The sequence below is a fragment of the Silurus aristotelis genome (genome assembly GCF_946808225.1).
Source record: "Silurus aristotelis genome assembly, chromosome: 3".
Taxonomy (NCBI): domain Eukaryota; kingdom Metazoa; phylum Chordata; class Actinopteri; order Siluriformes; family Siluridae; genus Silurus; species Silurus aristotelis.
This window is the reverse complement of record NC_139576.1, coordinates 13,900,144-14,024,278: the sequence shown is the minus strand read 5'-3', so window position 1 is coordinate 14,024,278 and position 124,135 is coordinate 13,900,144. Positions and strand designations below refer to the sequence as shown.

The 124,135-nt window shown below is 37.8% G+C and overlaps 8 protein-coding genes across 21 annotated transcripts; 3 read left to right on the top strand and 5 right to left on the bottom strand.

Moving 5' to 3' along the window:
* Nucleotides 1–13,455: 13,455 nt before the first annotated feature.
* On the bottom strand, nt 13,456–17,027 carry tmem182a (transmembrane protein 182a). The gene is made up of 5 exons (XM_083538180.1): nt 16,651–17,027; nt 15,621–15,726; nt 14,486–14,584; nt 14,167–14,304; nt 13,456–14,002 (listed from the first exon to the last, which is right to left on the bottom strand). Exons 1-5 carry the CDS (start codon nt 16,786–16,788, stop codon nt 13,779–13,781), a joined length of 705 nt encoding a protein of 234 aa, XP_083394306.1. The 5' UTR covers nt 16,789–17,027; the 3' UTR covers nt 13,456–13,778.
* Nucleotides 17,028–23,451: 6,424 nt separating this feature from the next.
* Nucleotides 23,452–35,715, top strand: mfsd9 (major facilitator superfamily domain containing 9). 2 transcript variants are annotated; one of them, XM_083535912.1, is made up of 6 exons: nt 23,452–23,608; nt 24,501–24,588; nt 25,813–25,856; nt 26,437–26,566; nt 32,397–32,606; nt 32,740–35,715. In XM_083535912.1, the coding sequence occupies exons 1-6, from the start codon at nt 23,525–23,527 to the stop codon at nt 33,531–33,533; spliced, it is 1,350 nt and encodes a 449-aa protein (XP_083392038.1). In that variant the 5' UTR covers nt 23,452–23,524; the 3' UTR covers nt 33,534–35,715. The 2 variants fall into 2 exon arrangements, with proteins under 2 accessions (XP_083392038.1, XP_083392039.1); XM_083535913.1 differs by lacking the exon at nt 23,452–23,608 and adding an exon at nt 24,838–24,909 and having other exon boundaries at nt 24,530–24,588.
* slc9a2 (solute carrier family 9 member 2) lies at nt 34,640–48,112 on the bottom strand. Of its 2 annotated transcripts, XM_083535910.1 has the most exons (13): nt 47,975–48,111; nt 47,521–47,866; nt 46,603–47,066; nt 44,182–44,432; nt 43,839–44,056; nt 41,533–41,732; nt 41,249–41,338; nt 41,022–41,092; nt 40,679–40,843; nt 40,500–40,602; nt 40,133–40,249; nt 39,897–39,984; nt 34,640–36,873 (listed from the first exon to the last, which is right to left on the bottom strand). In XM_083535910.1, exons 2-13 carry the CDS (start codon nt 47,786–47,788, stop codon nt 36,515–36,517), a joined length of 2,394 nt encoding a protein of 797 aa, XP_083392036.1. In that variant the 5' UTR covers nt 47,789–47,866; nt 47,975–48,111; the 3' UTR covers nt 34,640–36,514. The 2 variants fall into 2 exon arrangements, with proteins under 2 accessions (XP_083392036.1, XP_083392037.1); XM_083535911.1 differs by lacking the exon at nt 39,897–39,984 and having other exon boundaries at nt 36,712–36,873; nt 47,975–48,112.
* Nucleotides 48,113–48,581: 469 nt separating this feature from the next.
* Nucleotides 48,582–70,908, top strand: inpp4aa (inositol polyphosphate-4-phosphatase type I Aa). Of its 8 annotated transcripts, none has more exons than XM_083535853.1 (25): nt 48,582–48,652; nt 48,727–48,971; nt 58,877–59,168; nt 59,260–59,304; nt 59,661–59,779; nt 59,895–60,011; nt 60,108–60,187; nt 60,335–60,443; nt 60,771–60,861; nt 61,233–61,380; nt 61,466–61,596; nt 61,752–61,856; nt 62,219–62,327; nt 62,730–62,747; nt 63,809–63,995; nt 64,715–64,933; nt 65,037–65,178; nt 66,220–66,252; nt 66,352–66,524; nt 67,022–67,145; nt 68,420–68,687; nt 68,887–68,984; nt 69,064–69,176; nt 69,284–69,438; nt 69,585–70,908. In XM_083535853.1, the coding sequence occupies exons 3-25, from the start codon at nt 59,069–59,071 to the stop codon at nt 69,715–69,717; spliced, it is 2,817 nt and encodes a 938-aa protein (XP_083391979.1). In that variant the 5' UTR covers nt 48,582–48,652; nt 48,727–48,971; nt 58,877–59,068; the 3' UTR covers nt 69,718–70,908. The 8 variants fall into 8 exon arrangements, with proteins under 8 accessions (XP_083391979.1, XP_083391981.1, XP_083391975.1 ...); XM_083535849.1 differs by having other exon boundaries at nt 48,636–48,652; nt 65,037–65,349; XM_083535855.1 differs by lacking the exon at nt 62,730–62,747 and having other exon boundaries at nt 48,603–48,652.
* Nucleotides 70,909–74,098: 3,190 nt separating this feature from the next.
* Nucleotides 74,099–78,419, top strand: LOC310724146 (inosine-uridine preferring nucleoside hydrolase). 2 transcript variants are annotated; one of them, XM_083537878.1, is made up of 6 exons: nt 74,099–74,105; nt 74,607–74,798; nt 75,324–75,503; nt 75,671–75,782; nt 75,971–76,107; nt 77,676–78,419. In XM_083537878.1, exons 2-6 carry the CDS (start codon nt 74,619–74,621, stop codon nt 78,021–78,023), a joined length of 957 nt encoding a protein of 318 aa, XP_083394004.1. In that variant the 5' UTR covers nt 74,099–74,105; nt 74,607–74,618; the 3' UTR covers nt 78,024–78,419. The 2 variants fall into 2 exon arrangements, with proteins under 2 accessions (XP_083394004.1, XP_083394005.1); XM_083537879.1 differs by lacking the exon at nt 74,099–74,105 and adding an exon at nt 74,122–74,307.
* coa5 (cytochrome C oxidase assembly factor 5) lies at nt 78,298–79,580 on the bottom strand. The gene is made up of 3 exons (XM_083537880.1): nt 79,336–79,580; nt 78,878–78,961; nt 78,298–78,787 (listed from the first exon to the last, which is right to left on the bottom strand). Exons 1-3 carry the CDS (start codon nt 79,435–79,437, stop codon nt 78,746–78,748), a joined length of 228 nt encoding a protein of 75 aa, XP_083394006.1. The 5' UTR covers nt 79,438–79,580; the 3' UTR covers nt 78,298–78,745.
* Nucleotides 79,581–87,490: 7,910 nt separating this feature from the next.
* mgat4a (alpha-1,3-mannosyl-glycoprotein 4-beta-N-acetylglucosaminyltransferase A) lies at nt 87,491–105,922 on the bottom strand. 2 transcript variants are annotated; one of them, XM_083535992.1, is made up of 16 exons: nt 105,715–105,922; nt 104,928–105,220; nt 98,394–98,561; nt 98,017–98,157; nt 94,792–94,925; nt 94,310–94,356; nt 93,914–94,027; nt 93,039–93,114; nt 91,148–91,262; nt 90,926–91,056; nt 90,186–90,293; nt 89,689–89,882; nt 88,906–88,984; nt 88,443–88,503; nt 88,247–88,359; nt 87,491–88,050 (listed from the first exon to the last, which is right to left on the bottom strand). In XM_083535992.1, the coding sequence occupies exons 2-16, from the start codon at nt 105,019–105,021 to the stop codon at nt 88,024–88,026; spliced, it is 1,602 nt and encodes a 533-aa protein (XP_083392118.1). In that variant the 5' UTR covers nt 105,022–105,220; nt 105,715–105,922; the 3' UTR covers nt 87,491–88,023. The 2 variants fall into 2 exon arrangements, with proteins under 2 accessions (XP_083392118.1, XP_083392119.1); XM_083535993.1 differs by having other exon boundaries at nt 104,928–105,249; nt 105,715–105,842.
* A 689-nt stretch (nt 105,923–106,611) lies between these two features.
* Nucleotides 106,612–115,854, bottom strand: cracdla (cracd like a). Of its 3 annotated transcripts, none has more exons than XM_083535499.1 (10): nt 115,710–115,854; nt 111,869–111,933; nt 111,617–111,753; nt 111,336–111,465; nt 111,121–111,243; nt 110,713–110,925; nt 109,235–110,588; nt 107,305–108,239; nt 107,135–107,228; nt 106,612–107,042 (listed from the first exon to the last, which is right to left on the bottom strand). In XM_083535499.1, exons 3-10 carry the CDS (start codon nt 111,703–111,705, stop codon nt 106,858–106,860), a joined length of 3,123 nt encoding a protein of 1,040 aa, XP_083391625.1. In that variant the 5' UTR covers nt 111,706–111,753; nt 111,869–111,933; nt 115,710–115,854; the 3' UTR covers nt 106,612–106,857. The 3 variants fall into 3 exon arrangements, with proteins under 3 accessions (XP_083391625.1, XP_083391626.1, XP_083391627.1); XM_083535501.1 differs by having other exon boundaries at nt 106,613–106,744; nt 106,845–107,042; nt 111,617–111,933; XM_083535500.1 differs by lacking the exon at nt 111,869–111,933 and having other exon boundaries at nt 115,710–115,730.
* Between the last annotated feature and the right edge of the window lie 8,281 nt (nt 115,855–124,135).

Genomic DNA, 124,135 nt, shown 5'->3' with positions numbered 1-124,135 from the left:
AATAAAATACAAAAGCATTTAAAAATATATAATACAAATAAACATAATATTCATTTTACTGATGCACCAAGTATCAAATGAAGAACCAAAATCCGCCATTATTCACACATCTAGGAATTAAAACCGTCTGTGTGGAAACAGCAAAAGTTCGGTTTGGTGTCCAGTGGAACCTTGGATTGGGAGTAACGCGATTTATGAATGCTTTTGCAGAACAAGCCAAATTTTTTTAATAAAATGTAACTTGCATTACGAGTGATAATTTGCATTGTGAAAATCGACTCAACTGACATGACTGTTCTTTACTCTCTCGCTGAGAATACAATGGGAGCTTAAGTTAGCTTACTTATTCGTCCTCATTTGGTGTGTATCCCTCATACAGGCAGCATTCGCACAAACATACTGTTTACTATAGAATTGTGACCACGTGTGTTCTAATGGAAGTAGATTCTCCTTTCAAGCAATAACCCTCCTCCTCATTGCCCTTGCTCTTGTCTTCCTCATGCCAGCCTCAACTCTGCAGGTAAAGTGCAGGTTAATTAGGGGTTCAAGCACGTAGTGCAGAAACCCTATTGTAATTGTGGGGATTTTTGTTATTATTATTCCCCCATAAAACTGATCATGCAGACCAAATCGTAAGGCCTAGAGACTTGAAATTTAGCCAGATGGGTAGAGTTGGGTTTGAAAAAGCATCAACCCAATTGGACATAGGGGGGCGCTACAGTCAAAGGTTTTATATCCCTTCAATCATTAGGTCAAAACAAAGAAAATGTCTATAGATGGATTCACTCTACGAAGTCCGTTTTTTTTTTCCCACAAAATTGAGTTTGAACTTTCGACTCATCGTTGCAAAGGGTCGCCAAAACATTCTAAATAGGTGTTCGAAAAAAATTGCGTAGCTTTGCCACTTGGTGATGCTGTACGGCTATAACTATGCAACTTTTCATCCGATCTGAAACATGGCATGCAGTGTCTCTGTTCAATGTGCCATGAGGCTCTCTGAGGACCTCCACATATTTTAGAACAACATGGCCAACCTCAGCCAATGAAATTTGAGCACCTTTGCCTTAAGGACCAATGCTGTCAATGAAATTGTTCATTAGTTATTCTCAATTACTTTAAAAACCTACTCTTGTGATCTAGTTTTGTGATCTAGTTTTTTCAATTTTTTTTTGCCTGATCAGACCAAATCAGTGCAGACATGTTTGCTGTACAGTGAATATGAATAATTATTTTAAAAATGTTAGGATTAAGGGACATTTCAAAGGGTCAACAAAAAGTTGAAAAAAGCATGGCCACTTTCACTAAAATGGCCAAACTCATGAACAGAATGAGCTATCTTAACCAATTTAGGTACACGTGTACGAGCTCAATGCTCTGTTAAATAAAAAAAATGCGGAACTTTGCCACTTGGTGGCGCTATAAGTGCAAAAAAACATAAGAATGGCTATGACTGAACAAAGTCTAATCGACCTGAAAATTGCCATACAGCGTCTGTGAGCAATGTGACTCAAGGATCTATGAGGACATTTACATATAAAAAAAAAAAACATGGCCGCCATTAGCCAATGAATTTCGAGCACCTATTACACAAGGTTAAAGGATGCAGATCGGAATGAAACTCGGTGGGCATGTTCAAACCACGGCCTTAGACGGCTTTAAGATTGTTAAAATAAATCGGCCAGTAGGTGGCGCTATCATGTTTTTGTGGTGTATAAATGATTGTATGTTGCACAATTTTTAAACATACACTCAATCTTCATATCATCATAGACCTCCTCATGCTGAGCACCTTTGCCTCAAGGTCCACTGCTGTCAATCAAATCGTTCATTAATTATTCTCAACTTTTGCAAACTAGTCCTAGGTTTTTTGCTCGTCGGAACCAAAACAGTGCATAAATGTTTTTTGGACAATGACTATCAATAACTATCAAAAATAAGTGTAACCTTTGACTCATCTTCGCAAAGAGTTGTCAAAAATGTCAAAATAGGCAGGGCCACTTTCACGAAAAAATAGTAAAATTAAAACAAATTGTGAATCTTGACCACTTGGGAGCACTATAAGATGGAAAAACTTAAAAATGGCTATAACTATGCATCTGTTAGTCCCATTGTATTTGCCTGCCGTGTCTATGTCCAATGTACCACAAGGGTCTACGTGGACATTTGTGTATTGAAAAAAAATATGGCCCCTATCGGCCAAAGAACTGCGAGCACCTATTACACAAGGAATGAAACTCGGTGGGCATGTTCCTAATTTTTTTTTTCTTATGAGAAATATTAGGGACAATAAATTGTCTATAAAATACCATAGAAATGGAACAATTCACTTTTTATTGCTAATTGTCCAAATTTTAATGTTACATTTGTTTAAAACAAATATTTTGTTTTCATGCTCTATCTTGAGTAGGGTTTCACTAATAATAAACATCCATATTTGCCGTTGCATATGTTAATTAGAGCATTAAAAACTTGAAAAACTTACACATACATATATATTTATAACACACACACACATATACACACACACACACACACACACACACACACACACACACACACACACACACACACACACACACACACTGCCTGTCAAAGTTTGGAAACAGCGAATATTTTACCCTTTAGTTTATGTGCAATAAACTAAGTAAATAGCAAATACACAAAAATTGACTTGAAAAAAGGTTCTGTGGACTGAGTTTGACATTTTTGTCTCTAACAGGGGAACCTACACTATATTGCCAAAAGTTAGCAGACACCTGGTCATAAGTATGGTATGTGCTTTTTGAGCATCACATTCCACATTTAGTCAGAATTTTCTTATATAATTCTATCAACTCTTTTGGAAAGATGTTTTAGTAGATTTTGGAGCGTACTTGTGGACATTTGTGTTCATCAACCACTAGGGTGTTAGTAAAGTCAGGTACTAATGTAGGGTGAGGAGGCCTGGGGTCCAGTCAGTGTTCCAATTTATAACAAAAGTGTTCAGTAAGGTTGAGATCAGAGCTCTAAAGCAGGCCACTTAAGATCTTCTTCTCCAAACCATTTCTTCACTGAGCCCGTTTTGTTTTTTGTTTTTTTGTTTTTTTGGAGAAGGGCACTGAAATGCTGGAACAGTTTTTATTATACCTTATCCAAAGACGTCCTATAAAATTGTGGTCCTCCAGCTTTTTGGTAACAGTTTGGAGAACCACATATTGCAGGAAAGGTCAGGTGTCCCAATACCTTTTTGTCCATATAGTGTATGTAAGAACAAGAGAAAATGTGTTACCAGGCTGTTTCACACCCGCAGTCAAACATAGAGGTGGAAGTTTAATGGTTTGGGATTGCTTTGGAGCAGGAAAGGTAGAATACTTATTCTGGGTGTAAGGAATACTGAACACTGAATAATACAATACCATGCAATTCTATCTACAGTTAAATGGAACCAACATAACATCACCATACAAGACAATGACCTGAACATACATCCAAGTTTAATAAGCGTTATTTAAAGATCGAACAGTCTGCTCAAGTGATATCTATAGTGGAATGGTCTGGCCAGTCACAGGCCCTAAGTCCTACTGAACTATTCTGGGATGAAGAATAGTCACAAGGTCAGAAAGAAATATTGAAATAGCAAAGGACACCTTTGGCAAGTTATACAGGGGGCAAGTATTTCAGCTGAATGTTTGGAGAAAATAACTGTCTGAATACAAAGAGTGTATAAAGCTCTTATTCCTGCTAAAGCAGGATTTTTTTTTTTCAATATATATGTAATTTATCTATTTATTATGTTTTGCTTACATTATACATTTATATATTTATTTGTTAAAAGTAAATATAAAGGTCTCTCCTTAAAAAATGATAGACAGATGTGTTTTTCCAAACCTTTGAGAACCACTGTAGATATAAATAATCTTATAACTTATTTATCGATTAAAATCTTTTTAATACATTTCCAAATTTACATGGAAGGAATGGCTACACATGTTGACATAGGCCTTATTTGCAATCTTTGGTATAAAATATTATGAGTAATATTCTTATCTTTTCTTTTTTCTACACAGGTATATGCTAAACTTCACAACATTGTCTTTCTTCTGAACACAGAGAATCTGCAAGTATAAGAAACTGAAATAAAGCTGTTTCTGTCCTCCTTTCCCAGACTGATGTTTTCTTATCAGGTCTCTTACCCTCAGACAGGAGAAAGGTCTCCTTTGCACAATATAGCCTACAGCCATAATCTGAACCTCAGTCTTTCACGCAGTCAAATCCCCATCAAAGCCCACAGGCCTCCAGCAGTCGTTGATTTTCACCCCAACCTGCTGGGAGGCAAACTACTTTAAATTAAACTAATTAATCCAACACCCAAATGTCTGCTTATTTTCTGTCACAGTGTCTAACTGCCTAAAAACTATTTCACCACTAAACAATCTTTCCATCATTTTTAATTAAAGCTCCTCTGCATCACCAAAGTCAAAAAAGTTTTTCTTTTGATATAAAAATATTAATATTGTACAAGAAGACCCTATAGACAATTAAGAGGAGACAACCAAAAGGTTTTTAATTATAAAATAAAATCATTAATAAACATATACAAAAATGTTTTTGGTATATTTAAAGATAACTTGCAGTTCCCAGCTGCACAAATAAAATTATGATGATAATTATTAGCATTATTGTTAATATAATGATTATTATGTAATATTCTTGTTTTCAAAAGTTGATTAACGTAACTGCTGTAACCTCCACATTACTTTAAACTTCTGAACTACTGTATGTGGTTATAAAACACTGTGTATTTTCTGGATTGAAAAATGTCTTGTGAATTGCAAACGGTGCAAACTGGAAACACAATTGGTCATTTTCAAATGTGCTTTTACAACTATAAATAAATATCAGTTCTAAAAGAATAACAATTTGACCAGCTGGACATATATGGACATGTACAGCATGCAATCTTATATGTAATGGAGCTGAGAACGTACAATATACTCATATGTGATGGACCTGAATTAGTAACCCTAGTTCCCTTTCAGGAACTTGAGCTGCGTCGAAACGCTTTGGGAATGAGTGTCCAATCATGCCATACTGACCAGTCCCTGCCTAGTGTGTCTGAGCACCACCAGCGTGCGGGACAGAGAAGCCAGGAGTGGCTCTGGTGTCAAAGTCATGAAAAATGGCGAGGGTCAAAGTGGTGGACCAACCCGCAGCGTTACATATGTCCTGTAGGGTAACCCGTAAAGGCCGCCATAATCCCGGGTTGAATGAGCATTGACTCCGAAAGGAGTGGGAAGACCAGAGGACTCAACACGTGGTAATAGCATCCACTTTTCATCTGCTGAGAGTCTGCTTATTGGCAGAAAAACCTTTCCTGTGAGAGACATTGCAGACAAACTGCTGCTCATGACACGTCGTGAGGGAGCCATAGTCACCTTAGGCACATACCCAGTTTTAGGGTAGAGAAAGGCATTGGCCATGCCAGCGGTAAACTCCAGGAGAGACAGGCCCCAGTGACTGCCCTGCAGGCGGTGTACAATAATCCACGATAGGGCACATGTAAACCTTCAGGGTGGACGGGGCAAACCTGTGGCAAACCATTCCTGCAAGAACTCCAGAACTGAACCAACCCGGGCAGTTGACTGGGTCTAACTGGTGGTGCTCAAACTACATGGAAAACAGCTGCCATCTAGCGGCATATGACCTCCTCGTGGAGGGAGCTCTGGAATGGAGGATGGTCTCAACTACCTCGGTAGAGAGACCAGCTGCTAGAAACTGTGCCCCCTCAGGGGCCACAGCCATAGCTTCCATAACTCTTGGCGAGAGTGAACTAGAGTTTCCCCTGCCTGCGAGAGGAGATCCCTCCTGGGAGGAATTTCCCGAGGAGGTCCCTCGAGGAGGGACAGCAGGTCCGTAAACTAGGGTCTGTTCGGCCAGTGAGGTGACACCAAGGGGAGACATACTCCTTCCTGGCGAATTCTCTCTAGAACTCCCGGGAGCAGTGCAATAGGAGGGAAGACGTACCAGTTGGGCTGGGTAAGAGAGAGAGAGAGAGAGAGAGAGAGAGAGAGAGAGAGAGAGAGAGAGAGAAACAGAGGGGACAGTGTGAAGTCTGCCGAGTCGCAAACCTATCCACCTGGGCTCTGTAATATCTCTGCCATATCTGCTCCATCTGCTTCATTCCCCGGGTCTCTGCCCTTACCTCGAAAGGGCGTCTGCTCTCTAATTCAACCAGTTCAGGATGTAAACTGCTCTAAGTGAGAGAAGTTTCCACTGGGATTATAAAAGGATCTGCTGTGCCAGCCTGTACAGGGGTACGTACGGACAAGCACGTGGCGATCTCTCAGGTCACGGAGGAAGTGTTTAAGTGCTATAAGCACAGCCATAATCTCCAGGCAGTTTATGTGCCATAAACGATGTAGCTCGTTTCACCGACCTTGGGCGGAGCGGCCACTCATGACTGCTTCCCACCCTGTAAGGGGGAGTATCCGTCATTAGCATTACATGTTGTGAAGGTGCGGGGTGAGAGTGCTAGGCCGAAGGGGAGGACCCAATATTGGTAAGCTTCACCCCTGAAAGCAAACCTCAGGAACCTCCTGTGAGCAGGAAAGATGGCTATGTGGAAATAGGCGTCCCTTAGATCGATAGTGACAAACCAGTCCTCGGACTTGATCTAAGACACAACCTCTTTGAGGATAAGCATCCTGAACCTGAGCCTCATGAGTGAGCGGTTCAAGGAGCGTAGATCTAGGATCAGCCTCAATCTGCCGTCCTTCTTCCAAACAACGATGTACTGGCTGTAGTAGCCTGACTCTCTGACTAAGGGAGGAACCACCTCGATGGCCCCTTTACTTAGGAGGGTGCGCACTTCCTGTTTCAGGACCAGAGCCTGCTTGTGTCTGCTCTCCAAGGCACATCCTGTGGCGGAGCTAACAGCCTGGCCTTCTGGTGGTAATGAGGAGGTACGGGCACCGCACAAGGTGTAGATCGTCCTCCTTGATGTAGGGCACTCTGATTGTCAGGGCCGCTTCACCACTGCCCATTAGAGGACCACCCTCAGGTTAGCCGACTTCTTCGATTTGGGCCTAGAGCATCGCCTGGGGCCCTTGGGCCCTCCCGTCATTGTCTGGGGGCAACGCTCTGTTTCTGGGCTTCTGAGCACCGCACAAGGTGTAGATCGTCCTCCTTGATGTAGGGCATGCTGATTGTCAGGGCCGCTTCACCACTGCCCGTTAAAGGACCACCCTCAGGTTAACCAACTTCTTCGATTTGGGCCTAGAGCATCGCCTGGGCCCTTGGGCCCTCCCGTCGGTGTCCAGGTGAAAACGCTCTGTTTCTGGGCTCCGTGATGCCCGGCTGTGCCAGGCTTGGGCTGCGCACGGTGAGCAGCTCCAAGAGAGCGGCGAGAGAGATATCGCTTAAATGCCGCTGACTGCTTTGCTTCGGCTCACGTCATTACCTCCAGGAGCTCCTCGAACAGCACAGGCTTTATTTGACGTCGCCCGCCGATGATGTCACGACTTGCCTATTGGCTGGATTTCACACATGAATCAGAGCGTAGACAACGTGAAGCGTTCCCAAAGCGTTTTGACGCAGCTCGAGTTCCTAAAAGGAAACTAAACATATAGGGCATTCTCTCTTATATGTGATCGAGCTGGACTTGTACAGCACTTTCTTACATTTAATGAATTTGGACATGTATAGCATGCTCTCTAGCGTGAACAAGTGCAGTGCTCTCTATTGCTTGTGCTGGAGCTCAATTTGCACAGCAGTGTCTCTTACAAATGCTGAAGCTGGATGTGTACAGCACCCTCTCTTACATGTGCTGGAGCTGGACATGTATGGCACTATTTCTTGCAAGTGATGGAGCTGGATGTGTACAGCAAACAATTACATGTGCTGGAACTAGATGTGTTAAGCGCACACTTACATGTGATGGAGCTGGCTTTGTACAGAATGCTCTCTTGTTGAATCTGAATGCGTGTCTTGCTTTTATACATGTAAAGGTGCTGAACAGATATATGTTTGTGCCTGTGCAGAAATGATTGCAAGCAATCACCCAAAGGCCACTACCCTGATACAAATCATTGCATAAGGCACAAACTGCACTCACACATACAGTACAAACACAACCCATAATTTCCCTTGGCGCGTCTGAAAAGGATTGTTTATGGTAACCTTGTAATCAACCTGCCTGGCAGCTCCACCATTAACCACTATAAGAAGGCGAGCACAATCTGGGAGTGAAAGTGGGGGAGGCTCGCCTCTCTGATGGAGCACGACGCTGGCCCTGCCATCTTCCTCTCATCATCCGCTTTCAAGGAGCGCAATTTCCATTTCAGTCGGATTACACCTTTTAATGTATCACAAGCATTAAGTGGAGGGGAGAAAGGGGGAGAGATATGAAGAGAGAAAAAAAATCAGCTTCTCTCACGCTTACATTTCAAACGGCGTGTTCGAGCCTTTGAGTGAAGAGGAGTAGATGAGTGCCACCGCAATTAAAATCAAAAGCCTGGCACAGCAGAGCAGTGGCCTACAATAACCCTTTGTGTGCCACTGAACAGATGGGACAACATGGACAGCTGAAATTGGGTTAAACGTGATGAGACATTACCTGAATTCAGCAAAGCGTGGCGTGTGTGTGTGTGTGTGTATGTGTGTGTGTGATAAGCACTGCGTCACCTCGGCGAGAGGAGATCCCGCGCTAATTACAGCGCACGCGCACATCAGACACAAGAGAAAAGAGCCTGTAATCTCGTTAAAGCATGTCTGTGATTAAATAAAATCGGTTCAATAATGAGGCGCAGTCTTTTTCTGTCTTCCTTTTTTTTTTCTTTTATTTTGTGAAGGAAGGGGGGAAAAAACAACGTGACCATTTTCTCCTCTGTTGTAATCATATGTAAACGCTGCTTGTTTTCTTTGGTGCATCGGCACATAACGGGCCTTTTAGTTAAGAACAAGTTAGGGCTGATTGCACAAGGACCACTGGGTGTTTTTCATGAAAACACGCACGCGCGTGCGTGCGCATGCACCCACATACACACGTTGTATCTTCCACGAACATCTTCCAATGCAATGAATTAATGTAAACTTATTAATTAAAGTTCTCTTTAAATGTCCCCACAAGATCCAACCTGTTATATATTTTTATCTTTGCAGGGTCATTTGGTCCGCGTTATGATGTTTAAAGAAAATGAAGGAGCTAGCGCGCGCACACACGCGCGCAATTTTTTTTTCATGATGAATGATGCGTCTTAATTATACGCCCGTGCCCTGCATTAATACGCGTTTTATATAACCCACTGTTTATTCATTATTTCAGAGCCGTTTCTGGAATTATGTAAATAACGTCTACACAAAATCCAGCCGTTAATAAGACTTGCCACTTTTTTGTTCATGCAATTCAAATTGAACCAGGTTTCCGAGGGGGAAAGCCAAAGAAAATAAAACGTCGAAAGAGATTACAGGAAAGATTACAAGATTAAGGAGGGAAGGCCTTGGGAAAGTGAGTGCACGAAGAACTTGAAGAAAAGGAGTGAAACTTTTGACTTCTGTAGCACACGGGCGGGAGAGAAGTGCTTCAAACTAACCACAGCTTACAAGGTACAGACCACAAGCAAAATTCAATGTAGAATATTTACATGTGGTCTGCAACAAACTCAATATAAAGTGTATAAATAAGGATAAACCAATATATCTTTTTTAAAAACAGATGCCAAGACACACTTATTATGCATGACATATATAAAGCTGGGTGACATACATATCAGCTTATAAATCCAATTTTCTGTTTGCAAGAAAACAGATTATGTATGTAGAGCCAGAACTTTAGCAGCATGGATTTGGAACAACAGTGTTTTAAATGTATTTCACCAAAAACATAAAGATGATTTACATGGTGTATATATTTATACAATATTTCAGCTTTGATTTAACTTATTAAAAAAAAAAACTATTATTACTAGTATTCTTCAGTTTGTAACTTACATTTAGTGTAAATTTACATGGCAACACACACATAAAATATTTTTTTTTTTTATCAAAAATGTGAAGAAAAATATTCTTCTTTCAGTCATGATTAAAATTGTATAAATAACAAATCAATGCATAAGCAAATGAGGATGTTTAAGCAATATTCGTTTCTTCACATGAGACAAAGTCTACTCTGCTACATTGTGCTTTATTTCTAGTCACAACCCTTTGTCCCCAATGACACAATTTAAGAGTAAAACTTTTTCAGGTTATGAATAATTTTAGGGTCTTTGTGTGCACTTTAAATCCTGATGCAAATAGATTCACTCAGGAAAGCCTATTATAGCGCCACTGATACTGCTGCTTGTCCTCGAGCAAATTCTCCTGAGATAAGTGGATAAGTGTTTTGACGTACTCAATTTCCAGGGGCATCACAGGATAAGTGTGTACATCAGATCGGATCTATATGAATAAGAGGCAGAGTACATTCCAAATCACCAATGTTTAATATTTATTTTCTTTAGCATAGGTGATCAGTTTGCTGCCTTCAGATCTGTGTTTACCTGAGGATGAAGAGATCTAGGGCATGTGCTTGACCTCAATTTTAAAGCATTTGTTCCAAATGTACCCCCAGCATACCTGTCCAGCTCCTGCTTTTGCCTTAATATAAGTTTGTAATACTTAGCTTTATATTTTGAGTAATAAACTCTGCAGTTTTGTCACGAACCTGATCAGAGTTTTTACCTTAATTTACCTTAAAATGTGTGTGTGTGTGTGTGTGTGTGTGTGTGTGTGTGTGTGTGTGTGTGTGTGTGTGTGTGTGTGTGTGTGTGTGTGTGTGTTGTATTTTAATTTACCCATTAGTCAAACTTTATTGCTCCATTCACTTCGATCCCATTTACTGTTTAATGTACTGACTTGAGGAAAAAACCTATGTGATTAGTTTCAACTTAACCTGCCCTATACAGTACATAACCAGATAAGAGAAAGAGAGAGAGAGAGAGAGAGAGAGAGAGAGAGAGAGAGAGAGAGAGAGAGAGAGAGAGAGAGATAAAGAGTATTTTCTTAATCTTTTCCTACTGCTGGGCTCTCATGGTTTCTGTAGCACGATTGCTTTGGAAAAAATGTACTGTATTCCACAAGGCCCTGTGAACATTTGCGCTATCAACACACAATTATCTGGCTTAATCATGTGGAAATGCACAACAATCACCTGGGCCTCAGAATCTAATGATATACTTGCCAAGATCAAAACATGCAACAGTACACCCATACATACATCTCTCTCTCTCTCTCTCTCTCTCTCTCTCTCTCTCTCTCTCTCTCTCTCTCTCTCTCTCTCTTCTACATTACATTAAGTTACATTACTTGGCACTGCGTAGATTGCCTGGCATGAGTTTCTATCAGTTATGTCCGAGTAGAAACACTAACCCCTTACACATTCTCTAATATTTTTTCACAAATGGAGCATTTTATGATGCATTACTGACATCTTGTGGCTCACTCAATATTGACTCACTCATTATAATGGAAGCATACACATGAAAAGACACAAGGCAAAAGTTTAAAGTGCATATGACGAATGTAAATATTAAAGTTTTTAAACATGTATAAACATGTATAAATTAATAATTCTATATTGTATGCCACATTACTGTGCAGGGCATTGTACATGCATGAGCACACATTTTATATTACTGTTATTGACATTTTCTTCCTGGTCATTGTCACTTTGGATCTGCAACCTTATTCTGGAAACACTGTGTGCAAGCTGGAAATACACCATGTATGAGAGTCTATGCACACCAACCCATAACTTGGGGCAATTTACCAATTCATCATTCAGCATGACCAGCATACCAGTGAACTCTAAGGAAACCTAGTTAGACAACCTTTAAAATTCCACATTGTAACTTGAGACCTTGGAATAGCGAGGCAACAATGTAACCCAGTGTACCACAATGGCACCCTGGTTCTTAATTTAAAATAACAGCAAAATAGGAAAAATTAAGTAAAACATTTTGTAGGTGGGTATTACAAAAAAAAAATAAAGTTTATTAAAATACAAAACCCTTTTCTTATAAAGCCTAATTTACACACTCAGACATACACTGAGAGACTAATGACACACATAGATACCTTCACACGTGCACACACAGCTGTCACCTGCCATGCAGTTGAGTCATATATCCCAAAGCTGCATGTGTTACACAGAATCATCTGCCAGGTCTCGTCTCCTGACAATATATCTCTGACAGCATTTCCTATTAATCAGAGAGTCCATCTGAGCACTGTTTCTTTTTTGTCCCTCACCTGAATATCTACATATTTACTGAAAGTCTACATGCACACTGGAAACAGTACGATAGTTTATATATTACAGACTACTAAAAATATATAGGTCAGGGTGAGAAAACAGACATTTTCTATAAAGCCTAAGTTCATAACAGCACTTTTAGTGTTATATAGAGTATTTGAACAAAGTCAATTCATTGTGATTTTAGCATGTGTTTATTAACTCGTTTAAAATATTACATATTTACAAAGGAAAAAATTATACTTGAGCTAAAAAGGTTCCACTTAATGTATATAAAATTTCTATAGAAAAAAAAACTAGCTAGTCACTTTATGAAAACATAATAAAGTGTCATAAATTTTCAGATTTGGTAAAAAAAAAAAAAAAAAAAAAAAACCTTTTTTTTAAACAAAACTGACTTGCAAGTCACCAAAATATTATTAATAAATGTTCAAAAGCAAGTAAATTGTACAATAAGCATATGCAGATTTTATAAGCTACACTACCAGTCAATAGAACACACTCAACTATATATATATATATATATATATATATATATATATATATATATATATATATATATATATATATATATATATATATATATATTTATATTTATATTTATATTTATATATATATATATATATATATATATATATATATATATATATATATAATTTATTTATTTATGTATTTATTTATTTATTTATTTATTTATTTATTTATTTATTTATTACAAAATTAATTGTGGAGGGGAGGGGCTAAAACATAATAGTGAACTTTGCATTTTTTTACTTTGTTTCATCAGACACGTAGTTTTCATTTTATAACTTTAGATTTCACGAAGTGGTATGACTAGTTGGGAACACCAAGGAAAGCTTGTTTTGGCAGGAGCTCGCAAATAAAGCTGGTGGAGAACATGACAAGGCTGCAAAAATACATTAAAGAATGTATGATCACTATCACTAAATGCTTACATTCCTTCATGGCACTAATGTCTTTTAAGTTAATGAAAAAGTAGAAAATAGTAGAAATAAAGAATAACTTTCTATAAGCATATTTGTCCCAGCCTTTAACCAGTTGTGTAAATAGGAAATTTTTAAAGAAAACTGTAATATCAATATACCTACACACCAATACACATCAGTTTTACAGTACATAACTTATAACAATATTTGAGCAAATTAAATAGAATAGCTCTCATAATCATTGTTTACATAAATGCAGATTTATACAATGCCCGAAAGACAAAAACTCCTGCTAAACAAAAAGTACCTACTACAGAGCAGTAACTGAAAAGTTTCCCAAAACCATTGCCCAAGTCAGCCATGGTCCTCCAGTGAAAACATAAGATTTATATGACGCATATGCAAATGATTCATGTTCTCTGTATCCTGCACTACTGGGATAAATAAATCTCCATCCTCTATTCAAGAATGCAAAGATTTAAAAACTTGTATTCATTCCATACACTGCTATATAAACATAATGACAAAAACAAATCCCATTCTGCTAATCATAAGTATATTTATCAGCAATGTCTCTTCAGTGTTTGCCCAATCAGGAGGAAGAGCAGGCCCGAGAGTAGGCAGAAGAACACACCTACTGGGGCGGACATAAAGGAAAGGCCGTACATAGTATTCAGCTGAAAATCTGGACACAGATTTCTATTTTGGTACTCAACATACAAATTTACCATATCCATCATTTCCAACCATATGACAGACAACACAGTCGCAAGAAGGATGAAGAAACCTGGGGGTGAGAGAATAGGAGAATCAGACAAATGGTACATTTATGTGGAATATGTTTAGATATAAGTCAATTTCTAAAAGAATCTCTAAAAATTTTGAGGTATTTATTATTGTGGAGAACAGATGCATAGTTACCAAATGGTACTGTTAAAATATTTAGCTTACCAGCTGTGAGGTAGAGCCCACCACCGGCTTTATAGAGGCAGGGACTAGTGAATGGAGCAGCACAGATTATGATGAAGCCAGCCAAGATGACTGCAGCCACACCCAACAACATGAAGATGCTCCAGAAGCCTCTGAAGACTACACAACACAAATAACTAGTTGCTACGGAAATTATTATTTTAATATGTATGATAAATTATTCCAGTATCATTTAATGAATTTAACAAATGTAACTGACCAATAAAATATAATGACATGGACAAGCTGTAATGAATAGTGGGAAAGATACAAGACAAAGTGTGCATAGAAAATTGCTTACTGATGGCAGACTCATAAGTGGTTGCATTGTGGGTCACTTCAGATACAGGGAAGGGAGAGAGGTAGGCATGTGTACATACTTTGGAGTGTGGCTGGTTTGCTGTGGGAATAACCATAAAGACACACAATTTTTTTGGTCACTCTGCTATAAATGATTGTAAAGGTAATTTATCTGGCACAAAAAATGAAAATGAAAAAATGACATCTGTACAGTCTCAACAATTACTGACATCACTATAGAGTATGCAAATGTATACTATATTCAAACATGAAATATTTATGTGTGTATCCCAAAGATTAAACAAGCTTTACAACAGATGATAGGCTTTACAATTCAGATGTCTAAGTAGGCAAAATTTAACCAAAACAAATAATTAGTAATATAATACCCTCTATTCTATATTACACAACTTTTTTTTTATGTTTATTATAAATAAAATGCCAAAAGTTTGGAAATGCCTAGTTTTTAAAATTGTTTTCTAAGACACTTGCAAGTCACTTTTGTTAATGGCAACAAGCTGTTAAAAGACAAAAACACAGAGAAATTGGACCATGAATGACTGGAAGAAAATTCTATTGACAGATGAGCCCAAATTTGATATTTTAGCTTTAAGAGAAGAACTTATGTAACACCAAGAACAGAATATGTTGCCAGACTGTCTCACTCCCACAGTCAAACATGGAGGTGGGAACTTGAAGGTTTGGGGTTGTTTTTGAGCAGGAAATGTTGGAGAATTATTCCAGTGAAAGAAAAACTGAACCGACATGGTTACCATTCATATATTCTACACCATGCAATTCTATATAGACTACAGCTAATTGGAACCAATAATGTCAGCATTATTTTGAAACTAAACAGTAAGCTGGAGTGTTAACTATCATGGAAAGACCTGCTCAGTTGCTGACCTACAAGTCCTACTGCTTTGGTACAAAATGGATCGCAACATTAAAAAAATATATATATTATTATTATTACTAGTGAAGGAGAATTTGTTTGAATTTATCATATCTATTTGATCAAGGTAAATCCTTATATTGTTTAATTGCATGGTTTGTTGCAAAAGCAAACAAACAAAAAGAACATGCATGTATCTCACACTGGGCCATTTTTTTACAGTTTAGAAAGTTTGCCTTACTGAACCAGAACTTCAAGATCAAGTCCTCATCCCCTCTTCCTCCAAATGAACAGCGCCAGAAAAAGCCCTCATGGTAAAAGGTGGAAGAGTTTTCGGCATCTGCAGTCTGCACAGAGAAAAATTCTGAGGCCAGAGGGCATGTTTGCTATGCATTCTGATGCATATATGCAAGTGTGAGTATTTAGGTGTGTATGTGGGCACATGTCTTGGTATGTAAGCATGCATATATAAAAATATTTAATAAAAAAAAAAAAAGAAAATAATGATAAAAAGATTTAATAAGTTATATAAACACAAATAATAGTTGTTTTTTTTTTTCTGTAATCCTGAATGAATTGGAGAATTTTACTTTTATAAACTCAACTAGTAGACAGGAAAAGATTTCATTCGCGTTCAAAGATAAGGTTACATTTACAGTAAAGTAATTGTATATTAAATATTGTGTTTATGTAACAGCAGCACTGTATATTTAAAACCTATGTTGTGAGTTGCACTGGCACATTTACAAAGCCAAAGGTTGGCCCTTTGGAAATGACTGACCATGTGTGTGACTTCCACAAATAGATTTGGCAAAAGAGTGCAGACATTGCAGTAAGATTCCAGTTTCATTGCCCATCATTAAGCCTGGTATCATGCTCTAGCATGTGATATTCTATCCTAGCAGCTTCACTGAGACTGTAAATAGTGACCTGATATGTAACCATACACTTCTCCAAATCGAAACACACACTGATGCAATCAAGAACTTGGACTAGCATAAAAAATGAATTTTAGTTAAAGACTGATTTTTAAAGATTTAAGTGCCAATGTTCTATAATTCAGCCTTTAGGTTCTAATTACAATATCATGCTGAGTGTATTCTATGTGCCAAACAGTCAATGGAAAAATTGGCTATAATGTCACAAAAGAAAATTGGCTCTGAGATGTTTCAATTAAACAGGCTGCATTTGAATACTGTATTGGCACTTTAATTAACATCAATAAAACACAAATAAACATCAATAAAACACCAATTTATCCTTCCACCAACCTCTCCACTATTCGTCACATCTGTTTTGCAAGTCTCCCAAGCCAAGAGCCAATAATCTGTACCAAAGGATAGAAGGATGAAGACTGTCCCCAACGCAGCAAAGAGCCCAGCAAAAAACAGTGCCACACTCCACTTCATGGTTAATCCCTGTTGTTTCTCACTGTCAGTCAAAATAAGCCAGTCTTCCGGGATTGTGTAAATAGAGATTCTTGGATTGGTACTTTAGGAAATTGTGCTTGTCAGTGCTTTTCCAGTATCACACCGTCTTGGCGTCCTTATACGCTTTCACACAAGGGTCTGTTTATTGTCCTGAAGCCCCGTCCCTGTCAGACAAAATGAGTTTGGGGTGGCAGTAGGGAACAAGGACAGGGAGAGGGCTCCAGAAGTATAGTTTCATGTGGACCATCCCCTTGTACTATTTTTGTACTGCTGACTGAAAATGCCTGCTGTCTCTCTTAGGGGTGCGGTCTGGGAATGGGAAATTTATTATGGAAGGGAGTTGGTATGGCTTGAAATATCTCGTACAAACTGAAAGCCTGTTCTTAGGACTAGATAGTTTGAAGTGGGATGAGTGAAAAGAAAGACATAAGAGCTTCCTGTCATCCCATGTTAGACACCACCTCCTGTTTACAGCTATGAAAAACTTAGTACATAGTTGTGAAAATTTAATATGTTTACATATTATTAATATTGTGACCTCACAACTGACAAGTTGTTAAAGATGCATGGACCTACTCATCAACAAATAGTTTATGAAATATCTAATCATTTCTCTACAAATTCTGGTGTGTAGATTTCCTTAAAATGGAAAAAAAAAAAAAAAAGCCTAATTACAAGTTTTACTGAAGGTTAAAATAAACATCCATTTTCTATGGAGTGGGGCATTTAGCAGAGAGCAGAGAAACCGGCTACCAATTAGCATTGTGATGTGAGTAGAGATCACAGCAGCATAAGTATTGTCCTTATACACATATTTTTTAGCTATAAAATTCAGGTACACAGTAAAAGTCTTACCACTTGATGTATGCGGGGGTCAGACATATGCAGTATTCTGTGAAATCTCTCACTCATAATGTTCCAAATCCAGTGTAAAACTCCTCTATGTTACCATGGTGCATACAGATTTGTGATGCTTCAAATATACTGAGATGCTTTGTATCTTTTAATATGATATGTAATATAATCTAATTATCTGGCTGTGTAACTGTTCATAAAAAAATTATTTTACCATTAATTAACTATATCTGTTCAAAACAGATTTGCAATTGTTTACAAAGTAGAACTTTACTGTGTGTGTGTGTGTGTGTGTGTGTGTGTGTGTGTGTGTGTGTGTGTGTGTGTGTGTGTGTGTGTGTGTGTGTGTGTGTGTGTGTGTGTGTGTGTGTGTAAATAAGAGAGAGAGAGAGGTTTGGCCATCTGCCTCCTCTTTATGAGTTTCACTACCAGATAACATGTATTATAGAATGATTATATGAAGACTTCAGTGATAAAGAATAACTAGTTTTAAATCAAGTTCATGTTGAAGTTCAAATCAAGTTCAAATTTTACAGTGAAATGCTTTGTACGACTTTAAGCATGAAAAAAAAAATAGAATTTAAGAATAAAAATAAGTAGATAAATAAAAAAGAATAAACTATAGAAAATATATGTATATACATTAATCTGGACGGGGATGGATGAGTATGGCAGATAGAAACTAGAAAATAAGTTCATATATGTAAATATGCGGATTTATGTTAATCTATTATTCCTTATATCCCATGTCTACAAAACATCTCAGAGCACACTTTAAACCTGAAGGTGGATGAGTTACAACAGCAGAAGACCACCAGATTCCAGAATTGTTATATTCCGTTAATCATTTAATGGTATTATAATATAATATATAGTATATATAGTAAATATATAAATATAGTAACTAAAGTTTTTAGGTTGCTTAAAATAATTTTATAAATTATTAAAAAAATGTTAATGCATTACATGATCTTATTTGATCTTTTCTTTTCCACAACTAGAATAGGTATAGATAGGTTTTTGGATTATTTTCCTAAAATGTTGTAAACTTTTGTTGACTAAAATATGAACTCATTAAATGTACTACAGACAAATAATTTTTTTTTCCAATAAATAAATTGACACAGTTTAGCTGTTAAAATGAATTCCAACATTTTTGTGTTCAGGCCTGAAAAATTCTCAAGTCAAGTCAAGTCAAGTTTATTTGTATAGCACTTTTCACAACAGACATTGTATCAAAGCAGCTTTACAGAAATCAACAGTCAAGGTGAATGGTGTGCATTTATCCCTGATGAGCAAGCCATCACGGCAAGGAAAAACTCCCTTAAATTCTAAATTAAATAAAAGCTCATTACATTTTTATTACAGAAAACCCAGCCATTAGGGGGGCACAAGCCAGTGCACTCTTAGTGCCGGTCCCAAGCCCGGGTAAATGGGGAGGGTTGCGTAAGAAGGGCATCCAGCGTAAAACATGTGCCAAATCAAATATGTGGATCACAAATGAGAATTTCATACCGGATCGGTCGAGGCCCGGGTTAACAACGACCGCCACAGGTATCGTTAGCCGACAGGGTACCGGTGGAAATTGGGCTACTGTTGGCCGAAGGAGGAGAAGTAAAGGAGGAAGACGTCTACAGAGACGGCGGGAAAAGGAGCAGTGTAGGAGAGTAGAGGTTCGGGTTGGTACTTTAAATGTTGGTACTATGACGGGTAAAGGGAGAGAGATAGCTGATATGATGGAGAGGAGAAAGGTAGATATGCTGTGTGTTCAGGAGACCAAGTGGAAAGGGAGTAAGGCCAGGAACATTGGAGGTGGGTTTAAACTGTTTTATCATGGTGTGGATGGAAAGAGAAATGGTGTAGGGGTGATTCTGAAGGAAGAGTACAGTAAGAGTGTAGTGGAGGTGAAGAGAGTTTCTGATAGGGTGATGATCGTGAAGGTGGAGGTTGAAGGGATGATGATAAATGTCATCAGTGCCTATGCTCCACAAGTTGGCTGTGAGATGGAGGAGAAGGAAAGATTCTGGAGTGAATTAGATGAAGTGGTAGATGGTGTACCTAGGAAAGAACGATTGTTGATTGGGGCAGACTTTAATGGGCATGTAGGTGAAGGGAACAGAGGTGATGAGGAGGTGATGGGTAGGTATGGTTTCAAGGAGAGGAATGTGGAAGGGCAGATGGTGGTAGATTTTGCTAAAAGGATGGAAATGGCAGTGGTGAACACGTATTTTAAGAAGAAGGAGGATCATAGGGTGACGTATAAGAGTGGAGGAAGGTGCACACAGGTGGATTATGTTCTGTGTAGGAGATGCAACCTGAAGGAGATTGGAGACTGTAAGGTGTTGGCGGGGGACAGTGTAGCTAGACAGCATCGGATGGTGGTCTGTAGGATGGTTTTGGAGGCGAAGAAGAAGAGGAGGAAAGTAAGGATTGAAAGAAGAATAAGATGGTGGAAACTGAAGGAGGAAGAGTGTAGTGTGAGGTTCAGGGAAGAGGTCAGACAGGGGCTTGGTGGTGGTGAAGAGGTGCTGGATGATTGGGCAACTACTGCAGGAGCGATGAGGGAGGCAGCTAGAAAAGTACTTGGTGTGACATCTGGAAATAGAAAGCAAGACAAGGAGACGTGGTGGTGGAATGAGGAAGTGCAGGAGAGCATTAGGGGAAAGAGGTTGGCAAAACAGAAGTGGGATCGACAGAGTGATGAGAAAAGTAGGCAGGAGTACAAGGAGATGCGGCAGCAGGTAAAAAGGGATGTGGCGAAAGCCAAGGAAAAGGCATATGAGGAGCTGTATAAGAGGTTGGACACTAAGGAAGGAGAAAAGGATTTGTACCGATTGGCCAGGCAGAGGGACCGAGCTGGGAAGGATGTACTGCAAGTTAGAGCAATAAAGGATGGAGAGGGAAATGTGTTGACTAATGAGGAGAGTGTGTTGAGAAGATGGAGGGAGTATTTTGAGCAGCTGATGAATGAGGAAAATCAGAGAGAGAGAAGGTTGGAGGATGTGGAGTTGGTGAAGCAGGATGTAGATAGGATTAGTAAGGAGGAAGTGAGAGCAGCGATTAAGAGGATGAAGAATGGAAAGTCGGTTGGACCAGATGACATACCAGTAGAAGCGTGGAGATGTTTAGGAGAGATGGCAGTGGAGTTTTTAACCAGATTGTTTAACAGGATTCTGGAAGGGGAGAGGATGCCTGAGGAATGGAGAAGGAGTGTGCTGGTACCGATCTTTAAACATAAGGGAGATGTGCAGACCTGCAGTAACTACAGGGGAATTAAGTTGATCAGTCACACCATGAAGTTATGGGAAAGAGTAGTGGAAGCCAGGCTGAGAGAAGAGGTGACCATCTGTGAGCAACAGTATGGTTTCATGCCGAGGAAGAGCACCACAGATGCCTTATTTGCTTTGAGGATGTTGATGGAGAAGTATAGAGAAGGACAGAAGGAGCTGCATTGTGTGTTTGTGGATTTAGAGAAAGCGTACGACAGGGTGCCGAGAGAGGAGTTGTGGTATTGTATGAGGAAGTCAGGTGTGTCAGAGAAGTATGTGAGGGTGGTGCAGGACATGTATGAGGACAGTGTGACGGCAGTGAAGTGTGCAGTAGGTACGACAGACTGGTTCAGGGTGAAGGTTGGACTGCATCAAGGATCGGCCCTGAGCCCTTTCCTGTTTGCAGTGGTGATGGACAGGTTGACGGACGAGATCAGACAGGAGTCTCCCTGGACTATGATGTTTGCAGATGATATTGTGATTTGTGGTGAGAGTAGAGAGCAGGTTGAGAAGAGCCTGGAGAGGTGGAGGTATGCGCTTGAGAGAAGGGGAATGAAAGTCAGTAGGAGTAAGACAGAGTACATGTGTGTGAATGAGAGGGAGGGCAGTGGAGTGATGCGGTTGCAGGGAGAAGAGGTGGAGAAGGTGGAGGAGTTCAGGTACCTGGGGTCAACAGTGCAAAGTAATGGAGAGTGTGTTAGAGAAGTAAAGAAAAGAGTGCAGGCAGGGTGGAGTGGGTGGAGAAGAGTGACAGGAGTGATTTGTGATAGTAGGGTATCTGCAAGAATGAAAGGGAAAGTTTATAGGACTGTGGTGAGACCTGCGATGTTGTATGGATTAGAGACAGTGGCATTGAGTAAAAGACAGGAGATGGAGCTGGAGGTAGCAGAGCTGAAGATGTTAAGGTTTTCGTTGGTAGTGACGAGGATGGACAAGATTAGAAATGAGTTTATTAGAGGGACAGCACATGTAGGATGTTTTGGTGACAAGGTGAGGGAGGCGAGATTGAGATGGTTTGGACATGTGCAGAGAAGGGACACGAATTATATTGGTAGAAAAATGCTGAAGATGGAGCCACCAGGTAGGAGGAAAAGAGGAAGGCCAAGAAGGAGGTTCATGGATGTGGTGAGGGAAGACATGCAGGTAGTTGGTGTGAAAGAGGCAGATGTAGAGGACAGGGTGGTATGGAGACGGATGATCCGCTGTGGCGACCCCTAATGGGAGCAGCCGAAAGAAGAAGAAGAAGACATTTTTATTACAGAACTCACTATTATTACAATCTACAAAATAACAAATAAGCACTACATTTTCCCTTTACCTTTTAAAAAGTTTATTTAATTAAACCACAATGTAGTTACTGTAGTTTAGATAAAAAATTTGACACACAATCCATTTACATAAGCAACGTATTAACTGGCTCCTGGTAGAAGTATAGAAAAAGACTAATCTAGTTTAACATGAGTATCTCTAAAAATATTAACACGTTTGTAATAGGTTAAATAATAACAATAAATAATATGTAAAAAAGTTTATTTTCCCATTTTTTTTCTTTCTTTACCGCAGGTGGTGTAGAGATGTGTTGTGCATTACCGCCATCTAGTGAATAGCTGATGGAAGTGTCCGTATTATCGAAGCAAAAACATCACATTAAGAAACTTCTGTATGAAATACGCAATATGCAATACACATTTAAAATCAAAATGTTTATTCTAAAGTCAGGGTTGTAAAAGTGTATTAGCAGATATTAAAGTTAGGCATATGTTGGCCACATTGGCACATCTTTTAAATAATTACATATATTTGCAAATTTGTAAAGACATGACAAAGATTATCGGACTAGTTCCAAAAAGTATGTTTTGCAAATGAAGCAAATTATCATTTAGTGTTTGACCCACTAAAATTCATAACACAATACAAGAAAGACACAAACCCTAATGCTTGTCTTGCAATTATTAGGATTCACAGTGGTCTAATCAATCGAAAATATTATATTTTTAACAACGACCAATCATTTTTTCAGTAAGTTTAATATTACTAAAATGACAATATATAGGAGTTTTAAACTAATTTAATTGCTTTTATTTAGTTCATCTATTTTCATTCTACATCAGACCATAACACCTTTATCATGAGTTTTTTTCCTCCCCACACATTTACTAGGGTTTATTATGGTTTTAAAACAGTAAAATAAAAAACATATAAGAAACAAAAGACACGAGAAAAAAAATAAAGGCAAACTCAATTAAAAATAAAATCAAAACTATTTCGAAAGTAGCGCGTGTAAAATATGACGCCAAGCTTGGACTGTACCACAATCATGATCATAACGTCTTCTTAATGATCACTCTTAAATGCCATTTCCGGTTAAAATAACCTCAAAAGTAATAATAAATAAATGTTAGCAACCGAAATGATGAATCCATAATAAGTATGTATGTGTAAAGCGGGTGCATTTCTGTATACTTACCCCCTTCCAAGTAAAACTTGGTCCAGTCCTGGCGGTGACGCTGCACGTGTTTTGTGCAGTGCAGTTAAAGAGAGAAACGCAGCTGCAGCTTCCGGGTTTTTTGCGGCGGTCTGAGAGCAGGAGAATGAATCATTCTGAATGTAATAATTTTTACAAGTCTAAGAGACCCGCACGGATTATAAAATGCATATACATAGTTGGGTTCATGGTGAGTAGCATTAGTTTATTCCGAGAAATCATGCTGGGTTGCTTGATACCATGCAGAGGGGTAAAGACTGTAGAATGATCATGGAGCATAGTGGCATTTATATCCTGAGATAGTCAGGTGCATCATACATCTGAGATGAGGGGAAAAAGAGAAAAGGGGTTAAAGGTTCTCTGAACAGAGCTGAGATTTAAATCGATAACCTTGCGAAGAGTAACGCTGAACTTTTTCCTCTATCCTACAATGGATCTGATCCAACTGGTCTAATTGCATTCCTGCACCTTGCCCTGCTGTTGTGTTTAATCCCACCTCATTTAGCGATGTCCTCCTTTTCAGACACAGCCACTAGCATACTCATGCAGTTGAAATCAGAAGTATATTTGCTCAGAATTAAGCTGTTCTCAAGGAAAACAAAGTGTGTGGTGTGACTTCAATTAGATCCTTCAATTTCCAGTCTGATCCTGGGCTAGATGTGAAACTTTGGTAGTTTGTGTGGAACTGTCTTGAATTTACATTTATGGCATCTGGCAGAGTGACTTACATTTATCTCATTCATACATTGAGTACATTCAGGAAATTCATACATTCATTGAGTAGCTATTGGGTTAAGGGCCTTGCTTGAGGGCCCCAGTAGTGGCGGCTTGGTGTGGCTGGGATTTAAACTCATGACCTTCATATACAATGTTCAATGCTTTTACTACTTAGCTGCCACCTTTCTGTCTTGTGTTTTTCAGGGCTTCTTTCCCCGCTCTTGAATCGTAATGAAATATCATGTTTTGTCATATATAATTTTTTGTTTATTATAACCAGTTTGTTAGTACTGTATATAACGCTGCAATGGAATAAGGAGTTTACATTCAAAATCATTACAATTATTTATTTTTTTTTTTTGCAGGATCTCTTTGGTGTCAGTATGATCATCCCTTTACTGAGTCACCATGTGAAGGCATTAGGAGCAAGCCCGATAGTCTCTGGAGTAGTGGGTAAGTTTCTGTGTTTCTTTATGTACAGTGAGTTAATGGAATCCTCTGAGGGATTGTTTAATTCTTAATGTGTCCTGATCAACGTGGATTCAGCATCAGTAACAACACGTAGCTGTACACATATTTATACATTTATTTAACTCTATCAGGGAGTAGTTTTTAGGGGCTTATGACCTTTGTACATTTTTTATGTTATTCTTTCCACTTAGAAAATAGCATTTTCTAACGTCTATTATTTGTGTTATACAGCGAGAGAAAGAGAGACAGAGATCATGCTAAAACAGATACTGGGGCATCTAAAATGAAATAAAATGTATTCAGGTACCTCCTAATAGTTATTGTTTTCTGTTCCTTTTTCTGCATTATTTGTAATTGATTGGTCAACTATGATTTAGTGTTTTGTCTTAAAAATTTTTTATAAGAATATATTTTTTATGTCTGTAGTTGTTATTGTTGCACACACCCTGCTTAGGTTGAAAAGCTTTTTATACTTTTGTTTTTCACATGAGCTCTGTAATTAAAATAGTATGGGCATTAATTGCAATCCCAAGGTTTCCAGTCTGAAGCTGCTTTAAATTTGGACTTTGTGTAGCATAAATACTGTAAAAAAAAAACAAAAAACATGTGATGCTGTGCCGTATGCGGCGCATATTAGGCACATTAGAGTCAGGAAAATATGCAGACAGTTAATTAGTAAACATATGACTTGACTTTGGGATAAGGATATAAATGGAAAAAAAAGCAAAACGAAAATGACAGTTTTGCTGCTCTTCCTTATATTCATTCCATAAGCCAATTTAAAACCTGATTTAATTATTGCAAAGGTAGTCAAATGTATATGTATCTTTAGTTTGTTACATTTAATTCACAATTATAGTTGTATTTAATACTAGGATTTATTGCTGAGTATTTTTCTGCGTTGCTTGCCTTTGTAAGTTGATAAAGCAGTAAAAATGAGTTAATTCATGATTAGCTGCAAGTGAATTTTGGAATTTCGTGATGAAATGGCCAAATACCCACAGCCTTGTTCTAAAATCTAATGCAAAGTCTTTCCACAGGGGTAAAGGTCTGATTGTTTTGTCTCCATTACCCATAAAGTGTATGAACCAAGGCTGAAGATTGTAAAACTCGAGACACTCTTATAAGCTCAGCTGAAACACTATGTTGAGACAGATCATATGTTTCAGAATTTACCATTCCAATGCTCTCATGTGTATATTGCAGGGTCCACTTATGGGGTTTTACAGCTTTTCTCCAGCACTTTAATAGTAAGTAACTAATAAAATACAGCATATTACTGTGATACAAGTGTTCATTATTTCAGTCCTGTTCCCATTTTAAATTGATTTCAAGCTGCAGGGTCATGAGACAAGAATTTGCAAGTGAAGGAGGTGTTTGTTTTGGGGTGTTTTTTGTTGGATGCTAAGCACAGAGAATAAGGAGAAGAACAGCCAAAGCTCTGTTCTACACTAATTTATTTGGCCCCTAATTGCATTAAGTCAGCATGTTTTGTATGCTTTTGTCCTGTATATAGCGTAGCACTTCGCCTAAAAGTTGTGAAATGTCTCAAGCTGAAACCTACACACTGCATGTAGACATTCGGCTTGGATTCAATCTCCGATCAAATTATCAGCCTTTTTAATCATGTTTTCATGATGCTTATCAATGCTTTGTCATATTCCCTAGTATGCAAAACTACTTAAATGTTTTATACATGTTCAAACAGGCTGCTTGTAAAACTCAAATTAAAACTGCAAGTAGTATCATGCTTTAAAATCATTCTTAATAAATAAAAAAAAAGTAAAATTTTTTCTTTGTTCATTGTACATCATAATCTTTGTTTGGCAGGGCAGCTGGAGTGATGTAGTGGGGAGACGTTTTTCTTTATTAACCTGCCTTCTACTCAGTGCTTTCGGATATGGCCTTCTGGGAATGTCTACTACTATCGCCCTGTTTGTGCTGGCCAGAATACCAGTGGGTATGTTATGGAGACCTGTTGCATTTACAAATCTGAAAGACAAAGCAATTTCTGATTTTATGCAGTACAGATATACAGGACTGGGCATATTACTTTTTTTTCTGTTTACTATACAGTATGATATTTTCTGCAAAATGTTCCCCAGCATTCCCAATATTCCTTAACATTAATTTCAAAAGATGCCAATATATCTTAAATCTTATAGTATAAATCTTAAGTATTCTTGTATTACATAGGTTTCTCTCTTTGTTATTCAGACACTTCTTTTTATTTTTTAACCTATATTATTGCAACATCTAGAGAAAGATGGAAGCTATTTAAGAATTATGCAAACACAGATAACTGAGAAGACTGGGATATGACTTTAATTCTTCTTCTTCTTTCGGCTTCTCCCATTAGGGGTCGCCACAACAGATCATCTGTCTCCATACTCCTCTGTCCTCTACATCTGCCTCTTTCAACCCAACCACCTGCATCCTTGTTCTTCCTCTTTTCCTCCTTCCTGGTGGCTCCATCCTCAGCATTCTCCTACCAATGTACCCCATGTCCCTCCTCTGCACATGTCCAAACCATCTCAATCTCGCCTCCCTCACCCTGTCTCCAAAACGTCCTAATCCTGTCCATTCTCGTCACTCCCAATGAAAACCTTAACATATTCAGCTCTGCTACCTCCAGCTCCACCTGCTGTCTTTAGTCAATGCCATCACAGGTCTCACCACAGTCCTTTGAACTTTCCCTTTCACTCTTGCAGATACTCTTCTATCACAAATCACTCCTGTCACTCTTCTCTACCCACTCCATTCTGCCTGCACTCTTTTTTTTACTTCTCTAACACATACTCCATTACTTTGCACTGTTGACCCCATGTACCTGAACTCCTCCACCTGCCTCCTGCCTGGCTAATCAGTACAAATCCTTTTTTCCCTCCTCAGTGTTCAACTTCTCATACAGATCCTTATATGCTTTTTACTTTCCTACACCATTTCTCTTTCCATTCACACCATGATAGTACAGTTTAAACCTCCTCCAATGTTCCTGGCCTTACTCCTTTTCCACTTTGTCTCCTGAACACACAACATATCTACCTGTCTCATCTCCATCAAATCAGCTATCTCTCTCCCTTTACCAGTCATAGTACCAACATTTAAAGTGCCCACCCTAACCTGGCACTTAACCCCCTTTTTCTCCTCTTCTTTTCCTTCATCGGCCAACAGTAGCCCAATTTTCACCGGTACCCTGTTAGCTAACAATACCTGTGGGGTCTTTGGTGCGATACCTCGACTAAAGGAAAAAAAAATAATCGGCTTAAAACGCAAATTTTAATTAATTAAGAGCAACCTTTATCTTATTTATACAGCATAAGGTTGAGGGCCTTGCTCAAGGGCCCAGCAGTGGCAGCTTTGTGGTGCTGACACATAAATGTTTGATCAAAAATCTAATGTTGTAATATCTATATACTGTATAGCAAACTTTTTTTATTAGAGTTATTGTTTTTATTTTAACCACAGCTTGGTTTGATGCAATATCTTGGATTATTATTTTTTTGTTAAAAAAAAAAAAAAATATATATATATATATATATATATATATATATATATATATATATATATATATATATATATATATATATACACACAACCCTATTAATTCGACGTTTTTGAAGTGGAACCGCCAAATTCTCGCTTTTTCTAAGCATTTTTTATCGGTTATGTCGATATCTCGAGCACAAGGGGGGGGGAAATTTGCCATTTAACGTCGGTTATCTCGGTGCAGCCGCAGAAGAACTCGCGAAAGTGGCGGAAAAATCAAGTCTTACAGCTGCTACAGGTGTTGTATTGTATACTGGTGAATCTCTGCTGTTAGTTAGTGCACATATGCCTTTTGTTGTTAAATGTTATGCGATAACCGGGAGGCGAAAGTAGAAGCGCGGCGCTGAACAGCACACGGGAGAACGTGAGATGAGCAGCAAAAGCATAGAATGAACACCGGCAGGATTGGGGGGGAATCCGCGGTGGGCTTTGGGAAGAAAAGAGCAGCCGGTGAGAGAGTGCCAGTGGGAAGACACGTACCGGGATACGTATGCGCGATAACAACGACCGCCGTGAACCAACATATACCAACAATAACGGACAGTGAGAGTGTGGAAGTTCACATAGGAGCTGGTGATGATGATAAACGAGCACCATATGTGCGCGATTGAAGCCGGGAGCTTCAGAGAAAGCGGCCGAGAAAACACCTGACACGCCGAAGGGGGCGTGGCAGGGGGATTCCTGACAGATAAACATGTACTGTATTTATTTTTATAGCATGCCTTCATTAAACAAATCGCAGCAACGCTTTTGTGTAAAAAAAAAAAAAAAAAAAAAAACCTCCAAAAACACATGCATGCACATTCTCATTTATTAACGCACATCATGTACATAAAGAAATTTTAAGCACGTTATTTTGATTTTCGTTTATCTCGATCATTGGTTATCTCGATGCTTTTTGGCAACCCCCCTAGGACATCAACATAACCGGGTTCCACTGTGTGTGTGTGTGTGTGTGTGTGTATGTATGTATGTATGTATGTATGTATGTATGTATGTATGTATGTATGTGTATATGTATATATATATATATATATATATATATATATATATATATATATATATATATATATATATATATATATATATATATATATATAATGTTTTATAATTTATTTATTTTTTACAAAAAAAATTATATATACTGTATATACAGTGAGGAAAATAAGTATTTGAACACCCTGCTATTTTGCAAGTTCTCCCACTTAGAAATCATGGAGGGGTCTGAAATTGTCATTGTAGGTGCATGTCCACTGTCAAGTCAAGTCAAGTCAAGTTTATTTGTATAGCGCTTTTCACAACAGACATTGTCTCAAAGCAGCTTTACACAAATCAACAGTTAAGGTGAATGGTGTGAATTTGTCCCTGATGAGCAAGCCGCTGGCGACTGTGGCAAGGAAAAACTCCCTTAGATGTTATGAGGAAGAAACCTTGAGAGGAACCGGACCCAAAAGGGGAACCCATCCTCATTTGGGTGACATCAAGAGTTTGATCATAAATCTTTCAACAATACAGAACACTGGAGAGTAAGAACTAACATGATTACTGGAGTTTAAGATTATAAGTGATGTTCTTTCTGCAGTCTTATACAGTCTATATGGTTAGTAGCTCCTAGTTTTATAAGCTCAGCATTTGTGATCATCACAGATCCAGCATCAGCTTCTCCATGCCAGAGCCTTTAAACACTCCAGGAAGTCCAATGTCAAACTCCACACATGTAGCGGGATCCAAATGGCACTGGTACGTCTCTAGATGGTTCGGGATGTTTGCGAGTTCTGCATCTACTTCTTCAAAGGTCCGTAATCATCACGAGGTGGGAGGTGACTGGAGCTGGCCAAACCTCAGGGTGTCTTGGGATGGGGAGAGAAAGAGAAGCAGTGGAGAGGAATAAGCGTAACTGCTGTTCATGATATTAACAGCACACGTTGATAATGTGCATGTGATCAGATGTTCTGGAGCACAAGGTTATGATGTGAGACGTATGTTATGTGTAGGCTTTGCTAAAAAGATATGTTTTTAATCTGCACTTAAACTGAGTGAGTGTGTCTGAGCCCCGAACACTGTCAGGAAGACTATTCCAGAGTTTAGGAGCTAAATGTGAAAATGCTCTACCACCTTTAGTGGGCTTTGCTATTCTAGGAACTACTAGAAGCCCAGAGTTTTGAGATCTCAGGAAACGTGGCGGATTGTAGCGTGTTAAAAGACTGGATAGATACATAGGAGCCAAAGCATTTAGTGCTTTATAAGTGAGAAGTAATAGTTTGTAGTCTATTCGAAACTTAACCGGAAGCCAATGTAGGGACGATAGGATTGGGGTTATGTGATCATATTTTCTTGACCTAGTGAGAACTCTGGCTGCTGCATTCTGGACTAACTGAAGTTTGTTTATTAATTACGTGTCCACTGTGAGAGACATAATCTAAAAAAAAAAATCCAGAAATCACAATGTATGATTTTTTTTACTATTTATTTGTATGATACAGCTGCAAATAAGTATTTGAACACCTGAGAAAGTCAATGTTAATATTTGGTACAGTAGCCTTTGTTTGCAATTACAGAGGTCAAACGTTTCCTGTAGTTTTTCACCAGGTTTGCACACACTGCAGGAGGGATTTTGGCCCTCCACACAGATCTTCTCTAGATCAGTCAGGTTTCTGGCCTGTCGCTGAGAAACACGGGGTTTGAGCTCCCTCCAAAGATTCTCTACTGGGTTTAGGTCTGGAGACTGGCTAGGCCACGCCAGAACCTTGATATGCTTCTTACAGAGCCACTCCTTGGTTATCCTGGCTGTGTGCTTCGGGTCATTGTCATGTTGGAAGACCCAGCCTCGACCCATCTTCAATGCTCTAGCTGAGGGAAGGAGGTTGGTTCCCAAAATCTCGCAATACATGGCCCCGGTCATCCTCTCCTTAATACAGTGCAGTCGCCATGTCCCATGTGCAGAAAAACACCTCCAAAGCATGATGCTACCACCCCCATGCTTCACAGTAGGGATGGTGTTCTTGGGATGGTACTCATCATTCTTCTTCCTCCAAACACGTTTAGTGGAATTATGACCCAAAAGTTCTATTTTGGTCTCATCTGACCACATGACTTTCTCCCATGACTCCTCTGGATCATCCAAATGGTCATTGACAAACCTAAGACGTGCCTGGACATGTGCTGGTTTAAGCAGGGGAACCTTCCGTGCCTTGCATGATTTCAAACCATGACGTCTTAGTGTATTACCAACAGTAACCTTGGAAACGGTGGTCCCAGCTCTTTTCAGGTCATTGACCATCTCCTCCTGTGTAGTTTTGGGCTGATTTTTCACCTACCTTAGGATCATTGAGACCCCACGAGGTGAGATCTTGCATGGAGCCCCAGTCCGAGGGAGATTGACAGTCATGTTTAGCTTCTTCCATTTTCTAATGATTGCTCCAACAGTGGACCTTTTTTCACCAAGCTGCTTGGCAATTTCCCCGTAGCCCTTTCCAGCCTTGTGGAGGTGTACAATTTTGTCTCTAGTGTCTTTGGACAGCTCTTTGGTATTGGCCATGTTAGTAGTTGGATTCTTACTGATTGTATGGGGTGGACAGGTGTCTTTTTGCAGCTAACGACCTCAAACAGGTGCATCAAATTTAGAGATATTTTTCAGAATTCTAGCTGATAGACAGATGTTCAAATACTTATTTGCAGCTGTATCATACAAATAAATAGGTAAAAAATCATATATTGTGATTTCTGGATTCTTTTTTTTTTTTATGTCTCTCACAGTGGACATGCACCTACGATGACAATTTCAGACCCCTCCATGATTTCTAAGTGGGAGAACTTGCAAAATAGCAGGGTGTTCAAATACTTATTTTCCTCATTATTATATATATATATATATATATATATATATATATATATATATATATATATATATATATATATATATATATATATATATATAATTTTTTTTTTTTGTTTCTTTAATTATTTTATTTGTTGTCACTTGGATACACCTTAAAGCCTGCTTGTCATCTACAGAATCAAGTGTTTAAATCCTGTAAGAAAATTGATTTGGACTTGCCTTACGTTTTTTTGTGTAGATTTTATATAATAGATTTTTACTAATGTTTGTTTGAATTTATGTAGACTCTATGCAGTTGGTTCTCTATTAAGAACTGCAAACCAAGCAGCAGGCTCATTTAAAAAATGTATTGATCAGTGATAACCGATGTTTGTATGGATAATTTTTTTCACCTTTTTCACAGGGCTTTTTAAACACTCCTTGTCCATTTGCCGAGCCCTCCTGTCAGATTTAGTGACTGATACAGAACGCCCTCTGGTAATGGGTCACTTTAATGCAGCTTCCAGTGTGGGATTCATCCTGGGCCCAGTAGTAGGAGGCTACCTCACTGAACGTGAGGGAGGATTTTATTTGTCCTCCTTAGTCTGTTCAGCTATCTTCGTCCTTAATGCAGGTGCACCAGAATTATAATTGTATATTTTACCAATTGACTTGTATCTATAATTATTTGTGTATTTCCATTTTTGTTCTGGTTGATAGTTATCTGCTCTGTAGACTTATTAAGACAATTTTGTCATCATTTTCAGGTTTAGTCTGGATGTTGCCATGGAGTGAGATTCCAAATCACCATTTCAGTGCTAACCAGAACATTAAGAGCAGACAGCCACATGATGGACTGAGAAACTGTGATGGAAACCACCATATTTGTCTGTCTACCACTAAAACCAAAAATGTCATTCAAGACTGGGGTAATATGGCTCTAATCCAGCTGACTTCAGTAGGAGCACAAATCCGCATGGTGGCCTCTTCTGATATGTGGGATGTTTTTCTGGTGCGTCTGCTAATGGGGTTGGCTATCATGCTTTATCACAGTAACTTCTCTCTGGCTATGGAGGAGCGCTTTGATTTGAAACCCAAAGCGACAGGCTACATGATCAGCTATAGCAGCATGCTGGGTGCACTGGCTGGGTGCCTGGTGGGCCCGATGACTCGTCTTTACAGAGGCAATATGTCTGCCCTGCTGCTGCACTCCACAGCAATCACATGCTCATTGATCTTCCTGTATGCCGCAGCAGGTAGCATCTGGCACGTCATTCTCTCCTCCACATTCTTTGGCATTTCAACCAGCGTGGGGCGCACCTGCATTACAGACCTGGAGCTGCAGCGTGGAGGGAATGCAAGGGCTAGTGGTACCTTGATTGGAGCGGGCCAGTCAGTAACTGCAGTGGGGCGCATACTGGCCCCGTTGCTATCCGGCCTGACTCAGGAATTCAGCCCATGTGGGCCACCAAGTCTTGGGGTGATGCTGGCGCTCACAGCTCTTGTGCTACTGCTTGTCAGGACTTCAATGTGGGCTAAGATGAAGAATAAGAATGCATGATCGGACCAAGGTTTTAAGCCACATATATAAGAGAACATTGGGCAATGTGGAGGCAGCTGTTGAAACTGGCTGGTGGCTCTCTGACAATGAAATGAATAGATTTTTGATATAGTTGTGATCTTGGTAGGACCGGTACCACTTCTTTTAAATGTTTATTTTTTTAAACATAAAATTTAAATGTTTTTATACATGATTTATTATGAAGCAATAGATAAATGGTAAAGCAGATAGCATTGCTGCATCACAAACCTAGGGTAGCTGCTTTGTTCTTGAGTTCAGGTTAATATCTATGTGAAGATTTACATAGTCTTGCCTTTTGGTTTCCCGCTCCATGGTGCAAGGTGATACTGTCATTTGATCCAGGGTAAAGTTTCTGCCTCTGCCAATGTTCCTTGGGATAAACCTGTATTGGCAGTTCCAATACAGGTTCTGTGGGAGGCAGTCTGAGTTCAGTTGCAATGTTGTACAATATTGTACCCATGAATTTGAGCACAACTCGTACGCTGGTGCACATTTTTTTTAAGGAAGTAAAGTAACCTGCACTTCTGTTTTAGTCAATGATGACATAATTATTAGTAGTGCTTGAAAAGCATCACTATTACAATTGCTCATACTTATTACTATAATTCTTCTTTTTTCACCAAGACAAAAATTCAGCATGTAACTGCTATTAGTTGCTCACTTTAGGTCAGAGTTGCAATTTGGTTAGGATATTAACATTGCATGAGGTCAGGTGAGGTCAACAATTAAACCTCAAAATACATCGATTAAAAACCTACTGCAATATATTTGGTTTACTAGCATTGCAGCATCACAGACCTAGGGTACCCGTTTTGTTTTTGAGTTCAGGTTACCGTCTATGTGAAGTTTCGCATAGTTTTCAAAATATCCAACTCCTTTTGGTTTCCCTCTCCATTCTGCCTGCCAACATCAAAGTGATTTCAGCAAATAACATAGGTCTCCCTGATGTTCGCCTTTATCTGCCACATCAGATCTAGCCTGGTACTACCTGCAAATCTAATTCTGTTCCCGCCGGGATAAATTAAAATCAAATCTGGGTCGTAGCGTGTGGCAGCACTTTTTTTTTTTTTTTTAGGCGGAGGAGCGGCAACAGCCTTATCCACTTTCTTTGCCTTCCTATTTGATGTAAAAATCTTTTTATTATGGAATTAATTTGTAGAAACATTTTACATATCAGACTAAAGTAAAAACAAACTAAATATTGTAGGTTTATTCAGGTGTTTTTACAATGCCTAGGAAAGATACACATTAATTAAAAAAAAATAAAAAAAAGGTAAATGATTGAGTCTCCTATGCAGCAGTTGGTGCACTTCCATAATCAAGTTTGTTCTAATTCTTTTTAGGTTTTCATATCACAGGAAAATGTTTATAAAAATATTTTATTTAATTTTTTTTTAGATTACATTACAGTTTTTCTCAGGTGCTTTGGAGCATTTTCTAGAATCATACATGAACATATCATTGCTATCAGAATGACAAGTCCTTTTGTCATTGTTAACAAACAAGGAAGTCGAAATGTTTAGTCATGTTGTGAATATGACAGTGCATGGTTTTATTTCCTGATATGAACTACAGTGTTACAATGTTAAAAAATGCAAAAGGCTGAATTTCTTCTGTATGACATCTATGAATTTCAACACCACAAATGTACACATACTTGTATGTGGGATATTTATTGCAAGAGCCCAGACAGGATTTACACTTTTAATGTATTGTACTAGTATTCATTCATTTCTTGGTTGTTTATCCACTTTCAGAAATTGTTATTCTGTTATATATATGTTTATATATGCTCACTAATTGATTTAACGAGATTCACCTTTGACCTGTTTTAGAGAACTAGTTGACTACTACTACACTCCCCTTCATTGGTGAAATTGAAGAGCTGCACAATTCATCAATTAAAGACACATTTTATAAAAAGAAAAAAAAAAATTTAATAGAAATGTAAGACAGATTATGACAACAGGTTTAACCATTTTCCATTCAATGATTTATGCAATGATCGAATGCCTAGATGCTTTGGGGATTAAGACTATTTAGTTGAGAACCGTTATAACGAAAAATGCTTTTATGATTTGTGCAAGTGACTACTTAATGTGGAGGTTTTTAAAATTCAATTTCTGAACTGAGAAAAACTATTAAAAAAACACTAAATGAACTGATGTGGAAAATCAATCTGTGCACTGATGATTTAAAAAAAAAATACAGTTCAGTAATTTCCATGGTAGCTTTACTCATCAAAAGTTGATGATGAAAGGATTTTTGTCCATGCCTTCATGCAGTATGTGTTAAGCTTCGTCATAAACTTGTGGTGTGGTGACTTCCTTTCCTCAATTCAGTTTTCAGCAGGGTGCAAATTTGGGGACCCCCATGGTTTTTGCAAAACTCATTTTGTGCTTTGTTAATCATTTCTATGTTGAAGGTGTGTTTGTTTTGTTCATCATTTTTGTTGAAAGTTAATATGCTCTAGCTATGGCCACTTTTCAGTGTTTTTGCAGAGTAAATTGGGGATGTTGTGTATATGACATGCAAAAATGAAGCATTAGTGTGCATGAATCTTTTTTTTTTTTTTTACTCGGCTAATATTCAACAACTTTGCTTAAATGACTGCTTTGTTTGATTATGTACAACAGTTAACAGTCTATTCACTAAAAGCAGAGCTCATTTCCACTTCAACTTTGATGAATAAAGGCCAGTCAAAATTCTATATAATGAGCAGCAAAAGTAGTACCAACATTATTAATGACGCATTTTGAATACTTTGGTATTCTACAGGTTTCTACACGCTGTAAATGTTTAACAACCCAGTAAAACGGGTCCTAAACAAAAGTAATTTCATTTCTGTCTTAACCCAGGTATTCTGTTTTTTATTTACTGTAGGAACAGTAGTGTATGTTTCAGCCACATAATTTGGTTAACATGCGACATGAATTTTGCTTTTGCTGGCCCTTTTGATCCTATGGCTTCCACTGAGGTCTCCGTAGCAGAGGGTTTCGTGCCTCACTGGTGTCTTGCTCAGGAAGTTTTGGCCTCCATGTTGTAGGGGGAGATACAGCCTGCTGCTCTTCTATTTCTGGCTCATAGTCTCTGGTCCTGTGGTGGATATGCCGATGTGGATTTGAGACCTTGGAAGAAGTGGAGCTGAGGCTTAATGAGCCATACTGCTTCTGTTCCTCATTTATATCATCTACACTGGTCTCCACAAAAGGCTCCAGCCTCCTGAGAGGTGCCATTGGCATGGAGAGGGTACGTGCAGGCTGCCTAGATTTGGGCCTGGATGATGGGTAGCTAGGTTTTATCACAATGTCAGCTTCCTCTGAAAAAATACAGGCATCGCTTTATTTGACTAAACAAACAAAGGCTTAACTAGAGTGATTGATATATTAATCATGCTACTTTGAAACTAACCGTGGCACAACATTGGATATAGTATAAATGGAAACAAGGCTGGTTTCAAAGAGCAGTGAATGAAGAAAAAGTCCTAGTGCATTAGCAACACTTGGTCCATAAATAAGAAACTAATTTGCAGTGTAAGTAAAGTAAACTTTGTCATTAATTGGTGCAAAATCAGATTAGACTTTCCTCACAGATAGAAATAAACATAAGGAGGGTCCAGATTTTATTTTTTTTTCTTCAACATTGTACATTAATACTAAAGACATCCAGACACACATAAAATGCTGTTGTAAACAAAAAAGCCTTGAAAACACCCCAGAATATGTCTTATATTTTAGATTATTCTAAATAACTAAATTTTTTTCTGTGATGACAGCTTTGCAGATTAATGAGGTAGTCACCTGGAATGATTTTCAGTTCATAAGTGTACCTTATCAAGAGTTAATTTGTGACATTCAATGGTCAAAAGTATTATTAGTGCTACTACAACTGTACAAATCCATATTATGGCAAGAAAAACTCACTTAAGTAAAGAGAAAAGGCAGTCCATCATTACTAAAAGCAAAATTTAGTAAACAGGACAATGACCCCAAATACACCTGCTATGTTTTTTTTTCTTTTTCTTCCTGGTAGCATAGCCGAGTGTAGCTAGCTAGTCTGTTAGTTAGGTTAAGCTTCCAAAATACAGCCTAGAGTAGAAATTTTTCTTATGTTCATTTCTTAGGCACTGTCTATGTTTTTTTGCCGGTGTGAGTCTAGTCTTTATGACTCTGTTGAATACTTTTGGAATCTCTTTTCTTACCTTACTGCACTTGACCATTAAAGCAACAACTACTCTAAACTCTGGTCCTACTATTTTGTCCAAACAACCCACAACAACTAAACGGTTATTGTTCCCACACTCCCCTAGGCCTAGCGAAGGTGGGAACATAAGTTTTTTACAGACAAAATCCTTATTTTATTATTTTGTCTGTAAAAAAAAGTTTGTTTATACACCTACCAGCAAGTTTTTTGGAAATCTGGAGAACACCCATACAAATGCAGTGAGTACAGGTAAGCCACACACACACACACGCACACACACCCACTTACCCAAGTTTGGGAACAAAGCAGGAAATCTGGAGCTGTGACACAGCAACACTACCCATTACACCACTGGACCACCTCTCCTAACTAACAATTTTCCTGGATAGTTTCCTTTCACTAAAGAAAGCCTTTTGAATAATTTGAATATAGAAAACTTTTGGATGCCCCTTGAATAAATGACTAGGGTGAGTTACTCTAAAGCCTCAAATTCCCTTTTGGACTAGGCTTGGTTTAGTGCATTAATGATAAATATTTCCCCAAATCCTCTTATTTAGAATGCAAACAAAACACCTAAGATACTAAAAAGCAGATACCATAAATACTTATACTTGAATGCTGTAGCTAGATAATTTATACTGGCCTCTGTTGCACAAATAAAGAGCAGGACAGAAATAAATTCCACTCTAATGCTAGATGATAAAAGATGCTAAAGATATAACCATGTTTACAACAAGTACAGTCTAACCCAGGAAGGCTGTAGTGCTATCATAAAGAGAACTGAAATGAAGAAACAAAAACAACAGAGGAACAGGAAGGATGGTCCTTAGAAAAACAACATAGAGCCTAATATGTCCTACTGAGATAAGGTGCAGATGCACTCATACTGAAGATGCCTCCCTCCAGTGGCCTTCAAGAAATAATGAGCATAGATTAAGTCCAAACTTGAAGGATCCACGTCATAATAAGCAGAGAACAAAATAATTCAAAAGTACAAATAGAAAACATTTAGAGTTGCACCCTTTACTGCTTCATTAGGAAATATTCTATATATCTATATTTAGATGATTTTGAAGTTGATGCAAGTGCCATATGAGCTGGAGCTGTGCTGTTACAGGAGGATGCCTGTGGAATTGACCATCCTGTATTTTATTTTTCACGTAAATTCACCAAACATCAAGTAAAATACTCTACAATAGAACAAGAAACTCTAGCATTGTTGCTTGCTTTACAGTTCTTTGAAGTATATGTTGGTTCTGCGACTCTACCAATTATTGTGTATACAGATCACAACCCTCTAGTCTTTTTGTCCCGTATGTACAATCAAAATCAAAGGCTCATGGAGATATGGAGATGGTCTTTTGCCGGTGTGAGTCTAGTCTTCTTGTCTCTGTTAAATACTTCTGGAATCTGTTTTCTTACCTTACTGCACTTGACCATTAAATCAATAACCACTCTAAACTCTGGTCCCACTATTTTGTCCAAACAACCCGCAACAACTAAATGGTTATTGTTCCCACACTCCCCTAGGCCTAGCCAAGGTGGGAATGTAACACACCTCTAGGTTATGTAAGTTATGTAACTATTTGCTCAAGAAGGAGAGTAATGGAGTGCTGCTTTACATGGCCTGGTCTCCACAATCACTTGATCTAAATCCAGTTAAGATGGTTTGAGATGAGTTAGACAGAAGATTGAAGGAGAAACCGCTAACAAGCTCTCAACTCCTCTAGGAAATCCTCAAGATTGTTTTAAAACCATTCCAGGTGACTACCTCATGAGGTTGACTGAGAGAATGTTAAAAGTGTGGAAGGCTGTCATCAAAGCAAAACTTTACAGAAAGAGAAATTATCTAAAATATATTCTGGATTATTTTACATGTTTTTGTTAACTACATATTGTCCTTTTACAGTTTGGATGTCTTAAATATTAATGTACAATGTTAAATAATAAATATAAAGAAAAAACACTGAAGAAGATTTGTCCAAACTTTTCACTTGTACTGTTTGTACACATAATCCACTTTTTAAAAAATCTCTGTAAACCTCTTTTAAAAAGTCAAACAAACTCCATAACTACATAAATTAGATCCTAGTAATTGAATGGTGAGTGTGTGTGTTTAGCAACGGGTGTGGTTTTCACCATTGGCGTTTCTTCTCTCTGTAGCAAATCGGGAGTTCAGACTTTGACCCACAGGAAGAGAAAAATATTTTAGAGCCCCTGCATCCTCCTAGTGTAGCAGAGTTGCAGAGTTTTGGGAAATCAGAAAAAAAAAAAGTACATAAAAAATACTTATACTAAAATCCTTAAGATTAAAGAATAACTGTAATGCTACTATATAGGAGCAGCAGGTTTTTGCTAAGCACAATGTTTCTTACCATGCTTTGGAGTCTTCTAGTTCTAAGACTGCGTCGGAGGCTGGTGTGTCGTCTCATCAGGATCTCTCTGTTTTGGGTTTCATTAGGGAGGGCATGTTTATTGGTATAGGACACAGTCTAAGAGAGGAAAAGTTAGAATCACAAGATGACAAGTCACTTTAATACATAAAAATTTAAATGGTGTGTGTGTGTATGTGTGTGTGTATATATATATATATATATATATATATATATATATATATATATATATATATTTATATATATATATATATATATATATATATATATATATATATATATATATATATATATATATACTGTATATATAAAACTAATTACTCACTGTCTCATACAGTGTGAAACTTACCCGTTCTCTGATCTTGTACATATTCTTTGACAAAATATCATGCATGGCTATCAGATCTGTTGTCAGAAGTGTTTTCCTGGGTTTATCAGGCTTGTTCTCCTCACTACAAAACATACAGAAAAATTATTATGCATAGTAGTTTATATAATAATATACTAATAATAGAAAAGCAGACGTACTCCAGGGATATGATTTGTTTTGTGCTAATGTCACCAGATACTGTGTCCAAGATCTCCATAGCATTTTGAAGCTCCAGTTTTTTATAAAGAGCCACAATGCTCGACTCAGGCCGGTCATCACGGATCAATATTTTACGAAGGAAACGGTTATTAAACCTCATAAACCTAGCAAATACATTTCAAATATATATTAACATTTTATCACTTAGTAAAATTATATGTCACCTTAAGAATAAAAAGACAAGTGTAAAAAAATTTTTTATAGTTATAAGTCCATGTACATGTTTTAAGAGCAAAGTAAAGTAAATAGAAAGTAGATTGCAAATAGAAGTCTAATGTTTACCTGTCTTTCAATGAATGGTGGCTCCACTGTCCACAGAGATCCTCTATTCCTGCAATTGTATGTTCCATCAACTGAAAGATAGAGCAGCTTGATTATAACCAGATGAACATGCATTTAACAATAAGTATTAAACTTTACAATGAATCATTTTACTACATGAAGCTTGTCAGTATCATTTAGCACCACATCAAAGAAATGGACCAAGATGTCCATATCTGATGACCCACCCTTTTGTGAATCTCAACGTTAATAGTGCAGAGACCCCGATTTGTCTTTCTAACATTAATCAGTTCAATAATTGGCCTTATACTGATACCCTGCAAAGAAAGAGAAAAATGTAATTAAAGTAAGGGTTCAATTTAAGGTGATGCAGTTGATTCAAAACTGCATATAGTGTTGCATTTACTTTGATAAAAACATCGTTGTGCACTGATTATTAATTCCAGATTATTCATAAATTATTAATTTGTCGCATTACCAGAAAGTGACAAATTATCAAGTAAGAAGTTACCTGGATGAAGACTGTGAAGATAATGACAGCAATGCAGGTGGTGACAAAAAGTTTTTTGCGAAGAATTGTGTCTGGAAGTGTGAAAGCTAATGCAAATGATACAGCCCCTCTAAGGCCACCATAGGCCAGACCAAACTGGTCTTTGAAATTGAAGGGGATGGTGCGGAAGGGATTAATAATCTGTGTCAATACCAGGATACCTAGAAGACAAAGTGATGTTTAAAAATCCAAATAAAACAATAGTTTATTTTAGTACTATAATACTTGCATTGTTTCAAGGAGGTAGATGGCTTAAAAAGCTTTGAAACATACACCGACCACACACAATATTATCACAATAAAACATTATGACTGGTGAAGTGAAAAACACTGATTAACTCTTCATCATGGCACTTATTAGTGGGTGGGATATATTGGGCAGCAAGTGTAGGTTTTTCCTCAAAGTTGATGTAATAGAAGCAGGAAAAATAAGCAAGAGTAAGGATTTGAGTGAGTTTGACAAGGGCTAAATTGTGTTGGCTAGACGACTGGGTTAGACAATCTTCAAAACTGCAGCTCTTGTGGGGTGTTCCCTTTCTGCAGTGGCCTGTATCTATCAAATGTGGCCCAAAGGAGGGAACAGTGGTGAACTGGCGACAGGGTCATGGGCAGCCAAGGCTGATTGATGTACGTGGGGAGATAAGGCTGGCCTGTGTGGTCCGATTCAACAGATGAGCTCCTGTATCTCAAATTGCTGAATTGCTAAATGGGTCAAGGCTTGTTTTGGCAGCAAAAGGGGAAGTAACACACTATTAGTCACGTGGTCATAATGTTATGCATTTTCAGTGGTCCATCAAGTTATGCAATTATTCCATTGCACTGCTGCCAGATGATTGGCTGATTGGAAAATACTACTGTATACAGTATCTCACAAAAGTGAGAACACCCCGCACATTTCAACAACCAATTTATTATATGTTTTCAAGGGTCAATTCTATAGATAGAAAAATTGTGTCAATGTGAGGCTTGTATAGCAGCACAGATTTACTGTCCTCTAAAAATAATTTAACATTGTTGATACAACAAAATAACTGGCAAAAGTGAGTACACCTTAAGTGATAACAGCTGTATATCATTTAACCATGCAAAGCCACATGTCCTATTCGTGATGTTCATGTTTTTCTCTGCTTGACAGGACCATACAAATTTCTGTTAGAGCAGGTAAAAGGTGGCTCTTTGAGTACAATTGTTTCATACTGACCACTGGATGTTCAAAATGGCACCTCATGGCAAAGAACTCTCTGAGGGTTTAAGAATTAGAATTGTTGCTCTCCACAAAGATGGCCTAGGCTATAAGAAGATCGGTAACACCCTGATACTAAGTTACAGTACAGTGGACAGGGTCATACAGAGGTTTTCCAAAACGGGTTACACACGGAAAAGGCCTTGCAAGAAGTTGAGTCCTTGTGCTGTGCGTCAGGGGCAGAGGTTGGCTTAAAAAAAAGACGAGTGCAGGCAGCATTGTTTTTAGAGTTTGCAGAAGAGGACGGTTCGCATGCTCTTGCTCAGACTATATGCCGCACATGGGAAAAGTCAGTTTGCACGGCCATTGTCCCAGAAGGAAGCCTTTTCTAAAGCTGGCTCACAAGAAAGCCCACAAACAGTTTGCTGAAGACTGTCTAAGAGCATGAATTACTGGAACCAAGTCCTGTGGTCTGATGAGACCAAGATAACCGTGTTTGGCTCAGATGGTGTCAGATGGTGGCAACACTCTGGTGAGGAGTACCAAGAAAATTGTGTCTTGTCTACAATCAAGCATGGTGGTGGTAGCATTATGGTCTGGGGCTGCATGGGGAGCCGCTGGTCATTCAGGGAAACATAAATTCCAACATGTACTGTGACAATCTAAAGTAGAAAATGATGCCCTCCATTCAGAAACTAGGCCGTATGGCAATTTTTTCAATATAACAATGACCCCAAACACACCACCAAATGTGCAGCTCTGGTTTCATGCCCAGCAGGATTAAGGCAGTGCTAAATAACAATGGTGCTCACACAAAAAATTCACACTTTGGACACAGTTTTGACATGTTAACTGAGGGTGTACTCATTTTTGTTGGCAGCTATTTTGTTAACTATTATAGACAATAATGGCTGTATGTTGAGTTAATATATATATATATATATATATATATATATATATATATATATATATATATATATATATATATATATATATATATATATATATATATATATATTTTTTTATTATTTTTTACAAAGGCTATTAAACTCTGGCAGCCACAAGCAAAAATGTAACCACTTACCTAATGTCCTCCAAAGTTGAGCAAAGAGCAGAGTAAATAGTACGTAACCCCAGTTCCACTCATGGTCTGTTGTTATAGTAACAACACCAAGAAAGAAGAATATAAGTGTTTCTGACACAGTGGCAAGCATTTTGATGGAATGTCGTATAGTAGTGCATGAGCGCTGAGAAACATTTTCTTCCACATAATACTTCATGGTCAAGGCACAGGTCACAATGCTGGAACAGCACAAACAATAAACTCTGGTAAAAGTATGCTACACATTCCACTGTCATTGTAAAAATTTTATTTTATCAGTATGATTAACTATGATTGAGTTTGTATTTGCATAGGTTTTACTCACGCCATGATGCTAGAAAGTGATAGCAGCTCAGCCAGCAGGTAGGCCAGGTAGCTGTACATGAAAATGAAGAGAGGCTCAATCTCTCTCACCTTCCATGTAAAACGTGTGGTAAAAGCTGCCACAAAGCCAAACAGGAACCCAAAGAACATTCCTCCAAAGCCTACCACAAAAAAGCGTGCCACAGACAGAAACACATCTGTCGCATCCAGCGCTGGCAAGCTTGCCACATGATTAAAGAGATTATAAAGTACCTGAAACACAAGCATTTCAAGGGGTACTTCAATGACAGATGCATGACCGTTTACATGGCATTATACTTTTCTATCATTGTGTATTATATACTAATAATACACAATAGTACAGTGTATAATAACATTTTGCTAAGAATCTATGTCTGATTTTTCACATTGTATGGTACACTTGTAAAAGTGCATCGGCCAAGCAAAATAATTTAATCAAATAAAGTAAAAGAAAAAAGAGTTTTCTGGATTATAATGTATAAATAATGATGACGAATAATATAAACTATTATAAAAGTTATAAGTAACATGATATTTATTTTTAGAGGTTTTATTTCCATTTTATTTGCCTTTGTGTGCCTGTTGCCTTTGTGTGTCTGTTGCTAGGGAATGACCACACCTGCTCTTGCATGATCAAATGTTTGTTCTTTTTGTCAAGAACAGAAAGCAAAGATTTGCTAACAGACACAGGCACAACACAGCATTCTATTAGGCTACTGAACAGAGCTCACTTTAATAACTGTGTTGCTATATATGCATTATATATATATATATATATATATATATATATATATATATATATATATATATATATATATATATGGATATTCTAATTAGAACATGTGAAAGGTTTAGTTAGAAAAGATATGCTGATAAAAAAAGTTTTAACTTCGTCAGCTTTGCTGATGATTCAGATTGCTGTGAGATAATATGATGCTTACTGTGCATTCACCTGCTTACACAAAGAGTACATTTTCCTACTGAAACTATGTGGCTCCAGGCTACTGTCACATTAAATCAAAACTAATAGCAGTTACATAATAATGACCTAAAAGCCATGATGACAAAAATGTATGCTCAGTAAGGTGTGTATATTTCTTACAAAACTCACAAACAGAGGAAGTTCCAGTCAGGTGAGTTGAACCTTTTGCACATCTGAACTATAGAATAAAAACCCTTAACAAGTCTAAATGAGATCCATTCTATTAATGGCTCATATTATCATATCTCAGACTCTTCTACATTTTCTTCGATATAGTGCTCTCAAAAAGAAATATCTTTGTTAAATATATACTGTTTGTGTCACAATTATTAGCACCCTTTTAAAATTATGTAAATAAAATACATTTGATGTATATTCATATTCATAATCCAACAGCACCTACATTACCAAAAGCTGTTGGGAAGGGTCTCTATGGTTCTACGGACAAATTAAACCAAAATAGAGGATTTCTGTAAGATCAGAGGTGGTTTTGATCACACAGATAATTAGCTATATAGAAAATTACTTCTTGCTCATGGCTAAATGGTGGCTCTTTAATGTTTTTCCAAAAAAATTTTGGAATCACAGACTCTTATCAAATATCAGCAGATATTAAATTACATCTGACTGCATCTTTGAGAAAGGGCTATATGGATGGATCTTTCATCAGGACAATTATCCAAAACATACATCAAAATCAAGCCGAAAGAAAGTTTTATACATCAAAATCAACACAAAATTAAGGTCCTGCCATGGCCATTTTATTCCCCTGAGATGAATCCAATAGGAAACCTGCAGAGTGAACTGAAGAGGAGAGTCTACATTGGATCTGGTCTCCAGATACCTTGCTATGTATTATGCTACTTCTCGAGCATTATAGGAAAAGATTCAGAGCTGTTATTCTAGCAAAGTGAGAAAGCACAAAATATTGACTAAAGGGTGCCAATAATTGTGGAACACATATTTAAAATTTGTCGTGTTTGATATCTATGAATGCGGAGTATTTTTGTAATTTTCGAACAAATCATCGAAAGATTAAAACCATCAGTGTACAGTTGATAACCTCAACAAGTATAGAACTAATGAATGAGCATTCGGTGTTACAGATGAGAATAAGCTATTTTGATTCTGGTTCCTATCAAGGCTGCTTCCTTATACCTTCTTAGGGAGTTTTTTCTTGCCTCTGTCGCCACTGGATTGCTTATTGGGGATAAACTCATAGGAACTCATGTATACAATTAATTAATTTATTTATTTATTTATTTAAATCTGCATTGGGACAGTGTCCATTGTTGAAAAGGCTAATACAATTAAAATTGAACTGAATTAAAAAAAAATTAATTAATTTCCACCCTTTGCTTCTATGTTTTAACCAATATGAGTGGAAGGCACTGTGGCTAATCAAAGCAGTTCACTCACCACAGTGACGGCATCATTAAATAAGGACTCGCCAAATGCCACAATGTAAAGCTGCTCATGAATGTGGACATCCTCAAATACAGTTAGCACTGCCACAGGGTCCACAGCCGCAATAATGGAGGCAAACAAAAGGTTTTCTTGTAAGTTGATATCCTGAATACCAAAGGCTGGGATCTGGCAGATACCGAAAAGAGACACGCCAATGCCAATAGAGTTCCACAAGGTCCCCACGACAGAAAACCACATCACCGTGCCCACATTCTCAAAAAAGGCACGAGTGGGCATGAAGTAGGCTGAATCCAGAACGATGGGTGGCAACATGTAGAGGAAGAAGACACTGGAGGTGAGGACAGCTGGAGGCATCTCATGTACCGAGTGCATGATAGCTCCCACTATAAGCCCAACAGCAATCAGCAAGCAGGACTCTGGTATCCATATTGTAATTTTATGGTACACATGGAAACCTGTTTTAAAAAAGTCAAGAAATAAGTGACAGATTATCCCAGTAAGTGTCAGAGTTCTATAGTCTAACACAAGAACAGTGTGCAGTATATATATGCTAAAATTATGAACATCAATATGAAATTCTGAGCCAGAAGAATGTTCCGAAAGCAATGCTATTTTCTAAAGGAGTGAGCCAAATAACATTTATTGACCTTTTTTTGTTTTAAGGAGGGGTATACATTTTCTAAATTCATGACAAATCAAAGTAAGGCAGTAATAATAACAAGTGCTGGTACTATTGTGAATTCTGTGAATTCAGGACTGCTACAGTCAATGTATGCTCTAATGTATGATATTACAGAACATATATTATTGAACATAATCTGGAAAGTATACACCTGCCTTTAACAGAAACTCCTTATCAACCGGGATTAGTTTTTAAGGACCGTGTGGAGGTCACGTGTGTTTGCTTACCTATTTTGGCAAATGAAGCAAGTAGCACCCATAATGTTATCTCGAACGGAATCTGAACACGAGGATAATTTACAGTAAACATGGGGAAATTCGTTTTCTCGGGCTCAGGAAACGAGTAAGGAGCGTCGCGTGTTGGTTTCTGTGCTGGATGTTGAGATGGAATGTTGCTTGTTGTGGGTGAAGGCACCGCGCCTGCAGTCACCAATGCCATTAGCGACCATGAGATTACAAACATAAAAATAGTTTTCAAGTTAAGTGAAAATCCCATGTTTTCACTCTGGAAGAAATAAAAATATATATCCTGTATTGTTCTCTTCCTTTTCTTTTTATTGTTCTTCAACAGTTGCTGTGTCAAGTTCAGAAGATCAGGGAAAGAACAAAAATCAACAAAGTTTACAATTCAGAAATTACATTTAGTTTCATTACACGCGTGTGTGTTATTAAGATTTCTTACCTGGTCCTTTCGCAAATATCTATGCCCCCAAGTACTCTCTGGATGTGCCCCTCCTTCCGCCCGCAACTTACCTTTCGGGTTTTACCTGACTGCATGCTCACCTGCTTCCGTGGAGACTCACTCCTGATTGGAGCGGCTTGGCTTTAAAGTAGCGTTCCAAACACATCAGCAAATGTTGAACGTTATACTTAAAAGTAAAAATAATTAATTAATAATAATAATAATAATAATAATAATAATAATAATAATAATAATAACTGTGGTATGTGAAACATAAAATATTATCATACATAATACATAATATACATATTATTATTATTATTATTTTATTATTTTATTTGTATTAAACACAATCGAAAAAAACAATGAACAATGAACACCTTCTTTTTCTGCATCATCATAATCATCATATTCTTCTTCCTCTTCTTCTTCTTCTTCTTCTTCTTCATCGTCTTATCAATTCGAATTAATACAAAAAATGAATTAAAAAAAAACAAAAAACAAGACTCCCTAACGGGTGTAATACTCAGTTTTAACCTCTCGATGGAGCTGTTTGACCAATCTTTGAAGCAAAATGTATGTCTTTCCATTCAATATTAATATATACAGCATTTTACCAATGTACATTGACTTCCACTATACAACACCTGCGCTGTAATCTGATATAATGTGATCCTTGTGGGTTATTTCTTTAATTAATAATTACATAGACTTTACTTTGAAAATATTTTTCTAAATGACGTCTATTAAAGTCAAAATATTATGGTGGCCGACGGGGGCTATCACTCTCAATACAGGAACATTTGTGCATGCGTTCTCAGTGAAAGTGCGTGTTTTTAGTATTTAAAGCGTGTTTGCAACTCTCAGCCACCATAACATTTTCATTTTCATACAAAGAGAAAAAAAGAACAACCACCTTGTAGATGATGCAGCTTCCATTGAAATATTTAGATTTGGATTTTTTTATCGCTCTGATGGGTGAATTTATTCAAGTAAGGTAGGACTCATTTACATGTGTAATAGACGACTAATTTAATTGATACATAGGTAGCAATATTGCTATTCATTTAATAATTATATTGCAATAGAACAATTGTTAAAATAATCAGCAGACAAAATGATAGACAGTGCTGTGGATTTATTGATTAATGAGGTTATTTGTCATACCACACAGCCGGGTGATAAAACTGAATTTGATCGCTTAATTTAGATTTTTTTTTTCTGTGCATTAGTAAATGTGTTACAAGTTAAAATTATTTATAGCAATTATTTATAAATCAATGTGATGTAAATGACCATTCCGTTATAGTTAGATTGATAGAACCTGATATTGTATTATCCCCAATAGGCCATGTATATATATATTAATAATAATTTTGTTTTTTTCATAAAAAAAAAAGCCACCAGTCATTCATACACACACACACACATATATATATATTATATATATATATATATATATATATATATATATATATATATATATATATATATATATATATATATATATATATATACAGTGGGTACGGAAAGTATTCAGACCCCCTTAAATTTTTCACTCTTTGTTATATTGCAGCCATTTGCTAAAATCATTTAGGTTCATTCTTCTTCCTCATGAATGTACACACAGCTCCCCATACTGACAGAAAAACACAGAATTGTTGACATTGTTGCAGATTTATTAAAAAAGAAAAACTGAAATATCACATGGTCCTAAGTATTCAGACCCTTTGCTCAGTATTTAGTAGAAGCCCCCTTTTGATCTAATACAGCCAGGAGTCTTTTTGGGAAAGATGCAACAAGTCTTTCACACCTGGATTTGGGGATCCTCTGCCATTCCTCCTTGCAGATCCTCTCCAGTTCTGTCAGGTTGGATGGTAAACGTTGGTGGACAGCCATTTTTAGGTCTCTCCAGAGATGCTCAATTGGGTTTAAGTCAGGGCTCTGGCTGGGCCATTCAAGAACAGTCACGGAGTTGTTGTGAAGCCACTCCTTCATTATTTTAGCTGTGTGCTTAGGGTCATTGTCTTGTTGGAAGGTAAACCTTCGGCCCAGTCTGAGGTCCAGAGCACTCTGGAGAAGGTTTTTGTCCAGGATATCCGTGTACTTGGCCGCATTCATCTTTCCCTCGATTGCAACCAGTCGTCCTGTCCCTGCAGCTGAAAAACACCCCCACAGCATGATGCTGCCACCACCATGCTTCACTGTTGGCACTGTATTGGACAGGTGATGAGCAGTGCCTGGTTTTCTACACACATACCGCTTAGAATTAAGGCCAAAAAGTTCTATTTTGGTCTCATCAGACCAGAGAATCTTATTTCTCACCATCTTGGAGTCCTTCAGGTGTTTTTTTAGCAAACTCCATGCAGGCTTTCATGTGTCTTACACTGAGGAGAGGCTTCCGTCGGGCCACTCTGCCATAAAGCCCCGACTGGTGGAGGGCTGCAGTGATGGTTGACTTTCTACAACTTTCTCCCATCTCCTGACTGCATCTCTGGAGCTCAGCCACAGTGATCTTTGGGTTCTTCTTTACCTCTCTCACCAAGGCTCTTCTCCCCCGATAGCTCAGTTTGGCCGGACGGCCAGCTCTAGGAAGGGTTCTGGTCGTCCCAAACGTCTTCCATTCGAGGATTATGGAGGCCACTGTGCTCTTAGGAACCTTAAGTGCAGCAGAAATCTTTTTGTAACCTTGGCCAGATCTGTGCCTTGCCACAATTCTGTCTCTGAGCTCTTCAGGCAGTTCCTTTGACCTCATGATTCTTATTTGCTCTGACATGCATTGTGATCTGGAAGGTCTTATATAGACAGGTGTGTGGCTTTCCTAATCAAGTCCAATCAGTATAATCAAACACAGCTGGACTCAAATGAAGGTGTAGAACCATCTCAAGGATGATCAGAAGAAATGGAAAGCACCTGAGTTAAATAGATGAGTGTCACAGCAAAGGGTCTGAATACTTAGGACCATGTGATATTTCAGTTTTTCTTTTTTAATAAATCTGCAACAATGTCAACAATTCTGTGTTTTTCTGTCAATATGGGGAGCTGTGTGTACATTCATGAGGAAGAAGAATGAACTTAAATGATTTTAGCAAATGGCTGCAATATAACAAAGAGTGAAAAATTTAAGGGGGTCTGAATACTTTCCGTACCCACTGTATATATATATATAAAAAAGCCACCAGTCATTCATACACACACACACACACACACACGCACACACACACACACACACACACACACACACACACACACATATATATATATATATATATATATATATATATATATATATATATATATATGTGTGTGTGTGTGTGTGTGTGTGTGTGTGTGTGTGTGTGTGGGTGTGTGTGTGTGTGTGTATGATTGACTGGTGGCTTTTTTTTTTTTTATAAAAAAAACATATATATATATGTGTGTGTGTGTGTGTGTGTGTGTGTGTGTGTGTGTGTGTGTGTGTGTGTGTGTGTGTGTGTGTGTATATATATATATATATGAATGTCCGGTTCATATCTGGTTCATTATACACAGTAAGAAAAACCTGGTTTATTGATGTCCTGTCTCGGCTACAGTGTGGTTTCTACATCAGAATCACAATCAGGTTTATTGGCCGAGTGTGTTGACACACACAAGGAATTTGGTTCCAGCTGTTAGTGACTCTCAAAAGTAGAGACATAAATAAAACCTATACATGACAAAACAGTCAAGACAAGACAAAAACAGACTATACAAGACAATACAGACAATGTGAGACAGTATAGACAGTGTGGGTAATAAATAGGGATACAGCTCAGTAATGTATACGAGTAAACGTATGCATCTTGTTCATTCGTATAGCTTTCGTTAGAGATGCCCTCGGAATTTTGGTGCACCACATCGCAGGTGTAACGTCACCTGACGTCAGTAAAACAATGCGCGATTAAGAAAGGGGGCGGGGCTTTGGCGAGCAAAATCTTACGTCACGCCGAATGACGGAGTGAAAGGGCGAGTCTAGGATCTATATACACTGCAGAGAACGCCAATCAGCTGGTATATATAAAATCTATATATACATAGGAAGTAAACAAAGAGAATTGGAGAGGATGCACTGCGAAAATGGAGCGCGGTTGTGACTGGGGCGTAAGTTTATTTATCTGTCTTTTAATTACAGATAGCTGTAGATGCATCGGGGCGGGGTTTTTTTTTGTGAGCGCAATAAACAAACACGGGCCAAATCTCATCAGTCTTACTGGAAAGTGTGCGCACTGGGAGATTGCTGAAGGTGTGTCGGGTTTGAACTGTGTGTTTCGGGCGACATGGTGTATCTGGATGTTTCATTGCAATGAGCAGAATGTTGCGAATGTAACTGAAGCCTTCTCTTCTCCTCTCTTCTCCTCTCCTCTCCTCTGTCTTGTCCTCTCCCCTCTCCATGGTGATCTCGGAGCTTTGGGTTTGAGTAGGATGCTGCAGCATCGATGCGTCGCTGCATTTTTACTAACAGGAAAGATAAACCAGCTCTTCTGGTGTTTGGACCTCTATTAGATTCCCGTCGGTTTTCGGTTTTACACTGCTGCGTGTAAGGCCTGTCTGCTGAATTTCCTGTTTCACACAACGTTCATTGCTGTGCATTCAGCTTGCTACAAACAGCATTATAGACTGTATACAGACACGCGATTATTATTCCACACGTCTTGGTGTTATAAGCGTTGATTGTTGTCTGATAGTATTCATCAAAATACGCACAAGTCTATTATCACCTTCACAGACACACAGTAGCACTATTGAAAGCACCAGTGCTTCACTGTTCTGGCATTTCCTCCTTACTGGTTTCTTGTAGCTTTAATATGTAGAACCTTGTAGCCATTGTCAACGTGCTGCTCTTGGTATTTTACAGTACAATCTCCTTTCTGCATGTGTATCAGGCACACTCTTATTACCTTTATCATATTCTTTGGTAAATTGATCAACTCTCATGTATAACAGTTATCCCAAAAGCTAGCAATGATGAAAGCACTTTTGGTTTAGCATTTACAAATCACGCTTAATTTCAAGACAATTTTGGATGCAATGTGAATGAAATGTATAAAAGGTCTTAAAACACCAAGGGGCAAACTATGAGTCAAAGGTTAATGGGCCATAATCAGGATGTTTTATTGCTCACTGAAAGCATGGTTACAGTGCTGCACAACAGGAAATCGAACATCATGGCCAGAGTTTCAGGATAGTAGCAGGTAGTGTTGGTAGCAGTAAATTAATCCAAACCTACTGCTATTCTAGCAGCAAACGGTTACAACAGAACCTGTTGGCTAACAATGGTTGCTAAGATAGTGCTTGCAGAGACAGGAAAATTATGGCTGTATTTATATTAGTGTTCTCATACACAAGTGACAGTAACAGATGGTGATGGTTAGTAACTGGTAAGAGAAAGAAAGCTTTGGTGAAAAATAGGTTACCGCTGAGCCATTGCAGGGTTGTTGTTGTTTTTTTGTAATTTTTTTTTGTAAACATTATTATGTTAATGATTCATTTTCACTCATTAGTTTCCTAAATAAAACTATGCACAAAGTAATTCCCAGTGTTTTGCATAGATTATATTTAACCTACCCTGTGTTTGTCTTTAAAGATAAAGTATTTTTCCAAACATAGTTTGGGGGAATTTTACTGTGTTCCAACACTGTGAGCCAAACACACTTTTTAAAAAAAAAAAGAGCACAAAACAAAAAGTTGTTTGTGCAGAAGCTGGATGAAATAAGCATCTGCAGTGCAGGCGGTTCTGACAGTATCTTTGGAGTGTGTAGGGATGCTGTTTAAATGGGTCAGTTGGTCTGATTTGTCCTAACAGGGAGTCCACTTCAACCTTTTCTGCAAGCTGCAAGACAGCAGTGACTATTAACAAGGTCTGGCAAGTATATGCAACAGTAAATATCTATATCTGTATACAAATTTGAATAGCATAGAGTCTTTTTTTATATTATGTTGTCCTTTATTCTCAATTTAGATGGTTGTTTTGTTTATATTTAATACTTATAATAAAATATAACTATAGGGGTTCAATTGGTTTGTGACACATAATCCCTTATAATCATTGTTTCCCCTCTCATCAATGCGTATCTTAAGGGATATTGCAGGCATGTTTTTTTTTTTTACTTTATATAGTAAATAAAATGCATTATTGTGTAATTTCATATCTCAATACAATGTTTGTGATTAGAGTTATAATGACTTTGGTGAAATAACATACTGACCATCATACCTAAAGGTGGATGGAAACATTGATTGTGGGAAATCGCAAAACTAATCCAGTCTCATTGTACAACAAGAAACAGTACAGGAGGTCCTGTATATCTGCCACTATACGACTTAAATTTTGGGTGTTTGGAAACGATATATCCGAACGCTGCACTTTCACATTTCACAGATTTCTGCACTATTGATTTATTGAGTCAATCCAGGCAGTGCTGTATTATTGCTGCTATAGTCTGGTACTCTATTTCATCTTAACACATGAATATGGTCACTTGCCACTTCATCATCCATGCATCATTTTATTTATAGCTTAGTTTTGATAATTGTCTTTTTTCTACTAGAACACTGTTTACTATAGGGATTAATAAAGTACTCATTCTGCCTGTACCTGATGTAGGTTTATGTCAGAGATGAATTGAGGTTCTAGGGTTTGACTAGATCTCTTCTTCAGGACTCAGCATACATGATGAAAATGAATAAAAGAATGCCATGTTTGTTCACAGGAGTTGGGCAAGAAGGTGGTCTGTGATCATGCTGCTCTAATATCATCTGACTCAGCTTGTTTACTGCACAAATGTTGGACATTTATTTCACCTATTAATTGCTGAGTTGTTCTTTAAAAATCCCTATATGACATAAGAACTAAGTGTTAACATATAATGTAGATATTGAATAGATTGCAGTACTATTATTTAATTTAATTCAACTCATTTATTACAGCAAAACAATGTTGAAGGAGAGATATTATGTGAAGGAGAGATAGATTTTGCCAAATTTCAAAAGACTAAGGACAAAATGTCTGTCTGTTCTGATTGGGATCTTTATTATTAACCATTTGTCTGGCTTATAAATAGCACAGGAGTCTTCTATTAATCAGAGATGTTAAATTGCCCATGTTCAAGACAAAGAGGCCAGGGCTAGGGGAAAACAGAAAATGCAAGATGCTGCATTATACAAATCCTTGTATCATACCTCTTTGGTTTTGAGAAAGTGCACTTTGTTTGTCAACTGACTAGACTTACTTCTGCTTGATGCTACCTGTCATGCATTTAAATGTTTTGTGCACAATATATTTTGCACATTACTTCCCCAAAATGTATTGACAACACTCAGTAAGTGCACCGAAAGTCAGAAAAGACTCACACACACACACACAAAAAAAGACCATTTCCTTTAAGCTTCCTTCTTTGGCACAAATTTCAGGATGTGGTTGTAAAGCAAGACTGTATAATGAAAGAAGGAAGATGCAGCTGGCCTGAGAAGGGCCTGTCTGTCATGCATGCTCTGCCACGTGTTCATGATGTCATGTTCTGCAATGAAAGTCAAGTCATATCTGTGAATAGAAGAAAATATGGTGTATTTGGTTGTAATATCCTAAGTGTTTTTCTATAGTGTTTTTTAGGTAATCTACATTTTTATTACATGTCATATCAAGTAATAATATGCAAATATGTGTGATGGTAAACTGTGCTCACTTCCAAATCCAATGTTGCCTAATTAGCCTTGAAAAAGGTTTTCTGATAACTACCACACTGGTTAAGCGGTCGCTTATTTGATAGTGATAGGCAAGCTGAATAGATCAATAAACATTTGGTGCATTTAGAAAGTATTCAGACCCCCTTCATTTTTTTCTTAATATTGGTATGTTGTAGCCTGATTTTTTATTTTATTTTATCAATTATCTACACTCAATACCCCATAATGACAAAAGGAAAAAAATATTCTATTAATGTCTGTAAATGTTTAAAAAAAAAAAAAAACAACTGAAATATCGCATGTACAAAAGTATTCAGACCCTTCGATCAGTATTTAGTTTAAGCACGTTTGGCAACAATTACAGCCTTGTGTCTTTTTTGAGGATTTTTTCAAAAAGCTTGTATTGGGGGATGTTCTGGCCTTCTTCATGGCAAATCCTTTTAAACTGTATCAGGTGGGATGGGGACCGTTGATGTACAGCCATTTTCAGGTCACTCCAGAGATGCTCAATAGGGTTCAAGTTAGAGCTCTGGCCACTCTGGGACATTCACAAAGTTGTCTCTGAGCCACTCCTGTGTTGTCTTGACTGTGTGCATTGGGTTATTGTCATGTAGGAAGAAGAACATTTGGCCCAGACTGAGATCCTGAGCTCTGTGGAACAATTGTTTTTTATTGAGGATATCTGTGTACTTTGTTCTATTCAGCTTTTTGTAGCCTCCCCTGTGCCTTGCAACAATTCTGTCTCTGAGCTCTGTAAGCACTTCCTTTGACCTCATGGCTTGGTTTTTGCTCTGATATGCATTGTAAACTGTGAGGCCTTTTATAGAGAGGTGTGTGCCTCTCCAAATTTTGTCCAATCAGTAAGCACAGGTGGACTCTAATCAAGGGGTTGAAACGTCTCAGCAATGTTGACTTAGAGACTTAGGAGGCACTTGAGTACATTTTCAAGTGTTGATGCAAAGCATCTGAATACTTATGTACATGCGATATTTCATTTTTTTTCATTTTTAAAAACGTTTTTACAAACATTTCTAGAATTCTGTTTTTACTTTGCCATTACGAGGTACTGAGTGATTTAAACATTTTATTATCAGGCTGCAATATAACAAAATTGAATAAAGTGAAGGGTGTCTTTATACTTTACAAATGCACTGTATATATACATATGACAATAATAATAAAAGAAAAACAGTAAATTAAAAAAAAGCATTTAGCCAAAGCGATGACAGTGGTTGACAGATGATAAACTCATTTATGTGATGTATAGTAAATTTAAAACGACTATGGTTCAGTTACCTGTAATGATCAAATGAAGAGTCTGCTTGGTACAACAATGGACAATGGAAATGTCACAAAATGCACACAAAACTTAATTTTCTTACATAATATATAACAGGTAGTTTCCATTCACTGATTTACATTTTTACATGGTTTTTACATGGTTTAACATACCCATGTGATATTACTTAATTATGTTGTATAACAATATGAATAAATGGTGTTTTCATTCTTTCTCCTACATTTTCACTTTCCCACTAGTGGGAGAGTGCTGAAGGATGGGCAGTCTGTATTCTGTGTGGGAACTAACATGAATCAGAGAAATCTGATTCATGACTCTAAATCAGACTTCAGGAAAGGGTACTTGATGGTACTGCTCAATGGATCTTTGTAATATTACTCCAAATTGAATTTTATTTGTAAAAAAATAACAATAAAAACCTACCGGTATTTGTATCGAAATAGGGCTCTTCCATTCATATAATTTGAAATATATGTATCTATAACGTCACCTCTCAGCTTGTGTATTGTATAAAAGATAAGCAGTGCAAGAGAGCAGTTTTGATAACACAGCTAAGGTTACATTTATTTTCTTCCTAAAACAGCAGACTTCAGGGGTATATTTCCAATACGCATATATTCACTGTGGGTGAAACATAATATTTATAAGCATTTATTTTTAAAACACAAATTTTTAAACTCATTTTATGATATTAATTGGATAAAGAGCAGCAAAGCAAAGTACAATCAGATGGATGGTTGTGGATTGATGGGTGACTATGATGCATTAAGATACAATGGATTCAAGCCATCCAATAGCAATGGAGAGCCCACTACCTTCTGTCAAGGATAAAGTCTGTTCATTTTAAGATATCAGAACATTAAAATATGCCCACTAATCTGGCCTTTGTAATTGTTATGTTGTTTTCTTTATTTAATGTATATACTGCTTACTTATTTTTTCCAAATTTATGTTGCCATTGATTTATAGCCTTTTGTGTTTGGATGTTCTAGTAATGGGACATTTGATTTAATGCTCTGGTGATACATAGGGAGCATTTCGGGAAATGTACCAGGCTTCAGCTGCCAACACTGCAGGGATATATAATCTGCAAACCTGTTTCATCACTGGTTTTGCCTGCCCGACCTTTTTCTTTTTTGCTTTAGTTAATATCTCAGCTTCCTTTCTTCTCATTCCTCTTTGAAACATTTTAGTTTTTAGAAAGGAGCTCATGTTGGATATGCGAATACATGCATATTAAATGCACAAATAAGTATTCAATCATTCACTTTTACAATGTTATATATAGTAAAAGAAAGTCACCTCCCCACTATCATCAAAACTCCATTAAGCTCTCACTGATCAAAACAAAAAGACAAAACAATAACATACAGTTCACATTTATTATTGAACATGTGAAATTTAAATAAGAGAAGCGGAAGTTCTAAGGTTTTTGTGCAACTTGTGCTTATTGATAATGTGCTGTCTTTTAGCTATACTTGATCAGTTCCAGAAAGCAGACAAGTGCATCTTATTTTTGAACAAAACAGTGTCCATTCATCTTGTAATCTTAAACAAAATCTAGTAAAATGGTCCTCCTTTTTAAATGTTTTATTGATGTGAGTTTCTTGGTATAGGTAATAATACAGAGAAATAGCATTTTTAACTGGTGTCAGTCCAAGAGTTTTGATGAGTAGTTCATCAGTGTTTGTTAAGCTTGACTAAATTCATAAATTCATGTGTAAATCCCTCACTTCTTTAAATGTCCTTATAGCAATATAGAATACAGGCATGCTTACCTACTTAGAATCTTCTGCTGTATCACATTAAGCATATCTATGTCTCTGTATCTAGTATGACTTGCCAATAGTTGATGGGTGTTGTGAATTAGATATTTACTGCCCTTCATTTCTTCTTTCCAGGTTTCCATTTAGAAGTCTAGTTTATGGAGTGAAGCTGGTCTACACATTTCACCATCACTCTTGAGTAACACCCAAGATATAAAGCTGTGAGGGGACTTGTGCTCTTCCAATTGTTCTTCATATCTTTATAATCAATACTGCTCTCCAACCTTAGTCCCCAAAATCCTAAAGGTTTGTTTTAGTTGATACAAAATGGCGGGGAAAGAGCGCAGTCCTCGCCACAGGCCCTGGTCTGTGTATCGTGCCAACACATTTGATATCGCTTCTGAAATGATAGGGTTGACACTGACGGGTAAGAAATACTTATTAGATTTGTAGATTATATTCATTACTCGTGTGCTAGTATGTAATATAATGTATGTAATGTAAAAATCTGTTTTTAGGAAATAGTCAGGATCCTGATGAACCTGTGCTGGAGTTTAGCTTGGGTAAGTAGCTGACAGAAAAAGGAATTAAAAATGTTTTTGATCTAAAGGGTTTTTTGGTCAGTTGCCTATCCTGCACATGCTGGGCATTATACTGGAAATAAATAAATAAATTCCAGATTTATCTTGTGCTAATGCTAGTTTACATGTCTGAAGAGATTACAATGTGAATGTTATATTCAAATAAAAACCGTAGCTGTATTTGCTAGTGTATAATACCTCTAGAGATTTGTGAGCATGTGTTTTATGTTATGCATCTAGAATTCTTAGGATTGACACAGGGATTCACAGTGACCTTGACTACGATAAAGCAGTTACTGAGCATAAATGAATGAATGATTTTAGTCCTTCTTTTATAGCATGCAGTGAGTTATTGACTCCAACATTGGAACGTAAACCCAGTAGCTTTGTGGCAGTGAGCTGCACCACCCCTCCTCAAGCATTTTGGACAAAGCATGCTCAGACTGAGATTATAGAGGTGAGAAAGGTTGCATTAAGAACATGGTGCTCTCACACTAGGATATTTATAAGTGACTTTAACTAAAATGGTAACATGTATCTTTACAAGGAGTGTGCGTTACTTCTCATTTAAGGGTACAAGCAACCCAATATACCTCAGTAGCATTGCCTTTTTTCAAGACTCTCTGATCACCCAGCAGACACAAGTGAAACTTTCAGTCTATGATGTCAAAGACCGTTCACAGGGCACGGTGAGAATGATCAAACCTGTGTTTTTATATAAAGCTTAATATTTATTGTGCACCATGGACTAATGGCCTCTGTGTGGTTTTTTTTTTTTCAATCAGATGTACCTACTTGGTTCTGCTATGTTCACAGTGAAAGAACTATTGCAGGATAAATATCATAGATTACACCTAACACTAAGGTATGTGAACTTAAAGAGTACAAAATGCTCAAACAGAAACCTAGTTTGCTTTCATTTGTAGTGATATACGGTATATTTAAGACGTCATGTAGTCCAGTACTTTGTGGAATGTCATTGGTCAGATTTATTGTTTATTTAATCGTTCAGATCAGCAGAAAATGAGAAGATAGGCAACATTACCATTATTGCTTGGCAGTTGGAAGAAAAGAAAGACCAGAGAGCCCCACTGGCTCGCACTGACACAGTTAATGGCAGGGTGAGTGGAGTTTATACTGTATACCATATACTGTAAATAGTAATGTAAACACATTATACATTTTGGATAATAAAAACCATGATTTATTTCACAAACACAAATGAATTAGACAGGCTGTAAAGAAATTGTAATGAAATGAAGTAAAAGTAATGTACTTGTAGATATATTGAGAATAAAGTATTAACATTGTAAATTCTTTGCCATCATGGATATTGTAATTTATTATATTAAATACATTACAATATATAAAATATATTAAATACACTTATAATTAAATATGCTGCACACTACACTGTATTTTCTTATAAATTATGTACATTTTCACAGATGGTGCTACCTGTTGATGAAAGTCTGACTGAATCCATGGGAATGAAATCAAAATCTGCTTCTCTGTGCAAAGACACACTCCTGAGGGCAGGCGAGTATTTAACTATTTTGTCACTAATGACAGTTTGCTGGGCTTTCAGGGGAAATCTTTCAACAGTAGCTATTTCATAAACTTGCATAATGATCCTGAAGGCAATGTTTATTTTTAGCACTTGTTTATAAAAAAGTCATCCATAATTCATATGCCTCCCCATTTTTAACTCATTGAGATGGACTCACACTCCTACATTCTTTTTTGCTTTGTTTTTTTTTATGCAGACTTTTAATCTCACAAAAGTAAAATGCCTTTTTTTTCATTATTATTCTTAGTTTTCATAATAAAGTCTAAGAACTTTTCGAAAAGTTTCTGGGTTAGCGCTGAGTTACCCTTTTCTCTGATATTGTGTAAAATTGGTGTTACAGTATTTGGAGGTACAATATCACGAATGTACCGATTTCCCACCACGGATGGAAACCATCTACGTGTCCTGGAGCAGATGGCAGAGAGTGTTCTGTCACTGCACATCCCCAGGCAGTTTGTGAAGCTGCTACTAGAAGAAGATGCTGCCAGGTATTTCCCATAGTATATCAATGTGTGTTAGTCCATGTAGAGTTATTTTCTGATTTTATATATTATATACTCTATTTGTATGAAGGGTGTGTGAGCTGGAGGAGTTGGGAGAGTTGTCTCCATGTTGGGAGAATCTAAGAAGACAGATCATCACTCAGTATCAGACAATCATCCTCACCTATCAGGAAACTCTTAGTGACCTGCATGAATACAAGGGTAGAGATTTTCATCTCATTATAAACTTAACTTAAATAGTATAATGTTGCTAAACCTGCACGTCATATGATGTCATAAAGAACTGTAATTTTACCTGTTGTAATTTACTTGCCTTTATAATCATTCTTTTTTTAATCTTTATCTCTTTTTATCAGGTCCCTCTTTTAAATCTAGCACTTTGAAAGCAGAGAAGAGGTTGGAGTTTGTGCCAACCAATCTCCATATTCAAAGGATGAGGGTACAGGGCGAGTCAGGTTATGGTACATATGCTGGAATATTTTCAGCTACTGATACGAAAATGTTTTCGTCTGGAGTTGATATGTTAATACATACTGAGATTATTATTTTAGCATTAGTACCAGTAACTCAAGGTTTTTTTTATATTGACTCAATGAATCTTTTAGCATTTTGCAATGAGTAAAGCAGTAAAATGTTTATTTTTCCTTTATTTTTCTAGCCAGCATTGATTGTATTAGCAATGTTTGCTTTAACAATACATTAATAATAAAATATAATATAATAAAGTATAATAAAATAGTATATAATATAATATAATAATTATTATATTATTATATATATTATTATATTATTATTAAGCTGAAGTAACATTATCTCATTACAGATCGAACCTATGATGTGGTCACTACTGGAGCCCCTGCAGCACATCATCAAGGTTTTAAGGGCAATGGTTTGAGGAAACTAATTCAGAAGTTTGAGGAGACCAAAAAACAGTAAGGTTTAAACCTGATTGCTATGATAATGACAACTACAAACTACAACTACATTGTGACATAATCACAAAAAAATGATAGGTTTGTCTATTCTTAGATTAAACTGATTTTACAGTTGTGTATTATGTAATAATGTAGACCAGCTATTAACTGTAGAGTTTGTTGTGAATGGTTTCATGTTGTGATTATGTAATACTTCACACAAAGGCAGATGAAATGGGATTGCAAATTTTATAGTGAGTGGATGCTTCAGGGTCATTGTTTTGTGGAAATAGTTGCTTCTTATTGCTGCTTGTTTCTTTTAATTGAGTGTATAACTGTTTGTTGTTTTTTGTTTGTTTATTTATGCAAATATTTTCAGCTGTTCTAATTTTTGCACTTGTATTTTTGTTTTCTAATCAGTGCATATGAGGATGAAGGGTGAGTGCAGCAGGTTTGGTGGTGCAGCAGTGTTTATCGTTAGCTCCATCGTATGTTTGCACAGTGTTTACCCACTTCCAAATCAAGAAATGTGGGGTTTTTTTTTGTTTGCTTGTTTATTACCACCATAGAATGTTCATATCTGCTGGAGTCACTTGTGACCTGCTGATAGTTTGTGGATAGCTGACCAAAATATTTAACCACATGTGCTTGAGCATTCAATTCCAGAGATTTTCCCCATCTGCTGTTAAAATGTTATCCACGTTAGTGAAAACCACATATGAGTGCAATGGTCAGGTGTCCACAAACTTTAAGCCACATAGTGTTTACTTCATAAGGTCTACATGTATACATATTGTATCTGTGTGTTCATTATATGTGTGTGTATATTAGGGCTGTCTGTCGATCGATTAAAATGTATAATCACATGATTATTATGAGTTAACTAATTCTAAATCTTAATGTACCTTAAATTAATACTTTTTACGTTTTTAATACTTTAATCAACACAGACCCATTGATAAATATGGATGCGTTATGCAAATGTATGTTTATTATTAGTGAAACCATACTTAACATAAAGTACATAAACGAACAAAATATTCTCATAAATGTTTTAAAGTAGTTATGCTTTTTTAAAATGATATAAATCATCAGGACACCACACAGAACTTTTGTTGTGTTTCCACACGGACGGTTTTAATTACCGGATGTGTGCATCACGGAAGATTTTGGTGCTTGATTTGAGACTTGGCGCATCAGTTAAACAAATGTTTAGTGATTCAAAATTATAATTTTATTAAAGAAAGGACGTCATGAACAAAAGTGTGTTGCATTGCAAGTTTTAATTTTGCCTATTTTATATTTAGTTATTTATATCTAATAAAAATTGTCAAACAGAAATGTGTGCTGCATTAATCGCACTTTAATTTATTACAAAAATTAGTGCCCTAATATATGTAAATATATATACAGTATATGACAACATATTTTTATATGCTCATCGGGATTAATTCTTCCAACTTGTATCTATTCTCTTATTTTTTCTTCTCTCTTTAAAGTGCTGCAGAGTCCCGTCCACATTCAGGAATGTACCAGCCACAGGAGGTAATAAGAGCAAAAGAGATAATTTCCCATATTAACACCCTGAAGACACAAGTCAGCTACTACACAGAGCGCTTGTCCCGGGCTGCCAAAGAGCGCTCTGCTAATGCACTGGAGAGAACTCTCGGGATTCTCACAGAGAAGGTCTGTCTGCCTCATAATAAAAGCTCCCAATTCCTCTTTTCATTGTCTAATAGTACTTCAGCTAATGGTGCACCACCCTTTCTCTGGTTATTTTTTTCAATTGTAAGGTGGATGACATTCAAGACATGTTCATATTCACATACATGTTTTTTTGCATCTTTTCAATAATCATACATAGTATGTCAATCAGGGATTAAAACACAGGATAGAAAAAAAAACAGTGAGTAAAACATAAAAACCAGACAGACAGACTTATGAAGCGACTATGAAACTTACAAAGAGAAAACATGGAAAACTACCAGCTTATTAACACAGACAAATATAGAAATGCACAAAGAGTAGGCAAAGGGTTTAAATTAGAAAGCAATGATCAGAAAGTTCTAGTTACCAAAAATAGAATGAGGTAGTGTGGGCCATTTTAAGCCTGTCCATGGCACTTCAGATTTTAGTGTTATTCCAGACTGCACTGTTAACAATGAATATTTTTTTTATATACGAATAAAAACAATTACTAATATACTTTTTTTATTTATTACTTAGTCTTTTCAAATCTTACATTATTTGCCTCATGTTACTTTTAAAATCTGTCAAACACATCAAAAACTAATATTCATTTGTTTAAATGTTTGCTTATTCTGATTCAGCATTCTTCAGCAGCATTCTCTTTTCTTTAAATGTGCTCAGAGATTAAATTACAAGATTTTGTCCCTTTCTCTCAGACAAGGCAGCTGGTGACAGTTTGTGACAACAAGCTGCTGGCAACAGCCATCCAGGCTTTGAATGCAGCAAGGCCAGAGTTTGTTGCCTCTAAAACGTCTCCTTCTGGACCAGACACTGAACGTGTGGTTCTGCGTAATGACCAAAGCTCTTCCCAAGCCAAGTGGAGTGGCAAAGGGAATAGATCCTCCATGAATGTGGACTGGCATGAGGAAGAGTGGGTAAGTGGCACGATTGGCACATTCTCTTATTCAGAATGTAAACTCTCTCTCTCACTCTCTCTCTCTCTCTCTTTCACTTTTTCTATACTTCTCTCTCCTGCAGGAAAAGGTTTGGCTTAATGTGGACAAAAGTATGGAGTGTGTTATTCGCAGTGTGAACAGGCTGTTAATGAGGGAGAGGCTGCAGAGTGACAGTAGTGAGGACGTTTTCCTCTCTGACCAGCAGCCTAACAGTAGCAAGCGAGGTAGCCATGGCAATGCCTTCTGGATCAACCCCCAGCACCCGTCCTCATCATCCTCCCTGTGCACCCCTTTGTCCTCATCACATCCTCTTCCTGATTCCCATTCATCATTGTCATCCACCTCATCAGCTTCTCTGTCTTCTGCATGTGTAACCGGTTCTCATAGATCTCCCTGTACGTCCAGGCTTTTTACATGTAGTGTTTAAAAAAAAAAAGCACTGTTCTTTCAGTTTCACATCCTTTTTTTTTTTTTTTTTTTTTTTTTTACCTCTTTCGTTATTTCTAGTGTTATGTGCATTGAACAGCTAGTAGAAGTTAATAAAGTCTAATCCTGCCTTTTAATAAAACAATGATAAGCATAGGGCTGAGCAGACTATTAGATAATGTGGTCGCATTAACATTAAAAGACTGATGTTGGGCAAAATATTACATACATTACAGACATTTTAGGTGTTCTTAGTGATTTACTGGGTTCATGTCATGTTTCCTCTAAATACCATACATGGCAAACTGAGAAGTTGTATCACTAATCTAAACACTAATCTGTCTTTTAGAATAAATAATATACAATGTGTGCTTTATCTATGTCAGCCAAAATTAAAATTTAAAATATCTTCCCAAATGGAGATCCTTGTCTAAGGGTTATATAATTCTGTGTTACCTGACGTGACTGTAACTAAGAGACTGTGTGAATCTACACTCTAGGCCAGAAATATATTATTGTAGCCTCTTTTTTCCATACCTTTTATTCTAACAGCCTTTATTAGGTGCTGTTGCACTTGATTTCACTAAAGTACAAAATAATCCAATTGAAATCATTTGTTGTTGATGCAAAAAATAAAATCTTACATTAAGTGGTATCTTTTTATCTTCAAAAGATTTGAAGGTTTTATAAAAGCCATATGTGAGATTATGTATGTTAGGAATGATGATACATTTCTGCACATTTATTTGGATTTACTTATAAAATTGCAATTTCACATAATTTACTTGATGTGTAAGCATAAAAAACTTAAATAAAAAAAAGGTTCTATTCTTCTGCAGATGGAAGCCCCAATATTGATGGCTGCTCTCCAGGTAAGCCATGTGTGTGTGTGGAGATTGTTTCTTTACAATAGCATATTTATTCCACTCTATCAAAACTATATAATTGCTGTTATCTGTGTTATACTGAAGGTGAATGGAGTGATGCCCTGTATCCTCTATTGACTACACTGAATGAGTGTGTAGCCATGATGAGTGACATGGCCAAAAAGTCTATGGTGTTTGTGCTGATGCAGGACTGCGCTCCCACTATTGCTATAAGTCTGGCTTTACAGTACCGCCGAGACGTGGTCTTCTGTCAAACGGTGAGACATTCATGCAGGCACAAGGATAACTACATGCCCATTAGCACTAATGAGTAAAACAGGAAACTGCTGTGTCTGCTGTACTGTAAAAACACTTTACTCATTTGTTACAGAGCCAAGGCTGCAAAATTAGTATAGATTCTCATATAGATATAATCACAAACAATATGTTTGCTATATATATATATTACTGTATTACTTCTGTATTACACTTGTGTGTATGTATGTGTGTGTGTGTGTGTGTGTGTGTGTGTGTGTGTGTGTGTGTGTATATATATATATATATATATGTATGTATATGTGTATATATATATATATATATATATATATATATATATATATATATATATATATATATATATATATAAAAAATTTAATCTAAGAGGTTTGATTTTTGCTTTCTATTGGTAAGTTTTTATTTGGTATAACATTTTTCTTTCTCTTCTTTTTTTTTTCATGATTACTTACCTAATTTGTAAATGTGTCTCTCTCCTTAGCTGCCAGCTGTGATATGTGGTTTTGTAGCAAAGCTGAGGAATTGTTTGTGTGATAAAGGTTTCCTGAGACAACTCCATACTATCGGTTTATTGGTCCAGTTTGAAGGTTTACTCAGCACTTATGGTATGTGTGTGCATTTACCTGCCATGTGTTAGCATGATTTTAAAATATTCTCCAGCTTCTATTCTGCATTCATTTTTAAATTTATATAAATTCCAACACAAATTACATTTTTAACAACTTGAGGACTTTTTTCATATTTACATGTAGTTCATGTAAGTGTACTCTAGTTTTTGTGGAACCTTATGACCCATTGTATATCAAATCCATTGGAGTGTTTTCTGAACATGTGATTCAGTAAAAAGGATTATACAGTATGTGAAGAAAATATGACATTTTGGAGTTAATGTGTTAACAGTTCATGTGATTACTATCACAAATGTGTTAACATATAAAAATAGCTACCGTATTTTTCAGACTATAAGTCGCTACCTTTTCCTACATTTTGAACCCCGCGGCTTAAACAACGAAGCGGCTAATTTATGAATTTTTCCTGGGTTTTTCCCGGTTTCACAAACTTCAAGCCAAAAAAACGCCAAAAAACGACATAACATTAGACCAATGACATTTTTGAACGGAAACGAAAAAACGCACCTCACCTGTGTTCTGAGCTGCGGATAAAAAAAGTTTTTTTAAACGCACGCCGATGCCAAAAGATAAACTCCCGAGAGAAATCGTTGTGAAAGGAAGGAGGAAGACAGCGAACAATGACTTTCTTCGTCGGCTAATGTTTAGATACAAGCTGTTGTAGCACGTTGAGTCTGGTTTTAGGGATAGCTCGAGTTGTAACTCCAGTTGCAACAGAAATCATATAAGCACAGACAGGTTTCCAAAACTCTTGCTTTTTTATTTTTCTTGGCAACAGCATTACGGGTTAGTCAAAGAAACTTAGAAATCAGCATCAGAAAATAATAAACACATAATCCTCGTCTTGAACACACGCAGTAATACCGGAAAAAAATGCAGTGGCAGGCTATTCCCAAAATACCGCTGTGCTCCTAAAGGAAGTGCAACATATTTTACCCGTTACACCGTGTGTAACTTGTCTTTCGTTAAAGCCTGTGTAAAGTACATTAGTGTAGACATTATAGACAGGCTTATAGACAGGTGCGGCTTATTTATGTTAAAAATAAAAATATTTGTAAAATTCAGTGGGTGCGGCTTATATATGGGTGCGCTTTATAGTCCGGAAATTACGGTAATAATAATGCAAAATCTTAAAAAAATATATTTAAGATAGTAAACAATTTCATATTGATTTAAATATTTCAAATTTCTATTTATTTTCTAAACATTCTAATACTTTGAATACTCCTATGTATGTTGTTCTGTTAAAGGGGAGGAGCTGGCAATGCTGGAGGACATGAGCATAGGCATCATGGACCTTAGGAACGTCACATTTAAGGTTACTCAGGCAACCTCCAGCTTTGGCCCTGACATGCTGCCTGTTATCACGGGCAACAGAGATGGGTTTAATGTGAGAGTACCTCTGCCTGGGGCTATGTTCGATGTTTTGCCACGAGAAATCCAAAATGGGATGCTCCTACGTGTTCAGCCTGTTCTGTTCAACATAGGAATTAATGAACAGCAGACACTTGCAGAGAAGTATGATTTACATATTTGTATATGTGTGTGTGTGTGTGTGTGTGTGTATAACAATACTTAATACACATCTGTATAAATCTTTGTAATTGTCGGTTATATTTTAAGTTCAATAAAGAATTCTTAAGCAGAAGAATCACTATAATTTGTGCTGGATTTGAGCTGTCTAGCCCTTACCATGGCACTTGTACTTTTTTAAAAGGTTTGGTGACACATCACTACAGGAAGTAATCAATGCTGAGAGTCTGACACGACTCAACTCTTACTATGATCAGTTCAAGGAAGTGCTGCCTGAGGACTGTGAGTCCTAAACCAGTTTAAATATTTAAGCAGATTTTACTGTTTTTGTAGTTGTTTCACCCATTCTCTGCTCTCTCAGGTCTGCCACGATCTCATAGTCAGTACTGTATACCAGAGCTACTGAAATTTCTCACTCAGAATGTGAACTCCAGAAAGAGTAAGAATGTGGACATCCTTTGGCAGGCAGCAGAGGTACAATAATTAACAATTATAGTACAAAAATATCCTGCAATGAATAAGAAATCCAGTGACAACAATGCGTATGGCTGATCTCCTACTGTCCGCGTGTTGTTTGGCAGGTGTGTCGTCGTCTCAATGGTGTACGGGTAACCAGCTGTAAGAGTGCAAAGGACCGCACAGCCATGTCTGTAACTCTGGAGCAATGTCTGATTCTGCAGATGGAGCACTGTATGGCCCCACAGGTCTTAAGCCAGGCCCTGGATTGCATGCGCAGGTGACTCCCGCACTCATAATAAATTAATTGTACAAAGTTCCCTTGTACAAGCTGTTAATGTCACTTGAGTGTTCTGAACAGTATTATTTCCCTTTTTTTTTTTTTATGTAACTGTTATTAATAAATATATTTCACTTTTCTCCTAGTGAGGGTTGCAGGAGAGAGAACACTATGAAAAATGTGGGCAGCAGGAAATATGCCTTTAATTCACTTCAGCTGAAGGCCTTCCCTAAACAGTATAGACCTCCGGAGGGTACTTATGGTAAAGTGGAGACTTGATTGAGACACTCAGCAATGTCCCCCCATACACACACACACACACACACACACACACATCCTACTGTTCTTCACCATGCTACTTTCCTTCATCATCCCTTTTTACTTTGGTGCCACCTATTAAGCAAATGCTGCAGTGGATCCAGTCGAATAGACACTCACTGTAGCCGGTCAAATGAAGTTATAGTTCACAGGATTGCAAAAGCCACTGCTCACATCTGATCTCTGGTTATTCTCACAAAGGTGACTTTGAGGAATACTTGTTGGAAATACAGGACTTTATTCATTCAGCAACAAATACACTCAGCTACTGCAGTTAAGGAATTTATTAAAAGCCACCACTGCAAATTGCACCTTTTATTTAGTTTGTGTTTGGGTTCTGCAGAACCTTAGTTTCACATACCCAGATGTACTGGATACATGAATAAGCATTGTTCTTTTTTCCATCCATTATTGTTCACATTACACTGTCTTCTTATGTCATACTATCAAAAATCCTATACATACTATAATGCTTTAAATCAACCCTTTAGATTATTTACACAATAGTGTGCATTTTATGGGTTGTGGATTTCCAAGGACAGGGCCTTTTTCTTGCTGTTGCTAAGCACAGGTAATGTTTGTACAGTTAATACAGTGAAATGTTGTGAATAGATATTAACATGATTTTAGCAAAGTTGTGTATGATAATTAAGACACTATTCAATCAGATGTTGGTAGATAAATGTTTGTACGTGTTATGCAAATCTCTTTGGGTTTGTCTTGATATCAGTCATTATTGTTATTAAGTTTCAAAAAGCAGCATCTTGACATAATTATTATAATTTATTTTCATGAGTTTGTAATGAATGGTGTTCTTTTATTTTTATTTTTTCCATGATAAACAGTCATTTTTCCTATCAAGGAGAAGCTAAAAACTTTAATGCACATAAAAGTCACACTCTATAGCACGAAAAAAAAGTGTAGCCTGACAAATAAAAAAAAAATTATTATGATAAACTTAATATGTAAAGACAAAATGTGACGCATCGTTTGTTTTTATTTATTGGATGGCTATGCTAGCAGTGTCAGAATTATTCCAGTAACTGAACTAATATTGTTTTATCATTATTTTCAAACAAACACTGGATTAGCTGTATATAATGCCGAACTGAACATCTAAACATGCAGCTATTAAAACAAGAGTTATGCACATATGATCGTGTTATTCTTATGAATTATGAAAAGACAGACTTCCTCAGTAAAAAGTGAATGTTTGCTTATGCATGTGTTTGTGATGCAGGCTGGTGTTCTCTTTTTATCCTACTGATTTGTATTGATCTATCTTTTTTATGAACATCTCACTAAATGTAACTAGTAATTCAGTAAGAACATACATATCATCATCATCATCATCAAAAACATTTCTGTTTTTTAAACAAAAAAAAGCAATATAATGGCAATATTTTGATCAAATTGAATACACAATCCACATACAAATAATAATAAATTAAAACAAAACTATTACAAACATTGGTTAGATGTATTTCCCCTGTTTGGTGTTTTTAAAAAGTAAAAAAATTTTTAATAAAAAATAATATATATTTTATTAAATTTCTCAACTCTAAATTAGTCTTATTTAATGCTTTTTTAGGCAAAAATAAAAACACTTAAAAGAGAAAAGTTACATATTTATTTGTGTGCACATTGAGGAAAATAAGTATTTGAACACTCTGCTATTTTGCAAGTTCTCCCACTTAGAAATCATGGAGGGGTCTGAAATTGTCATCGTAGGTGCATGTCCACTGTGAGAGACATAATCTAAAAAAAATAATCCAGAAATCACAATGTATGATTTTTTTAACTATATATTTGTATGATACAGCTGCAAATAAGTATTTGAACACCTGAGAAAGTCAATGTTAATATTTGGTACAGGAGCCTTTGTTTGCAATTACAGAGGTCAAACGTTTCCTGTAGTTTTTCACCAGGTTTGCACACACTGCAGGAGGGATTTTGGCCCACTCCTCCACACAGATCTTCCCTAGATCAGTCAGGTTTCTGGCCTGTCGCTGAGAAACACGCAGTTTGAGCTCCCTCCAAAGATTCTCTATTGGGTTTAGGTCTGGAGACTGGCTAGGCCACGGCAGAACCTTGATATGCTTCTTACAGAGCCACTCCTTGGTTATCCTGGCTGTGTGCTTCGGGTCATTGTCATGTTGGAAGACCCAGCCTCGACCCATCTTCAATGCTCTAACTGATGGAAGGAGGTTGTTCCCCAAAATCTCGCAATACATGGCCCCGGTCATCCTCTCCTTAATACAGTGCAGTCGCCATGTCCCATGTGCAGAAAAACACCTCCAAAGCATGATGCTACCACCCCCATGCTTCACAGTAGGGATGGTGTTCTTGGGATGGTACTCATCATTCTTCTTCCTCCAAACACGTTTAGTGGAAATATGACCCAAAAGTTCTATTTTGGTCTCATCTGACCACATGACTTTCTCCCATGACTCCTCTGGATCATCCAAATGGTCATTGGCAAACTTAAGACGTGCCTGGACATGTGCTGGTTTAAGCAGGGGAACCTTCCGTGCCATGCATGATTTCAAACCATGAGGTCTTAGTGTATTACCAACAGTAACCTTGGAAACTGTGGTCCCAGCTCTTTTCAGGTCATTGACCAGCTCCTGCCGTGTAGTTCTGGGCTGATTTCTCACCTTCCTTAGGATCATTGAGACCCCACGAGGTTAGATCTTGCATGGAGCCCCAGGCCGAGGGAGATTGATAGTCATGTTTAGCTTCTTCCATTTTCTAATGATTGCTCCAACAGTGGACCTTCTTTCACCAAGCTGCTTGGCAATTTCCCCATAGCCCTTTCCAGCCTTGTGGAGGTGTACAATTTTGTCTCTAGTGTCTTTGGACAGCTCTTTGGTCTTGGCAATGTTAGTAGTTGGATTCTTACTGATTGTATGGGGTGGACAGGTGTCTTTATGCAGCTAACGACCTCAAACAGGTGCATCTAATTTAGGATAATAAATGTAGTGGAGGTGGACATTTTAGAGGCAGACTAACAGGTCTTTGAGGGTCAGAATTCTAGCTGATAGACAGATGTTCAAATACTTATTTGCAGCTGTATCATACAAATAAATAGTTAAATATCATACATTGTGATTTCTGGATTTTTTTTTTTAGATTATGTCTCTCACAGTGGACATGCACCTACGATGACAATTTCGGACCCCTCCATGATTTCTAAGTGGGAGAACTTGCAAAATAGCAGGGTGTTCAAATACTTATTTTCCTTACTGTATGTGTATGGATGTGTGTGTGTGTATGTATGTATATATATATATATATATATATATATATATATATATATATATATATATATATATATATATATATATATATATATTTGCAAACAGGTGTGCAGCTGAAAAATATAAACTTGTGTCACACTTAATAGAGTCCATAGTGCAACAACAACCATTACAGCTGTACCAGGCCTTTACAATAGCGGGAGGGGCACGGGAACATCAGGATGAAAATGAAAGTGTATGGTCATGAACTAGAACAAGTCAAAGTAATAAGATTTCACGAATTATGGATGGACAACAAATTGACTTTTAGCACCCACATACAAAAACTAGTTAAATGTAATGAGATGCTTGGACGGGGTCAAATGGGGAGGGATCAACAAAGAAATATATATATATATATATATATATATATATATATACAGTACAGACCAAAAGTTTGGACACACCTTCTCATTCAAAGATTTTTCTTTATTTTCATGACTATAAAAATTATAGATTCACACTGAAGGCATCAAAACTATGAATTAACACGTGGATTTATATATGGAATTATATACATAACAAAAAAGTGTGAAACAACTGAAAAATGTCATATTCTAGGTTCTTCAAAGTAGCCACCTTTTGCTTTGATTACTGCTTTGCACACTCTTGGCATTCTCTTAATGAGCTTCAAGAGGTAGTCACCTAAAATGGTCTTCCAACAGTCTTGAAGGAGTTCCCCGAGAGATGCTTGGCACTTGTTGGCCCTTTTGCCTTCACTCTGCGGTCCAGCTCACCCCTAAAACATCTCGATTGGGTTCAGGTCCGGTGGAGGCCAGGTCATCTGGCGCAGCACCCCATCACTCTCCTTCTTGGTCAAATAGCCCTTGATGCCTTCAGTGTGACTCTACAATTTTCATAGTCATGAAAATAAAGAAAACTCTTTGAATGAGAAGGTGTGTCCAAACTTTTGGTCTGTACTTTGGTCTGTACACCTACTGGATTGGAGTATGAAGCGGCGCAACTTGACAAGTTGCGCCGCTTCATACTCCAATCCAGTAGGTGGCGGAATAAGCAATGCATATGGCATGCCATCCGAAGAAGAATCAAGTAAGTCCCGGTTTACTCTACAGCATTTATACAATATTGTAAATAACTCGAGATTATTAAATCAACACCTTTTGTGATAATACTGAATTAATTAAGTAATTCGAAGGCGCTGAGAAGTAAAACGAGATAAAGAGTGAAGTAAAGCTAATGTAAAGTTAATGTGACGGGTGCAGAGTGAATGATGGACTTTGCACACTGATCTGTAAGAAGTAAAAAGGTTTTCTTGTCGAGGCTTAACGTTTATGTATTTTTATTTCAGTACTTTTATTGAATACATTCTTGCAAAGATGATTTCAGATACCAACAAATTTACTCAATATAATAATAATAATAATAATAATGATAATAATAACAATAATGATACAAATATTAAAAATAAAGGATCATAGAACATCTCAATGTGATTGTGAAATCACAACATAGCAGCTTTTTGTCTTGGGTTATTCTTTTTGTCTTGGGTTATTCTTTTTGTCATGGTTGTTAATTCATATGTGCCACCAGTCAGGTAACACCATGGTAAAGAAGCTGCTTGTAGACGTAGATTGTGGAGTGGATGATGCCCAGGCTATCATGATGGCTTTGGCTGTGCCTGATGTGCAGATCCTTGGCATCACCTGTGTTCATGGCAACGTCTCTGTAGAGAACGTGTGCAAAAACGTCCTACGTGTCCTGAAAGTATGTGACCGGATGGAGGTAAGATGTGGAGTTGTTGTCAGTCCCCAAAAATTCGAGACCTTAGAATCTGTTTTCCTAAACTCACACATTGTCTAGTTTTATTAGACATTATGATCTGATTTAAAATGCCTGTCAAAAGTAAGGCAACACCTAGTCTTTATTCATTTTTAGGAGACGCGTGCATGTTCCTTTTGCATTTATCCGACAAACTAGGTAATTTAACAGTGTTATCATCATACGGTCATCTTAGGCAGTGACATGACTAAACATGACTGAAATACTGTGCTTCAGTGCCATGCAGTTAATTCTGGACTGCGGCTGATTGGAACTGATCTCACCATACTGAGGCTACTGGGAATTGTCTGTAGATTTACTTTATATAGAGTGATTGCTCTGCTGACAAATTATATTCTTTTAGAAAAAAATTAAGTGAAAGCAGGTAGAGACCTTTTTCCTAACTTGATTTGCAGACACTTGGCTACCATTTAAGCTTGACGTTCATTTGAACTATTTACCAGAACCAGGTTTGGACATTTCTTTTAGATTCCTGTATTTAGAGGGGCCTCAAAACCACTTCTCGGGGATGTCCTAACTGCTTCGCATTTCCATGGTATTGATGGGCTTGGCGATGCTCCAGACCCGAATGCTCCAGGTGAGGAACTAGCACAAGAGGAGGGAGCTGTGTCAGCCATCATCCGCATCATTGATGAGCATCCAGGAGAGGTGTGTACTGGTCACTACACATTATTTGCTTAGAGCAGTTACCACAGGTGATTTTCATGTTTTGGTTTGTAAGGACCTGCCTTATACTTTTATTTTTAGGTTTCTGCTCCAGGGTGGTATACTGAAATAACTCATAATATATATGAAATAACTCTGAAATGTCTCAGGTATCTATAGTGGCCACAGCTCCTTTGACTAACCTAGCATTGGCAGTAAGATTGGATCCCACTTTGCCACAGAAGCTGAAAAGCCTGTACATCATGGGAGGCAATACAGATTGTGAGTACTTTATCCATTGCTTTAAAGTGACACTGCTGACTTTGGTTTTTTTGAAAAAGTAACTTGCAGAATTACATATTTTCATTCAATACACACTTCTTTGACCATTTGACTGAGGTTTATGTTGTTAAGTTTGATGGTTAATGGTTGTCACTGTAAACAGTAACGGTATAAACATCTGTCTTTAGCTAGGGGGAACACTACTATGTGTGGAGAATTCAACTTTGCCGCAGACCCTGAAGCAGCATATATTGTACTGAATGACTATCTGTGCCCAACTTACATCGCTTGTTGGGAGTTTACATGTCTCAGCAAATTGTCCTGGGTAAATATCACCTAATAAAATACATTCAGAAAAAGAATTTAGGATTTAGACCAAGTTGAGTGGCTTCATTGTATAGAACCATAATGCTGACATCGTTTCTTTACATCCAACACAGCTGGCGTCTGTTCCAGAAAGCAAATGAAAAAAAAAATTTGTAATTGTATCTGGCCTGTATCTGCACATTATTGTCTCATGGTGTCTCAGTGTTTTCTATTTTCAACCATTGATTATAGTGAAACTGTAATAAGCAGTGTGCAATATCCACGTATGTAATTCAATCTGTTGGCTTTCCTACTGATAAACCAATCTCAACCTCTAAGTCACTTTGTGGTCAACCTCCTCGATAAATATAGTGGGACTTCTTTTGATCAAGCAAGCTATAATCTAATTCTAATATGTTGCAATGTGTATACTATTTAATCAGGTATTTCCCCAGGCCTTTGTGAAGGCAGTTGTAGGATGGATTTTGGTACAAGCAGCACCAATTTTGCAGTGTCCATTTTTATAGCTTCTAAATAGCTAACCATGAAAATTATTAAGAATTGAATATGCTTAACTTGCTAGTTACAAGTCAAAATTATATTTCTTTAACAAGCCTACATATCAAGAAACTAGCCGCATTGGGCATTGTCCCGAAGCAACTTCAGAAAACTATATTTATTCATCAATTTACCCCTAATGAGTAAGCTATAGGTAACTGGTACAAAAAAAAAAAGGTCTCTGAGACAATATAAGGAAGTAACCTTCAGAGAAATAAGAATAAAAATAAAAAAAACACATCCTCATCTAGGTGACACTGGGTGTGATTATTAATGATTACCTGTTATAACCTATATGGTTTTTTGTTAGCTGTATATGGTAAAAAAAAAAATAATAATAATGTTGTGTAACCAGGAAAAACCTATTCAAAAATCCTATTTTGCATCCCTTATATAAAGTAAACATTTAGAACACATGCAAGTCTTTATGGAGCAAACCCAATCCTCCCAAGGCTAAACCAGGCTTGTACACTGTTTTTGTTCACTGCTGACCTAAAAACCCCTCATGCACTCAAGAAGACCTCTGAACATGTGATTAAATCATGAGTCCATAAAAGTAAAACTGCAATGTTTTTCAGTTTCCTTTTGTTTTTGCTGCAGATGTTAGTTTTCATAGCCATAAAAACAGAAGATTGGACAAAAATGACACAGCTTGTAAACCAGACCTTTCTAAATCTTAAATCAGATTGGCACATTAGATTCAGCTTTGTGGAACAGACCCCTGATCTCAGGAAATTAATATAAATAACTGATGTTCAGATTATCTAAAAAAAAAAAATTACAGTATAAATAATCCTAGAGCCTGTAAAGTTTTTAAGTTTGTCTTCCTGAGGGATCTCTTCTTTCTGAGGTTCTGTGAAGAGCTCTTTGAAAATGTTCTCCTGTCACTAAGAGTTTTGAGGAGAGCCCCTTTAAGAAGACCACCACAATACTTTAAGTACCCTTTGAAGACACAAGATCAAGAATGTAAAACATCTAGTGCTTATACAGTGCTTTACACTTTGCTGTCACTGTTTGTTGTCACTACAGGAATTCTGTGATGTCTGGCTGGCTCAGAACACTGATAAAGCTCGGTTCATGAAGAAGATCTTTCAGCACAGCATCGACATGTGCAACAGTGAGAGGATTAAAAAAGAGCTAGTATCAGACACAGGATTGATTTCTTGTGATTCTTATGCCATGGCAGCTGCAGTCGATGACATGTTCATCATCGAGAGTGACCACAAGGCTGTGACTGTAGAACTGACTGGTAAACATACCAGGGGAATGATGGTGGTGGATCACCTAGAGCTTTTGAAGAAGACTCATAAAGTTTACATTATGAAGAAGGTGGATTTAGAAAAATTTAAAAAGCTAATGATGAATGCTTTGAAATAAAAAAATTTGATTAGGGATCAGAAGTGAGATTGTTTTAGCTGAAACATCTTGTGCTTCTTTCTTTAAAAAGACGAACAAAGTTTGTAATGTTTTTTGTTAGTATAAATGAACAGCAGGCTTTGATTAAGTTTTTAATTTTACAAAATGTATAAAATTTTCTAATTTTACAATAACAATTGTCTGTGACATAACAGGAAATCTATTAAAAAATGTATCCCCAGCAATGTAATCTGTAACTGTAATTACCTCAGTAGTTATTAAAACACAATATAAATTCCACACATTCTAGAATGCACTTTTAATAGGATTAGTTAGTCAGTGTAATTGGATACAGGGGAAATAAAAGATCACAATGTTATGTAAAGAAGAAAGTCTGACATGTTTATTACAAAGAAATATATTTTTTTTGTTCACACAGGCCTCAAGCCAACAGTGTATTACACCACAAATATGTATAGTGTGAACATTTAAGTGCTACTTTGAGTAACTACAAGGAAAAGCAACATCCTCAATTAGTTTACACTTTTCTTCAAAGCAACTTAAGACAGGAAACAACCTGTTGTTTATAATCCAATAGTGGCAGCACTGGAATTTGAATCCACAACCTTGAGTAGCCCAATGCATTAACCAATGTCAAATCTCATATTTACAATGAAATTACAATCATTTAGTGGAGTTTCCATCTTCTTTGGGCCACTAGTAAAAAATAAACCAGGATTCATTTAATAGCCTTTTTTGCCTCTGAACCGAGATCTTGTATCCAGCTTGAGAAAGAGAAGGGAGATGGGGATTAATATTTTAAGTTATCAAAAAAAACATCTAAGATGCAATTTTTGTCATTCAGACTCACTAACCATTGATCTTTTACATTCAAAGAAAGAAACCTGCAGGGCTCTGCAGTGTCCCTCCTTTAGACACTCACTGGGCTTTTTGCCTTCCTAAAAACAAACAAAATAGAAACACGTGAGCATTGCACACTGTGTCATATCCTGACTTATTTGAACCCACAAAGAAGTATTGACGTGAATTAAATGTCACAGTTATTTCTGATATGATTCAGGTCAGATTCCCCTCTAAAACACAATCACTTTAACTCAGGCGAGATGATTAGATGAGCAGGGAAATGGTACTACGTGTCCAGGACCAGGGCTGAATACAGTAACAAACACGTGCACTAATGTGTCTTATTAAAATATTCCTAAAGGTAACACGACGCTGTAGTAGGTTTAATAAGACAACACAAATTCCTATAATATGTAGTAACTTAAACCTCTTTAGAATGGGGTTTCGTGTTAGCAATAAGCTAAACAACCTTTACAACGCAGTCATGCTGAAGGAGACAGGCTTTAAAATCTTCTCTGATTCCTGCACAGGCGCGAGCGTCCTCCTCCTTCTCTTCGTAGTATTGCGGCATTGTGTTCACTTTGCATTAACTCTTGTTTGAGCATCAAATTCTGTTTATCTGCTCAAAAACTACAAAGAAACGCTATGTGTATACGACTGTTATGGTGGCGGCCATGTTTTCCCAGCAGCACTTGTGGGGGAATGCAATAGGCAGAGCGATATCAGTCATTTCCGGTTGCCATGTCCTCGATCTTGATAAAAAAAAAAATGTCAGTTTGAAATTCAATAGTACTTGTTAAAATGTGGTGTTTTTTTTTTATCATACGGGCATAAATCTATTAATTTTATCTACTAATCCTTTCAGATGAATGTTTAACTTAAAAAAATAATTATAAATTGTATTATTAGATTCATTGCTATTATACCACAGGATGCTTGATCCTTTGTTAATGCAAATAACATACCCAAGTCTAGTGGCCTTTTCTCTAACATTAAACTCTCATGGTTTAGAGACAGTGACATTAAATAAAAGACAGGAGGTGGAGCTGGAGGTAGCAGACTTGAAGATGTTGAGGTTTTCATTGGAAGTGATGGCGATGGACAGGATTAGAAATGAGTTTATTAGAGGGACAGTGCATGTAGGACGTTTTGGAGACAAGGTGAGGGAGGCGAGATTGAGATGGTTTGGACATGTGCAGAGGAGGGACATGGGGTATATCGGTAGGAGAATGCGGAGGATGGAACCACCAGGAAGGAGGAAAAGTCAAGTCAAGTCAAGTTTATTTGTATAGCGCTTTTCACAACAGACATTGTCTCAAAGCAGCTTTACAGAAAACAACAGTGAAGGTGAATGGTGTGCGTTTGTCCCTGATGAGCAGCCGTGGCGACAGTGGCAAGGAAAAACTCCCTTAGATGATATGAGGAAGAAACCTTGAGAGGAACCAGACTCAAAGGGGAACCCATCCTCATATGGGTGACATCAAAAGTTTGGTCATAAATCTTTCAACAATACAGAACAATTTGTGATCATCATAGATCCAGCATCAGCTTCTCCATGCCAGGGCCTTTAAACACTCGGCATCTACTTCTCCATGATCATCCATAGGTCCATAATCTTCACGAGGTGGGACGTGACTGGAGCTGGCCAAACCTCAGGAAGCCTCGGGATGGGGAGAGAAAGAGAAGCAGTGGAGAGGAATTAGCGTAGCTGCTGTTCATGATATTAACAGCACAAGTTGATAATGTGCATGTGATCAGATGTTCTGGAGCACAAGGTTGTGATGTGATGTGTGTGATGTGTGTTATGTGTAGGCTTTGCTAAAAAGATATGTTTTTAATCTGCACTTAAACTGGGAGAGTGTATCTGAACCCCGAACACTGTCAGGAAGACTATTCCAGAGTTTAGGAGCTAAATGTGAAAATGCTCTACCGCCTTTAGTGGACTTTGCTATTCTAGGAACTACTAGAAGCCCAGAGTTTTGAGATCTCAGGGAGCGTGACGGATTGTAGCGTGTTAAGAGACTGGATAGATACATGGGAGCCAAACCATTTAGTGCTTTATAAGTGAGTAGCAGTAGTTTGTAGTCTATTCGAAACTTAATAGGAAGCCAATGTAGGGACGATAAGATTGGGGTTATATGATCGTATTTTCTTGACCTAGTAAGAACTCTTGCTGCGGCATTCTGAACTAACTGAAGCTTGTTTATTAATGATGCAGGACATCCACCTAGTAATGCATTACAGTAGTCTATTCTAGAGGTCATAAACGCATGGACGAGCTTCTCTGCATCAGATATAGATAACATATTTCTTAGCTTAGAAATATTTCTAAGGTGAAAGAAGGCTGTTTTTGTAACTTGATTGATGTGATTTTTAAAAGATAAGTTGCTGTCTAAAATAACTCCCAGGTCTTTTACCGTTGAACTAGTAGTTACAGAACAACCGTCTAAATGCAGGCTGAGATGCTGGAGCTTCTGTGTACTATTTTTTGGGCCGATGAGCAAAATCTCCGTTTTATCAGGATTTAATAGCAGAAAGTTATGGGTCATCCAATCTCTTATTTCTTCAACACACTCAGTTATGCGAGCTAATTGAGCTGTATCGCCTGGTTTGGATGAAATATATAGCTGGGTATCATCAGCATAACAATGGAAGCTAATTCCATGCCTTCTAATAATATTTCCTAATGGAAGCATGTATATTGTAAAAAGCAGGGGTCCCAGAACTGACCCTTGTGGCACGCCATAATTTACTAGCATTATCCTGGATAGCTCTCCATTTAAATCTACGAAATGGTAACGATTGGACAGGTAGGATTTAAACCAGCTTAATGCCTGTCCCTGAATACCGATGTAATTCTGTAAGCGATCGAGGAGAAGATCATGATCTATAGTGTCGAACGCAGCACTAAGATCTAGTAAAACTAATAGGGAGATGTAGCCTTGGTCTGAAGCTAAAAACAGGTCGTTAGTGATTTTAACTAGAGCAGTTTCTGTGCTATGATGGGGCCTAAAACCTGACTGAAACTCTTCAAAGATATTGTTCTCCTGCAAGTGGTTACATAACTGGGCAGCGACAATCTTTTCTAAAATCTTAGACATAAATGGGAGATTTGAAATTGGTCTGTAATTCGATAGCGTGTTTGGATCCAGATTAGGTTTTTTAATGAGGGGCTTAATAACTGCTAACTTGAGGGATTTAGGGACACGACCTAACGATAGTGAGGAGTTAATAATATTTAAAAGAGGCTCACCAGCTGTATATAACACTTCCTTCAGTAGTTTAGTGGGAATTGGATCTAACTGACATGTTGTTGATTTAGCTTTCATAATAGCATCATACAGCTCTTCCTGTCCTATACATGTAAAACAGTGTAGTTGTGGGGTTGTAAGTACGATTGTGTCGGGAGATGCTGTCAGAGGTTGAACTGCCACAATTGTTTTTCGAATGTTATCTATTTTTTCAGTGAAGAAATTCATAAAGTCTTCACTACTAAACTGTGATGGAACACATTTTTCAGATCCCTGATTTGTTGTTAATTTAGCGACTGTACTGAAAAGGAACCTGGGATTGTTTTTGTTATTTTCTATGAGTTTGCTCAGGTGTTTAGCTCTAGCAGCTTTTAGCGCCTGTCTGTAGCTAAGCATACTGTCTTTATACGCAATTCTAAATACCTCCACTTTAGTTTTCCTCCATTTTCTCTCCAGATTACGTGTTGTTCTCTTTAGGGCATGCGTATGACTATTATACCAAGGTGCAGGTGCTTGTTCTCGAACCTTTTTTAACCGGATGGGGGCAACAGTGTCTAAAGTGCTAGTGAGGATAAGGTCTATGTTGTTCGCCATCTCATCAAGATGATCAGCATTTATGGGTTTAATGTGAAACTGAGATAAATCAGGCAGGTTATTTATGAATCTGTCCTTAGTGGTTGGAATAATAGTCCTACCAGGTCGATAACGTGGTGAAACACGGTTAATCTGCTCTACCGGTAGTGTGTACAGTAGGAGATAATGGTCTGTGATGTCATCACTCTGGGGTAAAATATCTATATCAGTGACGTCTGCTCCGTGGGATATTATTAAGTCTAGTGTGTGGTTAAAACGGTGGGTTGGTCTGGTGACGTTTTGTTTAACTCCAAAAGAGTTTAGTAAATCGACAAATGATAATCCTAGGGCATCGTTTTCATCATCTACATGAATATTAAAATCTCCTACAAGCAGCACTTTATCAAAGCTGATCAGGAGGTCTGAGAGAAAACAAGCAAACTCATGAAGAAAATCAGCGTAGGGTCCTGGGGGTCTGTACACGGTGACCAGAGCGAGTTTTCTATGCATCTCTGAAAGTGCAATTTTAAGAACGAGCACTTCAAATGATTTAAAGCTGAATCCTAATCTCTGACTAACATTAAGAGAAGCACTATAAATGGTTCCTACACCCCCCCCACGACCAGTCTGACGGGGCTCATGCTTATAAACATATCCTGACGGTGTCGACTCGTTTAGACCCATAAAAAAAGAGGAAGACCAAGGAGGAGATTTATGGATGTGGTGAGGGAAGACATGCAGGTAGTTGGGTTGAAAGGGGCAAATGTAGAGGACAGAAGGGTATTGGAGACAGATGATCTGCTGTGGCGACCCCTAATGGGAGAAGCCAAAAGAAGAAGAAGAAACTCTCACCTTTATAGAAAAAATATCATACTTAATGTTTTCCTTCATATTTTATGTTGTTGTGGTGTTTGGTGTGGTGTAGTAGTAGTGGATTTTGATTGGCTTAGTTATATATTGTTCTGGTTTTTGACTTTGGCCTGTATTTTGACCCTGAAACTGGTTTGCCCTTTTGGACTTAGTTACCATTTCTGTATATAGATACCACTGTATGTATAGCACTTAGTTCACTGGCAGTAGGGGTTCCTTTGAGATTGTTCTGTGTTTTGTAGTAGGGAGTTAGGGAAGCTTATTGTATTTTTTGTTTTGTTTTCTTTCAGGTAAGGAAGCTTCTAACTCAGACATTTTTTGTTTATTATTTTGGCCTTGGCCCACCCTGAAGATAAGCGAGCTCCGAGGTTCCACTGTGTGTGTGTGTGTGTGTGTGTGTGTGTGTGTGTGTGTGTTTATATATATATATATATTTATATTTATTTCATGATATATTCAGGCAACCATTTTAGTATATCTTCTCAAGGGACAATACTATGGAAATAAAACTTGGGATCTATATTATAGTAGTCACTGTGCAGCTTGTATAGCAGTATATATTTACTGTCATTATTGTCTAAATAGCAGGTATAAAAAGTAAGTACACCCTAAGTAATCACAGCTGTACATCACTTAACCATGTAAAGCCACATGTCCTATTCATCATGTACATGTTTTTGTCTGCTTGAGAGGACCATACAAATTTTTGAATCTTTTAATAGAGCAGTTAAAATTTGGTGTTTTGAGTACAAATCTCTGATTCTGACCACTGAATGTTCATTCAACATGGCACCTCATGGCAAAGAATTTCTGAGGTTTGCTGAAGACAACCTGTCCAAGAGCATGAAATATCTGGAAACATGCCCTGTGGTCTGATAAGAGTAAGATAATCTTGTTTTGCTCAGATGGTGTCCAGCATGTGGTCAGGAGTACACTACCTTACTACAGTCAAGCATGGTGGTGGTAGTATCATGGTCTGGGGCTGCATGAATGCTACAGGTACTGGGGAGCTGCTGTTCAATCAGGGGAAAACATAGATTCCAACTTGTACTGTGACATTCTGAAGCAAAACATTATGCCCTCCCTTTAGGCAGTTTTCTAACATTATAACAACCCAAAACACCACCATGATGTTAACTTTCTTGCTGAGAAAGCTGAAGGAGAAGGTGATTGCGTGGCCAAGGATGTCTTCAGATCTAAACCCTGTTGAGCACCTGTTGGGCATCCTTAAAGGTGGTGAAGTGCCATGTGTCTAACATCCAGCAGCTCTGTGTTGTAATTAGAGGAATGGAAGAGGATCCCAGCAACAACCTGTGCAGCTCTGGTGAATTTCATGCCCAGGAGGATTAAGGCAGTGCTAGATAACATTTTGTGTGAGCACCATTGACACTTAGGACACATTTATGACGTTTGCTTAGGGTGTACTCACTTTTGTTGCCAGCTTGACAATAACAGCTTTGTTATTTTTAAAAGACAGTAAATCTATACTGCTATACAAGCTGCACATTAAATATCTATAGTATTGTCCCTTGAGAAGGTATACTAAATTGCTGAATTGCAACTGGTTGCTGAAATGTGACAGGTCCCTTGTGTCCATACTGTGCACCCACTTAAGAAGATTCCAAGAATAGAGATTTTGTGTTTTCTTTACACGGATGAAAAGCACAAATGAGTCTCATTCTTTAACATGTACAGTACTTTATCGTTGTCATATTGCTGAGGTATAAACCAGTTGTGATCACCAAAAATCAGGAGCCTACATGCATCCCAGTGACCAAACACTAATGAAAACCTTTCACTTCTGACCACAAGGTGGCTCAATTTTCCACAGCTGGTTTACATTATAAACGTACTCTTTGTTAGGTGTTGATTTATGTCATGTAATTCTCTGTACTAAAGAGAATAAAAGCAGGGCCTGATTGGTTTAAATTTGCCCGAAATGTGTGATTAATGCAGAGAGGTACAGAAGTTAAAGCAAACATAAAACTATGAATTATGTCAGGTTTAATTTATTTCTGTAATCTCCATTGAAATCACTTGAAACAATGCACATATGAAGGCACATGAATAGCTGGGATGCACCAGACAAGGGGGTGTCATCCCCCCAACCCAATGTTAGGAGGTTACAACTGTAGACTAAGTGACAGAGGGTTTAGAAGGTAATATAAGCCCCCTGAGAATTGAATCCTCATTCTATACAAAAGCAACTATGTACAAGAATTCTGACAATAGAGAATACAGGGGTGATATAACAGCAGAAACCCTAAACTGTCTGGCCAGGTGCCTTTCATGCTACAGATCCATCACTAATCGAGTTTGTTCTTAAAGCAATGCAAACTGAAGTGTATTTCAGACACGGCACATACTCTGTTACATGTGCTCAATTAGAAATTAATGTTTCCAGAGCCAAGCGGAAATCAAACGTTAAAAAAAATATATGTAAACAAATATATACAAAACCATATTTTTTAACAGAGTTCACCTGTTCAAGCTAGCCCAAGCAGATGAGAAGTGAATGTGATAGGCTTGACACACTGTTGACATGACTCAATAGTAAATAACAGTAAATTACATCTAGCTAAAAAACATATTCCTACAACAGTTCTAAAAGATATATACAATTAAATGAGACAAGAGAACTTGGGAAATACACACACACACACACACACGCGTGCATGCACACACACACACCAGATTGTATTAAATTGTTATTTAACAAGTCAAAAACCATAGAATTTAACAGACTGAACAGTTTCCAGAGACATTTGACTTAAATGCCCCCCTAAGCTTTGTGCTACTCCTCACACTATATTAAATCCTCTGCCAGTGTTCATACAAAACAGTGAATTACTTAATTTTCACATGAACAAATATATATTCAAATGTTCCATCTTTTATAATTCTATGGTTTTTGTATTTCCCTTGCTCAAAACAAACCGGATGGCATTGACAAAAAAAGGAAAAATAAAAAGGGATCAACAAAATGTGTTTTCGAAAGTCATTGTAAGATATGAACTATGTACAGAACAGCAGCTAACAAAACCTATAATTCTTATTCTCCTTTTGAATCCTCACAAAATCTTTGTTCTACTGCAGTTCTCCACAAATCTGTGACAGAAATGCAGCCATCATATCCAGAAAAAGAATATAGTGTGTGTATTGTGATATATATATATATATATATATATATATATATATATATATATATAATGTGTGTGTGTGTGTGTGTGTGTGTATATGTATATGTATATATGTATGTAAAATATATAAAAGGCAGGGTTCAACTTGGAACATCTTGTTCTTGAGTTACTCCTGTATAAAACAGAGCTTCTGACACAGAGGCAGTCCCTATCTGGACAGTAAGGCACAAAAGTGGGGGACCTGCACCTATTGCAACTATATAGAGGAAAGAAATTGACAAACACCAATTCCTCACGTTCAATTATTGTAAAGCATAAATATACTTCAAATATTTACCAAATTATTTACGTTATCTGCATCATAAACTTTTCACATCATAAAAATAAAAAAACCTCTCTTGTACAAATTAAACATTTATTTCAAATAAGTTAAATCAACTTTGTATTTCTTCAAAATAACTGTTTCCCTTCCCATGAAAGGCAATTGCTGACTGGTTTAATATCAAAGGACATTGGCAAGGGAAAAAGGCAGGCAGACCGTCCTATTATACAGGAGTTCTGCACTGTGGTTTCTGTTCATAACAAATTTCTTTCAAAGCATTTTGGCAAAGTAGTCATTGCAACAAACTGTTTTTTGAACATAATGAGATGTTTAAACAGAGTGCCTTATCCCTGTATTGTTAAACTTAAGAAGTGAGAAATATTAACTTGTTTTTTTTAAAACAGAAAATCTTTTTTTTTTCTTTTTTTAGCGATAACTGTGTGTAAAATATAACATTAAAAAAAATTTAATTACACCAAAATAAGTTTCCCTTATTTTGTCTTACTTTTTCATCAATCGTGAAACGAGTGTCCAAGTGGAGCGAGTACTTTTAATATTCTCCTTCAGTGAAAATATTCACCTTCTCTCCAGCATCGGCCAACAATCCTACAAACACAAACCTTTTTTTTCTGCAGCTATAGCATTAAACGCTGTTCCTCAAGGTTCAAACTTCAGTGTCTGGTTTGGTTCCTTCAAAAAGCATCCTTTATACAGTAGTATTCACACTGACAAGCAGAAAAGATGAAGGACATGTCTTGGAAAAACGAAATCCTTCAAAGCAAGAATATTCTAAAAGAAAAAAGAATGCTTGAAGAAAAAAGAAATCTGGTGAAATATAGAGAAATATAAAGGGATAAAGAGAGAGCAAGCCAGCAGTCCTTGAAGTGACACTCTGATTGGTAGCGTCCATGCGCTTTGAAGATGTCACGCTGTTCCCTGCAAGGGCCTTTACAGCAAAGCTTGGCCTCATGGGAGCACGAATGGTGGAGGCCTACACACCACTATCCAGCAAGTCTCTTAATGTGCATCTGAATAGAGAAAACAGAAATACAGTATTTAGCCATCAGGAGCAACATATTTGAAAGTATTTCTTAAGCAAAATCAAATGCCCCAAAGAATGTAAATTAGTGTCTTAATATGTAAATCGTAGGTGAAATCTGTGCAAAGCTGGGGTGACAACAGGTACTGAAAGGTGACTGGCCAAAAAGTGTTTGTGTGGCTTACCTCACTGATAATAGCCCACACTGCAGAATCCTTCAGGACAGTGAGACGCACAGCAGCCACCGGGTTAAAAGCAGAATCTACTGTGCCCTCAGCTACTCCATTCTCAAACTCCGCTTCAGAGATTTAAAAGGATAACAAGTGATCATTAGTAAAGAGACCGCCAATAGATAGATAAATAAATATATATAAAGCTCACCGATTCTGTAATAATGGTCATCTGTGTGTTTGTACTTCTCTTTGGTCTTCAGTTCTGTGTTCTGAAAGAAAACAAGCACTTCGAATGAGAAGATCAAAAACTTAATATGGGTATTCTGGACTGTTAAACTAAGAATTTTAACATGCTTATGCACTGCTTCATATTAATACAACTTTAGTATAAAGGAAGCTCACGGCAATGCCAAACCTTTTATAACATCAAAGGCTCACTAAACCCTATTTCCCAGCAGGCCTGTGGGTTCCAGCCTCATTAATAGAGCAGCACAACCTGCTGGCTAAAATTAGCAGCTTAGAGTACAGAGAGAACTATGGCTCACATGCAAATGTAGAATTACTGACAGAGCTCAAAGTGCTGTCAAGTCAGGAGTGACAGGTCATCATGACAAGGTCACTGCTACATCTGGTTAAGAATCCTCTTTTCCACAATTTTCCAAGTGTCTTACCGAAAAGGGAAGTATTTCAACTGTGGTGTTCTCCATTTTATCCCCGGGGTGCTCCTGATTTCCACTCCGGAACAGGAACCTGTTAATTAAATGTTAGAGATCAATGGATATTAATTCATATATATATTTTACACACACACATACACACACACACACACACATTTTAAAATATAGCAATGAAATGTAGATATAATTAATTCATTACTTAAGTTACTAATTAGATATAATCATGACTTTTTACCTTAACACTCAAACATGACATAATTTAGCTCCTGACTATAGAGTGCCTAAGAACACAAAACAAACATGCAATTCATTTGAGACAGTTGCTGTATCCCTGTCTGTATCCCTCTCATGCTCAGCAAACTCAGCAATAGCTTAGATTGTTTTGTTTTTCTTTTCTGCTGCCACAATACATTTCATTTCCAGCCTTTACTTCTTCTAAACATGATTCAGACCTTTTCACATGCGCTTTCCTGTCTGTCTTCTCATCACTGTTTCAAGGCTGTGGGAGGCAGGTTCTTATTTTAGGAAACTATCATTCTCTGAGCCTGTTTCTCTACTGGGAACATTGCATGTCAGTCTGTGTGCAATAGTTTTCTTTATTAGATTTCTTAAAACAAGTGTGAAGCCTACTTGAAGCATATGTAGAGCCTGCATGAGTATATGCTTCACTGGTCTCTGACTCAGAGTGAACAGAACAAATAAATCCAGAGGCATGTCAGAATTGCATGTGAGATTGCGCTATAAGGAGAGTACTGCAAGAGTGAGACTCTAAATTACCTTTCTATGCTGACTGGACGGTCAAATTTGAAGAGCACATAGTCTCCTGCCATGGGGGTAATGGCCCAGAAGAAATCTTCTCCCATATAGGTCTTCTCCAGCGTGTGGCCCTGATACACCTTAAGAGAGGTGGACACTTCTGCCGGTGGATTAACATGGATCTTGTGGAGCAGTGGCTTCAGGAAGTCCTTGTCCTGAAACAGACACACCAAGATAAATTACAAACTTTGCAGCACAATGGAAGGGCAGTGTCACTATGTTTTCTAAACCTAGTAAAAGGGTGATGGTGTATTACTAAACACATTTTACAGCCCATCACTAGCACCATCAGGTACTTGAGATTGTTACCTTAATCAGCCAAAGAATCAGTTAATGGAAGGATTAAACCGAGCGAAGATTTTGTGTCTAATGACACCATATAAAAATTTACATTGAAAAACAAGATGACAGGTGTATAATTCTATTATGCCTTTTTAATGTGTAAATGTGTGCGTTACCGTGAGTTTCTGGATCTTCCCTGGGAGTGAAGAGTGCAGGCCCACATGCTGAAATAAAGATGGCCTGAAGCGAATCCGCAGACTGGATTTCTGTCTCTCACAGTGTTTCTACAAAAGAAAACATACAACAAGGCAAAGCAATTCATCTTCTATTCAGCCTCAATGTATTCAACAAAATACACACACACACACACACACACACACACACACACACACACACACACACACACACACACACACACACACACACACACACACACACACACACACACACACACACACACACACACACACACACACACACACACACACAAAAAAGTTGGATGGAAAAGTTCATTTGTTTCAGTAATTTAACTTAAATTGTGAAACTCGTGTATTAAATAAATTCAATGCACACAGACTGGTCATTTAATTTTTTTTTTTTTTTTTTATAATTTTGATGATTTTGGCTCACAAAACACCTGCTAAAGTTTCCTGAGCCTTCAAAATAGTCTCTCAGTTTTGCTCCCTAGGCTACACAATCATGGGGAAGACTGCTGATCTGACAGTTGTCCAGAAGACAATCATTGACACATAACACAAGACCAATAAAAAAAAATTTGTAGTGAATTGTTGGCCTTCTGGAAAATATGTACTCTTCCAGGTATGTAAAACCTTTGGTAGATAATCATAACATACTCAGCACTCAGTAGTGTTTAAAAGAAGAATATGGTTTGGAGGAAAAAAGAAAAAAGACGTACAGCATCTTTTTCAGGGTTGCAAACTTTCACCCAGAGAATGTGGTCCAACAGCCAGTCAATAGGCTTCTCTTTATAGAACATAAATATGAACTCCACTATTAGATTCAGATCAGGAGCCTGGAACATCTTACCTAAAAGAAAAGAGTTCATTTAGCAGTCAAAAAAAACCATAGAAAAGCTCAGAGTTTTATTATATGTGTCATCTGTGCATCAAGGTCATACCGATGAAACCTAGCTGAGAGAACTCAAGGATCATCCAGTCTTCAGAAGCCAACTGCAGGGCAAAGTTCTTCATAGTGGCAAAGTAGTTGGGCTTTGCAACAATATCATCTTCTAACTGTGAGATAAAAAGCCAAGTGAATGCGATTTGCAAGTTAAAAAGCATTTATCAAGCTGGAACAATCCTATCTGGCGAGGTTCTATAACCAGTTATGATTTTAGTCCAGTATAATTCCCCCCCCCCCCTTTGAGTTTACAGAATACAGAGTATGTATTCTGTCAAAAACAGTAGTAGCCCCCTTAGTCAGACATTCAATTTCACAATTCCTTTTTAATTGTAATAGTAGCAGAGTTTTCATCATGTGATTTGGTCATAATCTTATTCATTTGTGCAGTCTAATGTTTCAAAATAACAGTCTTCATTCATTTCTACAGAAATTACAAATGTTCTTTTATACAGTATCTTCCCAATTTCTCCAAGAATCACAGTACAGAACTTCAGCAGGTAAACTAATCCAGCAAAATAAGCCACAATTCTGCAATTGAAAATACTTTCCTTTAAATAAACAGACACACAGAAAATGGGTACTAACATCTCTCACATACAAATATACAATGCATAGAGCCTAAGATGACCTAAGGTAAAGACAAAGCATGAAAGTGATACCTTTCCCCACTTGTAAGACAGCATGGCATGGGAGGAGAGGACAGAGAAATGGAGACACTAAACAGATTAACTATTTTGACAAATAAGACACAAAATCCAAAACTGGAAAGCTTAAAAGATGGAACAAAAAGATCGAATAGAACTGTGAAGGAGGGGATCAAAAGTAAAGACAAAAAAAATAGTAATTAAATAATAAAAAGAAAAGAGAGAAGTGCATGGGAATAGAACTTGGACACTGATCAGCCATAACATTAAAACCTGCCTAGTAGTGTCCCCCCTTTAGCCACCAGAAATTGTGCCGCAGTTATTTTAAATCTTGTAATTGTGAGATGAGGCCTCCATGGATCAGACATATTGTCCAGCACATCCCTCTGATGCTTAATCAGATTGCAATCTCGAGAAAACTGGAGGCAGGATCAACAGTAAGTCATCACATGTTCCACAAATGGTTCCTGAACAAGTTTTGCAGATTGGTAGAAAGCATTATGCTGCTGAAAGTGGCCACTGCTAGTTAAAGATAAATTATTCTGTTTTTATAAAGAGGTCTCCCTGGTCTGCAACATTGTTTAGGTAAGTGGTACATGTGAAAGTAGCATACACATGAATGCCAAGACCCATGTTATCCCAGCAAAACATTACCCAGAGCATCACCTTGCCATTGGTTTAACTTTTTCCCCTCAGTGAATCATGCTGCCACCCCTTCTTACAGGTAAGCAACACATATACACCCGGCTATTTACACAATTTCAAACCAACTGATTCTTCAAACCAGAGCTTCCACTGCTCCATGGTCCAGTTCTGACACTCACATGTGTAGGCTCTTTCAGTAGAGGACACTTTAACCAGTCTGTCGCTATTCAAACCCATAGTCTCATGATACTATTCATATTACAAACTGTATTAGGTGTTTAACTGCACTGGCTAAACAGCTGCCTTGACCAGTTTTGGTCAGTGCTAGCCACTGGTATACAGGAACACCCAATAAGATCCGCTGTTTCTGAGATGTTCCAACAGAGTCACCAATTGGCTACTGTCAAGCTCGCTCAGATTGTTACACCTGCCCATTTTTTCCTGCTGTCAAAACAACTTTTGGAACTGACCATTTACTTGCTACCTTTTGGCAGGTAATGAGATGATCAATGTTCATTTCAGTGGCTTTAATGTAATAGATGATCAGTTTATTGGTTTCGGGGATTAGACAAGAGTTGTTTTTCACGCTGTTGTTACCTGGACATAGTATACTCCTTTGCTGACTGCATACATCATAAGGAATGAATAGTCCAAGTTCTGTTTTGTTCTCCATCTGTAAAAAAAAAAAAAAAAAAAGGACAGAAAAACAGGTAAATCTATAAACTGTCTGATATTGCCACTAATCATTTAATCCTAATAACAAGCATCATTAGCCGATACAGCTTCATGGGGTCAAACTTGAATATTATTAGTTAAACAGCACTCTAAGACAAAGGGAGCTATTAGTCTCACTAACCTAAGCAGGATGTAATTAATGTGTCTTCTGACCACCCAAACAATAACCAGTGCTATAATTCTCTTGCTTCTGCATACATCAAAAAGATGTACAGTAATGAGAACACAAACTCGTGTGTGTGTTTTTTTTTTTTTTTTTTTTTTAAGTAGTTCCAATAACAGTTTGCTTCAGAGGGTTTTACTTGTACAATAGTGCATTCTTAAGTGAGAAATATGTAGACGACGACTTCTTTCGGCTGCTCCCAGACGATCATAGAAAATCAATGGTGGACAGACAGACCTTTAAAAGGATCAAGACTAAAATGTCATAGTAAGACAGGAAGACACTAACCCTAAACCCTTTACTTTTATTTTTAGTTTCCCTTTAAACACATATAAAGACAATATAACTAAATCAGAATACAAAAAGCAATGCCCCAGGCATTTTTGTGCATGTGTCTAGTACAAACAGAGGAACCGAATCTTGCTATCAATTTACCATATCGCTCAAACTTTTCAAAGAGAATTTTCCCCACACAGGAAAAAATAAAAAGCAACAATGACAAGAAGCACAACAATACTTTAGACCACAGATTTGATTTGATAATACAGATGCAGTAAACATGTATTACACTCACTTCACTCTCTCTTTGGAGTCCCCAAATGTCTCTCTGAGGTTGTTGAGGTCTGGATAATAACTTGCAGGGGGAGAGATGACCTCCAGCAGCCCTGAATTCAGTTCTGTTGAAAACCTGATTTCAAAAAAATAAATATACACAAAATAACTTCAAATCACACTTATTTAAAATGTTCTATCACTTGGATACTGGTAAACAAGTGCTCTGCAACTGCTTAATAGTCATTATTATTTATATAACAGCTCATTCAGTACAGACAGAATACAAAGAAGTCAAAGAAAACTGCATCAGTCTGTGTTTACTGTGATATATGTGTTGCTGAAGTAATTTATTTACTTTAGGTGTTGGTTTAATTTAAGGTGTCAGGAAGTGCATCATTGACCAATTACCACTCACTCTTTTTCAAGACCTGAGACCACACTATGCACATGATCCATGTCCGTCTAAAAGTTAAAAAGAAGCAAAATGCATTACTGTAATAGACAACACTGGTAAACAATAAACAATGTGCATATTCTTGCCATCTACAATACAACATTTAAAAAAAAAAAAATTTGTTTTTATTTTTCCAATAGATATAAAACATAAATAAACTAAATGTTAACTGTAATTGTGCTTGGATAAGTGAGATGTACTGTACTAATGCCCACTCCAGAGCAATCCAAAAACATACTTCTGTTTACATTTTTAGCATTTTTTTAAAACTGTGTGTTGACTAGAAAATAAAAGATTGTTTGATTTAAAAAACAAATAAACAAATAAATAAATAAAAATAACTAAATTTATATAACCTGAAAGCAAATTAACTTTGAAGTGGAACATTTACCCCTTCCCAGGATGAGCAAAACCTATAGAGGCACACTGTTCATTTCACTCACCTCCCCTATGAAGACTATGATAACACAGTCAAGCTTCTCTTCAAGTGAGAGTTTGTCGATGAGTGAATGTAACGTCTCTGCCAGGTACGACTTCACTTTCCGTTTCACAGTAGGAATTCCCATTACAACTGAAACTGCAGAAAACAGGGTGTTGGGTAAAAGTAAGGACAGCCTTGATATTGCATTTTATCAAAACAAGTTATAGATTTACAAAAATACTGCTATGTCTAAAAATATTAGTTCTTTTCTCTATTGGCTTAAAAGAAAAAAGCCTGAATTTGGCAAATAAGCCACATTTTATTATACTCCCTTCCTCTAAATTTATCACACACTTCGTACACACTCATATCCATGATCCACTCCATAATGTGAATTCTTAAATATGCAAAAAAGGCCAGTGTCCAATGCAAACTGACAGAAGATGTGCCCTTGAACCGCACCGTTTCTTTCCTACCCGACACTTATAAACTTTATAAACAAGAGTGCTTTTAGGGAGCAGGGAGGAGAGCCCCCGAGGCAAACACATTACACTGACTCTATTATACAGTACTCTGCTGAAGATGGAGAGACAGAGGAGAGAGATGGAGTGAACAGAAGAACCACAGTCTAATGTATTTAGAGCACTCTGAGAAATGCTTGTGTGAGACCTTGGGCTGAGAAAACACAAGGCAGAGTGTATGTGGAGGAGTGTGTGGAGCTCAAATAAGGCAGTCAAAAAAAAGAGATTCATTTCTCCTACAGCCTTGCAAAGCCATGACCTAGCTGAATCATACACACCTACACACAAGGATAAACAGAGCACTCTCTCCTCTTCCACTTAGTCTCTCTCAAACAAATGCTGCTAATGACCATTAATTAGATCTGGAAAATTTTATATAATACACACACACACAAACACACACAATATCCAATTACCTTGCACAGAATTATCTTCATGTTGTGCTAAATGTAAAAAAGTAAGTGAATTCTGCATTAGGTGCAAGTGACAGTTTTCATGACAATGTGTGTGTGCCTGAAGTGTGATATGCTGACAGAAATATCATCTCACTTCATCAGCACTAAGAGGAAAATGAAAATATGCCCTCATTTCACATCATCTTCTACTGCAGAGGCAGGGACCAGACAAAGAACCGGTAAAGTAGGTCGAGGATGAAAGGATCCGAAAATGTTAAGAAGTTGGAAGAAGGAGCAAAAACAACAATATGAGCACACTGAATATGGCGATGTAGACGTCTCTGGAACATAAGAGATTGCCCAGCTGAAGTAACAACGATTTGCTAATTCGCATAATTCTCCACACCACTGTTCCTCATCCTTCACCCTGGGAAAAAGTGTGCAAGATTGAGTTTCTAGGGGGTGGACAAGTGATGTCCCAATTTACATATCCAAATTTAGCTCCTCCACAGCTAGGATCTAGTATAGAACTGAGGAAGGTGGGAAGTAAACGTTCTTACTGTGGGCGGGAGAGAGTGAAGAGAGCACACTAAGGTACACTGAGGAGAAACCATATGCATAAAAAAAAGCAGAGATGTATTTCAGTAGCCCAGGACTTCATCTTATCAGGAGAAATAAGTGAATAATACAAGCTCATAGTTATCAACTTGCTTTCTAAAATCCAATACCTGACAGTTTCTCACACAGGAAGAAAAAAAAAAGTCTTGGTGAATCAGCATTATTGCTCCAACAACATGCTCTGTACAGTCAGTTTTCAAATGTCTCTTCTGATGATCACAGCCCACATAGGTGATCACACCAAAATAGGTGTGAGACCAGTAAACCGGTTAACTGGTCTCACACCTATCTTGCTATACTAGAGAAAAAAAAAAACTCTAGATGGGCCTCTAACCCTAAAGAATAACACTATAAACCATTAAGATATGCACTGTACCATATAACACAACTAACGGAAATAATTTTCCCTCCTGGGTACAGTCATCAGTCATGGAAACAGTAAACACACAGTAATTCCACAGTTTCAGCCGCAACATTGTGTTGTCATATGGTTTGTATTTCACAGGCACTTCATTTTAAATACTATTATATTTCTACAGGAGTCAATATATTGTTTACTTTTTTACTGTTAATGATATAATTGACAATGGCATCCGAAGCCACAATTTCTGCAAAAATCAACAATAAATTCTGGTATGACTGATTATTATTGATTATTACTGATTATTAGAAATAATGTGCAGGAAATCAAAAAAGGCCTAATTCCACAGTAAAAACACTTTAGCAATGTGTAGTAGTGTTGCTTTCAGTTTTAGAGCAGAAGAGTTAAAGAAAAGAGTTTAGCAGGTTTATTTAGGAGGGGCAGGAATCATGAAGTCTACCAAAAGCACATTTGCAACTTCTTCATTTGACATAAGCACAACATTAACATGTCTTCTGCACATTTACTCTGACAAGATTTGATTGTAATCAGCTTGTACTGTGTACTAAGTAACAATCGTAAAAGACCGGAAAACACTGCAGTGTCCCAGCATAAAAACAATTTAAATAACTTAAGCTTGTGCAAGGCAGTGAATTTGTGATCAATGACATAACTGAAGCTAAAATTAATCTTTAATAAACTCTATTGCAGTGTTTCCTAGTGGCTGCAAAGGTCAACATGGTGGCCAGAGACCAAAATGCCCTTCATAGTCAAGTCATTTGTCCTACATTTCTGAAACATGATCCTCACCAAAGAATTCCCTACTGCTGAGCCATGTGTACCTACACTTATCCAGTCATGTTTTCATATTGTGAAAGAAAACAAAGGAGTGGACAGACGAAGGGTGAGGATCTAAAAAATATAATATAATAAAGAAACAGAATTCAGATTTCTGACCATCCAAATTTTCTCAAATAAAAAGCACAAAGCTTCTTGGGTAAACTAAGTATTTTGTAAAGAATATTTAAAACCAAATTGTGCAGAAAATGTTATATGGTTTATATCAAATAAACACCATTATGCTGTTATCACAGTCTTGAAAATGTTAAACCTCTGAATGGAATAGTAATTATGTTTTCAGGCAGTATTGGTCACTGGTCAAACAGCAACGTATAACCACTTTAAACTAATGTGTCTATTTATAACCAAAAGCTAGCTGCTTACCTAATCAGTTTTTAAATTGGCTAATTAATTGTGCTAAATTGTAGGATTTCAAAATTGTATTTTGCCATATATTAATATGTAACATGATTATGGTGTTGGATGTCCGCTGCAGTGTTTACACATCTTACCTCCTGTCCGTCCCTGGCCCACCTGCACTGCAGGGTGCAGGCCACCCTCATTGTTTAGCAGGTGTGGCAAATGGTGGAAGATATTTGGCACTTGGAGGGGCTTCCTGTGTGCCAGGTCCTTCAACAGCTTCTGGGTTTCATCTGTGTGTTGGAAGTGGAGGGGTGGAGGTCATAGAGAGCGTTATTGAGAAGAAACAATGGCTTTTCTTGATTTGATTAACAAAATCAACATAAATGGGCCTTTACAGAATAAAGCAGTTGCTACAGGTGAATAAACAAATGTTTTAAGTTATAAATCATTGACCTCCGGATGCAAACTTTTATAAAATACTGTATCTAGTGCTCACCTGAACCATTAATCGAATATCTGAACTTGCCTGAGAAGTTGGTGAGGGCGTCCTTGCTGCCGTTGGTCTCTGCAATGGCACGTCTGAACTGTTCCAGGACGGTGTTGAGCTCAGAGGACCGCTGCAGTGTTCGATGCTCAGCTGCACGCAGACGCTCACGCAGAGCATGAAACTCCCGCTGATATGCTACTAACTTCTCTACACAGGAAGAGTGAAAAATAATAAAATTTAATTCTTCTGCAGGAGAACTAAAGTGTCTGTCAAAAGCCAAAAGGCAGCACAGTGGATTTTTCTGGATTAGTGACAGGCCTGAATAACACTCCCATTACTTTAGGTGGCATTAGAAAATGTCCCTGTCTCACTCCACACTACTGACAATTTAGGTATGATATATAATCATTAATAAGTCATGAAACAGATATTTGTGATAGAATTCAATTAAAATTTCTATTCACATTTCTAAAATGCCTTGGAATGTGTCATATAATCGATCACTAATCGTTCAAATCGATAATACAATTTGTTGTCAGCGAATGGAGTTTTGATTTTGGCGTAACGGTAAGATAACACCGGCGCTTGAAAATGCAGAGTACAGGTCAAACAGCAGAAGGGAAAAAGTGTGCATCCCAAGTCACGGATGAAGGCGAAACATCAGCACAATATGCAAAAACTGTAGAATCCTCATCATGTGAAAATGGTGTAGTTTAATGAAGTGCTATTGTGTAAACTGTTTGTTTGTAACTTCAGGACAGTCGCACTGGATCTTGCGAGCATCAGGTTGCGCAATCAGCTCGCTCACGGCATAGTGATGGATTCAATTAAAACGGTGCGAACAAACACTAAATCTAAAAGCAGCAGAGAAACCATTTTTAGTCACTGTGGTGGTTTTCATTTGTACACCAATGCATATTTTTTACTTTCTTTAATCGAGCCCGGTAGCTTGCTATGCACGTTCCTCTGTTCCATTCTCTTTTTATAGTATTTGTCTACTACAACAGTTAATGTATCTGGTTTTAAACGTGATTTACTGCAGCTTTACTACATTCAAATGCATGTTTTCAATGTTTGTATATTTAATTTATGCATACATCATTTATTTATTATATAAAATTCAATTAAAATAGAAATATATTATATATATATATATATATATATATATATATATATATATATATATATATATATATATATATATATATATATATATATATATATATATATATTCTAGATGCTTATATCTTTAAAGAAATACAGACATTTTGTTTAGTTGTAAACAAAAAATGTGAAAACAATGCTGCATTATATTTTATATTGATTATTTGAAGTATGGTTGTCAACTTGCCATCTATAATTATCATTAAAAACAACACACATGTTGATTTACACAAATTGCTTACCCATGCATACTCAAATGCTGTTTTGATGTTTGTATTTTTGTTAACAGAAACAACACAACATGGGGGAATTTGTTGAAAGGAGAAATCCCCCATACACTCCTCAACAAGCAGCTACTTTAAGCTTTAAAAATTGTCAAAATTGAAGATAGTTAAACTCAATGTCTTTTGCAATTTTTAAAAGTACACTTTTATACAGAAATACTCTGAATTAGGGTTTTATATAGTTATAAGAAGCAAAACATCCAATTAAAAGTTTTTTTAATCTAATTATTCGAGAGAGAGAAAATCGTTTAATTAATCGATTAATCAAAATATACAGTATATAGAAAATGGCTTCCTATATTATATTATATATTTCACAAATCGCATACAGCACAGTGAAGACAAAGCAAATTATTGAAGGCCCAAAGCAGATGTCTTGTTAGTGGTAAATGATGGAAAGGAAATTGAGGATGCTAACAACAGCTGCTCTTTCCCTAGAGGTCCTTAAACCTCGAACCACAAGAGGAGAGATGTGTTTTGACTCTCGCTGTCAGCCTTACTTTCATATATGCATGCACACACAAATATCACTGAAAGAGGATTGTATTCAAATACCTGGAATAAATATTATAATACTTAAATACCAAAATTTGAGTAATTTTATTACTTCCAAATACTCTCAAAGAGCATATATGGGGATTTGACTAACCTTCAGGTTTTTTCATTTGTTTCTTTGTTTTGTAACCTTACAAAAGAGGGTTAGAAAGTCTAAGATAAAAGACCAGTCATGCATGAATGAGTACATATTTTCTCCTCTGTTTCTTCTCTATTATTTTGACAGTTTTAAAACCAGAAGAAATTGAAGGCCAGCAACTCTTAAGGTGAATGTTTATAATACCTAGACAGCCTGGAGCTTTTGTAAAAACAGAACACAAGCTTTTGCACAGCTTCATAATCTTGTTATTGCTCCTCGCTTCTCTTACCCCACTTGTGCTGATCCAGGGACCTGGTGAAAATCCTACATTAGGGTCCTAAACCAAGCAGACAGCTGACAGCGTCCAGATTTGAAACCAATCTTATTTATTTATTTTTTTTATAAATAAATAAGAATAAAAAGAGTACAGTATACTGTTGAAGACAATTTGTTTGTATAAAGAGGAGGCATTACATTTAATGTGTTCAATGTGTGAACATATTTGAATATTATGTAACAAGAAGATAAAAATACAGGTCATTAATTATGATTACTGTCAGTTTGACAATTATGAGAGGTCTGACCTGGCACACTAAGTAGGAAATTCTGAAATAATGATTAGGTCTCATGTGAGAAAGCATCATAAATAAAGTGGTTAGTGGTAAGAGTGCTTAAGAGTGTCATGACTGAAACAGGACAAACAAAGACTCCCTGACAGTGGTCCAGCTCTCTGGCCTAATATGGAGGAAGAATGTCAGAGTGGTGGGCAGTGCCGCTGTGAGCAATCTAGTGCAATTAATGACGAATGGACCCCTTTTATTTTGAAATAAGAAAATAGGAGAGAGGAAAGCAATCCATTGGTGTAAGCCATTCAGCAAAGAGGTTATAATTTAACAAGCATCTAATATAGTTGTATCTTAATGCCCACTGAAAAGTCTATCCTTTCTGTGATCTCCTAAGAAACATAAAAAAAAAAACCCTTTCTACATCCTACTCACACTTCATGCTCCCCTCCCTCTCCTCCTAGCTAAATCTGTTTGATAAAATCTTTGTGCAAACTGGCACAATGGGAGGATTTCAATAAAAGAAAAATATAAGAAAAAAGGAACGAGATTAGCAGCATTGCACTGGTGGTGGATTATATAAGGACTCATTAAAAATCTCAAAACACAAATATTCTTGCATCCCTTCAGTATTATTAAAATCCATATTAAAAATGATGACACTGTAGTGCTTAAAAAAATAAGACGTTAAAAACTCTCTCAAACTTGACTAGGAAAGAATGGGCTGTTATGCCCTAATTTAACACAGTCAACACTTTAAACCACAGAGCAAAGTTACTGTGCACTACACATTGGCCTGTACCTCCCTGTTGTCCAAAGGCATGCTTCTTATCAAGTTTTTCTATTGGAAGGATAATAGTCAGTCTGCTTTAATCAGTCTGCTATTTTAGGCCCACCGTGTCTCACTCAACCAGGGGAGCGTTAAGGGCAGAGCTAATCGTTCCGCAAAAAAAAGGGTGGGGACCTTGATTTCCTGTTTATCGTTTACAGCAGAACATGAGAGTAGGTTTAGGTAACAGCACAGAAAGTGATTTCATACAGTAAGAATAAACATTCTTATTGCAGAACAAACATGAACCTGCAAAACATGTATTCCTAAAATCAAAAAATTCTAAAAGAAAGATCAGTATTTCTTTACTAAGCGTGCCTAGCATGGGTTAAATGCTGTATCATTAAACAGAGGAGAAATGGAAAATTATGGCGATGGTAATAAACTCTAACCTTATCATAATATAAAAAGCAGCCTCACATCAAGTTGTTAATGTTTATCAGGTGTTCAAGACAGGACAAGGAAACAATCATTCAGATGCAGAAGTTCTTTTCCATTCACTGCATACGTGTTATGTTAATCTTAAATTGATTGCCGAATCTAAACCATGTTAAACAGTCAAACAAAGATCACGAGTGTCAGTGTTAACAGCATTTTCCAATTCTGTTAGCTATGTCATAATTCTGGCTAACACTTACAAAAGTTTCTGCTGATCAAAATACATGCTTTGCCTTTTTTCTTTTAAATGTCCCCAAGATGTAAAAGTAGTAATAGCATATATCTGTTAGCACACTGCTATTAGTAAATGCCTAAATGTAATTTCTAGCTTATTTTTATTTACACATGATTCTAAGGTGTTTGTGCAGTTGTTTGTCATTTCAAGACTGGACTACTGCCACTTGTTATGGGCAGGGCTGCCTTTTTTTTGCCACACCCTCCATAACAGATACAAAATGCAGCTGCACAACTTGTTTTTAAACTTGCCATGTTTTTTAACAGCACTCTATTGACCACTGCTACACTTTCTCTACTGGTTTCCTTTAGCTGGGCACATAAGATTTACACATCTACTTTAAAAGGAACTAATCACACACCACAAACCCTTCAATCCTCGAGCACTGCTGCTGAAGTCACCACCTACAGTAGGTAGTGGACTGAGCTGATAAATAAATTACCGTCATCAGTTACTTGAAGTACTTAAATCAGTGTTATAAAATAAATAAATATAATTGTGTTGTCTGTGTGCTCTTCTTACTATATTACCTCAACAGGGTGTTTTTTGTTTTTTTTACTAAGTTTTTTTGTTAATGAGCTAGTGATCCAGTATCATGATGAATTTATTCATCAAGATTTAAAAACATCATTTTGACAAATGAAAAAAACGTAAACTTAATTACATTGCATGTAAAGGTTAGTGGACAGAATGCCTCTGTTGAGTTTTAAATAATGTTTATTTATAGTGACCCTGAACATTCTTCCAAAAATATCTGGAGAAAGCAGTTTTGTGTGTAATGGAACAGCTGTTCAAGCCTGACTTTAACCCATTTCCTCTGCCTTTGATGAAATAAAAGTTCTAAGCAAGTGTCCCAAGCTGCAACAGAAACTTCTGGAAATCCCAAAAGGAAGGAAATAAGGGTGTGTACATCTAACAAAGCTGATAAAAATTGTGCCTTTTTTTTTAAATGAAAGCATCAAAAGTTACTTTTGTGTAGCACTGGTGCATATTTAATGGGCTAAAAAACACCAAAACTAGAAACCGGTAAATCCATTAAAATCACTGATACTATTTAAATATTTTAGGATGAATATAAACTAATAATGCGCATGTGCAAATATCTAATTGATTATATTCCATGTGTAATCAGTAGTCAAGCACAAGGCACTACCAACAAAAGAATGTTTATTGACTTCTCAAACAACAGCAGACATAGTGGCACGACTATACAGTCGGCAGATCATTACACAAATAATGGTAAAAATCCCTCAAGACATAGTGAATAAAGGTCAATTGAAACTAGCTGTCCATTGTTTTGCTGTGCTTTTAAAAACAAGCAAACCATCGTCATAGCAATCTAAAAAAAGCTTTACAATAGCTAAAACAGTCGTGCAAAACCCCTGCTGATGACACCGGCGCCAAAACAAATTGCAGTGAGAAGACTAATTTTGTAATTACATTGGGAGTCTCGAGATCTCCAAACCCATTAGATGTTTATTATTATTATGATCCATTACATATCATGTATGTAAATGCATCATCCAGTATGGCTCAGTATTTCGACTGCAAGCCACATAGAAATGGATGTAATTTGAAGGGAAACAACAGCTGATCAATAGTCTCAGAAAGTGCACACTGCTGATTGATCTCAAACTAACATTGCAAGAGTTATCTTACACAACACAGACCAACCCAGAGCATCCAACCAGCCGGAAATCAGAGGTTACTGAGACAGTTACTCAAAAACACAATTACTGCCAGCTCTATAGATAAGATCATATGCATAATCAAGTTAAGGGGAAAAGCCTCTTTGAATGACTTCCATTAAAAATCTTAACATTTACCATATATAATATGCAGCACTGTCCAATATCAATTTTGTTATGAAAATTCTGAGTGGCATTTGTCACATGAAACGCATTTCTGCTACATGCGGTCCATGTTCACAATGCTGTTTGACTACCTGGGAGATTTTCTTTCATTTCTCACAGTCAATCTCACTTCGGTCATTGATTCTACCCAGATCTCTCGCCTCTTTGCCATTTTCAAACAACTATTAAAGATCAGTGATTAACCGAGTGCCACCGCATCACGTAGCTGCATTACATTCTGGGCCTTTGTTATAAAGAAGACTAGGAGCATCAGTGCAAAACAGTGAGCGAGGGGCTTTTCATAACAACAACAACAAAAAAAGGAAGCTCTTGCTTTTCCACAGAAATGCCTTGAAACTCTTCTAGATGTGTGTCGCCCAGTGACGTCAGAGTGGCACATCTCAAACGCATTACATAAATAGAACGCTGACAGTAGCAACAGCAACATCTCATTCCATATTTATACAGAAATCTATTTGACATGCTTCAGGGTGGAGTTCCTGTTTCCGTTCCATTAGTCTATATGCAAAAACATCCTCTGTGTGGTTAAAACTGTGGTCATCTGTCACTCACCCTTTCCGTTCTGCCAGGCGGTGTACCAGGACAGACTGAGAAAAGAGGTGAAGAAGATGAGGGCAGTGGCAACAGTTCCATTTCTGAGCCTCATCTCATTTCAGCGGCTGTCCGCGGCGGCCGTGGCTCTCCTCTCCCCTCCCGCCTTCACGCTCTCCTCCTCCAGCGTCTCTCCGAGCTTCAGCGTGCCCGAAACGTGCCTTGGCTGAGGCGAGCCATCATCTCTCCACACGACTGCGTAGTTAGAAGCTAAGCTCCTACAGGAAATAGCACGGCAGCTTCCTCTCCAACTTCTGCAACGAACCCAGACAAGAAACGTGACCTGGGAAGTCATGATCGAGCTTTTATGGCGACAGGATATGTCTTAATTACCGTATAACACAGAAAAAACAGTAGTAAAGAAAAGCGAGCAGAGTGCCGGGTCTGTGCAAGCAGCTGGAGATGCAGTGGAGCTAATGAGCTAATGTTAGCTAACAGAGCTTAGCCAGCTGCGGGACCTTCATATCATTTACGCCTCACCAGCTTTAGAGGAAAAATAAAAACATATTAGCTCGCTAAAGCTAACCGCCAAGTTAACGCACAACATGTAGAGACAGAAAAAAAACGTTAACCCATGAAATATAAATGTTAAAAAGTGTCTTTATTTAGTTCATGCACAATGAATCGAGGATGCGCTCGTAAACTCAGTCTTCCTGTCCATAGCTACCTGTCGGAAGATCCCAAATCTGACCTAAACAACAGGCGTGTTCGCTCCCCGGATCCCTAAAACACAAGTTTTCATACTTACTCTTATATCCAGTAGATGATGTATATACACTCGTCCCGGTGTGATAAAATGCCAGTGACTGTTTTAGCTGTTCAAACGTGTTTCTTATTGGTGTGTAAAATACCAGGAACCCAGACCGCAGCTCTAACATGGAATAATGGTGAGCTCTCAATCAACCTTCACCATAACCACGCCCACCGACAACCGCCATTAACCCCGCCCACTGACTGGAAAAGAGAGATGTTGTTGTGTCTATATTGACCGCTAGAGGGCAGACTCGTGTAGACTCATTCCAAATAGGTTAGGAGTTTCGCATTTATTGATTTCTTGATTCCTGATATTTTTACCGACAGAAGACATATAGTTCAAATTATTGAGGGAAGTTACCGAGTTATTAAATGCATTCATCCAAATGAGCAGTCAGATATGCTACTAATTATTTAACAAAAAAGATAATGACTTTGATAACGGGAGATTTTCACCATATAACAACAACAAAAATTTAAATCAAATCAAATCAAATAAAAAATACCCTGGGTACTGAAGGTCTCCTGACCCCACTTTGACACAATTTGTGGTAAATTATTATTAACACCTTCACCAGCTTCTAGCTTAATGCACTTTGTACTAATGTAGCACAAATATAAATAGTTCATATATCAGTAAGTGAAAATGTAAACAGGCCCCTTTGATTGAATAACATTAATACTAAAATCAAGTTGAAACCATTTTTTATGATTTTATGAAGGTTTAATTGTCTTATACTACCATTATATTTCATATACATATATCTTAACATTTCAAAGACTAACAAACTATATTATGTATTTATTTCTGTATTTTAACAAATCAACCTATAATTAAAGTTAAGGAAAAATTCATATTTAGCTAAAAATGTTTTTATATATTATAACACCAACATGATCAACCTGAGAACAATATAACCAATGGAATAGAGAAAAACAATGTGTAGTTGCACTGGGAGTTGCAGAACCTTTTCATTCTTCCTGTACTTTCCTGAATTTGCTTTCTTCTTCCACTCCTTGTTCATCTACCCACCCACACACAAGCACAAACTTGATAGATCACATAATGTGTCTTCTCAGTCCTTCCTGACATTTTACAATTTATTTGTAAATGTAGTAAGTTACATTAGTTACTTATTTAGTCCATAGCCTTATCACTCCAGGCCATAGATTTCCTTTTTGCCAGCTCCATCCAGGTAGGTTGCCGACTATCACTGGATGACTGATGACGTGATGATGAAGATGGTGACAGTGGCGGTATTGTCTTCTTCTGATATTTGATCTCTCGGTCTAGCCTTATGGGACCAGGAGAAACTGGTAATTCTAAGATAGGCATAAAGTTAAGTATAATGAGTTAGAAACAGAATTTTGGTTGCATTAATTTTCATGTGCACACCTATTCATTAGACAAGTACCTGTAAACCTGCTTTGATTGGAAACACTCAGAAAATCATCTAAAGATTGATTGTTGAACATTTGGGGGTCTGGTGTAGATTTTTGGTCCACTTCCTATGTACAAAACAAAGAGGACATACATTTAGTTGTGGGATCCACTGAGAATAAAGCAAAAATCCAAGAACCTCACCTTGACCGCACCAGGTTTTTGGTGGTGCCATTGCTCAATAAGTAATGTTTTGCTCCCAAGACCTCCTGTATACTGAGCTTGGCTTTCTGCCGGTCTTTTTCCCTGTGGCATTGAAATCCAGTCGATTTTCCCTAAAGGCAAAGCCGACAGGTTTTCCCTAAGTGGCCTGTGCTGCAAAACTGGTGAGGGCGATTGATGAGCAGGCTGATGGGGTGTCAGCTTTGGGCTCAGTGATAAGCGAAGGGATTGTGAAACTTGAGGCTTTGTCACACTTTGTGGCAGAAATGGCTGAATTGGATTGGCCTGCTGTACTGACCGCTCAGATAATTGCTGATGTGCTGCATGTATCATTTGTGGGTTGAACTGGGTAGGTGATATATACATGCCTGTCAGTTGCACTTGTTTAGTATTTGAATGGGTAGACAGTTGTCCAGGTCTCTCATTGAAATGAGTTGTTTGTATTTGACTTGTTGGTGCAAAAGTTTGTTTTAAGGATGAATCTACTCTTCCTGAATGATTTATTGATGATTTTGTAAGGCAGATAGGAGACTTTTGAGTTGGTGGTTGAGTTAGGTGTATTCCGCTTACAGGAGGATGCTCAGTTGGTATATCAGTTTCTAATAAAGTGACAGGGGGTTGTACAGGTGATATTTGATGTTTGACTCTTACAGGTCCTGCACTGGGCTGTGAAAAGATTCTGCTTCCAGGGGATGCAGTAGGTTGTGTGACTGTTTGGAGGCCAGCAAAGTCATTGAATGTGTTTGTAAAGAGTTGGTGGAGGCTTTTAGTCTTTTCTCGAGCCATAGTCATCCAGGATAGCTCAGTGGATGCCTCTCTTGACTCTTTTGTACATGATTGTAGAGGATTTTTTTCCCTTTCACACACTGGTGTACTCCTAGTGATGTTAACAGGTGAACCTGCTGAAGCCTGCAAATCTGTAAAATAAAATGGCATTTAATATGTGCTTAATGTATATATATTCAAATTGCAAAAATGCACAAACGCACATACACACACACACACACACACACACACACACACACACATACACTTTTTTTTTTTAGGCAAACTGAAGGTTAAGACAATGTGATTTACTGTTCTTAAACAGACTCACAAACTCCAGAGTGCACTGGAAAATAGCTTCACTATCTGCAGTATGTTTGTATAGTTGATTAAGAACTAATAAGAGCAGTGGAAACAATGAGTAAGGCAGTTAAATGTGAACTAAAGGACACAAATCTGATAGGGCCAATGTCTGAATCACATTTGGCTCACACAAAGGACATTTTCACATTTGGCCGGAATACTCAAGTCTGTACCCTGGATAGATTAGGGGAGGAGCACTGAAGGTAAATAGACTGAAAAAAGACTGAAATTCAATACTTCTTTGCTACTGTGCATGCAACGTTAAATTGTCTTATGAGTGAATGAGGTTGTAAATGCTTGTGTTTATGGTGCTCTGAAATTATCTGGCAACCCATCCAGATGCATTAATTTGTCTTTTAGTCCAAACAGCTGGTTTTCAATTACCTCTCAAAATGAGTTTTGAGTTTGTAATCAAATTAATTGTACTTAATTAAACACTCTATATGTCATTAAGAAAGTCATTTTATTTTACATGAAACAAATCATTCGTAGGAGGCACTGAGATCAGTTCCTTGGATCACACTCATGTTAAAAATCAGCTTTTAGCTTTCAACTTGACCAAACACTTCACTGCAACACATTCTTACTGCAAATGATCTCAGGTCCAGAAAAAAGTTGGAAGTACAAGTTTGAAAGGCTACAGTGACCCACACAAATTGCTTTCTGGTGAAATATCATCTTAACATCATAGCATCAAAATATTTTTTTACCCCCCTGCTCCATCTGAGAAATCTGTAATTTTAAATATTTCTGAAAGGAGTTTTAAAAAACACTAAAGACTTACCAGGAAATCTAATTAGTTCAGCTTTCTCTTGGTCCATTCTGGCACTCTGAGGTCGAATACTGGGGAATACTGGACACTCAGCAACGATAAAGAGCTCATTGTTATTTAGTGGAGGACTTCTGAGAACTGTGTAAGTTTCTCTTTCTGGCCCAACTTTGCTGTCATTCTGGCTTATAGCTGTATGATTAGTAGATTCTGTCAGCCAAGGAGTAGTCTTGACCTTAGTGTTATGCTGTTTGACATTGATTTCTGCACTAATTTCCTCTTTCTGTTCTGCACTGACCGTGTTCATTTTCATCTCCTTATTTGCCTTATCTACCTCTTCAACTTCTCCTTGAGTCTCCACTGTCATGTTACAGGTTTTATTTTCTAGGCTATCACCACATTCTTGACCAGCAGACACAATTATTTTCAGATCTCTCGGTTTGGTTGATATCGCTGATGCGCCTGTCTGTGATGTAGCATTCTCTATAGCTTTTAATTGTGCATTCTTGTGTAGATCCATTGTTTTTAGGTTTGTTGAAGGTTTTATAAGTGAAAGGACATGTTCTTTATTTCCTCCTGCTTGCTCCACCTGTTCATTAAAGCTTCTAGTTCTTTGCCTCTCATGAATATTCTCTGAGGAGACAGAAAAACTTGAAGATCGTTGTTGGGTTGTGGACTCATGTAGGCAGCCCTCCCCACTAGAATGTTGCATTAAGGAGATTAGATGTATATTTCTGCCCTCATATTTGTTATCTAGAGGTAATGCATTTCTGTGCTGTAAAAGGGGTTTAATAGGCTGGCTTTGAAGTTGATGTTCCTGTATTGTGTCTTGGACTCTGCTTCGGTTCAATGCATTGCTCTTAGCATGAGTTGCTACTGTATTTTGTTCCTTGTCAGTTTCAGGATGAGACTGCTGAGTACCTAATGAAATGGGGTGCGGAGTATATTCAGTCGACACAGCACTGCCTTCAACACCCTTAAGTTTAGAGCTATACAGACTTTCTTTATGGTTTTCACTCCCCTTACGTCTGGTTGGCCCTGCTGAGTTAGGACGTTTAGCAACCATTCCTACATTTGACTTCAGTATCTGTTTAGTTCCCACATCTGCAGAGATGCTCAGAGCAGACTCTTCCTTTTCCTTAGATTGACATACAGCATGTAGGTGATAATCATCAGCTCTCTTCAGTAATTTTAGTGGAGAAGTGGGACATTTGATTGCCGGAGTGGTAAGACCCTTTCCTGGCCTAATGATCTGTGAGGAGTAGGAGCGCGCATGGGGCATTTCCTTGGGGTCATCTATCCCATCCTGTAGTTTACTCTCAGGCCTTTCCAGGATGATCATACTCTCCGAGCAAGGTCTGCCTCCATCCTGTCCAGGGAGACAGGTGTAGGAGGTTTTTAGGCAAATGGAACTCAAACATTAATTAAACTGCTTCCTAAAAAATTGTTTTATTTGAATATTAAAATCCTTGGAATGAATGATTCAGACTTACTGAGGTGGGTATTCTTCTACTCTTAGTGCTGGCTCGCTGATTCCGTGGCTTAATGGACATCCGATGACGGGCAGCAGAGTTGTCCAGGCAAGGAATAAACTGGGGAAGGGTGTTGAAATCTACTCCAGGTGAAGGTGGAGAAGTACAAAACAGTGGCAGTATGGGGTTGATTGAATGGGGTAAAACTCCCTGTGAGGAAGACTTCAGGTGGAACTGAATAAAAAAAATCATAAATAAAATGCAAATAGATGATTGTGTGCACTAGAAATGTGTGAATGAATGAATACCACTTCCTATGAATACAAGTTTACTTGGTAAATATCAGTGTCTAAACTTAAATAGTTTTGACAATGAAGGTAAGAGTGCATTAGTTAACGGGCATATGGGTGGTCTGTGTGTAAATGTTACCTTGTGTGGCAGATTTTCTGACAATGTCAGGACTTTAGATGGGTGTTGGTGGTCTTCCATTTGTTTAATAGCAATCACCAGAGGTGGTGGGCCTAGATTCATCTTTTGTGTCTGTAGCTTCTTCTAAACACCAAGGGACAGAGAAAGTAAGTGCTTTTTACTCTATTTTTTTTAATTCAACTGTACATCTCGCTTTGTAACTGTAGCATACTCACTTGCAGTGCTTGGATTTTTCCATGGACATTTTCTTGGGAAAGAGCCCGTAGTGGTTCAGAGTCTGATTGATGCTGTTCTGACAGAAAGTCATGTGACAATGACCTGGTTCTTAGTCTGCCCTGGAAGCAGCTAAGAGGAGGATTTACAAATTTGATAACAATGTGAATGGTTTTAAATTAATTACAAAATCAAAATACATTACAAAAAGTATCTAAATATAACTATATATCCACTTAATTTCTAAAACAGCACATGACATGTTAGTAGCATCATTTCTCACCAAATATCCTCTAGGTCCAGAATTCCTTGTGTAATGTCAATAGCTGACTTACTCTGCTTCATCACCCCTACATACCCCTTTTTCTTCATTTTTCCAAACTGTGTTAACTTGAGTACCTTCTTCCTTGATAGTGAAATCTACAGAATTGTAAAACACATGAACACATTAGGTACCAGCTTATTGAATTTTTTATTTAAAATAGATATATTTCAGTACTAACTATATGAAAAAATATTCTTGGGACATTCTGACCTCTTATATTTTCACTGTTCTTTCCCTCTCGATCCCATGTGGCCCACATATAATTTTATTCATAGCTATCAAAATTAAAAAAGGACAAACTTAGATAGGCAAGACAAGGTGTAAAACAGAGACATGCAGACATGTGATGTAGGAAAAAAATTTCAGAGAGAGTGTAGTTCTTTTACAGCATTGTTATATACTTATTGCCTGACAAGATATACTTTGTCATGTGTCAATATACCGCAGATGTTTCTGTTGTAAATGCATTGCTTTCCATTTTTATAATAAAAAGAAGGGTTGCACTATTTTTTCTTGTTTTCTCCAGAAGGCATTAGACCCAAGTAGATGTCTTTTTCCAGGTGAAGATGTGAGCTGCAAGTTATTAATATCACAAACTTTATGTCTGCAAAAATGTCTGGTAATGGTACTCTTAATCATTCTTTTCCTTTTTGGTTACATCTTTGGAATTTTGCAGTTGAGTACAGCTCAATGCAGCTCAATGCAGCTCATTTGCTGGGAGATTCATTAAAATTAAAGGCCATATTTTCATACAACCTAACTAGATTTCTAACATTTTCAACATGTAAGATGTTTGAAATGTAACTTGGCTTTTGGGTGTGTTTACCATGGCACAAATCAATTCACTCCGTTCTGAAAAAGTGGGTCAGCATTCCAAAAGTGACACACTGTGATGTAACTCTATAATGCATTGTCTGTTTATATGTGGTGAAGATTGGACCAACTACATACATAGACCTTGTCTCCTTAAAGAGTAAAGAGCTGCATGTGTCTCTAAATCAGCCCAATACGTCAATCGCATTCTACCGGCCGATCGCAAAGGTAGTGTGGGTAGATTGCATGACATTTAAAAAATAGATATTTATTTATGCATTTTTATAGTAGGTAGATCATTTTGACTTGGTCATTTTATAAGTAGCTTGCATGCTGAAAGTGTGTGTATCCCTGATCTAAATAGTTCATACTCCTATTCCATAACTGACATGAAACAGGTGTGTATCAAAATGCATGTCCAGATTGAATCAGGAACATATATACATTAATCTATTTATGATAAATCTCAACATATAAGAGCAGGCATGTCTTATTTCCATAACTGTAATTGAATGTAATAAAGCTGCATTTACAGTAACAGTTTTTTTTCCTTTTACTAAATATTCATACACATATGGTCCATCTCTTTAATGTTTGTTTTAATAATAATAAAAAAAAATACATGCCTCGGTTAAAAGCATTGAATTCTAGTGCAGGAGCAGGAATTTTTCAAGTGACAAGCAGCATGAATGACAGAGACAGAATGGTTAAATATTATTACTTTTTGGGAGCCACAGGACCTGGGGTTTTTCCTCTGAATAAATATTGTATTGACTACAGATTTAAAATTGCTGCATCTATCTTTACCTGCTGGACCACATTACAAATGAAAAAGTCACCACCACACGCACAAAAAAAAGAATTTAAAATGCATCCACACTCAAAACTCAAAGCTTCTTATGAATCACTAAACAAATTTAGAGCACATGCATGGGCAAGATCATAGCAGCTCTTGTGGCTAAGGTGATAAATAGAGCATTATTTATAACTACTACAACACAATATATATACAACAGCCAGGTATAGCATTATGACTAACTGCCTAATATTGTGTTGGTCCTCTTTTTACTACCAAAACAATCCTGACCCATTGAGCATTAACGGCATTAACTTGTTTAGGAATTTAAACTACAGTAGCTGGTTTGTTAGATCAGGCCCACACGGGCCAGCCTTCACTACCCACATGCATTAATGAGCCTTGTTTGCTTATGACGCTGTCCTCGGTTCAATACTGTTCCTTCCTTGCAGCACTTTTGATAGATACGGACCACTGCAGACTGGGAACAGCCCACAAGAGCTGCAGTTTTGGGGATGCTATGACCCAGTCATCTAGCAATCACAATTTGGCCCTTGTCAAACTCACTCAAATCCTTATGCTTACCATTTTCCTGCTTCTAACAAATTAGATTTAGGGACAAGATCTTCAGTTGCTGCCTAATATATCCAACCCACTAACAGGTGCCATGATGAAGAGATAATCACTGTTATTCACTTCACCTGTCATAATGTTATAATGCCATGATATTATGCCTGATCGATGTATCACTTAACTTCTGAAGGACAGAGAGGTTAATTCAGCAGAAATAAAAGTTATTAAGCGTTGTGAGTTTCTTTACTTTCAACTTCTGGATTTTTTAACCCACTGTCTCAAATGAACACCACAATATGATATTATTAGTCAATAGGATTTTTTTTAAGGTGCAAAGCATCCTTCTGTTTTTATTCACTATAGAAAAGGTTTAATTGAAATTCCATAAATGTAAAACCTCATATCCCATTTAATCAGAAAACTTTGTGAACATAAATTGAATAATGTGTGTTTAATCACATAAAGAGTCTTTTAGGATTTTATTTTATTAATTTTAAAAACATTTAAAAGCTTGCCAGTAGCGATTGTATATTTCATGTTAGGATTTGATCTGTTATTCCTCTAAATTTTGTTAATTTTTAAAGTAAGACTTATGATTATTCTAATTGGAATAATGATTAAGCACTTAATCTACTCTGTTAATTTAAATAGAATGGAACAATAAAAAAATAAAGAAGGATTTTGGTTAACACACAGGATTCCAGTGGGTTAAATACAAATACTAATGAGCAATTAGAATATTACACACATACCTTTTTTGACATTATGCAATCTATTCCAAAAAAGCAAAATACATAACCATAACATGCAAATAGTTAATCCATATAGCATAGACATGTGTTAACCTTTTACCAAAAAAGGTACTTGCTTTCTCGTTCACCTTTTTCTACAGGATGGAACATCTTATATTAAGCACGGCACAAAGCGCAGAGCAGCTTTGCCCCAGATACAAAGTAGAAATCTGTGCCATGATCAGGAGTCTGCAAATCCCCTGTTTTCTTTCTCCTACTAGACAAAAATTCAACCTGACATCTTGGTGACTTTCAGATAACCTACATTACAAGCTGCCATTTTATTACATTTCACACTGAAGGTCCAGTTAATATGGACCAATATTCTTTATTATAATGACACACTTGTATTTAAGTAGGCTACCCTACTGGGAGCTCAGTCTCAAGCTTTAACTCTTCTCACAATCAGGCTTCCTACAAGTCGCTGAATACAAACAGTATGCATAGCCTTTTTTCCCCTGTCTTTTTTTGGACATGACACCATAAGGATAAGGATATATCCTTATATAAGGAGCTTGTTTTAGCCTTTTAGTCTTAATTCGACATTGATGTATGTTTAGTAATAGAGTAATAGTAACATAACAGGGTTATTTGTTTGTTTGTTTGTTTGTTTATGTTCTCTTTTCTGAAAACGTGTAAAACGTGAGCCCTTCATTGCCCTTTAATACACTGACGAATAAAAAACAATCTGTGATGATGAGGAGTTGCAGAGATTAAAGGCGATTATAGACAGATTTAATCCTCTTCTAGGGACACTGGAGCAGTTATTTCCCTTTTTTTATTACAAAAGAGTTATGAGTTATAGCAGAAAGTGGGACATGGGGATTTCATGATTTATAAAGATTTAAAGAAAGCGTTTGTTTCCGTAAACTATAGGCTTCTATAGACTGTAAATAAAAAATGACAAATTGAATCACATCACAACCCTGGTCGCATTCAAATTAATTAATTGTATTTAACCAACCTTATGTCACACACACACACACACACACACACACACACACACACACACACACACACACACACACACACACATTAGTACAATAATAAAACAGTTTGAAATGTTCAGATTACTCACGTCCACCCACTACAGCCGAACTTCTATCTAAATTCTGGAATCTGGATCTCTGCTTTCAAGCTCTCTGCCTCAGCACCGCTGTATCAGTGGAGCTCCGCGTCCCAGATGTTGCTAATTGGAAACCAATGAGAACGAGCCGATGCTGTGTTACTCCGCCCACAACTTTCTTCTCAGGATGAACAGTATGTGTTTCTTCACCATAATGTCCACTAGATGGCGACTAAAAAGAGGAAAGACTAATATCCGAACACCTCAGAAACCAGCGCCCCGTTGTGTTGTTCAGGCACATATGCAGCCTTTTTTATTGTAAATTTTTTTAAATAATAAATAAACAAATAAATACATTAATAAATTACTACTACTACTACTAATAATAATAATAATAATAATAATAATAATAAGTCATTGAGTAACGCAATTGTGCATGGCTTGGTGGAAACAAATTGTTTCACCAAGTAAAGTGACAAAAAGATTGATTATTCATTCTGAAGCATTTATTATTCATTCAAAACCTAATAAAATATAAAAACAACAAATTTCATTTCGCTTCTACATGCATATAATCCTTCATCATGATCACTTCAAGACCTTTAGGCCTTTTAGGCATCAAACATAACAACATACAAAGTCCAATTCCATCAATTCAACATAGAATATAACTTAATAATATATTTATTTTTACGTTCTTCGTTCGACTTTGAGATACTAATACTTCTCAGTGCTTGTTCAATAAAATGTATATAAGCATCATTATCAGGTATATATGTAACAGCTTCCCCTCTCAGAATAATGTGTTAACATAGAATAAGGAGGAGTTGGAGTTTGATTACAGTTATGCACTTTAAGAAGTCAAGTCAAGAAGCTTTATAGTTATTTCAACCATATATATCTGACGCAGTACACAGTGAAATTAAACAACGTTCCTCCTGGTGCTACATAGATAAGATAAAGCTACATAACAGAAAACACAAGGCTAAGGACTAGTAAGTGTCCTCACCATATAAAGTGCATTGTGTGCAACCTGGTGCAAACAGTGCAAAACAGACAGTGCAAAGACAACACAAGACAGTGTAGGACAAACACACAAAACACAAAATAGTGCCCCTAGTAAACATGCTGTATATTACACAGTGCAGTGTGTAAAAGAAAACTAAATATGAGAGTAAACATTGTAATTAAACAAATTTCTTTCTATAGCGATTTTCACATCAGAAATTGTCTCAAAGCAGCTTTACAGAATTTAACAGTTAAGATGAACGATGTGTATTAATCCCTGATGAGCAGCCCTGGTGACTGGGACAAGAAAAAACTCCCTTAGATGTTATGAGGAAGAAACCTTGAGAGAAACCAGACTCAAAAGGGGAACCATGCTTATTTGGGTGACATCAATAGTGTAATTATAGTCTTTAAACAATACAGAACACTGGAGAGTGAGAACTAACATGAGCACTGGAATGTAAGATTATGAGTAATGTTCTTTCTACAGTCTTATACAGTCATTTGTGGTTATAAAACTAGGAGCTAATGAGCAACTCATAAAATAGCTCAACATTTGCGATCATCATAGATCCAACACCAGCTTCTCCATGCCAGAGCCTTTAAACACTAAAGGAGGTCAAAAAATGGTTTGTGCAAAAAAGCAATAGCAGCAGTCAAAAAAAAAGTGCAAAAACAGCATGTAAACAGTTTGTAGTAATAAAGTGATATAATATGGGCATGGATGTGCGAAGTGCGTACGAGTGTGTGTTTGAGTCCAGGTTGTACAGATCAGTCACACAGTTGAATGTGTGTGTGTGTGTGTGTGTGTGTGTGTGTGTGTGTGTGTGTGTGATTGAGTTTAAGTTCATTTCTGTGTTGAGAAGCCTGATGGCTTGAGGGAAGAAACTGTTGCACAGTCTGGATGTGACGGCCCGAATGCTTCAGAACCGCTTTCCTGATGGCAGAGGGTAAAGAGTGTGTGTGTGAGTGATGTGTGGGTTTGTCCTTAATGCTGTTGGATGCCTGCGTGTGGTGTAAATGTCCATGATAGAGTGGAGAGAGTCTGTGTTGATCTTCTCAGCTGTCCTTTTAACCTAAAAGGTTCTTCAATAAACATTTCAAATTCAATTAAAATCAATTTTAACCCACAGCAGGTATCAGTGTAAGCTTAAGACAACAGTCGAGTGAGTTGGATCTTCATCCTGAAAGTTGTCTCTCAGCTGTTTCAGGCCTGAAAAGGTGTTCAAACGGTGCCTGAGGAAAAGTAAGCGCAGTATGTTGTACAAACACAGTCTCACGGCATTTTGTGATATAGTCATAAATTTTAATCTATTAATTTATGTTTATGGACACGAATTTCCCTCTTTTTTCGTGTCACTCAGCACGACTGCTTCCATCGGGCTCTGGCTCCATAGTGACGAAGGCAGAGGATCATGGGTAATGCTGACAGAAATGCCAACGGTCATCTTTTTTCCACCCATTTTTAATCAGAGAATAAGGCAGAACATGTACGATTAGGTTTAGGATTATGGTAAGGGTTATACTATAATAAATGTGTGTCTTTTATTAACACAGTCTTTTTAAAAAAAAACGGGAGAATGTATTTACTGTATCTTGACTGGAGGAAACCACTGACAATGTCTCATAATAGCGAGTAGTTTACCAAATATAAAATAGCAAATACAAGGATAAAATCTGCTGCTTAAATATTGAGTAAAAGTTCTTGAAGATTAAAATATCATTAACAAACGTGAAATAAAAAATACAGCGTCTGTGATATCCAGTGGCAGAAAACTTTGGAAGAGGCACCAAAATACTTCCTACTAAAATACAGTGGAACCTCGGGATTGGAACGTCCACGAATACGTAAGATTCAGAATACGAATCGTCATTCGCCAAAATTTTACGTATCGGTACACGCATAAAAATTCGGAGGGGACGTTGGTTCTTCCGTCACGCAACCCGCGCGCTTTCCCGCCTCAGAAAGTTTAGTTAGCGTCTTGACTTCATTGTGAGAGCACCGTGTTACCGCTGTGTGTTTGTTTCGTTAATACTACAGTTCAGTAGTCATCAGAGGTGGCAAAAGTACACTCATCCTTTACTTAAGTAGAAGTACAGATACTCAAGTTTTAAAATACTCGGGTAAGTACTCAGACAAGTACTTAAGTAAAAAGTAGTTTGCGTCGCCATTATGAGGGAAAAACCCACAAAACGCCACCTAGAGGGTTAATTGTGTAAAACATGGCGGATTTTGTGTTTGATTTGAAACAAAAGTTTACTGATTAAAAATATTTTTATCTGGAGTTTATTTATTTATTTTATATCTAAGTAAAGAAAGGACATCGTGGATAAATGTATTTTTTCCCGAAGGTTTTAATCTCCCCTCTTTTATATTTAGATATTTATTAATGCATTTAAATTTTTTATAAAAATGGTAAAAACAGAAATGCGCACTTAATTGATAGCGCGTTAATAAAACTTAGTGCCCTTTACAATAATTTTTATTTTGACAGGCAAATAAATATATATATATATATATATATATATATATATATATATATATATATATATATATATATATATATATATATATATATATATATATATATATATATATATACACAGTGGGTACGGAAAGTATTCAGACCCCCTTAAATTTTTCACTCTTTGTTATATTGCAGCCATTTGCTAAAATCATTTAGGTTCATTCTTCTTCCTCATGAATGTACACATAGCACCCCAAACTGACAGAAAAACACAGAATTGTTGACATTGTTGCAGATTTATTAAAAAAGAAAAACTGAAATATCACATGGTCCTAAGTATTCAGACCCTTTGCTCAGTATTTAGTAGAAGCACCCTTTTGATCTAATACAGCCAGGAGTCTTTTTGGGAAAGATGCAACAAGTCTTTCACACCTGGATTTGGGGATCCTCTGCCATTCCTCCTTGCAGATCCTCTCCAGTTCTGTCAGGTTGGATGGTAAACGTTGGTGGACAGCCATTTTTAGGTCTCTCCAGAGATGCTCAATTGGGTTTAAGTCAGGGCTCTGGCTGGGCCATTCAAGAACAGTCACGGAGTTGTTGTGAAGCCACTCCTTCGTTATTTTAGCTGTGTGCTTAGGGTCATTGTCTTGTTGGAAGGTAAACCTTCGGCCCAGTCTGAGGTCTAGAGCACTCTGGAGAAGGTTTTTGTCCAGGATATCCCTGTGCTTGGCCGCATTCATCTTTCCCTCGATTGCAACCAGTCGTCCTGTCCCTGCAGCTGAAAAACACCCCCACAGCTCTAGGAAGTGTTCTGGTCGTCCCAAACGTCTTCCATTTGAGGATTATGTAGGCCACTGTGCTCTTAGGAACCTTAAGTGCAGCAGAAATCTTTTTGTAACCTTGGCCAGATCTGTGCCTTGCCACAATTCTGTCTCTAAGCTCTACAGGCAGTTCCTTTGACCTCATGATTCTCATTTGCTCTGACATGCATTGTGATCTGAAAGGTCTTATATAGACAGGTGTGTGGCTTTCCTAATCAAGTCCAATCAGTATAATCAAACACAGCTGGACTCAAATGAAGGTGTAGAACCATCTCAAGGATGATCAGAAGAAATGGAAAGCCATCTATCCATCCATCCATCTTCTCCCGCTTATCCGATGCCGGGTCGCGGGGGCAGCAGTCTAAGCAAAGATGCCCAGACTTCCCTCTCCCTAGACACTTCTTCCAGCTCTTCCGGGGGGACACTAAGGCGTTCCCAGGCCAGCCAGGAGACATAGTCTCTCCAGCGTGTCCTAGGTCTTCCCCGGGGTCTCCTCCCAGTGGGACGCGCCCGGAACACCTTCCCAGGAAGGCGTCCAGGAGGCATCCGGAACAGATGCCCGAGCCACCTCAGCTGACCCCTCTCGATGTGGAGGAGCAGCGGATCTACTCTGAGCTCCTCCCGAGTGACTAAGCTTCTCACCCTATCTCTAAGGGATCGCCCAGCCACCCTGCGGAGGAAGCACATTTCGGCCGCCTGTATCCGGGATCTTGTCCTTTCGGTCATGACCCAGAGCTCATGACCATAGGGGAGAGTAGGAACGTAGATTGACCGGTAAATCGAAAGTTTCGCCTTGCGGCTCAGCTCCTTCTTCACCACGACAGACCGGTACATCGACCGCATTACTGCAGAAGCTGCACCGATCCGTCTGTCAATCTCCCGTTCCACCCTTCCCTCACTCGTGAACAAAACCCCAGGAACTCCCCACCAACCTGAAGTGGGCAAGCCACCCTTTTCCGACTGAGGACCATGGCCTCGGATTTGGAGGTGCTGATTCTCATCCCAGCCGCTTCACACTCGGCTGCAAACCGTCCCAGTGCATGCTGAAGGTCCTGGTCTGATGAAGCCAACACGACAACATCATCTGCAAAGAGCAAAGACGAAATCGTGTCGTCACCAAACCGGACACCCTCCGACCCCTGGCTGCGCCTAGAAATTCTGTCCATAAAAATTATGAACAGAACCGGTGACAAAGGGCAGCCCTGCCGGAGTCCAACATGCACCGGTAACAAGTCTGACTTACTGCCGGCAATGCGAACCAAGCTCCTGCTTCGGTCATACAGGGACCGGACAGCCCTTAGTAAAGGGCCCCCGACCCCATACTCCCGGAGCACCCTCCACAGGCCGCCGCGAGGGACACAGTCGAATGCCTTTTCCAAATCCACAAAGCACATGTGGACTGGTTGGGCAAACTCCCATGAACCCTCCAGCACCCTGTAGAGGGTATAGAGCTGGTCCAGTGTTCCACGGCCTGGACGAAAACCACATTGTTCCTCCTGAATCCGAGGTTCTACTATCGGCCGTATTCTCCTCTCCAGTACCCTGGCATAGACTTTCCCAGGTAGGCTGAGAAGTGTGATCCCCCTATAGTTGGAACACACCCTCCGGTCCCCCTTCTTAAAAAGAGGGACCACCACCCCGGTCTGCCATTCCAGAGGCACTGTCCCCGACCGCCACGCGATGCTGCAGAGGCGTGTCAGCCAAGACAGCCCCACAACATCCAGAGACTTGAGGTACTCAGGGCGGATCTCATCCACCCCCGGTGCCCTGCCACCGAGGAGTTTCTTTACTACCTCGGTGACTTCAGCTTGGGTGATGGACGAGTCCGCCTCTGAGCCCTCAGCCTCTGCTTCCTCAATGGAAGACGTGACGGCGGGATTGAGGAGATCCTCGAAGTATTCCTTCCACCGTCCAATGACATCCCCAGTTGAGGTCAACAGCTCCCCACCTCTACTGTAAACAGCATTGGTGGGGCACTGCTTTCCCCTCCTGAGGCGCCGGACGGTTTGCCAGAATCTCTTCGAGGCCAGCCGATAGTCCTTCTCCATGGCCTCACCGAACTCCTCCCAGGCCCGAGTTTTTGCCTCGATAACCACCCGGGCTGCAGTTCGCTTGGCCTGCCGGTACCCGTCAGCTGCCTCAGGAGTCCCACAAGCCAACCAGGCCAGGTAGGACTCCTTCTTCAGCTTGACGGCATCCCTTACTTCCGGTTTCCACCACCGGGTTCGGGGATTGCCGCCTCGACAGGCACCGGAGAACTTACTGCCACAGCTCCGAGCGGCCGCTTCGACAATGGAGGTGGAGAACATGGTCCACTCGGACTCAATATCTCCGGCCTCCCTCGGGATCTGGTCAAAGCTCCGCCGGAGGTGGGAGTTGAAGATCTCTCTGACAGGAGGCTCGGCCAAACGTTCCCAGCAGACCCTCACAGTACGCTTGGGTCTGCCGAGTCTGTCCAGCTTCCTCCCCCGCCATCGGATCCAACTCACCACCAGGTGGTGATCAGTTGACAGCTCCGCCCCTCTCTTTACCCGAGTGTCCAAGACATACGGCCGCAGGTCAGATGAAACGACCACAAAGTCGATCATCAACCTACGGCCTAGGGTGTCCTGGTGCCACGTGTACTGATGGACACCCTTATGCTTGAACATGGTGTTCGTTATGGACAAACTGTAACTAGCACAGAAGTCCAATAACTGAACACCGCTCGGGTTCAGATCAGGGGGGCCGTTCCTCCCAATCACGCCCCTCCAGGTGTCACTGTTGCTGCCCACGTGTGCATTGAAGTCTCCTAGTAGAACGACGGAGTCCCCAGTCGGAGCACTGTCCAGCACCCCTCCCAGAGACCCCAAGAAGGCCGGGTACTCTATACTGCCGTTTGGCCCGTAGGCACACACGACAGTGAGAGACCTATCCCCGACCCGTAGGCGCAGGGAAACGACCCTCTCGTTCACCGGGGTAAACTCCAACACATGGCGGCTGAGCTGGGGGGCTATAAGCAAACCCACACCAGCCCGACGCCTTTCACCATGGGCAGCTCCAGAGTTGTAAAGAGTCCATCCTCTCTCGAGGAGTGTGGTTCCAGAGCCCAGGCCGTGCGTAGAGGTGATCCCGACTATCTCTAGTCGGAACCTCTCAACCTCACGCACAATCTCAGGCTCCTTCCCCGCCAGCGAGGTGACATTCCACGTCCCTAGAGCTAGCTTCCGTGTCCAGGGATCGGGTTGTCGAGGCCTCCACCTTCGACTGCTGCCCGATCCTCTTAGCACCGGCCCCTTACGGTCCCTCCTGCAGGTGGTGAGCCCACTGGAAGGCGGCCCCACGTCGCTCCTTCGGGCTGAGCCCGGCCGGACCCTGTGGGGGAAGGCCCGGCCACCAGGCACTCGCATACGAGCCCCAACCCCGGGCCTGGCTCCAGGGTGGGGCCCCGGCTGCGCCATACCGGGCGACGTCACGGTCCCTGATGTAGTATCTCTCATAAGGGGACCGCTCTTAGTCTGACCCGTCGCCCAGGACCTGTTTGCCTTGGGAGACCCTACCAGGGGCATATAGCCCCGGACAACATAGCTCCTAGGGTCATTCGAGTACTCAAACCCCTCCACCACGTTAAGGTGGCAGTTCAAGGAGAGGAAAGCAATGAAAGAAATGGAAAGCATCTGAGTTAAATATATGAGTGTCACAGCAAAGGGTCTGAATACTTAAGACCATGTGATATTTCAGTTTTTATTTTTTAATAAATCTGCAACAATGTCAACAATTCTGTGTTTTTCTGTCAATATGGGGAGCTGTGTGAACATTCATGAGGAATGTACATTCCGTACCCACTGTATATATATATATTAATACAAAACAGATAAAAATGTTATCGACTGAATGTGTCCAGGCTGAAGATCCACATATAGAACACAAGCAGAGAAAAGATGATCATCATGAATGTGTCTGTTCTCAGTCATGTTACATCACTGACTCCGTCTGTCTCATCCACTTTAACCCCAAACTTCTTACTGCCTTCTGCCTGCTGATTCTTATCTTCGTAAACTAGTCTACATCTGTGGTGAGTGAGAGACAGTACATGATACACCATCGGATTGAAAAAGACGCGCAGTAACAGGAAATCGGTTGTTCGGCTGAAATCAGCGCG

What these genes read in the sequence shown, in the direction of transcription:
- tmem182a (XM_083538180.1), bottom strand. Translation starts at nt 16,788, where the DNA reads ATGAAGTGGAGTGTGGCACTGTTTTTTGCTGGGCTCTTTGCTGCGTTG. An exon ending in CACTTATGAGTCTGCCATCA is followed by an intron (nt 14,305 to 14,485) that starts GTAAGCAATTTT and finishes TGTGTTGTGTAG; the next exon opens with TCTTCAGAGGCTTCTGGAGC. An exon ending in TGGGCTCTACCTCACAGCTG is followed by an intron (nt 14,003 to 14,166) that starts GTAAGCTAAATA and finishes TCTCACCCCCAG; the next exon opens with GTTTCTTCATCCTTCTTGCG.
- inpp4aa (XM_083535849.1), top strand. Translation starts at nt 59,069, where the DNA reads ATGGCGGGGAAAGAGCGCAGTCCTCGCCACAGGCCCTGGTCTGTGTAT. An exon ending in CAGCAGACACTTGCAGAGAA is followed by an intron (nt 68,688 to 68,886) that starts GTATGATTTACA and finishes CTTTTTTAAAAG; the next exon opens with GTTTGGTGACACATCACTAC. An exon ending in GCCCTGGATTGCATGCGCAG is followed by an intron (nt 69,439 to 69,584) that starts GTGACTCCCGCA and finishes CTTTTCTCCTAG; the next exon opens with TGAGGGTTGCAGGAGAGAGA.
- mfsd9 (XM_083535912.1), top strand. Translation starts at nt 23,525, where the DNA reads ATGAATCATTCTGAATGTAATAATTTTTACAAGTCTAAGAGACCCGCA. An exon ending in GATAGTCTCTGGAGTAGTGG is followed by an intron (nt 24,589 to 25,812) that starts GTAAGTTTCTGT and finishes TGTATATTGCAG; the next exon opens with GGTCCACTTATGGGGTTTTA. An exon ending in TTTTCTCCAGCACTTTAATA is followed by an intron (nt 25,857 to 26,436) that starts GTAAGTAACTAA and finishes TTTGTTTGGCAG; the next exon opens with GGCAGCTGGAGTGATGTAGT.
- cracdla (XM_083535499.1), bottom strand. Translation starts at nt 111,705, where the DNA reads ATGAAGAAAAAGGGGTATGTAGGGGTGATGAAGCAGAGTAAGTCAGCT. An exon ending in CTGGACCTAGAGGATATTTG is followed by an intron (nt 111,466 to 111,616) that starts GTGAGAAATGAT and finishes TCCTCCTCTTAG; the next exon opens with CTGCTTCCAGGGCAGACTAA. An exon ending in GTAGAAGAATACCCACCTCA is followed by an intron (nt 110,589 to 110,712) that starts GTAAGTCTGAAT and finishes CTCCCTGGACAG; the next exon opens with GATGGAGGCAGACCTTGCTC.
- coa5 (XM_083537880.1), bottom strand. Translation starts at nt 79,437, where the DNA reads ATGCCGCAATACTACGAAGAGAAGGAGGAGGACGCTCGCGCCTGTGCA. An exon ending in AGCATGACTGCGTTGTAAAG is followed by an intron (nt 78,962 to 79,335) that starts GTTGTTTAGCTT and finishes GTTTGTTTTTAG; the next exon opens with GAAGGCAAAAAGCCCAGTGA. An exon ending in TTGAATGTAAAAGATCAATG is followed by an intron (nt 78,788 to 78,877) that starts GTTAGTGAGTCT and finishes CTCTTTCTCAAG; the next exon opens with CTGGATACAAGATCTCGGTT.
- mgat4a (XM_083535992.1), bottom strand. Translation starts at nt 105,021, where the DNA reads ATGAGGCTCAGAAATGGAACTGTTGCCACTGCCCTCATCTTCTTCACC. An exon ending in GGGCCAGGGACGGACAGGAG is followed by an intron (nt 94,926 to 98,016) that starts GTAAGATGTGTA and finishes TGTTTTCTGCAG; the next exon opens with TTTCAGTTGTAATGGGAATT. An exon ending in GCAACCCTGAAAAAGATGCT is followed by an intron (nt 90,294 to 90,925) that starts GTACGTCTTTTT and finishes TTTCTTTTGTAG; the next exon opens with AAACACTGTGAGAGACAGAA.
- slc9a2 (XM_083535910.1), bottom strand. Translation starts at nt 47,788, where the DNA reads ATGGGATTTTCACTTAACTTGAAAACTATTTTTATGTTTGTAATCTCA. An exon ending in TTAATGATGCCGTCACTGTG is followed by an intron (nt 44,433 to 46,602) that starts GTGAGTGAACTG and finishes CTTGTGTTTCAG; the next exon opens with GTACTTTATAATCTCTTTAA. An exon ending in ACGTTGAGATTCACAAAAGG is followed by an intron (nt 41,093 to 41,248) that starts GTGGGTCATCAG and finishes TCTATCTTTCAG; the next exon opens with TTGATGGAACATACAATTGC.
- LOC310724146 (XM_083537878.1), top strand. Translation starts at nt 74,619, where the DNA reads ATGGTAAAGAAGCTGCTTGTAGACGTAGATTGTGGAGTGGATGATGCC. An exon ending in AAGTATGTGACCGGATGGAG is followed by an intron (nt 74,799 to 75,323) that starts GTAAGATGTGGA and finishes CATTTCTTTTAG; the next exon opens with ATTCCTGTATTTAGAGGGGC. An exon ending in CATGGGAGGCAATACAGATT is followed by an intron (nt 75,783 to 75,970) that starts GTGAGTACTTTA and finishes ATCTGTCTTTAG; the next exon opens with CTAGGGGGAACACTACTATG.